This window comes from Vigna angularis, chromosome 11 (genome assembly GCF_016808095.1).
Source record: "Vigna angularis cultivar LongXiaoDou No.4 chromosome 11, ASM1680809v1, whole genome shotgun sequence".
NCBI lineage: Eukaryota > Viridiplantae > Streptophyta > Magnoliopsida > Fabales > Fabaceae > Vigna > Vigna angularis.
Genome location: NC_068980.1, coordinates 19,907,958 through 20,049,224, shown reverse-complemented (window position 1 = coordinate 20,049,224; position 141,267 = coordinate 19,907,958). Strand labels below are relative to the sequence as shown.

Below are 141,267 nucleotides of genomic sequence, written 5' to 3'. Positions count from 1 at the left end.
ACTTCTTCTTTATAAATATCAACTAAACAAGTTTATATTAATCAAATAAAACTTTATATTTATTTTTTCTATAACATATGATCTTTAAAATACCAAATAATAAATGAAAATTATAATTATATAAAATTTTAAAATATTTTAATAATTTAAAGCAATATAAATATAAAATTAATTTATGTAATAAATTATGTTTTCTTATTATATTTAAAATTTAAATATTATTTATATCCATATTCATATTTAACTAATATATTTTTTTTTGTTAATATTACAATGTATTTAGAAAGTATTTTAAATAAATAAAGCTTGCTTGTGATCCTTGTTAATTATTATTACTAGTATAAGTGTAAATTTAAGTTTCACTTTAATAAAAATAACAACAATTAAATATTTATAAATACAGAGATCTATAAATTTAATATTTTAAAATACTAAATTCAAAATAATACATATATTTTTGTGTAATTATTTTCCACCAACAGTATATATAAATTGATTATAAACTCATTGTTAACAGTTTAATATTATACTAGTTTGTTCTAAAAAGATTAAAGTGGTGCCATCAAACCAATTTTTAAATTAGAAATTAACAATTTTAGTTACTAACTACATTGTTTTTGGCCTTCTATCATTTTTTTCATTTTAGTAAGTATTTATTGTTAAAATGAAGATTTATTTTAGCATGTTAATAATTTAATTTTTTTGTCTGTATAATTAAAAATAAAATAAAAGAATAAAGAGATGAACAGTAGAAAGAAGGAGAAGGATCTACCTTCCACACCATTCTCTTTTCTCTAAAAGGTATGTATCATGCATGATATGCATGTCTCATCTCTCTAACTTCATGTACATCATATATTTTTATCTGTTCATATACTTACACTAATTTTCTATTCTTATTTTTCAAAATTTAAATTTATAGTGAAATAATAATAATAATTATTATTATTATTAATTAGAAATTCATTTGAAATAAAAAATGAGATTATTTCTTGTGAAGTTGGTGTTAATATATGCCACCACAGATCCAAAGCATGGCATTAATTATGTATGATGGTTTCATGTGTATACTCACTTCACATCTCTCACTTCATTAAAAAACACCTCTTAATTTAAATATAAATAATAAGAGAAAATAAATAAATAAATAAATATAAACTCTTCTTTTTCTCAACTTGTTAACATTCTCCATTTGTACACTGCAATCGGGGAGAATCTTCGCTCTGCCAAACGCCGTTTTTGGGATTCAGAGTTTTTGTTTGTGTTTTTGCTAGTTTTATGGTTTTTGTGCTTTTGATTTTGGTTGAAGAATGAAACAGCTAGAAAAAGGTTCATGAGGGACGATTCTTTCTCACACCTTGTTAGGTTCATTTCTGGATTGTTTGATTCCATTTCATTTCCTTTGATGAATCTGCATTTTACATTTTATTTTTACTTTTAATTTTATGAGTTTTTTTACCTTACAATTCAGTGACATACAATTAGGTACTAGTTCTGTGTTTTAATGGATTTTTTTGTTGTTATGATTTTGAATTATTGATTGTGTGTGTTTGGAACAGTAATTAATCATATGGCGGAGTTTGGTATGAACTTGATTCGCTGATTCAACTGTTGCGCATCACCTGTGATCTGTTTTGTGTTGAGACTAAAATGTCTATATCAGGTATTTTCTGCTCTGTTTTGTGTATGTTGTGATGATTAGTGTGTGGGCGTGTGAGTAAATTGCATTTCTGATGATGTTTTGTTTCAATGGTTTTTGATGGAATGTGATGTGGCAGGGTTTGAAGGGCAATGTAGTAATGACGAGAGTAGAGAGAGGAGGTCTGATGTTGAGAACTCCGAAGATGAGAGGAGGTGGTCGAGAATTGGGACCTTGAAGAAGAAGGCGATGAGTGCTTCTTCTAGATTCACTCATTCTCTTAAGAAAAGAGGGAAAAGGAAAATTGATTACAGGATTCCCCCTGTGTCTATTGAGGATGTGAGAGATGCTGGGGAGGAGACTGCTGTCCATGAATTGCGCCAAAAACTTGCTGAAAGGGGTTCTTTGCCTCCTAGGCATGATGACTACCATACATTGTTAAGGTATATGATCAATTCAAAAGGTTCACATACAAATATCTAATGTTGTCTTTTGGCTCACTCTTGCTATGGTGATTTCTACTTCTTGTTAGGTTTCTTAAAGCCAGGGAGTTTAACATTGAGAAGACAATTCAGATGTGGGAGGAAATGCTTGCATGGCGAAAGGAATATGGAACTGATACTATCCTTGAGGTAATGATAATAATTTGTCATAGCCATGAAAGATATATAGGCTGCTTTAGACTGCAGAATGTTTCAGTGTATATAAGGGCAACACAATTCCTTTATTTATCTGATTATGTATATTATGAATTTTATCTGTTTGTTTTGTAATTTGAACAAGTTAGACATAAAACCATCCATGAACTTTCATCTCATTGCTTATGCTCTCACTAGAATTGGTCATTGGCATGGTATTTTTTACGCCTTTATGACTAAGCAAAATGGTCAAGAACAGTTCCGCCATTTCTGCTTAATTCTTCTGCAGATAACTTTGCAAGACAAAATTTGTATTTTCTTCATTTCAAGTGAGGCATGCTAGATTTAAATCTAACCACTGGTGGGCTTTCAGCCTTCTACCCAATAGCTTAAGCTTTTAGGAGAGCTGGGCTTTGACAATATTAGAGTCTTTATGATCATGTGATTAACAACTTTGTGCTACTATCCCAATTCTATCCGTGCATCAAGCACGAGTAGTCTATGTGAAGGGACATGTTAAAACTATTCATTTACCTAATGACTTAAGCTATTAGGAGAGTTGGTCCTTGATAGAACAAAATTATTTGCTCTTTTAATCTTTGAATGTTTTTGTATCAGCATAAATCTACCCTAGAATATACTTATACACATTCTATCTGATTTTATGTGAATGTGATAATGATGTTTAAAAGGATTTTGAATTTGGAGAGCTGGAAGAAGTATTGCAGTATTATCCTCAAGGTTACCATGGGATTGATAGGGAAGGTAGGCCAGTTTACATTGAGAGACTTGGGAAAGCCCATCCAAGTCGCCTAATGCGCATCACTACAATAGATCGATATTTGAAATATCATGTCCAGGAGTTCGAGAGGACTCTGCATGAGAAATTTCCAGCATGTTCCATTGCAGCAAAGAGACGGATTTCTTCGACAACAACAATATTGGATGTACAGGGCCTGGTATGTTGCATTACACAATTATTTGCAAGCCATATCACTAATATCTGGTGTATTTCTGTTGTTGTTTCTTTTTGTATGCCTGATAGTCTATGCTGTATTTTGGTTGTAGATTATTTACGTACTTATCCTTTATGTATTTTATCAAATCCCTGTATGCATTATATCAAATACGATGTCTGCTTAAAATATTTAAAATCCATTGTATTTACTGTTGTAATCTCTCCTGATTGAGTTCTTCTCAATTTTAGGACAGGAGCATACTTGGTTTAAGTTATTGAAAAGCTTTTCTGCTAAAATTTTGTGTGGCACTTAATATGTGTGATGCAGGGAATGAAAAATTTCTCACGCACTGCTGCAAATCTCTTGTCTGCTATGGCAAAAATAGATAGCAGTTACTATCCTGAGGTTTTTGTCCCATCTGTTCCCAATTAACTTCTTTACGTCCCTCCATTTTTTTTTTCAATAAAAATTTGTAGTGTATATCTACAGACATTGCATCAAATGTATATTGTCAATGCTGGTTCTGGGTTTAAGAAGATGCTTTGGCCTGCTGCACAGAAGTTTCTTGATTCCAAAACTGTTGCTAAGATACAGGTGAATAATTCAACCTTTTAGCTTCAACTCAGATTTCATAAGATGTATTTCTGCGGAGAACTGACTCTATATTTATTTCCCAAATTTCCAGATTGTTGAACCTAAGTCTTTATATAAATTACTGGAAGTCATTGACTCTAGGTATACATCCATATTTTCACCATACTGCATTTCTATTTAATCTATTGATTAATTTGGATTTTGTAAACGAATCTATGCAGTCAGTTGCCAGACTTTCTGGGTGGTTCTTGTACATGTGCCTCAGAAGGTGGATGTCTTCGGTCTAACAAGGGCCCATGGAATGATCCTGACATCATGAAGGTAATATTTCTTTCTATATCTTGTTTCTTAGTATTTGCAAGTGTCAAATTTTTTAAAAGCATATACAACTTGGAATTGCCTTATCCAACAAACTAGTATATGTTTAACTAATGTTAGATATTCTGATCTTTAGCTGGTACATAATGAGGAGGCAAAATTTGTGAGGCAAATCATTAAATTACCTGATGGACAACACAAATTTGACTCCTTTCAAATGCACCATCCATTGAAGGCAAGTCTTGTTCTTCTTGGCATTGAGAAGTCGGGACATCACAAGTGTTTGCTTTAGATATATGGAGTTCTAAACCTTGTTTTCTCATCTCCCAGGAACGATGCTGTGATACATCAACAGCTGAATCGGGGTCTGATATGAATGAATACTCCTCTCCCAACAGATACAGCAGTTGTCCATATCCTTATTTAGCCCCAGTTCGTGAAGAAGTACAGCCTGGAACTGGAACCTCTGAATCTGATTTTTCTGAGATTCCTCATTGTTGTCTTTACCTGTATGCAAGATATTTGTAGTTTTGTCTTGAGTTTTTAGTCAAATCTAACGCCATATCTTCTGTAGGTTAAAGTACCAGATCTCAATGGCTACTACAGTTGTGATGGCTCTCTAGCAGTGGAGAAAGTGATTGAAAGTGATCATTTTCGCCTTAATCAAGAGCAGCCAGCGCAAACTAATGATGTAGGCAATGTTGCTTGTAGAACAGATTCAGGAGGTATTGTCATGAGATTGTTCAAACAATTATATTTATATGCTGTTTAGAACCCAAGTTGCAGATATACCTTGTCATATTTGCATGTGGAAGTTGCAAACTCATAATAGCTACGTTCATGCTAGGTATAGCTGATTTAATTGGCAATTATTTCAGTAGTGTCCTTATCTAATAAACTCACTAGATTTTTTTTCAGGTACTTCTGGCAGCAGTTGGTTCGGCATTGTTAAGGACAAAATAGAGAAAATAAATGTCTTATATGTGGCAAGAGTACTGACATTTTTCACAGAAAAATTAGTTACACTCCTCCGCTATTTAACATTCGAATTTTGGAGAACGCAGAACAATATTCACCCATCGATTACCATGGAACGTAGCATTCATAACCATTCAGCAGCTGCTGAAGCAGGTTCTGAAAGAGAATATATTCTTCCGTGTATACAACGTCTTCAGAGAATAGAAAAAGTCTTCGAGGAACTTAGCAACAAACCTGATGGTATGCCGCAGGAGAAGGAGAAAATGCTCATGGATTCCATGGATAGGATAAAATCTGTTGAGTTTGACCTTGAAAAGACCAAGAGGGTATTGGTCTATATTTCCAGTCATATAGATCTCTAGATTATGCTGATATGATACGATGGTGGTTAAACTTTATGCTTTTGATGCAGGTACTACATGCTACAGTGATGAAGCAGCTTGAGATTGCTGATTTGCTGGAGAACTTGAAGAAAACAAAGTACCGAGTAAGTTGACATTAACGAACTACGTTATCCGAATGAATATGAACTTGCAAAGGAGGATTTTCCCTTTGGTTTTTTAACTAGATTTCTGTTTCTTTAGACAAGTGAGGTAGCGATTGTCAAATTCTGCTGGTGAATTCGTAGTAACAGGCTTACAGCTTACCAGTATCATTTAAAATTTGAATTAGAGTTCAATTTGATAGTACTAGTTCGGATTTCCTTTCTTGTACCTTTGTATTTCCCATCCTATTGTTCTTGTCGTGTTTGTTTTGTTTCTTTCTTTATCAGCTATAACGCTACAATGACATCTTGGCTCATTTGTGTTTGCAATAGAAACATGACATCATAAATTACGGTAACACAAAACAAAAAAATATTTTTGTACGGCTTTTAACAAGGATTATTCTTGCAGCAAAGAAGGCTATTCTGTTGAACCATTTAAACATTCAGCAACACAGGTCATTGGAACCACAGAAAATATTTCCATCAAAGAGAAGACGGTGCAAGCCTACACCTAGATTGGACCAACTAAAGCTGAGGCAACGGAGGACACATTTCAAGCATAATAAGTTTCGGTAGAGCATACATAGAAACAGGAGGAATCGAGATGGTACACAGTCCACTTTCTTTTTATAAATATGATTATAATAAAATATATAATATAGATTTCCTTTCAAATTTTCTTTGTAATTTTTCGCAGTAAATAAATAGGTGTAAAGGTGTAATTATGCATGGACGAGATATTCTCTTAAGTTTAGACAGTTTTTGAGAATAGAAAGAAAATGAAAAAGTTTATACTGCAGAAATTTTAGTAAAACTCTCCCTTTTTGTTGCAGCTGAAGGATTTTGAAAATGTTTTTAAGAAACATTGGAATGTTTAAGTCATGAGATGGATGTGTGACTGTAGTAGTCTATTTTTCATTTTGGTGCATGTAAGACTGCCTTCATTATCACAAATTTGCAAGTATTCATTGTGTTTTACTTCTCTCTCTATATATTTATTTTGCACTCTTTTATTGAAAGATGAGTAGTGTTGTATTATTTTTTATTTTAATATAATCTCCACATTATTTGACATAATAATTAATGTTAAACACACAAAACGTTTAAATTTGAATAGATTTGTGGTCCAATTTCTTATTATATTATATTGATTATACAACGTTTAAATTTGAATAAATTTGTGGTCCAATTTCTTACTATATTATATTGATTATAAAACGAATAGATTTGTGGTCCAATGTCTCGAAAATAATGGCTATAATAAAAACGCAGATGTAGGAGGCTACTACTTTTAATATCTCAAATCTCTGTTACATTACAAATCACCTCATCTATCACTTTCCACTATAATCTATAGCTTCTTAAATCTTAAATCAACAATTTCTCTAAATCAATTTTTTTTATAAGAATTAAAGGAAGAAAAGGAATTTTAACCAATTTACAATAATATTGTGTGAAATTTTGGAAATTTTAGAATAATCCGTCTATGTACTGATTGTGTAAAGAATTTTATAGTATCATCTAAGATTACAATTATTATGAACATATTTACAATTAAATTAGAATTTATCAACATTATAAAACAACTCTAACAGTACACAGAAATTAACCTTCACTTTCGTACAAAATCCTTTTTACTAGTAATTTTTTTACCAATATATGAAACATTACCTAGTGTTATTCTACATAATATAGTATTTTCCTTCTGCTTTTAAATGATTATTTCCTATATGTTTATTAATTGATATCACATGAGCTAGTTACTCCCTACTTCAAAAAAGAAATCAAACATAACATTAAATACTTAGTTAACATTAGATACTTTAAACAAATTTAGTTAAAATATATTCTAAATGATTTTAATATTGTATTAAAAAGTTGATTTCAAATTTAATTTAATTTTATAATATTAAAAAATAAAATTTGTTTTTATTTATATAATATATAAATCAATTTTAATCAATATAGATTTCCAATTCAGTTTTTTAATATTTGGGCAAACTATTGACATATTCTTATATGGACTATATTAGATTGGGCCAATATTTCAATTTTCTTTTGCTAAAAATTATAATTTTCAAATATTAATTTAATTAAATAAATAATATAATTTTCACAAAATTGAATTTAAAACTTTAATAATTCATAATATCTAAACTAATTCTGAAAAAATATAATATAATTTGTTTATAATACAAATACAAAAATTGATATAATTGATACTAGTCTTATAATTTATATACTACAAAATTAAATTAATATGAATTAGGCAAATTTTGATCCATTACAAATAAAACTGGTCATAATCCAATTTAATTAAATTAGTTTGAGTAAAGTGAAAAAGTAACTTGACCCATTGTTGGATGCTAATTCTTTCAAAAGTTTTATTATTAATTATCCTTTTTTATCTTTTGAAATCAAATTTAGACAAAGACAGACAACTTAATATTTATCATCAATTGTGTGAAAAAGAGACAGCTTGCAGAAGAACGTGTTTGCGCGTATTTTGTGCTGTCAGTCATTATCCCTTTCATTTCTTTATTATTACACTCTCAAGAACCAAACAACACCAAAATTTCTTAGTTCAACTTTCTTCTCTAATTCTACCAATTTTCATCCTTTTTTTTTTTTATATATTTGCGTTAAAATCTTCTTCTCATTACACGTTACTAAGTCAGAAACATAAATCTGTTACAAGAAAAACAAAAATCTAAGATCAACGAACAACCTCTTCTTCTGTTTCTATCATTTGGATCTACCCTTTCTTCTCTCAGTTTTGAACTAGTCATGGTGTTTTCTCTCCACAAACGCTTCTGGGTTTCTTCCTGGTTTCTCCTTTTCTTCTGGGCCCTCTCTGTTTCTTCTCTCACTCCCACTTTTCTTTCTGGTAAATGTTTTTACTTTAAGCTGAATTTTGCTTTTTTGGTGTTGATTTTCTCAGTTTTGGTGAACTAAACAGTTTTCTGACAACATTCTGTGTTAATTTACATTTGGGGTTTTTCTTGTTCTTCTTTTCAGACCACATTTTCCATTCTCAAGCACAAGCACAAGCTGGTCGGAACCTCCTTCAGGCGAAAAAAGGTTTGTCATTTTTAATTTTGGTGGTTGTATTTTCGTTTCTTGTTCTATGCATTTGGATCTACCCATTATTAAGCTTTGAGAAAAAGAAAGAGTAAACCACCATGCATAATATTATGTTCTTGTTTGTCATATTAACTGATTCAACCTATATTTTAAGTTCAATTATTTGCCTGTTCTTTATGAATACTAAAAATTTACTTTTTTGTTAGTATTCTTTGAAACATTCAATTTTAGTTCTTAGTAAAAAATTCTTTGAAATATGATTGACCTAAAGAATTAGTTCCATAGCTGATCCAAAAGACTAAAGCTTGTAGGGATACAAGGTAGTCTCCCATCTGGAAGTCAAAGGCCTTAATTACCGATAGTTACGGGAAAATAGTGTTTGTAGTTTATATTATCATCCAATTACAAACTGTTATCTATGTTAAATTTGGTATCTTTTAACATAATTGTCTTATAAAACGTCATATCTATATTGACTTATTGTTTGACAGTATCAAATCCTTCTATATGATAAGTTATAATGGTCTGCTTATTTTGTCTTTATTAGTATGGTTTTTCTGTTTGTATCATTTTCATTTTGAGATTACAGAAACTAGGTGCATTCTTTTTGGACAACTGATAAACAACAATGGCTACTAGGTTAATGCAATGTAAATTGTATTCTATGTTTCCATAGGATTTTTGCCATTCAAAATGCCTTACTGGTTTATATGCAAAGTAGAAAAGTGGTAGGTTATATGAACTTCATCAAAGGTACAGAGCAAGTGACTCATATACCAAGCAACTGTTACAACTTGTGTTTTGGTTTCTTTGCGAGAGGATGAGTGGTTACTATCTGCTTCATACCAATCTCTTGAACTCTTTAAGAATTGAAAGTATGGTGTTTGAAAGCATCAAAATAGTATTCTGATGACACTTTTTTCACCTTGAACTTGCAGGTTGTTCTGTGAATTTTGAGTTTTTAAACTACACAATAGTCACAAGCAAATGCAAAGGACCCAAATACCCTCCCAAAGAATGTTGTGGGGCGTTAAAAGAATTTGCTTGCCCTTATGCAGATGTTTTGAATGATCTCACAAATGAGTGTGCCACAACCATGTTTAGTTACATGAATCTCTATGGAAAATACCCTCCTGGCCTCTTTGCTAGTGAGTGTACAGAAAGCAAGCGTGGTCTTGAATGTCCTGCATTGCCACCATCAGTATCAGCAGATGACACTTCAAATCAATTTCTACACTCTCCATCTCTGTTGCTGCTGCTCACAACCTGCTTCTTAATCTTGTTATTCTGATACATTTATACCAACTTTCATTCTTTTTCTTGCATTATATTGATGCATTGCCATTTTTTGTATGTTGTGTGTGAATTGCTGTTTGAGCCAAAAAGAAAAAATGGCCATGTGCCTGTAGTTTGAGGATTGTATTAACCAATTATGTATTGAAAAAAGTTACTTGTGCCAAGTGATCTATCTATCTTCTTGCTGCTTAATCATAGGTTTTTATTTCATTTCAATGAAATGCTTCATATAACAACTTGCACAATTTATTGCCCTTCATAGCAGGTTTGCTGTTTGTTCCTCTGTTGCTATTCTTATTCAATGTTTGATAACTTTCAATTGAATTATGTTTTATAGAAAGAAAAAACTATTTTTAGATTGAATATATGCATATAAAATTTATATTGACCTAAAAATGTTTAATGTTTATTTATGTAGATAAATTTGACATTATATTGATTTTCTTTAATTCATATTTATTTAATATGAATTGTTTAATTTTCTTTCTATTATTCTTCTATTTTGTCAAAAAATTACTTAAACAAGGTTATAAATTATCATTCAATTGATAATTCAATTATTGGTAGTGTAATAGGTAGTGAAATTATATATATATATATATATATATATATATATATATAATTTGATTTAATCACAAATAACTTTTTGTCTGATTCAGTAAACAATTAGCTTCAATATGATTTTTCAGATTATCACTGAAAAAGTTAACGGACTTCTTTAATATATATATATATATATATATATATATATATATATATATATATATATATATATATATATATATATATATATATATATATATGGATGTATGTATGAAGTGATGAGAAATATTTAATACAACATTAATTATTTTCTTAATAAAAATGTAAACCTAAAATGATTATTATTATCATGTTTTACACGTGGACTTATTATTAAAAAATAATTATTTATATCACTGAAAATTCAATTTAAATATTATAATATATTTGATTTGAAGTTTTACATATAATTTAGTTGTTAAGATATAAAATTATTGCGTTTATTTTAATATTTTTTTATCAAGTGTATTTTATTTTAATTTGTTAAAATGGATAATTTTTTTTAAAAAAATTACAAGTTGTGCCACTTTATACGACTTTATGATGAATGAGTAGTGTTAATGTGACAAGATTTCAATTCATAAGATTTATGAAGTTAAAATTGTGACAAAGTGATTCTCCTGACATGATTTCTGTAAAAAATGATATAAAGTTGTGTTATCTTAAATCATTTAAGTTTAAAAATTTAGTTATAATAATATAACACGACTTCTTCACAATACAATTATATCATTGACACGACTTACCCATATCAGTAACTTTTAATTATTGTTTCATTTTAATAAATTAAAAAAAAACACTAGTTTAGTTAAAAAAAACTTAGTTTTATTGTTGTGAATTATGTTATCAACTTTTTTAATATTATTTTTATATATTATATAGCTACTATAATAATTTATTGAAATAGATTATCTTGTAAGCTGACATGACCTAGAGTAAGTCATAGAAATAAAATAATATATTCCTATTTTGAAATTATGAATTCCTAAATAAATATTAATTAAAGTGTAACAAAAGTAGTTTAAAACTTTGACTCTAATAATTGATCTAAAATTGAATTTTGAACCAAAGTCCTTACAAGTTATGTTTTAAAAAGATCTGAAAACATTTATTTGAACGTGACACAATTTCCAATATAAATGAACAATTTTCCATCTTCATCAACGAGTTTACCATCTACTTTGCTTTGTTTAACTGTCCATTCCATTGCATATAAAACATGTACTAATGAACAATTGCATGCTAATAGTTTCTCTTAAATTATCCTTATTTTTTGAGCATAGAATGTTTTCAGTGCATAAAAAAGTCGCCATGATTATAGACCTAAAACAGATAAAAGAATCAAACTAAGGATTGAAATTACAATTTGAGGAGCAATTCATCTTAGAAGTTTATTTCAGTGTTAAAGGGTACATCTCACTTCAACAATAAAAGTGAGAGGGAGAACCAGAAATACATTCCAATCTTACAGCATTTTTCAAATTACAGCAATCCTCTCACGTTGTGGTTTTGCTATTCAACTACAACAGTTTCTTGAAGACACTTGCAGGGTAGCCTTCAACCTTATTACATTATTCTTAAAAGGCTAAATATTAATTATAGGCTTCTTATCAACAAGGAAAACATAGTATTTGTACATGCTAGATCAGTTGCTAGAATTCTGATCTTCTGTTCTTGCCTCTTAGGACAAGAGGGAATAATTGAGAAAATAAATTATATGTCAAAATAATCACCATATGAGGCTGAGTCTGGGCTTCTGACGGAACTGCTTTTTTGTGACACACCAATGACCAGGAAAGGTGCTCAACTGTATACAATTCAGAGACAGTTAGCCTTGAATCAGATACCTCTATCACATTGATTATAAAGTAAAATATCTCTGCTATCAAGTAAACCAAATTTGTTTGCTTATCTCAGGTGGTAGGAAGATAACTCACATTGCCAATAATCTTAGCTCCAAACCATGGCGTATCAGCACCATATGGAGGAGGTATGACTCTAACTCCATTGAACATGTAGGGAGGAAGTAAGGTATGGAGTTCTTTCTCTACCCTTTCTGTACCAAAATGGTTCCAAAAGAAGCATAGTTAGAAGAATGCCATAAACCAAAAATATAAAATGTCTCAATCAAAAATAATAATAAAAAAGAACGTTTACCAGCCAAACCAGGTAGGCATGCAGTCCCCCCTGATAAAACTATAGTCTTGTACCAATCATTGTCACCTGGTAAATCTGCAAAATGGCAATGTTCCACACAAAGAGCTATTGCTTGGTGCAGACCCATGGCTTGCCTAAACCAACAAGTGAGAGCAAGATAAGCTTCAGGGAATGCATAAAACACAACTAACAAGAAAGAAAGAATCTATATTCTAAGTTGTCATTGTATCAGATATTATGTCCCATGACATGCAGTGTAGTTAGATTTGCATATTGATTGGTTGCAAAATCATCAAGTCTGATACACAATGCCAACTGGTCCCCTCAAACTTTAGACAAAAATTTCTGAGTTGTACATTTCCTAGCCTGACATAAAATAAATGTGTTATATTTTTCCTCCTAGTCTTCTCTTGAATATCTTCTATGTTACATAAAATAAATGTGTTATATTGCTAGAAAAGTTTTTCCTTTTTCTCAAATTACATAAGATTTTTTATGTCCAGGATATCTTATGGTCATTCTTCATTAATTTTCTATCATACCAATTAAGCATTAAATTGTGATTTATTCTCATGAGTTTGCCATGGATCAACTAGGACGAAATTTACCCCATTCATCTTAAATTAGATAACCCTTCATGAAATGCAACTCCAAAAGTTAAAACAGTTCAAGTATGAAAGTAAACAGAATGGAATTTAACTTAGCCCAAAAACATGATTTCAATTTCATCCAGTAACAGCTGGTAGAAGATGCAATTTAGTGCATGCTTTAAAGATGACAAAATTTGGTAACATCAACCTAAGAAAAAAATATTTTTACTCAATCAAACAAGCCATTAATTATTGGAATTTGATGTTGGGAAAATAAAACAAATACGCAAAGCCCGTTCATAAGAAGAGATGTCAAATAAAGACTTTATAAAGTCATGCCAATCATTTTCATTTTAACAAAACTTCCTCCTTATTCTTGTGTTTTTGAGTCTACCTGTTAAAAAAGGATAGTTTAATTATTATTATTATTGACAAATTAACGTATACAATGCAAATGGGGAACCCTAAGCTTGTCGGGGGTAGGAGTGAAAAAAGAAAAATGAATTTATTTATTTTCAAGTTAAATGTACTTTTGCAAGTAATCCTTCCTAATAGACGATGATATCTCATGCTAATTTATGAATCGCCATAATCGTGGTAGAGTATCTCTAAGGTTGAAGTAACTATGCATGATTAATCTGTCATAGCTGTATGGCAATAAATGGAAAAACTTACACTCCAGCAAAATGAGGCTTGAATAAGACCTCTGCTGTCTGAAACCTCTCTTTTGAGAGGGTAAACCATCCTTCTCCTGCAGCCTCATATGACGCGTTTGTATCCTTTGATAGCTCAGCTTCATAATCAAGTGCAACATAGCATAGCTTCTGTCTCCATGCAAATAAAAATTACCAAACAACTTCTGTGAGAAGACATTTAAGTAAAAGATATCTGCAATACCAATCATTCCCACCAGACTTCAGTGAAAAAGGGAAACAAAGTAAAAGAGATAAAATGATATAAAGACAATTAGAAAGATATAAAGAGGGATTTGTTCAAACAGTGAAATCCCATGTTACTCTCAGATGAATCTTTTTTTCCCGGGCATAATTCATGGCATATCTCAGCTGAGAATCAAGAAACAATCCTTCAAGATACAGAGATTACATTTAAAGGTCTGACTTCTGTTGATGAATATTATTCCACACATTTAAAGATTAGCATTTCTTATTCACAAAGTAATGCCAAGATTCCATTCCAATTACTGAACCACCCCAACCGAGTGCTTTCCACCTCCAGTCTTAGTTCAAGTAGCTAACCCCACCAACTAATTACTCTAAACCACGACTCAGATATCATGTTAAGAAATGAATTTTAAACCTAACTCAATCCCACAAAACTGGCATAGCAGGATTTGCACTCTCTTATATACTCTAAATTGGGTTTATCACTAGTCGATGCAGGAGTGAAGACACACAAATGTTTTTTCTGTTATATTTCTGACTTTCCCCTTCATGCAAGAATCCTTCAGACTTGAAGCATGGACAATAAACAGATCTACCAACCTTTACTCCTTTACTTATGTCATTTATTATTTAATGTGCTCTCTAGGTTGATTGTTGCTAGAAGTAAGAAATATCTGAAGATAATATCTTAGAATATTTTAGAGTATCTATGATAATCTCCTGGGATTTATTCTTTTATATTTTGATTTGTTTCCTCATTTAATTAGGACATTATTGTGTGATTTATATAAATCTGCCTTTAGAATTAAGGTCATTAGAGACCAGAAAGACTCTCTTTTTCTTTGTGCTTATACAGGGAAAAGTTTTCATTAGGATGCTGATTAATTTCAGCAAATTCCAACAACAATTAATAGAAGCAATTTCTGTTCAATAACACAAAGTTAAACCTAACCTCTTCCCATTATCATTAGATAGAAAAATCTTCCTCTAGCTGAAGGAGACCAGGTCCCTGTCTTCTCTTAAACGACCAAGTTCTTAGAGCTTCCCATCATCTAATGTTTTAACTACTTAATAACTATGTTTCTAAAAGCTGGCAAAATAAATATTAGCCAGCTAATACCAGGAATCAAGACTCATTTTAGGGAAGCTTTTAGAGAACAAACATGTTGTAGGAGAGAAAGAAAGAAAAAAAAAAAGATGACTAGAATATCGTATCTTTATGAACACAATGAGTTAAGCTTATAAAAATGTCAAATATTTTGAATTCCAAAATTTATATAAGTGGATTGCATTTCATAAGTAATGGAGGGTCCTGTACTGTCCTCTAAGATGTGCTGTGGTAGCACACTTGACTTGATTGACTTGATTGACATCATAGAGTAAATCTCCACACTGTAAATATTTCAGAGCACAAAGATGAATATTACTACCTCTTTCAGTGTGCGAACAGTGTACAAAGATTGAAAAGTTAAGTTATTCAACTGCATCTTCTCCCTGAGAAATCCTGTAAGCTTCAGTGCTCCCAGCCCCACGACTTCCACACCCACCTTGCGCATTACTTTACCATTTAAAACTGTGAAAAGATAATGCAGGTCACAATTGCAACAGAAGGAAAAGTAGAAAAATGTTCATTAGCTTATAACATACAAAATACTGTTTGTATATCAGAACAAAGTGGTGACATTTAAGCATTATAGTCTTTCTCAAGTCCCATTTGCATTTCAAGAACAATTAATTTGATGCAAAAAATTTGTTGCTAAGCATAAATAAATTAAGAATTATATTAAGACAGAAAGGTAAGAGAAAAAGAAACAGAGCATACTTGGAACAATAGAAGTGACTTGAAAACCTATATTAACAACTATTCCAGAAGTTCGTTTTGCAGCGTACAGAGCTAGAGTGGCCTACATTTTACAACATAGATAGTAAATACACTTGAAAATAACTAGAAATAACAGAAACACAAATAATTCATTGGGAAAAAAACCATGCACAATTACTTTCAATAGACAATGATTTCAATATTGGTAAACAAGGTTCTATTCTCCAAGGTTTAAACTCGTAAGCTGGCAGAATAACAATTCTACTGCACGTAATCAAGTGCTTTGCGCTCTCACTTTCTAACAACTTCAGCAGAAAAACTGAATACATAGAAGTTGACGGTCAAATCCTAATTTACAAGTGACTCAATATACTTGATGGCAAAAACATATATTAAATATAAAATAACATTCATGTCCCAACAAACAAGGAAGCATAAACATGAATTACCTGGTTGACAGCACAAACAGCAGGAACATTCATGTCAAACAAAGATGCGTAGATTGCCTCTTTAAGCTGTTGTCTTGAAGCTTTTGCTGATTGAGTATCTGGAATGAGGAAATAGATTAACATTGTACAGCTGAACATCATATTGGAAGAAAAACTATGTATTATTTGTTGAAATTATAGGAATGTAAATGGCACGTCAAGACTGTGTTCAAGACAACGATTGTTCCTCGTGTCTAGAATAGAATGAACACTGCTTCTGAGACATAGAACAAGTTCCTATCAATGCTATGCCCACCATTGGAGAAAAATCACACAGGATTCCGAGCAATGAATAACCACAGATAACCACCACAGAGGATACCAGGAAACAGACCAAACATGTCAAGCTTCATGAATAGAAAGAGCATGTCAGAATTGACCCCTGAACACAGACAAGTGCAGTACATAGGACCCTAAGAGACGTGGGAAGGTAGAAAACAAGGCTAGTGACAGGGTGAGCTATACAAGTTCACTAGATAGGGTGACTGTTAAGGCACATAACAAAGCCCCAAGTGACAATGATAGGTTTCTGACCAAGAAACCCAAACTAATACTACAAAAGCACTAACAGAACACTGTATAACCTCTCATTTTATTATCAACAAAAAGAATACAAGTATAAGGCCACTATGAGAGCCTAACATCCCCCTACAGGATTAACAATTCCTGTACAGATTACCAACAGTCTAAAAGTCCCCCCAACAACTAACAAAGCCTATCTATTTATACAGACTCATTCCCGCCTTTCCTAACTGTCAGGGCAGTTAGGCTAACTAACGCTTCCTTCTCCTTTCATATACTCTCAATCCCTAACAGACAACCTCATAGAGGCAGCTGATCAAACATTTCTGAGACAGTTTGTGCCCTCACATTGATGGTTTATACCTTAGATTATGGATTGGAGACCAATTACCCAGCCCTGATAATGATAGGAATCTAAAAGAACATTCCAGCAAAAATAGTTCCAAACTTTAGGGAATACCAGTGAATAGTGTCAGGTCAAGTCACAAAATGATGGGTGTTTCTCTGATGCAGACAAACCAACGAACAACTATGTATAATACAGAAATAAAATATATGACACCTGAATTTAAAACTGAATTATTGTAACAATTGCGTTAATGCTCTTATAGTACTCATTTTTCTTTTCTTTTGTGAACCACTTGAGTATATCACAAAATGAAACTGACCTTCATAATGACATATTGGTACCGAAACAATAACTGGTTGTTTATTTGGTTTCACCTGCATCCTGCCAGCAACATAAGTCATGTCTAACTTAGAAACAAAGCCTTTCTGAAGTGCTAGTGAGAATCACTACTCAATTGAATGATCTATTTATATTTGATACCAATTGGAGTACAAGACTAGATATGCCAAGGCTTGAGGAAAAACAATCCTCGGGCTGTTTATTTACATTAATCAGAAAGGAATACAAATAAGAGAAGAATCCCTTGATTGTAGGCATGATAGAATATAACATTGAATGTAAAGATAAACAGGAACAAGGCAATGGTACTAATAACTGAAAAAAAAGAAAAAAGGAACAAATCTCAACAATATTCATAAGTATTAAAAACATAACCATTGCCGATTACATTTTACAAGAGATTGAACCTAGCAATACAAAGTATCTAGGGCATTTGGGAAGAGGAACATCATTGAAAATTCTCTCATAGTTTCAACAAAACAATTATTCCTTTATTCACGATAAGTTTGAAAATTTCCCTAGTGATAAAATTTAAATAATAATTAAAAATACTGCCCTCTGAACAGAGTGATTGCTCTGGTACAAAATTCATCTAAATATGTACATAGATATTCTAATGTGCAACGCATGAGACCAATAAGGATTTACTTCACTTGAAAGATTAAGTGTCAACTGTAACCAATACCTGTTATAAATAGTTGCAAAAAAATGTCGAAGCCTAGTATACATTGGAGACTCAATGTTACCAAACTCCTGCCCATCAAAGAGGAAAGAAAATATGCAGCCAAGTAAGAACAAGCTGAAAAAATACAGAACGCAATGCCTAGTATCTGCATAAGTGTTTTCTTCAATTTTTAGGCTAGCTCAAAGTCAAAATGAGAATAAGGTAAATTGGCAACGTGCAAGCAAGCCCCAGTTAGTGCTAATTTAAAATTAAAATCAGTACCAAAAATGTTGCTGATCGACCAGATGGACATTCGTATTTGCTCCAGCCAAATTTGCAGTAGCCAGAACCACCTAGAGAGATTGATGGACAAAAATAAAAGTAAGAGAAAATATAATCATCACGAATAAGAGAAACATAAGCTCACAGTTTAAAACTGCTAGACTGACCATCAATAATAATAGAACCAGGAACTTGTGCTCTCTGGCCATAAATATGCTTGAATGATAGCTGGGGCCAGTGGCCAACATATGCTCTGTAATTTAGGGAACTTAAACCACTTAAAATCACAAAATATCAATCACTTTCATCTATAAGATCTATAAGAGCATAGAACATCAATCACATGCACAACCCATCAAATTGAGCACAAAATACAATACCAATCACATGCCACCAAAATTGAGCTCACAACACCACCCATCAAATCCCAAAATTTCAATCTCTATGAAGTAGACAATACATCACCATTAAAAGTGCCAAATAAAAATCACTTGCACATCCCGTCAAACAAAACAAAGCACACGACACCATAAACATGCAGACTGACCATTGCTTAAACCACCAATCATCACTAGTAGAACCAATCGTCAAAGCACAAAATTTAAATGAGTATCAGCATAAACAATCAAACAAAGCACACAACACCAATAACACACACAAAGCATCATAGCTAAAAGAAACAACAACCATTTGGACCACCCACCAAAACACAAAATTTCAATCACCAACAGCACAATCCATCAAATTCACAAGCAAGACAGACCAGGGCACGAAATTTAAATCACTGGCACACCACCCTACAAAACACAAATGTCAATCACCAGCAGCACAATCCATAAAATCCACAAGCGACCGGTCAAAGCACAAAATTTGAACCTCTAACACACCACCAACCACTAAAACACAAAACTCCAATCTCTATCACCACACAGTCCATCAAACTCACCGGCAAGACCCAATGACCAATCCAAGCGCATCACCCATCACAGCAAGAACTTACACAACCCATCAAACCACAAAATTTTAATCACAATCCACCAAATTCACTAGCACCCATCCAAACATAATTCAAAAGCACCACCCATCAAAAAACATAATTTCAATCACAAACCAGCAAATTCACTAGCAGCACGCATCTTGACACAAAATATTGAATCCATGAAAAAGTGAAGAAGGAAGATCGACGGTAGTACTCACGGAAGAGGGTAGCCAGAACTCAAGGTGGTCTCAGCAAAGAAGACAGAATCCCCAGAAGGTTCAGCCTGATGGGTCTGAAGGAAGTATATCCAAAGTCTGTTATCAGACGCAATGGATCTCAAACTCTTGCAAACCACACTCAATTTTGCAACCGCTTTTGGACCCAAAAGCTTCAGAATTTGCATCAAGATATCACTGGGTAGCTGCTCCAATTCACCCATGTCAGAATGTGCCACTTCAAGTGAAAATCTTGTTGCAGTGGTCGTTGATGATGATGACGACGACGATGATGATGCTGACGTTGATGTGTCAGATCTCCACAACACCATATCCCAGGCCTTCCTCAGCAGCATCGACATGTTGAGAACAATGAACTGAGCTTACCTACCAATCACACCAACACACCCAATCCTCTTGGTTCTGCTCTGTTTGAATCCTATCCATGGAATTCTAACAAAAAAAAAAACACCATACACATGTTTTTTGTTTTACCATTCTTATTCTTAAATTATTATTTTTATATATAAAAAAAAAATCTCTCTAGAGTCTTCTTATCCAACTACCAATTTCTTTTCATCATAAATTTTGATGTGGCATTAGCTTTAGATGTTCAAATCTAATCTATTTTTACTGAAAAATTAGAAAAAAAAATACGTCTTTATATACAAATACGACTTTATTTTTTAATTTAGAGAATTAAGAAAAGTGGTTTATGTAGTTTATAATACTAAATTTGTTGATAATTTATAATTTGTACTATTATTTAGAAAAGTTTTTAAATGCATATGTTATAGAAAAAATAACTCTTTAAATTAGAGAACTTAATGTGTTTATCTTATTTTTAATGAATGGTATTACTGTTTATTTAGAGATACAAAAGTCATTAATAGGAGTGTGTTTCCTTCGTTTTGTAGTCTCACTTTTTTCGTATGTTCCCAATTTTTTTAGAAAAACTCTTTTTTGTTTTATAATTCACCTTGCCTCTAAAACATTCATTATTACTAGTGGAGTTATTTATTTAGACATTGAATTTGGAAAAAAAAAATGGTTGAAAGTGAATGTTTTGTAGGTATTGAAATTTCTTAAAGTCTGTTGAATAATTTTTTTTATTTTTTTTAGAGATTTAAAGTGATTGTGGAAGTGACACTAGTTTTGATTTATTTTTCAATCATACAATTCAGGAGTTTTTGGAATTGACCAATCGAGAATAATAATTTCATGATTAGTGAAGTTATGAATAATATGATATAAAATTCAGTTGTAGCACTCCCAAAAGAATCCATAATTATAATGTTTTGAAAGGTATTTTTCTATAACTCCAGGTTTTTTCATAATCCAGTAGATGAACAGAGTTTCCAATAATGAACCAAGTTTTTCTATCACAATTTTGAATAGAACCATTTCAGATATTATTGAACCTTGTATTCAAAGTTATATATATGAACGGTTTATTTGCATTTCCTTTATATTTACATTTTTAGTCTTTTTCTTATACCTAAGAATTAAAAAAATCGTGTACCAACTTTTCAACTTTTTCACTTTTCAATTATTTTTTTTAGGTTTTCAGTTATCCTTTTATAAATCTTCTATTTCCTTCTCTGCTCATTACATTTTTCTTCCCCTACATTTTTCTTTTTCTTCCCAACACAGATATTTCTCTCATTGTCATGTCTTGGTTTTGATTACTTTGGTTAAATATTTTAACTTTTATTAAAATTTCTTCAACCATAAAATTAGTCTGGTTGTTAGTAACTACCTTCAACAACATTTATACGGTCGAGATTCACTAAATCACTAAATGCAGTTATATTTAATCGTATCACTAAATCAACCTTATTTCTCATGCTAAAGATTCATTTTATAGTTCCCTTTCTTCACATACCTAACCTAATTTAGATAGGAGAAACCATTAATTCATTTCTTTTCACTCTTGTTACTCAAAACTCAAAGCATGTAGAAGTTGAAGTACACGCTCTTGCTCGATCACAATTGGAACCCTAATCAACTACATAAACAAATAGGGTCAGATTATTGCAATAAAAAGAAAGACAAATTTTATTACGTTTTCGGTTATCCTATTATAAATCTCATCTTTCCACAGTGAAATTATTAATTGAGATAATAGATACTTAATAAAATTTATCCTCATTTTATTTTTTTTTATTCTTGATTTAACAATTTCAAAACATACTTTACTTATATCACATTAGTGTCATTAAAATGAAAAATATCTTTTATTATTTTTTATAGAAATAATGATACTTTGACAAAATAGTTTGACAACATTTTGACATGGATCACGTGTCAAAATGTCACTGATCCACATAGAAAAAAAAATTAAAAAAAGGAAAATGACATGGAAACAAAATGAGACAGGGTTTCAAGTGACGGGTTTCATTTTGTGATTTCAAAAGTGGGATCTGAGGTAACCTTAGAGGGAGAACCCTAGAGAGAAGGACTTCCCTCCCACCAACTCAGTTTCGTGCCTCTTCCCACAAGCGTCACGGTCTGTTGTTTGAGTTTGCAGTCCGTCGGAGTGTCGTCATTGACGTGTACGTTGTAGCGTCCTCCCTCCCATCCACCAAGAAGCGTTCGTCTTCATTCAAGCGTGGTCGGACTGTCACCGTTGAAGTTGGTTGGACTGTCGTCGTTGAAGTCAACGTTGTAGGCGCCGCCATTTGAGGTGCTTTTTGAAGGTTAGCTTCGTTCTTTTTCGGTAATGCATTTTTTGTGTTCGATTGGTTTAATTTGTTTAATTTTTTTTAGCATTTATGGGTTGTTGTGTTATTTGGGTGATTTCGTGGTATGGTTAAGTATGACATGAAGTTGTGTAGAACATTTTGTCGTTGATGTGGTTTTTGGGTGGAAAATATGAATTTTTTGGGTTTGTGGTTGTTGTTGGGTTATTTAGACTATGATTTTGTATTATGTTTGGTTTTGAGTTGTTGTTGGGTTAATTTTATTATGGTTTTGTATTATGTTTGGTTTGACGGTGATGGATTGCATTGAAGAAGAAGGTCATAACAATGTAAGTAATGGTTGTTTATTTTGAAAATAATTTGTAGTTTCGATTGTGAACGTGGTGTGACTGTTGAAAGGCTTTTTGGTCGCACAAAAAATCAACAAATCATGTCCCCCTAATGTAGTAAAGGGCTAACCAGGAATCAATCCAAAGACTCAACAAAGATTAAGTTCAAAGTGTAAAGTTGAAATCCTGTTATTTATTTACTATTTATTATCTAAACTATTAATGCAATGTGGGGACTAGGGATGGCAACGGGTCAGGTCGGGCAAGGGTAGTGCCTACTCGTAACCCGACCCGCCGGATAAAATCGTATCCGCTACCCGACCCGCTATCCGCCGGGTACCCGTTTAAAAAATACCTGCAGGTATTTTAAAACCCGTGGGTACCCGCAAAAAAAAATTTAATACATTTTAAAAATAAAATTTAAATAAAAAAAAAAATATATATATATATAATATAAATTAAATTAAATGTAAATTAAAATTTAATTTTAATTAAATTTAAATTAATAAAATATAATTTTATTTTATTTTTAATTAAATTTAATTAAAAAATATATAAATTATTTCTTTTTAATTTTTTGCGGGTAACGGGTACCCACGGGGCGGCTAGTATATTATCCGTACCCGACCCGTTTAGAAGCGGGTATTAAAATACCCGCTACCCGTTACCCGCGGGTAGTAAATATTCGCGGATAGTTACTATCCGCCGTGGATTTTATCCGCGGATACCCGTGCCCGCGGATAAAATTGTCATCCCCAGTGAGGACAATTAAAAGAATGTAATTAAAAAGAAAAGAATTAAAACTAAAATTTGTAAACTGTTTGAAAGAAAAAAAAAATAAAACCTACATTAAAGTAATGAAAAGATTAAACTTAACTATGCATACAAATCAAACAGTAGCTAAAACAAAAGAAACATATGTGCATGGAAATTGAAATGAACAAATCAAATTTGAACACTGAATCACAACAATAACAAACTAAACATTGTAAAACACATCAAACCTAGGGTAAAACAACAAAATGATAACATCTAAATTCAAAAAACAATTGTAATCAAAATGTAAAATCCTTAACTTGCAGAGAAAGTAAATCAGCACCAAAATTTAAATCTAACCTAGTCCAACTATCATCAGAAAGCAATTGAGAACAAAATTTAGAATTGAAACAAAGTAAAATCAGTACCTAAATTCTAACTAATCAAAAGCAAGATAACAATCTCAAAAGCATAATTGATTTCATAGGTGAATGTACATTAGAGTGAATAAAAGAGTGCTTAGAGTTCTCAAGAAGACATCTTGTTATGTGAATCCCACCTCAAGGTATTCTGGTTCATATTTCAGAACCTAATTTGACTCTTTCCACTAATTTGTCCAACCAATATTCATTTTCCCATTCATCAATCAAAAATTCACAAACAAATTCAAGAAAGCATAAAACAAAATTTAAATGTGCCAATGATTGAGGATAAAGTATCAATTACACTCAAAAAGACATTCTGACTAAAGTAAGCCCATCACATGGCGTATAATTCATATTTCAGAACTTGCAATGGTAATTTCCACTTATTCTCAATCAATGCAAATCTAAATCTGATATACACTTTAAAAAGAAAAGAATAGAAATACAAATTTGAATGAATCTTTATGTATTGGACTCATCTCTGACTCGAGAAGACATCTCGAAAATGAATTCTCACTGTGGAGTCATTTAATTCCTAAAGGAATCATAGAATGAAGAGTTCTAGAATCCAAATCAATTTCCCAAAGCAAAACAATTGCAAAAAATCAAAAGCACAGAAAGTTTATTAACAAGAAAAGAAGATTACAACTATACCGGAAGTCACCAAGATTCTCGCGGTCTGTCACCCTCACAATTGTCTCGGCGAAATCCAGAAGCCAATGTAAACCCTAATCTATGATAGTGAGTAAAACTAGAACTACTTTCTATTCCACTCAGAAATTAGAACTGTAAAAGCTTAGTAAAAGTAAAAGTGTATTTGTACATGGCAAAAACTCCTTTATATAGGGTTGAAGAAAGAAGTAAAGAAAATATTGAGAACCTTCTTCACGACGCTTCCTTTCTCCAATCAGACGACCCTCTTCCCTTTGCTCACGAGCTCACGTCTGATCACTCTGATCATCTTCAACCTCTCCATCCAGCTTCGGTCACGTGCTTCTTCTTTAATCTTCTGGGCAAGTGGTGCGCTCCTCTCTTCAGCTCTCTCTCTCTCTCTCTCTCTCTCTCTCTCTCTCTCTCTCTCTCTCTCTCTCAGCCCTAGCTTAAGGGTTTGCTTTTCTTTCATTTTTAATCTTACTCGAGCCCCTTTGCAAATGAGGTGTGTGAGACAAGGACCCCTAAGAAGTAGCTGCCAAAACTCACCGCATTACTAATTCAACTGCAACATTTTTGCTTAATTGGCTTTAGCCCATCCACGACCTAGTTAAAGTGCATCAGCCTACTTTATGGCATCAACATACTTTATGGCAGCAGCCCAATAAAAAAAACTAAGATCCAGCTTGTGCAGCAGCTTGGCTTCCACTTCTTACGAAAATGCACCGCATTACTAAAGTTCGAGACAACCAAAAACCAGTCCAATGCAAGGTGCATCTCATCCAAATCTTACGGCCCAATCTACTGCTTACAGTTTCAACCCTACAGAGAAAACAAATGCAATTTGATCAGCCCAATTTTTTAATGTAGAGGCTCAATCCTGGAATTTCAATTCAACTATGAACAAAAGAAAAAAAAATCAATTAGCAATTAAAGATAAAGAGAGCATTAAAAAAATTAAGGGTTAAATATGTTTTTAGTCCTTCAACTATCATGTGATTTTAGATTTTGTCCCTCTTTCAAATTTTGGTACACTTTGATCCTTGACCTTAAGAAACTCTAATTTTTACTCCTCGAAAATCAACGACGTTAAATTTAATCTGACATGGCTAACAATGTATCGCGTATGATGTTAACTTACTTGCCTACTATATGCCACGTTTGTGCCACGTTTGATATTAGCGTTGTGAACTTAAAAACAATTATTCTTTTCACAACCACCACCACCATAACTTCGTTAAGCCACCACCTTCCACCATCATCGTTTTCATCTTCGCCACCGTAGGACCTTTGCACTGTCATGGCGAAGCAAACCTGCAAACCCAAACCACCATCGCGAAGCCAAATCGAAGTCCAGAAACCTTCATCGTGCATTAGTTCATCTTCCTCCACCACCATAGAGGCCTAAATCAAAACCGAAGAACACCAAAATCACATAACCCTAAATCCCCAATTTTCAAAAACCTCAACATCGTGCAGCGTCTTCCTTCTTATTGCAATCATCAATTTGAATTTCAATAGTGTACGATTCAAGATTGGATGAAAAATCTGGTAGTAAATGTTTCATGATTAAAGAAGAAACTAAATGTTTCATGATTAAAGAAGAAAGTAAATGTTTTATGCAGTTCAACAATGTACGATGTTATGATTCAAGATTGAATGAAAAATCTAGAAGTGAGGATTCTAATATTTTAGGCAGAATTAAGTTTTATTTATGAGAAATTCTTATATTAAAAATAGAAAATATATAATATAAAATATAATAGAATTTATGGGCTTGGGTGTTGGTGAGTTGCTTGATATCTACCTTTTTTCTGCTTCTGCATCCTTCCCAGGTTATCAACATTGAAAGCTACCACTCCTCAAAGTCAAGGTTCATGAATCATGTCTTTTTATTTTCTGATATTCTCAATAAAGTTCTCATCTTTTTAAGCTACTACTTCATGTGGCTTGTGGGGTGCTTTGATTTCTCTACCTCTTTGCTTTGTTAGCTTTTTTCCTCGTTTGGGTTTCTTTCAATTTCTGATTGACCCTTGTGAACATCAGTCCTGGACTTCTGCTGGAGTAGACAGAGAAGAGAAGAAATCCTTCATATGCTTGTGCTCCATAATTGACTTTTTGAGATAAGGGTTATTAACAGGAGATGTAAAGATGGAGAAGAAAAGGAAGATTATGCACTATAGGAAGATTATTTGCTTTTGTCTATTTTTTCCTTAGTTCATTATATAGATCAATTGCCTCGCAGAGATCACTGATCTCGGTGGATGCGGTGGGGTCTTCGTTGGCGTACCAGGCGTTCACCACCTGATTTCCAAAGTTCCTAGCCCAGGCGATGGAGGCTCCCAATCGAAGATGCAAAGAAGGAGACGGAGGGAGAGGGAGGGAGAAAAGCAGGGAAAGATTGATTCAGTGTCAGAGAAAGAAAAAATGATGTGGCACATCGTTAGCCAGCTCAACCTATTTTTAACGGTGTTGGTTTTGGAGAACGAAAAATTATAGTTTCCTTAAGAACAAGGATCAAAGTGTACCAAAGTTTGAAAGAGAGACTAAAACTAAAATCGCTTAATAGTTGAGGGACTAAAAACATATTTAACCCAAAAATTAAAAACCTATTTAAGCAAAATAAAGAAAAGATTTTTTTTTATTAAAAGTTTTCCAAAAGAACTAATTTCCTATATATTAACATAGACTAAAAAATACTCCTAAAAACCTATTTTTAACTAAAATTCTATAAAACTAAAGAATTAATAGAAAAACCTAAAAGTAATCTAATTCTACGAAATTAAAGACAAAAATATGCTATCCTAGACTTCTAAACACAATTAAAAGTGCAAAATTAGGGAGTTATTAGTGACACCAAAGTCATAGTCAACATTAATGGTATACTAAGAGAAATTGATCGGACACGTATCGACGATACTCCATTCAAGTGGTGTTTTTATATCAATAGGTCGATTGAGTTATGCACTCCTTTGTTGAGGGAAATGGTGACCCGTTGGGTTGGGCGCAATGAATGCTTTGTTTTGAAGCAAACAATTTTCTTCAAAGTCATTAAATCTAAAAGAAGTTGTAAGTAAGATAAAATTGTTAATAGAAAATAATGAGATGGATGTTGATTGTGTATGTCGTTTGTATATTTTACTTTATTTTATTGTTTTTTACTTTCCAACAAAATCAAAGGCAGTTAGTAACATGCCTTTTTTTACTATTTAAATACATTAAAACACTAAATCTATGCAAATCAAATACAACCATACATACATTTTTCCTCGTATGAGAAGCTTTATTCTGTTCACCAAGTTCCTCCATGACACTACACCAAAACCAAACAAGGATAAACAATATATATATATATATATCAATAACACACATAAAACAACCAAACCAATAAATGGTGGAAAAAAGTAGAAAAGAAATAAAACACACCAAACAACAACTAAAGAGTTTCCAAACGAACGCTCAAACGACTGCGAAACAGCGAAAACACGTCCTTTTCGGTGCCCGTTGCAATCAAAGGTTCGAACGCCGAATGATGTTTAGCCGGTGAACGGTGCCGGTCAGCGGAGCGAACAATACTTCCTCAAACGATGGTACTGCGACAACGGACCGCTTGTGGGGATAGGCACGAAAATGGGAGGGTGGGAGGGAAATCCTTCTCTCTAGGGTTCTCTCCCTCTAAGGTTGCCTTAGATTCCAATTTTGAAATCACAAAATGAAACCCGCTACTTGAAACCCTGCCCCATTTTGTGTCCACATCATTTTCCTTTTTATAATTTCTTTTCCATGTGGACCAGTGACATTTTGACACGTGGCCTGTGTCAAAATGTTGTCAAACTATGTTGTCAAAGTACTGTTATCCTTTTTGGATATAATTGTACACTAACATGATTGTTGTTGAACCCTGTGTCAAATATCTTATTCTCAACTACATCGAACTCAAAAATTTTGTGCGTGTTAAGTCTAAAACCTAAATGCAAGAATTGCAAATATCAAATGATATGAGTGCTGCAAAATGGAATAGAGTTGCACATATGGAGACCGACGCAAATCTAAATTTATTAAAATGGCTAACTGGTTATCACTTATTAGTCAAGATAAAATACAAGCTCCCTTTGAAGTCTTATAATCTCTATTTAAAAGAATAGGCGTGAAGACCTATTTTCTTATTATCTTTCTAAAAATGTTTGAGTGACATTAAGGGTACTCTACCTAACATGCGAGACATAGGGTATTTGTTTCAAAGAAAGAAGAAGTTAGATGTTTGCTCCTATATTACAAGTTGACGTATATATGCCATTAAAGACTATGACTCTGTGACTGGGTTCCATCATGTAAATGGCGGAAGTAACGCCGACTGCCACCACTAGCCCGGTCAGTTGAATGGTTGCAGAAATTTTAGTAGGAATGAAAAGTTTCGCTGGAACAAGAGAAAGAAATTTAAGTAAAGTCATGGTATAACATCAGAGGAGGATTCAGGCAAGGAAACAGAAAATAGTATTCGAAGAGGGAATCAATGGAAGGAGTTTTGAGAATAAGAGAATAGACACGTGTTATATATAGGAGAGAGAAAAACCTAAAAAAACTTTTTTTTTCTTGGTTGAGTAACATATTTTATCGCTTATTAATATAATAAAAAAACTAAAAATCTTTAAAAAAAATTCTTTACAAATGTCTAATTATTGTTCGCTTACATTCACACCACACTAGGAAGTATGTTTGTTTTTGTGTATCTTTTTTATTTTAGTGTATCTTTCAAATTTTATGGATCGAATATCGAAGTGAAGACCTATTTTCTTATTAAATAGTTTCTTTATAAAAAAATCCAATCAAATGAGAAAAGATTTTTTCTATCACTGTAGTAAATGAAAGGAGTTTTTCTATCACTCGATCAAATTAGAGGATTTTTTCTATTAATCGAGGAAATAAAACAATTTTTTCTATCACTCTAGTAGATGAAAGGAAAGGAGTTTTTTTTCTCACTGTTGTAGATTAAATGAAAAGAATTTTTCTATCACTCTACTAGATGAATAAGGTTTTTCTACAACTCTAGGTTTTTTTCATAACTCTAGTAAATGAATGAAATTTTCAGTAACTGAACAAAGTTTTGCTATCACAACTTCGTATTGAACCCATTCCTGATATTGTTGAACCTTGTATTCAAAGTTATATGAATGAAAGGTTTATTTGCACATTTTTAGTTTTTTTTTTATATCGAAAGAATTAAAGCATACTTTAGTTACCGGAGTGAAATGATCAATTGAGATTTAAGTAATGTTATGGTATAGCAACAAAGAAGGGTTTGGGGAAGGAAAGAGAACAGAGTATTTGGAGAAGGAATTAGAAAAACGAGTCTAAGAATAGACTGGTGTTGTGTTGTATACAGGAGGAAAAAAAATCTAAAAAAGTTTTTTTTTTGGTTAAGTATCATATTTTATCATTTGTTAATAAAATAAAGGCTTAATATCATTATTGTGTCAACTTTGTTCAATGTGGAACTCATTTTTTTCTAATGTTCAATGTAATCCCTATTTGGTCCTTTTTGCTGACGACTTTTAAATTGTTAACGACATAGAGTCCACGTAAGAACAACAGAATAAGCTGTCATAGTAATACTCGCAGTGATTAACTCACATCATCATCTCGTCAAGTCATCACCATCTTCCCTAAATAAAAAACCCTAATTTCTGTAGGTTGTGGTTGATTTTGATTTTTTTAGATTTTTGTGATTTAATGAAAAGCAATTTAGGAGTTTCACTTCTTGCAGATTGTTATGCGTCATTAATGGAGGTTGAACGAGTTTAATGGTGGTGCCATTTGGGATTTTGCAAGTTTTCACAAAAGAGGCGTGATTTCGCGAATTAGGGTTGTTGTTCGATTTCACGATTTCGCAAATTAGGGTTCAATAGTTTTATGATTTTTGGGGTTTTACTTTGCAAGTTCTCGCGAAATTGAAGTTCTCTAGTTCGCGATGGAGATGGTGAGATGTTGATGGTGGTTCTCATGGTGCATAGCGATTTGGGCTCACAGAATTTGTGTTGATTTGTTACCGTGGAAGGTTTCTTTTGTAGATTGGGTTTCTTGGTTGATTCGTGGTGGCTTGTGCAGTTGCTAACGGCGAAGCTCATGGTGGTCCGACGACGTGAAGAAGATGATGGCATGAGTGTGGTGCACGGCAGCACACTGTTGAAAGAACATTAGGGTTCTGTCTTAGGAAAGATGGTGATGACGTGACAAGATTCGTGACAACTCATCCTTTTTTTTGTTATGTGGACATTTAGCCATTAACGATTTAAATGTTAGTCAAAAGGATCAGATTAAACATAAATTATGATACACGACTACATTGAACATTCCAAAAAAAAATGAGTCTCATGTTAAACAAAGTCGACGAAAATATGAATCAATAATCATATTAAGCCTAAAATAAAAAACCTAAAAAGTTTTAAAAGTTTTTCTTTTCTTCCTAATTTAATATATAAATACGCTCACATTATATTAGAAAATATATTTATTTTATATATCTTTCCATATGGTTGTTTATACATCTAAATAGAGCTTATATTTTACCTTTTCAAAGTTGAGGGAAGTATTAATTTTGCTGTTGGGAAAATGTATTAAAAGTTTAGAAAATGACCCCAAAGCATTATGGAGTTGTGATATTTGTTGAGTAATTTAAGACTCCGACAAGTGTACCGAATCATATCAAGTAATATAAAATGGTAAGACCGAGTATCGTATCCCAAATGACTCATGACACTGAACAGTTATGTAATTTCTTAACCAATTAAGACTTAAGAACAATTTTGGGGGGGTTTCAATGCAAATGGAATAAAAATAAACATGAATGCAATTTGATAAATTGAGGCTAAACACTAGAATGGATGGATGAAGTTGATAATATGACATGAATATGTTGTTGGAGTTTAGATTTCACCAAGTTTACTCTCATGTATATACGAATGCTACTTCTTTAATGTCAATGTCACTATCTAAAATACTTAAAACCCGATTCCTCGACGAAGAAAGCATATCCTTAATTATAAGTTCACACGATTCCTAGCATTCCTAATAATTAATTCTGAAGATCAGAAGCTTAAGACAACCAGAACTCATACCCTCATTCCTAAGTAATACTGCTTCTGGGAATAATTCTCCAGAACATGAATTGTAAGATACCTTCTGGTACTCATGCAAATCATAAATAATGCTAATGAATGAGTTAAACACAACAAAGCATTACATGAAGAAGAATTACCCTAACAATTAATGAAAGAAGCATATATAATCAAGAATCAATTCAATACATGGGAGTTTACAAAGGTTACATCATTCCCCAACAACAAATAAGGTTTAGTTCCCCATCATCATGGAGAAACTAGACGAACAATGAAAGAATGAAAGAGATAGAAAAACCCTAGAAAGAGAAGAGGAGAGCTGTCACATCCCCAAATCTACCCCCAATGGGTGAAAAATGTGTTTCTGTGCTTAAGCCATCAAAAAATACAATCCCTAGGACGTCCAAGTCCTTAAATAGAACAGAAAACAGGTCTAGGCTCACGAAACTGGCGCTTAACGCCCTAAATGGGGCACCCAAGCGTGGTATGGGTCAAAACTAGCACTCAGCGCCCCTGGAAGGGCACCCAGGCGTGGTGCGGGAAGAAAACTGGAGCTCAGGGGCGGTAGCATTCCAAAACTCACTTTTTTTGCTGTTTTGCTTGTTTTTTTGGCTTATTCAGCTCTATACAGTTCTATATATTGTTAGAGATTCTTCAAAGCACATTATTAGCTATAAAATAAAGAGAATTTAGTGATAAAATCATAAAGTATAATCTCTACTCACTTATTCACAAAATTAAAGTAAAAACATGAGTTCAAACAAGCTTTTAAGTCAAAAAAGGTGCGTTTAGTATCAAAATTATATCACAGATAACTATATTTTCAACCGTTATCAAATAACAGATTTTGTCATTGGTTAATATAATAATAAAAAAAAGCATGATAATATTAATAATTATTATAATAAATAATAATAAGATTAAATGAATTTAATAATAATTGATAATATTATTAGATGATCTTTAATATGAAAACAGATTAAAAAAAGTGAAAAACTCATAAAAGTTTTAAAGAAAACTTATAAAAAATTTATCAAAAGACAACAAAAATTAACTAGTTATAGTTTAGATATTTTAGTAATAAAATATTCAATTCACATATTATTAAACCTTCCACAGAGTATTAAAATAGTATATATATTTTTATATCTTCACACCCTCCTTAGTATGTCTAAATCAATAAATGAAATATTTGAAACTTAGATTCGTATTAAGTTTCTAAACATAAACAAAAAGATAATTAAAATTATAATTTCTATTATTAATTAAACTTAAAGTTTTAATTTCTTTTCACAATCATCCTATTTTAAATCGAAAACATATTATTGTTGAAAACTATGTTATTAATTCTGTGATTTTGTTTTAACTCATCTCATTAAATAATAAAGCTAAAAATAAATAAAATATAATATCATAAAAATGAAAAAAGATAAAATACATTATAGAATATTAGAGTAATCATTTATGTATTTATACTTTAACTTTTTTGTAAAATTATTTTTAAAACATAAATTGTAAGAGCCTGAAAATGTAAGGCTATTGGGCTCTGTAACCTGGCCCAAGAAGCTAAGGACACTAGGACCTTAGAAAGGTCTCATTTTCCAGCTCTGAGTTCTTCATCCAGTTCCTCTTTCTCTCTCTAAGTTCAGCTTCATTTTCTTCTTCTTGCTCTGACTTCTCTCTACTTTTCCACCACTTCCCACCGTTGAAATTTCAAATAGGTAGTGTGCTTTCGTTCACGGAGTTGAGAGCTTTCCCTTCATTCGATTAGATTTTCGTTTTGGACGGGTAAGTTATCTTTTTCCCCTTTTTCCTTTGAACCTAGGGCATGCAATTTTCTAGTTGCATGTAGTCAATGATTTTCCTCTCTAGATTCTCTATCTATTCTAACTCTAAGAGATGTCTCTGTACCCAATTTGACGTTTTGTAGATCCGGTTGAACTTGCTTCTGTGCAAGAGTACTCTTTTGGAGTTTCCTCTAAAGAGTGTTGTGCTTGTAACCACTAAGGTAAGGGGAGCTAATTATTTTTGTATGAATTTATTTTATAAAAATATATGTAGGTTGAATGTTGAACTGGTGTGTTGTTGTGAGATAACTATAAGGTACATGTGGAAATTATGTTTGTAAGTGTCTCTGTTGAAATTAATCTGTTTTGGTTGAAATCGTTTTGGTTGGAGGGTTTGGAGTAAGGGCTTTGTGATAGCATGTATATGAGCAGGTAATGTAGGACAATTTTAATAACTTAGATAATTAAATCTTAACTTGTTAAGAGCCTTTCTTTGTTGGTAGGATAGAGGAGACTTAAAAACCTGAGTTGGCAATCCCTGATCATAGAGCAACCCTGGCCTGGTCCAGTACGTTGTGACTAGTCATATGTGCTAGCGCCGAAGGTGAGTCTGATGCGTTCAGACATCTGAACCCTCTCTGGTGACCAATTGGGGGAAAGTAAGATCTCTACTATGATGAAAATTAGACAAGTAGTTTACCAAATAGGAACCATGATATATATATATATATATATATATATATATATATATATATATATATATATATATATATATATATAAAAGAAAGTATGAGATAGATTATATTAATATATTTTATACAAAAGATGAAAGAGTAAGTATGATAATAAATTATATTAATATAATATCGTTATGTATATAAAATTAGTAACAGAGAGTACATATTCTATTAATATAATATAATTATATAAAAGAAAATTTTAATAGGTACGTATGATATGTATAAAAGAAAATGGTGATAGTTAGTGATGTTCATAATAATTTATAATATTATAATATGAATGAATGTTATTGTGTTGGTTTAATATGAAAATTAGGAATGCTTGGTACACTTAATGATTTAATATAAATATTATAATAGAATTATGGTTAATATAACTATTATAATAGTACTAAAGGAAACATGTTTTCAGTTTATATGAGTGTAGGTGTTGAAAATAAATTATAAAGATTCTGGTATTGATAAATTTAGATTAAATTTATGGAGCCGTTACTTTTATAACTTGTGATGAATGAGTTAATGTATATTGTTGATATTATGTATATGTTGATTGTGGCAAAAAGTATATGATTACAAAGTTATGAAAGTACGATCCAAGTGGTAAACCAAGTTCCATCTCTGTAGAATCTCTTGGTGAGATTCTTATTGTTTAGAATGATTTGCAGGGAAGCTCAGTCTTGGGGGTTTTCCTGATGCTCCAATGGTCTTTCATTCTCAAGTAGAGAAGATTGAACCATGTGGTGAGGAGTAGCAGGAGGTCTTAGTCTTGGGGGCTCCCAGTATGCCTCAAGCCCCGAAACAGGCTAACCTCGTGAGTGTGGTAGGGTGGGGAACCCAAGTTTCATAAGCCACCACGAGTGCATAACCCGCCATAGCTCGGCAATCATTCTAAGTTCGGATGAGTCAAGTCTAGTTTATGACATGTTTCTTTGTATGATTTAACTTGCTTGGCTTAAAGTATTTATTTGATGAATTGTTTACTCTGATATAGTATGATTGCTTGTAAAACTAGCTCACCCTTGCTTGTGTGTTCGTGCTTTGTTTGGGTATGCTTTGTTTTGCAATGATCATCCAAAATTGGATGTGAGCAGATGAAGAGGAGGTGTCTATGGAGCAAGCGCCGGAAGACGGTGATGTTGTAGCTTAGTATGTCTAGGATCTTGATTAGTAGTATTATTCTGATGATAATTCACAGTGGTCCTTTATGTTTAAGGGACCAACTCTGATTTTATTTTGGATGACTGTAACCAATATTGTCTGTTATATGTCTCTAACTGCTTTCCAATATTATAACTAAATGATGTCTTTATTATATATGCATATCGTATATTTTGGAGATGTCACATAAATAATTTAGAATTCGTGTTATTATTGTTTTAAAATATTGTATGTTTCTTAAACTAAAGAAATACTTTAAAAAATTTTCAAATTGTATAACTTTTTTATTTATTTTAATATAAATTTTAAAATAAAATATTTTCAAAATTAAAGCATAGGAACTTTTTCTAAAATTTAATAAAATACCAATAATTTTAAATTTGCTTTTAGTCTCTGCAGTATATTTTAATTTAATTTCTTTGTCTTTTTTTCTTCTAAATATTACAAAATGCACACTAATGATAGAGTAATTTGATAGTAATAATACAAAATTCAAGTCAACTGTGGTGTAAATTACTTATAGTTATTTTATATAAACACGATTTTTTTTAACATAAGATTTAAAATAATGCATTTTCTATAAGGTTTAAACAAGTAAAGAATAATTAAAATTTAGAACTTGATATACAGTTGAAAAAAGAAACAGAAAAATAAATTAATAATCTTTTTATTGGTTATACTTTTGAGATAATTTGTTTATTTATATTCATGCGTTAATTTGCATTTCTGAGTACTGAGCGAGACAGCTCCTTCCAACAAAGGTTCACATCAATCTCTCAAATCCCTATTTTTCTCCTTCAATCTTCTCCGTCTTCCATTCTTCGTGTTGAGCTCAATTATTCTTTTTTTTTTTTTTCAATTTTACGTTTGATATATTAATTTCCCAGAACAACGCGGTTTGCTGTAGTATTTTATGTATATATAGTCAATTTCTAGATGAATATTGAGAAATTATCTTAATAAAATGGCTTTGAATTTTTTGTAATGTCATTTTGGGCTATAATCTATCAAAACCCTAAGTCTGGGTCGTCTATTGGTTATTTAGTTTTAAATGAATTTGGAAAAAAAAAACTGTTCAATTTATAATTTTTTTCGTAAAAATGCCCTTTATTTTATTTGTGTGATTTTGGAGGGTATTTTATCGGAACCCTAATTTCAGGGCCATGTGAAGATTATTATTTTATATCGGTTCTTAGAAATGGTGGTTACTGAATTATTGTTTTCTTGTTTTTGTTCGTTTTTGGTTCATTTATTTATTTACTTATACATGTAAGTTTTGGACCCAATTGTGGTTACTGGACTATTGTTTTCCTGTGATTTTCTAATTTTTTTCATCATTCTTGTTATTGCAGGTTCTAAATTCTAATTAGTTGGACAGAACATGTCCCATCACCACGAAGGTGATGCTGAATACATGGCGGATGAATGTGAAATGGAGGATGTGAAAGATGATGTGGACGATGAATCTATTGACAATGGAGAGAGGGGTGGTGTAGAGTCTGATGCAGATGAATTTGATTACTCGGTTAGATTTCTAGGACTAATGTTGTGGTTTTGGTACAGAGTGACAAGGTAGTAGACACTACAGCTGCTCAGGTTAGAAGAGGACAAGACATCCAGGGAATCCCTTGGGATAACCTTAGCATCACCAGAGAAAGATATCGGCGAACTAGGCTTGAGCAATACAAGAATTATGAAAATATCCCTGGTTCAGGAGACAAGTCAGGGAAGGTAACACTTGATATCTTTAAAGAAGACTCTTTGATTTCTATCGATTTTTCCTCCAGTCAAGGTCGTTTTTTCAGAAGCATAACAGTATAACACCATTTAACCTGTCTATTATCTGCATGCAGTATTGTAAGAATACAAAAAAAGGATACTCATTTTATGACTTTAAAAAGAATACAAGATCAGTAAAGTCAACTATTCTTCATTTTCAGGTAGGCTGTTTCTATTCTGGTTTCTATCAAGTAGCATGCTTTAAGTTTTAGGGTACACTGTGACATATTGCTGCATATTGACTCTGTTTATTCTATTTCTATGAAGTTGTTAACAACTTGTTACTGTAAATAAAAAAAAGGACATTCAAATATATAAGCAATTTTGCAGAAGTTCTCTTAAGTCTACAGCGCTCTCCCTCCAATGAAAGCCCGCTGTTTTGACTGAGAACGGAACATGAGCATACCATTACTATTACTACCTATTTTGGTGCCTAATGCTCCTTCTGTTGAAATTGTAGAGAAATTTCTTAAAATCTTACAACAGATTCAAAATTAGTGAAAACAATACAGATAGTGTACATTTCTGATATGTAGCTCATGCAGAGTTCTGTTGACAGTCGCTGACATTATTTAATTTTTAAATGATTTTTCAGTTAAGGAATTTAGTATGGGCTACATCAAAGCATGATGTATACCTTATGTCTCAGTTTTCGATAATGCACTGGTCCTCTATGACTTGCAAAAGTTCAGAAGTTCTTGATGTTTCAGGGCACGTTGCACCATCAGAGGTTAATATCCCTTGTGTAAATGAGCTCCATAGACCTCTGATCGTTCATTGGATAAATGTATGATAAAATTGATTAATCACGATCTTAATCTTCCAAGTTATCACTTTTTACTGTCAGAAACATCCTGAAAGTCTGTTAGAAGGATTTACTCACACACAAGTCAGTACTCTTGCAGTGAGAGAGAAGCTTCTAGTTGCCGGTGGATTTCAGGGTGAACTTATTTGTAAGGTAATTTGATGATTTGCTTGTTTAAAGGGATGTTTACTTTTGTAATCTGTACTAGATACATTTGTAACTTGTAACTGTAAATTGTGCTCTTGGATCTCTGGACATTTTATGAAACATGTTATGATGTTCCACATTTTAGTTATATGACTGATCAAAATTGTTATTATAATACTCAGGCAATCCTCTTCCGTTGAATTAGCCTTTTGGTTTTGGTTAGGTCCCAATTTGTTCTTAATATGGTATCTAAGCCATTATTGTTAGGATCATGGTTAAATAGTACAATCATAGGATCCTACTAGTTGAACCGCCTCTTCCAGGCTTTCATTCATCAAAACTCTTATTCTTATTTGATTTTGGTGGAGTACTATACTGTTGATACTCCTTTCTTCTTCATTATGCATCCTAGTCTTTATTTTTTCAGCTTCTCTTCACAAGCATTGGTTGGTTAATCTTTTCCTTCGTTTCATTGTCTATTAGTCATTTGCAAATGTATATTTTCATAGATTATTGCAATCAGACTGTACATGCTTATGCTTTATAGTTACTCTGCCAGATGCTGCTAACTTGTCCCTCATAGGAATTGTTCATGGTTTTAGAACCATCAACAGATATCAAGATCTTATCTCCTTCTTTGTTACTGGAATGCAGCACCTAAATCGACCTGGTGTTAGCTTTTGCACGAGAACAACTTTTGATGATAATGCTATCACCAATGCCATTGAAATTTATACTTCTCCTAGGTATATAGTTTTTCTTCTTCCAGTTATTTTGCCATATGAATTGTGGATGTAGGCTTCAAGTCTAATGTACTTCTTTTATGATTTTTAGTGGCGCAGTTCATTTCACAGCAGCTAATAACGATTCTGGAGTCAGAGACTTTGATATGGAGAAATTTCAGCTTTCTAACCATTTTCGTTTTCCCTGGCCTGTGAATGTGAGTCCTGACATTTTTTTTCTTCATTTCCCTCTCCTCTCCAGGGCTGGTAGATGGATACTTTAATTTTGTTCTTTTGGAAATTGCGTTTCAATTTGTCTTGCACTGAGGAGCAATTTTTCCATGGGATATGTTGCCTACATTGGCAATATGGATGGGAAAATTGGCAGTATTTTTTGTCTATTCCCTGTCCTCTCTAACTACTACCCTGAAATGTTTAAACAATTTATAGAATAAATGAAGAATGGGAGTGTCAATGACTCTGCCTTTGGAATATGGTCATCTAACAAGCCAGTAGTAATATGGATAACCTTTCTGTTGGGTCGTACATTTAGTGGTTTTGTACCATTCCCTTGCTCTCTAATTTATTTTCTGTCTCCATTTACTGCAGCACACTTCTCTCAGTCCAAATGGTAAACTACTACTAATTGTTGGAGACAATCCTGAAGGTATGTTGGTGGACTCCCAAAACGGAAAGGTAACTCCTTTTTGCCCAACAACCAATCAAATGTTTTTTCAGTTGTATCCCAAGAGAGCTTATGATGGAAATTTTTTTAATATGATATTTTTTATTCTGCAGACAGTCGTTACCTTGTCTGGGCACTTTGATTACTCATTTGCGTCATCATGGCATCCTGATGGCATGACCTTTGCCACTGGAAACCAGGATAAAACCTGCCGAATTTGGGACATGCGGAATTTATCCAAGTCAGTGGGTGTACTAAAGAGCAACCTTGGAGCCATTCGTTCAATCAGGTATTCCTCAGATGGCAAGTATATGGCTGTGGCAGAGCCTGCAGATTTTGTACATGTCTATGATGTAAAAGGTGGGTATGAGAAGGAACAGGAAATTGATTTCTTTGGTGAGATATCGGGAATATCTTTCAGTCCGGACACCGAATCCTTGTTTATTGGGGTCTGGGATCGCACTTATGGTAGCCTTCTTGAGTATATCCGGCGTCGGAATTATACATACCTTGATGCACTAATTTAACTTCAACATTCAAGGAGCAATAAATGACAACTTACTTTAGCGTCTGATTGTGATGAGTTGGATTATGTATAAATTAAGTATCCTGCTAATGTTCTCTATAAAGTAGTGGTAGGATGCGTTGTTATCAGTGTGTGGAAAGGGAGGGAATGTACAGAAGGCTAGAAGGTGATGTTAGTGAAAATGGGATGGAAAGTAAATATGTTGTATGTGACTGACTGGTTTGTGATGCTGAGAATATCAGTATTTACTGTAGAGAGCTTCTGTCTGTGGATGCAGAGTATTATGGAGCATATAATTCATGATGTTCTTTGCTTCTTGCCAGTCACTTGTCTTGCTAATGTTTTAGTTGAAAAGTAAATTATTAAAGGGAAAATAATGGATTTTTCTCTTTGGGGATATAGCATTTAGTGTTTCGCATAAAAATTATAACAGCTACCTAAAAAGTGGTGGGTTTGGAAGTAGAAAAAGTTTATAATTTCGTTGTGTATTTGGATTATAATTAGATTTCTGACGGAAGAGTGCACTATTTTTGTGTTCGTGGGCTATTCCTTAAAAATATGGAAGTAATCTGTCACCTTTGAACCATAAAAGCGATTTTCTTCAAGGTAAAAATATAGATATGGCCGAAGATCGTCGAAAGGTTGACACAGTACCATTGTTAAATGGCAACAGCTATTAAAATTTTGCTTCTCAACCTGTTCTGACATCGAAACTTCAGAACACTATTTTGGTAAAGGTAAGAGATATGTCGCTACAAAAGAAATGCTTAATTTTATGGTTAACAATGAATATAAAAAGATGTATTAATTAAATTAACAGTTCTGAGTTTAGTTTTATCTAACTGTGTATGCAAATGTTGATTAAACCTGTGGTCACTAGCAAGCAATTATAGTACTCATTCAAGTGGCAATATAAGCTAGCCAAATTAAAACCACAAACAGAAAGCAATAAAATATCTGTGATCCAAAACTAACCAATAAAAGCAAGCCATGTCATGAGGCAAATCTTCATTCCATGGCTTACAATCAAAATGCATCTTATCTATGTTTCCAACCACCCCTTTTGATGGTATATGATCCCTTCTCATATATGCTTCTATCCACCAGCTCCTCCATTCTGCACAATTCTCTTCTCCTTGCTACCTGCAAATCCACACCAAAATCAAAATGGCAGCCTCAGCTTCATCCATGATATCAACTTCTGCAGCCTTATCTGCCGCCATCCAAAAGCACCATGTTGTGAAGCCCTCCAACGTGTGCTTTCAGGGTCTGAGACCCCTCACAAGGTCCACAGGCTCAGCCAGAGTGAGTACCTCCAAAAGGGTCCCTCGTGGTAATGGTGTTGTGAAGGCTGAACTCAACTCAGCCCTCGTGATAAGCCTCAGCACTGGCCTCTCCCTCTTCTTGGGGAGATTTGTGTTCTTCAACTTCCAAAGGGAGAACGTGGCAAAGCAAGTCCCTGAGCAGAACGGGCTCACACACTTCGAGGCTGGTGACACACGTGCCAAGGAGTATGTCAGTCTCCTCAAATCCAATGACCCTGTTGGATTCAACATAGTTGATGTCTTGGCTTGGGGTTCCATTGGTCATGTTGTTGCTTACTACATCTTGGCCACCACAAGCAATGGCTATAATCCTGCATTCTTTTAAGTCATCGCCATCATCTTCCAAACTGCTTCTTCCCTTTTATCTTTATCATTTTTCTTTGTAGTTGTATTGTAATGTCATCATGTATAGGTTCTCTCTAAGATGCCAACAAGTTCAGCATATTCTAATTTCGTCACTCTTTTCGGCTGCAATTTGATTTGCTATGATTAATGAAAAATGGAACTTCTCTATATATGTTGAATTTGAGCTCTCTTAATTATGTTCTGCTGTGTCTGTTTTTCGTTTGTTGTGTTAAATTCTGTGGTCGTGTGTGCAATTATGCATTCAGAAATTAGCTCACGAAGTTTTGTGATCTTGTTGGCATGCCTTTGTTTGTTGATATCAAATTTATTCATAAAGTATTTTGTGGACATCTTTTGAATCTTGACTTCATAGTTTACTAATTAATTACCTATTAATAAACAGTTATAAACCATATTTGAAAACCTTAATTGGTATGCAATTTGGTGATGTTCATGATATTGTGAGAAATTGTGAATAAATACAATCATAATTAGGGTAACAGTTGACCCTAAAACTTCGAAGTTGCGATTGAAATAAGTTATAAACCTTTTAAAAACTTAATTGATCACAGGTGAGGAAATTAGTTGAGATTTTCGGGCACGATTATGGGAACTTAGTACTGTAATTTGTGCGAAATTAATTATAATTGGGAGCTCCGATGACAAAATTATCAAAGGCTTTTAGAATTGGAGAGTCTTGGAATCATAGTATTTTCTCTTGTTTCTAACAAGATACATTATCTATCTGAAAAATATCTTGCAATGATGGACTCTAAGATTTTTGCGAATGGGGTTGTTTCATATTACTCATCTTTCTCACATTAGTGAGTGAATATTGAACTTGAAATCGAGTATTTTGTACTGTGGAAGCACCATTTTATTTATTTATTTTCTGGTTATTGGGTCTTACAATTGAAAATTAAAATCTATACGAGGAAAAAGAGTTCGTTGATTTTATTTACTTGATGTCTTCTTCACCGTTCCTCTTTAGCTTCAAATTGGGATGGGTTAAGTTCCACCACTATAAGCATTAGGATAAGGATTTTTCTGCACAAGAGTGAAACATCAATATAAATATCAAAGCATCATTCTAATACTCTTCAAACCCCAGTTGCAGCCAAATAATTTATTTATAAATAGGGGGAATGAGGGAAAAAAGGATTAATAAATTAACGATGCAGTATGCCTTTGAGATTGTGCTGTTATTAGTTTCACTGTAATATTTGGTAAGGATTTATTCTGTAAGTGTAAAATCAATTCAACTTATCATGACTCAACCTGTTGAGAAACCAATCAGCTACACTAGTGGAATTACCCAAACTAAAATAGAAGTGCCATAATCAGTTCACAAATCCTGTTTCATTGATTCCTAAAATATTTTGTACTCACTAAGGGGAATTATTGAGTGATCAGAGAACAATAACAATAACCAGCATTTCGTTTTAGGTGAGGTTGGCTATGACATGGATCAACTAATTGTATCAAGCATTAACATAAAAAAATGAATTGGAAATACTAAAAAATTGCATCAAACTTCCTTGGTAGTATTTCAATTTATTATACTTGGAAGCCTGGCTATAGAACATGTATAAAGATATTTAAACGGGCACTTTATTTTTAAGCATCAAAAGCTGCTGATTGAAATATTGCTACAATTCGGGGAAAAATAGCTTACACAAGAATACAGAGCCCACCTGTTCTTAACTGCTTATTTAACATTTATTCCTCGTCCACCTACAATAAAAAAATTGATAAGACTCGATTATAAACACCAAAAATTAAATCGAAATTGCATTCAATTAATTGAAATCCCAAACTACAAGAGAACAAAATCTTTGCTTAGGAATTCAAAAACAACACGAAAGGAAACTGACATAGAGGGCTTCCCTAACATTGAGAGAACTCCTGAGTCTCATCTTAGAATTCAAAACAGAGCTATCTGTTCCTTTGTAGATAACTTGTTACAGTATCTCTACTTCCTTCCATCTAAGGCCAATGATAGGAACCATTCCTATCTGAAGTGGAAGTGTATTACTATAAACAGAAGTCGAAGGAATTACAAAAAAATAAGGGCCAAGCTCCACGTTTTCTCCCTCCCTGTATATAAAATTCTATCTTCTTTTCCCTTTCTATAACTAACTCCTCGCTTCCCCAAATAGTGATTCCCGGAAGCTTGTGCTAGTCTCAGGCCTATTGGACCTCCTAGTGTAGACCAAAAGAGGTTTCTCACTTGTAGGTTGTGCAAGAACTATAGGTAATGGGTTACCATCAATACCGTCCTCTCTAGTTTCTGCCTTGTCCTCGAGACGGAAAGAAGGGAACTTCTCTTTGATCGTCTCTGCTGCCTCCCAAGTTGCCTCCTCGACTGGTTGAGCTTTCCAATGGATGAGCCACTCCAAAATTGTCTTTCCATTTCGCTGCTCTTCTCTTGTTGCCAGTATCGCTTCAGGAGCAACTGGTTCTTTTTTATCTACCTGCATGTCAGAGGTCCTTGAGTTCGACTATCTATGAAAGCAACAATTAACATAAATTAATGCTATCTGAAATGGAATTGTATTACTGTTTATTAAAGAGGAAGGGATTACAAGAAAATAAGGGCCAAACCCCAAAGCCACACACGCCTCTTGGATCCGATCCAATCCAATCAAAATACTTAAAACATATCCACCCCACATTTATTCACTCTTAACCTATATATATATATATATATATATATATATATCAGGTTATATCTCCTTTCATCCTCCTATAACTAACTCCTCGCTTCTCCCCAACAGTGATTCACGTAAGTTTGTGCTGGCCCTTAGGAACTTGGACCTCCTAGTGTAAAATTTTGAGAGGTTTTAAGCTGTCCAAGAACCATACCAAATGGGTTCCCATAACTAACACCCTTCTGAACTAAAATTAAAAACCATCAACTATAAGATCGTAATTAAACATAAAAAAAGAAGTACAAATTATCAACTCAATATTTTGGACTGACTTAAAGAATATTACTTTGAATGGACTAATAATGACATGTATAGACCAACATACCCTTGTGGTGACACCATGAGTTGACATAACTTCATGCATCTTGCGCATAAGCATTTCTTCTTCAACCTAAAAAAAATCACAAATTTCCATAATTCATGTCAATCTAGATGATCAGAAGAACATGGTTTCGATGTAATGGTCATCAGAGAAAAGATCAAATGAAGTTAATTATGTCTTGAAATATTAACACACTTCTCCCCAAGCTGAAAAAGATGGTGTAACATTACAGCCACCATGCTATCAAATGAGGAGGTGGGGGATTCAACTTGAAAGTAGGCGGACTGACAAACCCACATTTTAAAGTTTGTTTGACCAAATAAGCATGCCAGTCAGAAATGAAACAGATATATCACAAATAGTCCTATAATGGAATGAGGCTTTCCAATAAACCATCAAAAAGTGTATCATAAACATACAATTTAAAAGATAAATCCGATAAAGAGCTGATAACATCGATGAACAAACGGATATGGGAAAGAATGAGAAGTTGCATGAGATAAAAATAAGATGTCAAATGAATTAGATCTGTAAGATAAATTGTTCTTTATTTGGAGCAAAAGACTGATATCAAATGAACTAGAATCACGTGTTAATTAATAAAAATGAAAATTCTATTAATCAGACCAACAAAAATAACATCCTTCCATTATCAATTCCAAACAAATTGAGATCATGTTCTCAAAAGAAAAATAAACAAAGCAATTTTTAGTTATTTTTTGCTAAACCGGTGGCAGAATAAAAAGTGGAGAAAAAAAAATACAAGTCAAGTGATGCAAAAACTGAAACCCTAGAAAGCAAATTGCAAATTGGAAAATCAAAACAGCAGAGATGTAAAAACCTGAAGTTTCCGTAATTCATGGAACATCGATCTGTATGCTTCCATAAGGACCTCATTCTGCCTATCCATGTGCCTGTTAAAGCAGAATCATAAATTAAGAGCAGTTCAAGTACAGTAAGCAGAAGCACAATCAAAATAGTGAAGAAGTGTTGGTTGAAGGAGATGTACTTCAATAACTCCCCAGTATGTCTTGGGTCAAAATTTCGGAATTCCATATCGGTAATCAAAATTGATTATCCAATCTGAGTAGGGGCTCGTGGGAATGCCGAGAGATTCTTATAAATCACACAGCCACACACCTTCTCCGATCTTCTACAGAAACAGACAGCAACAAAATCAAATTTGCAAAACTTGAAAGCTTCAACAAAAAAGGTCAAATTTTAATTTTAGCAAAACTTTTGTTAATAATGTTAGGTATAACCAGGGTTAAGTCTTAAAATAAAGATTTACTAAACTCTAGAGGTTAATACAATACAAAAAATAAAATATAAAAGATACTATATGATAGATCAGATCAATTTGGGTCATCAAAATCAGTTTGAGACCCAAAACAATAGATCAGATTTGGATTTTTTCAATGTAATCTAAACCAACCCAAATCTGTCCATTTCAATTGATTCAGATTTATGTTAAAGGATTGATACAAATCCATAGCCACCCTAATTCTTAACATTAATATTAGAGAGAGAGAGAGAGAGACAGAGAGAGAAAATGTAAAACCTAGATATACCCTATGTATGTATATATACAATGGGGAATTACTAAAGAAAGTAAAATTTAAGCTTAACTCAATCTCAAAAAACTGGCTTAGTAAAGTGAGGTTTGCATCCACCTATATACTATAATTTGGCCATATTTCTAGACATTTGTGTAGAATGGAATCAAAGAGTTCAATTCACAAGAATTCAATCAATTCTGTAAAGTGGATGGAATCAAGAGGAAATTGACAGCTGCTTATACTCCTCAACAAACAAAGTTGCTGAGAGGAAGAATAGGACAGATACACATGGTGAGGAGTTTGCTTTCAGAGAAAAAGATGCCAGAGAATTTTTGGCCAGAAGTTGTGACTTGGGTTGTTCATGTTCTCAAATCAGTCCTATTTCAGCTTTGAAAGACATGACTCCATAAGTGGCTTGGAAAAGAATTAAACCTTCAGATCTGCATTTTCGAGTTTTTGGATGTATCTCACATGTACATATGCCAGATGCTAAAAGGAAAAAATTCGAAGACAAAAGTTTAGTTATGTGTTGTTGGAAGTCGGTGAAGAATCTAAAGCCTAGAATTTTATGATCCAGCATTAAAAAAAGTTATAGTGAGTCGAGATGTCATGTTTGAAGAAGAAAACTCCTGGGATTGGAATGACAGTTATAAGGAGTTAATCAGAGTTGACTTGGAGTGGAGTGAAAATGAAGGACAAGCTACCTTGGACAATGACACCAAGGAAGATGGTGAAGGGGATAATGATGCAGAAGATAATGAAGGAAACAATGAAGCAGAAGAACTGGAAACATGTTCATCAAGCAACATGGATAATGTGAGCTCATGTAGCTCCAATGAGAGGAGACCAAGAAGAAGACCAACCTGGATAGATGACTATGTAAATGGGGATGACCTTCTCAAGAACACGGTGTTGTCCATACCCATTGATCCTATGCATTTTGGAGAGGCTGTAAAGAGTGAGATGCGAAGAACGACATTGGATGGTGCGATGAAAACTATCAAGAAGAGTGACACTTGGACTATGACTGATCTTCCCAAACATGACAAAAAGATCAATGTTAAGTGGGTTTATAAAACAAAACTTCACAAAAATGAGGAGCTCACACCTAGTAGCTAAAGGTATAACAATATGGAATTGACTACACAAATGGACAGATTCAAATGATTATTGCTCTTGCTGGGCTGGGCAGTATACCAATTAGATGTAAAGTCCGCATTTCTACATGGTAAGCTTAATGAAGATGTTTTTGCGGAACAACCAAGGGGCTATGAGAAGAAAAATAATCCAGACAAGGTCTATAAGTTAAAAAGGGTTCTCTACGAGCTTAAACAAGCCCTACAGTCTTGGTTTAGCCAAATAGAAGCTTATTTTGTGAAGGAGGAATTTGAAAAAATGTCGCAGTGAGCACTCTTTGTTTGTTAAAATGAGTGAAGAGTGTAAAGTTCTGATTATCAGCCTTTACATTGATGATATCTTATTTTACTGGAAATGATGAGTCTATGTTTCAAGATTTTAAAAATCAATGATGATGCATGAATTTGATATGCCTGATCTTGGAAGGATGAGATACTTTCTTGGTATGGAGGTACTGCAAAAAGTAACATACATAAAAATTATTAATCATAAACTCATCCCAACACATAGTAATCAACCCAGATAAAGAATATACAAACATATTTCTGATGCACGTATCAAACTTATCAAAGTCTGGAAATATCTAATACCCTTCGTCAGTCTAACCATTACAATCAGTCCAAATGATCCCAGCACGGTTGATGCTATAAAATACGGCTATCCAAATGTGTCCCATCAGAGCACCAAATACGAGAGAAACAACACTTCACCAATCAGACATGCATGAATGATGAAAATAGGTTTATTTAAAACATTCATGAAGATCGCCGGGCAAGGGTCCTAGGCAGCGGCGCCACCGACTATTTATGGAAATTTTCGCATCAATAAAGGATTCACAATTTTGAAACTAAAGAACTTATTGAAAAGCACAAAGTATAGTGATGATGACATTGTTCTTCTAATCTTAGAGAGAAGCATGAATGAAATCAAAACTGACCTGGAATGCGTTCGCGAAGGTCACGAATGATGCGTTGAAGTTCTGATCAGCACTACCACACTGCGAAGTGATCTTCAATGGCTTCGCTAGGGTTTCTCTCTTTCTAAGCGTAGTATAACGTTGGTGAATGAATGGAAACGATACAAAATCCCCATACTACCCCTCGTTAAAAATATAATAAATATCTTTATAGCTCCTAATTTTTTAAATTTTCAAAGTGAATGTTTCGAAAAGCAGACCTCGAAAATTCCTTTCGAAATATTTAATAAAAAAATTCAGAACAACTTTTTCAAAATATATTTCAGAATTTGAAAATACCTTCCAGTTGTTTTAATTTTTTTTTCTATTATGGAAATATAAAAAACATTTTTAGAACATGTGTTTTGAAAGTCATTTCTAAATTTAAAATTACATTCCAAAATATTTATTTTTAATTTTTTTTTTGTTTTAAAATAATTATTATGGAAGGTATTTTCAGATTTAAGAATATCTTTCAAAATATTTAATCTAAAATAAAAAATAAAATTCCAGAAAAGGTATTTCGAAATCGATTTCGAAAATGATTTTTGGAACTTCTGTTTCGAATATTTTTTGTATTTCATAATATATTTTTTAGTCCAAAATGTATTTTTAATCTGAAAATACTTTTCTAAAATAATTATTTTAGAATAAAAAAATATTTCTGAAAATCATTTTTGGATTCGGAACACCTCTTCCAAAATGTAAATTTTCCTAAGAACAGTAAATCCTACCCCATTTTTACATTTCTATTGTTATAGTTTAGTTAAGGTTTTAATATTATTTAATAAAGGGGTAAAATGGTGATTAAATTTTTTATAGGTGTGCCGTGAGAAAACAAAGGAGTACAGAAAGTAGTAGCCCTCAACCCCTTCCACAGACGCAGGCCTAGAATCAGAGGTTTGTTAACGGACTTTTACTTTGAACCAACCATCTTTTAACTTACTTATGTACAACTCTCATACCTGCTTTTGGCACCCCAGCATGTGGAGGAATTATTAAAATATAATCTGTCCATCGAGTTTAAATAAAAAATCTCATTCTTTTCAAATACATTCAAGATATTTTAGAAAATTTAGAATAGTCTATCCAAAAATACATTCTTAGTAGTGATTTACGAATTAGGTAGTTAATAATGATTTTTTAGAATTATAGTCTGGATTATAATATTTTGAGATTATGCAATAATAATCTATATTATAAAATCAAGAAATTTTAACATTAAACAATTAATTGATTACCATAGCATTATGATAAGGATATTTTGATTATTTTATATTAAATTTGATCAACCTAACTTTGATAATATCTTAATATCTAAAATGTCATTGCAGATTTCACATTTATGTTACTTAAACAACCAATTGAAACTTAAATGATATACAAATTAAAAACAATATAATTTAACCGTTTTATTTATTCTAATATATCAATCACAAGTACTTGATGCAACAAATAACATATATATTTATCATAACAAAAAAACAACATTTATTAACACTTAAATTCAACTGAAAACAAAACATTTTAATAATTGGAATTCTAACTCAAATAAACAATTAATAATCTAACATTTAGTATATAAGTTCATACTATTTTATACAATTTTAATATAATCTAAGAATAGTTCAGTTTCTCTTATTTAAAACTTTCTTGCTTTCTAATAGAAAAATAACTTTCACTGAGAGAAAGTATCATAAATTTTCAAAATATCAAAAAGTCCTTATATTATTGAACCAATACAATCAACAAGAAATATTTTTGAACTTGCAAAACACTACTGTATTCATAAATAGAAAAAAAAAATTAAAAAGTATTTCAAGTAAGAGAAAGACTTATTCTAAAACAAATTCTAACTTAAATGTGTAGTCTCCTAATTAATGAAATGTGATGAAAAGGAAATTAACAACCAATTTCAAAAATAAAAGAAAGAAAGAATATATAGTTTGTTTAGAAGTTGAAACGTTTTTTAAATTAATAACTAAATAACTTTAATTTTAATTTATATGCTTAAATATAATTTAAAATTTTAACATTTATTCTTTTGAAAATTATCCCTTCTAAATCAGAAGAAAAATTGAAATTAATAACTAAATAATTCTAATTTTAATTTATATCCTTAAATATAATTTAAAGTTTTAACATTTATTTTTTTTGAAAATTATCCCTTCTTAGAACAAAAAAAAAATGATTTTTACAGTATTTCTATTGGGATATTAAATCATTAACCAACATCCTTAATTAATACTGATAAAAATAATTTTCTCGATTTCTTTTAGACTAAAAATAATCTCAATTTTAGAAAAAAAAAACCCATCCCAGTAAATGCCAACCATATATGTAACAAAAGTTTAAAAATTAATAGAGAAAGTACTCAACGTAATGAACAGAATTAATAATTAGCATAGGACATACAAATAATTTATTTAATATTATAAATCCCAAATAAAGAAAAAAGAATGTACAATTTTATTTACCATAAAAGCAAATAAATCCAAAAAGTCATAATTTTTCAAACATTTGTTCAGATTCTTTTTAGGTAACGGAACATACTTACACATATCATGAACACATATTGATATTAATATTATTTTATTTTATTTTTTTCACCAACATTGAATGCATTAATTTATTTATAATATACTAAAAGTTAAACATTGGCACCACACCAAACATTACACAGAAGATGGTTATGCAGTATATAAAGGTTGTTTTATAACCTATGATTTTTCAATAATCTAAAGCTAAGGTGTGAATGCATACATAGATTAGGATTTAGGACAAAAGACAGAGACATGAATGTGACAAATAAGCCAAACCCAGATGGTTCCACCAATGAGTTTCAGTCTCAGCTTCAACAGCAACACAGTAATGCTTGGGAGGGATCATCTACACGTCCACCCACTAAGCCTTATCCTGCACCAACGGCTAGCTACCAGGACATTGTTCGTGATGAAAACCTCTTCTGGGAAAAGCTCCAAGCTTTTCATCAATCACTTGGTACCAAATTTAAGTAAGGAGTACCATGTTTCAATTGCCCTCTTTTAGTGTGTTTTTTGCTACTGATTTATGCTTTCTTTCCTTTGTGGGGTTGGTTAGTTGGATTGTGGGAATGTAAATTTACCTGCTTTTGGTGTTTTGTTATCATTTTTAGCTCATGGTGAAAAATGAAATTGTGAAAATTACTTTTTTTTCCTCTTTATATGGCTGCGTAGTTTAGAGTTCTAAAGCTTGACTGTTTGTTAATGGTCATGGAAATTTGCCATGGTTAAGTTAACTTCTTGCCATGCTTGTTGAGATTTGCCTTGGTTTGCTCTATTGGATGGACAATTGGGCAAGTTGTGGTTAATTGATTTTCTTGAAGGTTTGGTTTTGAAGGTTGTCTGGTTTTAATGGGTTTGTTAGTTCCTTCAATCCTTCTTATTGGTTTTATAGTACATATGTTGTTCTCTGCTGTCTATGTTTTGCTCTTAGGTGCACATAGGGCATGTGAGAATGATGCAGAACTGTAATGAAATTAAAATTGATGCTACTTTTATCTTTTCTTTTGGGTAGGATTGTTATTGTGGGAGGAAAGTCACTGGATCTACATCGCCTTTTTGTGGAAGTTACATCTCGGGGTGGGATTGAAAAGGTATGCTATGCATACATCATTCTCTATTAATTGTTGAAAATCAGCCCCTTTGTGTCATGAAGCATATGTGTATTATTTTCTTTGTTTATTTTACCCCTTTCTTTATGATCTGATATATATATATGGTGCTGATTGTAGAGATTTTAAGACTGCAATTAATCTGTGATGCAGCTCTGTGATCTTAAAATTTTTTGTTGGAATCATTTATCTCTTTGAAATAGCTGTTTAAAAATGATCCTCCTAAGCTATTTCTTAAATTCATATAGGTGATTATTGATCGTAAGTGGAAGGAAGTGATTCTGGCCTTCAATTTCAAAGATACCATAACGAGTGCATCATTTGTGGTGCGAAAATCCTATCTATCCATGCTTTATCACTTTGAGCAAGTGTATTATTTTGGGAGGCAAGGCTTTCCTCCCCAAACACCTGGTATGGAATATGAATTCCTTTTCCCTTTCGTGTTAGAGATCTCACCTTAGTATTATAACGAAAATGGAGTATATAAGTTAGGGACAACTCTCACATTTTTAGCATGTCTTTGTGTTGAATTAGGCTCAAATTTAAATTCTAAAAGAGTACAAGAATCTATTCCAGTGATTGTTGTAGGGCCTCGAGGGTTGAGATGTTCAACTCTTAGTGCTGGAAGGATGTTGGAAATCTCATATTAACTAATAGTATAACAAAAATAGATTGTATAAGTGCAATACAACTCACTTTTCTTGAGCTGGTTTTTAGGACAATCCAAATTCTAAGACCTCTCTAGTTATGTTGTGGATTTTTTCCATCTTTGACAAATCAATACTTTCAAATATCCAGATATTATGATTAGAGGCCAACCAGGCCTTTCCAATGGCTCCACAACCATTCTCGAGGTTACTGATGTGAATGATTCACCTGTTCAGGGTAAGTCAACATTGACATCTGATTACTGCTTTGATGCTTCATGTCTTCATTTGAATCTATATATTTGTTATTATAAAACAGTGGTTAATAACAGAAAGTCATAATCTCCAAATTACTGAGAAATTTATGTAAGACCACTTTTTAATAGAATTTATGTGTGGAAGAATCAATTTTGAAAAACATTCCTTTTAGTAGATAGAGTCCTCTGTCTAACCTATAGTAACTTGTAAGAATCACCCATTTGGACGGTAGAAGTTTAATAAATTTGGGTGTGAAATTTCCCAAATAAAACTTAATGCTTTTTGTTTTGTGAGAACGTATTGTACTTTAAAAATTAGTTACTTGTGCTACCAGGCCGGTACAACATACTAACTTTACTTCATAACTGATAGCCGTAAATACCATGAGATTGGTTTTTGTTGTCAACTATAAGCAAGTTGAGAATAACACAACCTACATGCAGTTATCTATAGAATGCTTTAATGTGCTGTGAAAATTCATTTATTTGTTCATGTCCTGCAACTAATATTAGCAAATATCTGCTTCTGTTCTTTGACAATTTGTTTCTTCAATTTTCACTTTACTTGGTTTGTAGCTTTATGTTCATCTAATCTATGGTTAAAATACTCTTCATGCATAATTGTGACATGAGTTTGCTTTCTTATATGCAGTTACTCCAGTTCAGGGATACGATGATGTGCTTTCTGGAACAATTGATGTGAAATTTGACGGTGGATACGTAGTCACAGTGACTGTGGGTTCTGAGGAGCTAAAAGGTGTCCTGTTTCATGTTCCAGATAACATGTCCCAGAGTTCTCATACGGAAGGCAATCCTAGCTCACAGAATCATGGTGAAGGCACATCTGGGTCACAGAGTCGAAAGAGAGCAAAATATACACCACGTGATCCATTCCGCCCGAAGTCAAACAGGAGCGGTTACAACTTTTTCTTTGCTGAGAATTATGCCATGCTGAAGCCCTCTTATCACGGGCAAGAGAGAGCTATTAGTAAGAGGATTGGGTTTCTGTGGAACAATCTGTCAGAAGCAGAAAGACAGGTACAGAAGAACTCCGTTTTGCATTGACAATGGTTTCATGCTTTAGTTTTGTTTTGCTGCTGATTGCTATCAACTTCTCATACCAGTCTGTGACATACATAATGAAGATGAAGTGAAAGAAATGGGAAAGTTATATCTATCTGGACTAGTTTTTCAGGGACATGATTATTTTCCTTCTTTTTCCCTCCATTTATCTCTTACTAACCAAGCAAATTTTGGATTGACTTCTACTTTAAGATTCAGAATATTAATGACATGTCTGCTATTTTTCTACTTTGGAATTTCTATGCAATCTTACCTTGATGCTACATACTTTGTTGCTTGTTGAATTTCCATTTAATGTACCTATAATTGAAATGGTTCCTAATCTAGATATGTGTTAGGTCTCAAAACAGTTTCTTTTCTCTTTTTTTGTACACATGGCTAGATTCTTAGCCATTCTAAGATCATTTTGACATTTGAGAGAATGTTCTCCAACAAGTTTTATATTATATAGCCAACTGTTTTTCTATTTGCTTATGGAATCTATAAGGGATAATGTTTCTATTTAGTATTAAAAATGCATTTCATGCTAACCAAAGTTCAATCATTTGTCTTGTGTATGTGTGAATTTGATGCAGGTTTATCAAGAGAAAGGGGTGAAAGATAAGGAAAGATATAGAACTGAACTGATGGAATACAAATCCAACAATTCAACTCCAAATACTCAATAGGCTGTTTTTGTGTGATTTCATATGGTTTACTTTTTGTTCATTGCATTTGTCTTTGTTTTAGTTAATTTTCTTATGATGATTCTACAGAGAAACTTAGAAGAGTAGCTTTGTGACAATTCTGGTGTAAATTATGCAGAATGGTTTTGAATTTTATAGTGCCATGTTGTAGCAGTTCATTTATTGTCGTTATTCTAAAACAAAGGATCCTTCATTCAATTTAAACCTTTTATTTGTAAGTTTACATTTCATCCCAAGATGCTCAAGTTTTAGATGTATTACCTTAGGAATCAAAAATTGGTGAAATTTATTAAATTGAAAATATTTTAATTTTGTATTAATTTATAATTTCTAGAGCAAATTTGTCACTGGTAAAAGTTAAATAATTCATGATTAATTACAAAAGCATTTTTCAGTATTAGAAAATTAAATGACATATTCTATGTTGTTTTAACATTTATACAATATGAAAGTGGTGACGGCAGCACTGATGTGGTGCAGTCAGAAAGGTTAGTTTAGTCATTTTCATGTTAGTATAGGGTGCATTTAGTAACGATGGGGTGCACGAAGCAAAATGCCTTTGGTCCAATCGTAAGTTCCTTTCTTCATCTGACGCGTGATTCTCTGCAAAGGTATCGCGTCTTCCATTCTGATTCCGTGGTTCAGTTTCCGCATTGAAGCAAAGAGCTCGATCACATTTTGTTCATCGATTATTACGCCTTCAAATGGTACGTTTTATATTTTTAATTTCTTGTATAATCTTAGTGATTTCCTTATCAAATTTGGATTGAGGTTTGTTTTTGTAATGCAGCTTGCTGGAGAATGATTACGATGATGGCAGTGTGTTGGAGAATAAAGGAGAAAACTTAATGGTGAAATAACGTGTTTTCTCTATAATGGGATTGGATTATTTTTATTAAATACTTTGAAAAAAATATAGGCTATATAAGTAGATAGTATAATAGACTTTTAATAAAATAGCATCACAAAATAAGTATTATTTACTCTGATTTCTGATTGATTGATGATAACCATAGGAATAACTCTTGTATAAAGGATTTACAAGTTTTCACCTGTGACTGCTTCATAAGTGGAAGATATTACAATGTATATCTGTCAAGAGCTTAGACGGTCTAGAGTATGATCACACATATGCTTTTTTCTTAGACTATAATGCTTTAAAGGGTTGTGCAGGAAACACAGAAAATACAAAGCATGTTTTATATAATATATTTCCTTTTTATATAGAGATAATATTTTTTATTTGGCATTTATTGCATGATTTCCTTTAGGTTTAATTAAAGCATAGATGCCCTTATTTTACTATGTACAACCTATATATGTGGATCTAATTCTTGAACAAGGTGTTTGACTTCTTAAGTCCTTAATGAGTAGATGCTAAACGGTATTATGTTAGATGCCTTTATATTATAGAATGTTAATTCTTTTGGTGCTTCATTGACTAGATATATAAGAAATTTTCAGATTATAGTTATTGATTCAAAAATTAATTATGCTTATTATCGTTAAAACATATAATGTAAGGATTGTCTATGTTGTATAAAAACTGACATAATCACGAACAATATTTCCTGAGGCGTGTAGATTCACTGTCCTTAAAGACTTATTCGCGGTGTATTGCGCAAGTTTTGAGGATCTCAGAACTAGCAATGATTTCTAAAAAGAGTATAAAATAAACCCGGAATAATTTTAGAAGAGGAAAAGAAGAAAAGAAAAGGAAAGAAGACTGACTTGGGATGTTTTTGGGGGGAAAGCTCTCTATTTATAGGGTTAGGAAAGAATAAAATCAATAAAAGACAATAAAAGCCATTAAATATTTTACCGTTGGGGCATTTAATAAAATGAATTTAAATGTTATTGACAATTAAAGTTTTGAACTTTACAATCCAATGTTTTTCTTTTGCAATAATCTAACATTATTACAACAGTCTAGTATAAGTAGACTAACCAACACTAGATCTACTCAGTAACAATGAACAAATTTATAAGATGGAACTTCTCGAGGAAGAGTATAAGGATTCATCACCAGAAGATGTGGTATTCCATCTAACATTTGATGTATGTTTAGTTTATATTGTGAATGGAACTTTGATCTATATTGTATTTAGTTTTTTGGATTTACGCCACTATCTTGGAGATGTTTGAGTCAAGTCTTTCTTTTGGGTTTAAAGTACTTGTTTTACGAGTGCTAGTGGCTATTTATGTTGACCATAAATTTAATTTTGAGTCAAAGATCAAATATAGTTTATTGTAGCAACATAATACAGAGACTACAGCAAGCTAGCTTGCTGCATATACTTGAAAATGTGAATGAATGTGTCTTAGATTCAATGCTGCAAAAATGTACATATAATCCTATGGCTTATGGGGCTGGAGTGTGGCTTGAATCCTTGCAAAATCAGGGTAGGCTAATCGATTTTGCTGCCTGGAATGTGGGATTGTCAATCAGATCCAAGCCAAGTTTATGCTGCTCTATGGGATGGGATGTTCAATATAGTGAAAAATAGGTATAAGGGTAATCTCGTTTGTGTAGAAAATAATCTTAGGTTAATGTATGTATTTATGAAAAAAAGAATGAGTTAAGCTCAAATTACAATGATAAAGAGAAATAATAATAAATAAATAAATAATAAAGATATATAACATATCTAATATATATAACATTTCTTCTTCTAGTGTTAATAAATCGTATATATGAAATTTATTATAAATATAATCAATTATCGATTTTTGAAAAAAGACTTTCAAAAAATATCTGTTAATTGATTATTTGAGTTAACGATACATACAATCTTTTATTGAATGATATTCAATCTTAATGTGAATACAATCTTTTATTTTATTGAATGATATTCCATCTTAATGTGAATACAATCTTTTATTAAATGAAATGATATTAGTGTGTTTGCTCATTTCTTGAAAAACAAAACTAAAATAATTTCGAGGTAATTTGTCTTTTCGAGGTAATCTTGCCCCATAACTCCGAAGATAGAATCAAGTTTCTTTATATCTGGACGAATTAGCACGTGAAGCGTCATTTGAATCTTTTACCGGTCTTCGGTGACCAAGACGGAAGAAAACCTAAAAACCTTCGCATGTGCATAGAAGAAATATGCTTTTTGAAGGATAAAAATGGGACACCACAACCCTCGTCTGTGTGGCGGAGTGTTCCTTTCATTCTATCAAATATAACAGTGTGTTTCCCAGGGTTTAGTGTAGACTGAAGAAGAAATAAGTACAAAAAACTAAAATGATTCAGTCTACACCAATTCCTTATTCAGTCTACACGGTAATATTTGATAAGAAAAATATTAGAAAGAACCAAATGTGTGACTAAACAAAAAATTATTAGGAATGAAGGGTTTATGGGTGATAAGAAAGAAAAATCTAGAACCATAAAAAAAGTAGAATCTTTGAATGTCTCAATTGAATCCTAATTCACCAAGTCCTTTTTCAACTAATGAAAGAGAAAACGGTGACATGATCATATTCCTAGACCTCTCTTTTCTCAAACTACATTTTGGTTCTCACTTATGGTTAGGTTCTGCTTCTCTGTTGGGGTTCTTTTCCCAAAAGTCCAGACCTTTGCCGTGGTTCTTTTCCCATGCTATATTGTGCAATTCTCCTATATTCTATGCTGTCAGAGGGCTTGGTGGTGCTGTTTAGGTGTTCTTTGTTGTGGTCTTGGTCCCATATTCTTTGTTTCCGCGACTTGGATGTTGACTTCTCACTTTCTGTTGGAGGTTTGATCGATTTGGTGTCTTAAAAATGGCCCCATTATAGGAACAAAGATCTTCTCAATGGCCAAGAAGGTGTGGTTTGATTGTTTGAATTCTGCCCTGACTCATGCCTTTTCTTTTGTTATTGACTATCGTGTTTAATTAATTTTTGCCATTCATTTAATCTTTTGCTTCCCCGTTTGCTTTTCATTAAAGTAATTTAAAAAACGTTGATTAATCATTAAGTGATATACAGATGTCGATCTTACCTATCATCTTTGCTTCAGTATTATTTTAGTCGTTTCTGATAATAGTTTCCAATGACATCACCGAAATCTGTATTCTTCAAAAGTTTTCCTCAAATACGAATAGTTACCATGCTTATTTTCCCATCTCAGTTTTAATGTGATTTATTCTTTTATATTATCAGAATGTCATCGTAGTAGCTTATCTTTGGTGTGGAGTTTTATGCTGGTAATAAGGAAGAAAAAGGAAATGAACATCTAGGAAAGGAACTAAAAACACACATCTTATTGAAATACAACATAAATGTTAGGCTCTCCCAATAATGTCATGCATGCATTTTATTTAATAAGGATGGGCATCTAGGAGAGGAATACTTTGTTCATTCCTGAAAAAATTTTGGGGGTCAAACTTTGTCTTAATTTGTGCCAATCTCCTAAAGTTTCCCTTGAAGTACTTCTCGCCCCAAACACTAGCAGTTGAGTAGCTTGTGTTGTCATGCAGGTTTTTGCCTAAATCAAGATCCTTATAATTGAAATAGGCAGCTCGTGGAAATTTTGACACATATGGAGTCATATATCTGTAAATCATCTTAGCCCAAAGTAGATGCTTCTCTTCATTGTTATTCCCTTTCCAATTGACCAAGTATTGTATGTTGTACAAGTTGCCCTTCCTGTGGGGAAAAGGGGTTTCAGATTCTGAAATTTCATTCATTATACCACCATAGGGTTCGAATATCATCACGGTTGCTGCTTCTTCCTCTAGAAGCATTTTCCAAGCTCCTTCTAGGCCATCTTTTGGTATTGGCTCCTTTACATAGTCAGACTTGGCCTTGAAAGAGTTTTTAGATGTGGTAGTTCTGTTAAGCAAGAGTTCTAGAGGGTCGTCTATGTTGTATCCAGCAATAAACATAACTGATTGAATCCAGTTCATTTCAGTGCAGTCTTTGGCCTGCAATCCCAATTCTGGGAAACTCTTATTCATAAGTGGGATCAACCTGTCTACTCCTCCCAGGAACTGAGAGTTGAAGAGTACTCTCAATGTTTTTGACTTGTCACCACTATTTTGAACTATTACTCTAATGACAAGATCCTCATGCAATTCATGTGCAATGTATTGCCACCTGTGAATGAGATTATTGGCTCCTTCTTCCACTGTTTTGCGAAGGTTGAAACCTGTAACAATAGGTGGGACTCTAACTAACCTGATCTTCCATGCAAGGATGACTCCAAAACTAGTAGAACTACCTCCTCTGATGGCCCAGAAAACATCTTCTCCCATTGATTTTCTGTCATGAATTTTCCCATTTGCATCAATGATGTAAGCATCAACAACATGGTCTGCTGCCAGGCCATGTTTTCTCAACATGACACCCTGCCCCCCTCCACTGATTTGCCCACCTACCCCTACACTTGGACAGGTTCCTGCAGGGAAACCATGCACTTTACTAGCTTTTGAGATTTGGTAGTAAAGTTCACCCACCGATGCCCCAGCCTGAACCCAAGCTGTTTCATCACAAAGGTTAACTTGAATGGAACGCATGTTGATGAGGTCAACCATGACAAATGGGACCTCACTAAGGTATGATTGCCCTTCATAATCATGGCCACCACTTCTGACTCTGAGTTGCAACCCAAGTTCTTTGCTGCATCTAATGGCTGCTTGAATTTCTGATTCATGGAAAGGTGCTAGAATTAGAATAGGCTTCCATGAGGAATTCACCCATCTAGTGTTTTGTTCCCGTGCTTCCAAGACTTGGGGATATTGGGAGGATGATTTGGTGAAGATTATTTTCTCAACGGATTGAGAATTGCCACCAAGTTGGGTTATCAAGCATTCCTTGAATTTCTTCTCAACCAAGGTAGGAGCTGAAGATGAACATGAAATTGGAAGAAGCAGTATCAGAAACACTGCAAGATAACTCATCGGCATGTTTACTTCTCTACCTTTGGTTTATTGAGTTATGTTTAAGAATTCACACACACACACATATATATATATATACATATATATATATATATGTATATATATATACATATATATATATATATATATATATGTATATATACATATACATATATATATACACACATGTGGAGTTCATGTTCACATGAAAATATAGGATAATGCTGAAGCTATTTTGTCAACCAGTTGAAACAGTCGTTGATTTGACCCTGTCCATGATGGCTGCCAGAGAAGTAAAACGTAAATATAATTAAGACCTTGAAATTAAATGATTAAAAAGTATTTGTAAAGATCAATAGAAAATGTCAATAAATTTAAAATTGCACGCAGTAAACGAAAATTCATTCATGTTCTTGTTTAGGTTGCCATGGTAATATTTGTAATTAGTTTACCATGACTGAAGATGGGGTTTTTTTAGATTTATTATTTTTACTTAATTGTATTTTATCAGTCTTTTAAAAATTTGGGTAAGTTGTGTTTTTTTTTTAATTTAAAATTAATTATTTTAGTGCCTGTGATCTAAAAGGAGTTGTTTTAGTAAAGATTTCACTTTTTCAAGTAGGCTCTAGGTATTATTATGAAATTCAATATTCCATTTAATAAGATTTTACTTTCTTAATTAGGTTCTAGGTATCATTGTGAAATTTTTTACATTCCATCTAAGATTTCACTTTCATTTTTAATGAATTATAAGTTGTTTATATGGCATTTTATTTATTTATTTTGTATTATTGTTAAAATATTGTATGTCAGCATAGAATTAGAACATGCTTCTTTCTTAGTCACTGAAATAAAAAGAGTTAATTTTACATTTCAGGATCGGAAACAAATTTATTTTAAATATTAGTGACCAAGTGAACCTAATTTTTAAAATTAAGCTTTATTATTTTAACAATTAAATGAATAAACTTATAATTGTGTAGAAACGTTTATGAAACTCTTTAATTTTTTGTGCCTTGTAATATTTTGTTTTGGTTCCTATAACTTGTAAACATTTCTGTTTTTAATTTCTGCTGTCACATGTTTTAAGAATATTCCACGAATATTGACGTGGTTCTTAATGATGATAATATAATAAGGAACAAGAAAAGGATATTTATAGGTAAATAGACATTTTGAAATTACACTAAGCATGGCAATAAAATAAATAATAAAATAGTTAATAAAATTAATAATATGAAAACAAAAAAATTTAGAAAAGTAACAAATAAAATCTTAAAAATATATTGAACTGAAAGTAATCAAATATTAGAAAATATATTTAATGCGTAATTATTTTAAATTTTCAAATATCCCACACAAAATAACATTTGTTGCATAAATTTTACTTCTTAAATCATTATAATTAAAAATAAGTATTTGAAAATATTTTTAATTGGAACTAAAATAAATTTTCCTCTAAAATAAGAAATATTGTTAAAATTTTCAATAATATTAAAGTAAAAAAATAATCAAATTATAAAACTAAATTTAGAATTTGGGATGAAAATATTCTTACTCTTTCACTTTTTTGTTAAGTATTGTACAAGATTATTGGCAACTTTTAAAAATCGTTTACTATTTTTTTTATTGCAAACTAATCATATAGAAAGAAAAACTACTTTTTTTTGTTCAACAATTGATTATAATTGATTATATTATATTTGCTGATAAAAAAAACAATCGTTTATATTATCTTTAATCATACCGTGACTAGGGCTATTTTGTGTTTATAATATTAAATCGTTAAATTAAAAAATATTTTGTGTTGTTCTATTTGTATTGTTTTCTTTCTTTTACAATAATCACCTTTGCTGGTGTGAGCAAATTATATTTTGTTGTTGTATCATTATTATGTGTTGCTACCATCTCATTGTTAGGTTATTTTTCCTTCCTTTCTAGAATCTTATACAAAATACTTTTATCTTTCTTGTTGTACTTTAGTTTCTTTGCAACTATAATTATGTATTTCATTTTACGATGGTTATACATTGAAATAGTTGTAATAACATTTCCCTAGATGATGGATTTTCTGTTTTGAATATAATTAATAAATGTCTAATTTTATGTTACTAAAATAGGATCTTGCATAATGCACCTTTTTTTTCTTCTTTTGTGTGCTTTTAATATTAGTTTATCAAATTAAAAATCATTTTGAATTATAATTACAAAATTACTAATAATTTATTTTTATAATTTTTTTATAACATCTCATATAATATTGTAAAACTGCTAAATAAAATATTATAGATGTGATAATCAACAAACAACAAAGACAACCATACATCTATTATATTGCAATCATCCATAAAAGCATGTACTAACTATAGAGAATCATATACACACTAACATAAACTAGAGTTTGTAAAAAGAAAGGGATTATACAAAAATAGAATTTTTATCCTAAACTATGTTGTTGCATCACCCTCGCCCTACACTAGATCAATTGAGACATCTTCATCTATTCATACCATTAAGATGATCAATGCAAAAAAAAAAAAGAACAAATAGAAAACAAACACAAAAGAAAGGGTAATCTAATGTAAAAATAGAACAAGCATACAATAAGTATAGAGATATTAACACGTATAAAACATTTATATCAACAGTTCTAACTCATACAAATACTCATACTAGACTCAACCATCCAGATACATGTATTGATATCAAATCCTGACGAGTTATGTACTTGTAGTGGACTTTACTATTTTGCATAGCCTTTGTTAATGAGTTTTACCCTACCACACGTAATGTTAATAGATTAACATCTTTGGTCAAGGTAAAGTCCTTAGACTAGAACCTCTTGCTCCTCTCACAACATACCATACCCTTCTTTACTTGAGATTAGATGGTTATTAAAACGACATGATAACTCCTAATACAAAATTCATATATCAATACACACTACTTTAACCACTACCAATCCTCCTTGGATTTGCACCAACCATTCACAAGTTACATTCACAAAATCAACACATTAAACATATAAGATTTGAGTTAAACTCTGATATTTTCATTCTGTGAGAATATCTACTTGTTCAATGAGTAGTGCCTAAGAACACTCTTGCCCAACGACCATATAGCTCGCTCAGTAAAAATATCACAGGAACTTACAAACTTCAATTCTCACAAAAGTCGCCCAACGATACTTCTCTCGTCCAACGACTGTCAAGTCAGTAAGCTCTCTAAATTTGGTGTTGTCCAACAACTACCAAGTCAATAGCTCTCTAACTTTTACCTCGCCTAATGAGTATATCCTCACCCAACGACTATCAAGTTAATGAGCTCTCTGAATGTGATCTCTCCCAATGACTACAAAGTCAGTAGCTCTCTAACTTTGACTTTGTCCAGCGATTATATGCTTGCCTAACAAATCTATATAATTATGCATAATAGAATTCCATAAATTTATCCTTTTCAAGCCTTGAAAATTACTCTAACACTAACTACATATCTCAAAAAAATCAACCATTAGATTATACACAATTCAATTACTCAATTCACTTAAATTACAATCTCAACCTTACAACATATCAAAATTTCAACATACAATTATTAAAGACGATTCAAAACTCGTAACTCAACTCAAGAGGTCGTATTTCTATCAGATAACTCAATTACATAAACCAACTATCATACAAACGTGAAATAAGAAATTATAAGTTGTCTACCAGTTAAAATCCATGTACTTAGTTTCCCTTACCTGATAGACAGATTGAACACTCAATGAATCCTAAAAACACCTCCAAACACACAAGAAACCCTATATGCTCCTATGAACAATGCAAACACAATTAGGAAACACCATTAAAACCATTGATCAACAGTGAATCTTGTACAAAACTCAGCATTACATGCAAGCCAAGGTAGTTCACATGCACAAAAAGAACAAACAGACCAAGAAAAGGAGTAAAAAATTAACTTACACTATCTGAGAAACTGATTGAGAAAAAGTGGAAAGCGCGCCTCAAGAATCACCCTAACGATCTCCGATCTTCAAACAGATGCACAAGTAGTGAGGAAAACTAAAGGAAAGGGAGAAAACTCTACAGAGAAAAATATTTTAAAAAGATTGTGTACTTTTAAAATAATAAAACTCGTTTATAATAACCTCTATTTATATTTTAAACTTTTATTGTTAAAATAATCGAGTCTCACAATTCTAAACACACTATCAATTCGAAAACACGACTCTTTTAGGTTCTTCATATAACATTATTATTATTATTATTATTATTATTATTATTATTATTATTATTATTATTATATCATTAATATTTTATAATTAATATGTATATAATCTAAAATATCATTTTAGTAAAATGTACATCGGTATATTAATTGTACAATTAATTTAAAATATTGTATAAAAACAATGTCTATATTAAATTTACATTTGTCTATCCTATGATTAATTATATATTAATGTATAATATATATTAATGATATATAATGATATATTAATTATACATTAATTGTAGGAATCATATGTATATATCTATCTATTATTATCTATTATACAAATTGAAAGAGTACTTTGGCATGTGATAGCTTCAACTCTTCAATTTTTTCTTCAAAAATTTAAAAAGAAAAACAAATCTATTATTCAAACTTTGATAATATTTTTATGCTCTACAATAAAATTTAAAAGAATGTCAATACTTTTTAATGTAAATATGAAAAGTTTAGATACTCTTTAAGGTCGCTTCAAGAGTTTAATTATGAATAATAAATTGTAGATTAAAATTTGATTTTTCTTTTTTAAATGCTAGAGCACTCAAGTTTATTTATAATATATGAAAATATATGCATTATGAAATAAGTGTGTTTACTTTTTCTAATAATAACAACAACAATAATAATAATAATAATCTAATAATAAAATTAAATATATATTTTTTATAATAAAAGATAATTTTTATTTATTTTCTGAATAATTTTTTCGTTATTAATATTTATTTTAATCTAAAAAAGCCCTATTATTTTAACAATCTGAATAATGATATATTAAATTATTCTTAGAAAAGGCCTTATTATTTTAAGAATTAAATGAAAAATTTATAATTATGTAGAAATATTTGTGAAGCTCTCTAATTATATGAATTTTCGTTTTTATGTCTGGTAATATTTTGTTTTGGTTTTTATAACTTCTAAACAATTTTTGTTTGTAGTTTCTACTGTCACGTGTTATAAGAATATTATAAGAATGTTATAAGAATATTATAAGAATGTGGAATTTGGTTGATAATGATGATAATATAATTAATAAGGAATAAGAAAAGGACATTTGTAGGAAAAAAAGACATTTTGAAACTAAACTAAGCATTAAATAAAATGAACACTTAAATATTAATATAGCTTCTCTTCTTTTAATTGATTCAAGATTTGGAAAGAGATTATCTAAAATCTAACCATTTCAAATTTACCTTAAACTTCATGGTAATGATGGGTATTAATATCTTATTCTTTATTGCTTTTTTAATTAATTAGATTGAAACCCTTCTCTTGCTGGGTAAAAGAATTGTTAAATAAGTTAAATTAATACAATTAATAATATGAACACAAAAATATTTTAAAAAAAGTAACAAATAAAACCTTTAAAATATATTAAACTGAAAACCACTCAATATTATAAAATATATTTAATTCCCAATTGTTTTAAATTTTTAAATATCTCACATAAATGACATTTTTGTGTGTAATTTTTACATCTTAAATCATTATAATTAGAAAGAAGCATTTGAAAATATTCTTATAACAAACTAAAATAACTCTTCCTCCAAAGTAAGAAATATTGTTAAAATTTTCAATAATATTAAAGTAAAAAATAATCAAATCATCAAAAATGAATTTAGAATTACGAGATCATTTGCAACTTTTAAAAGTCATTCACTAAATTTCTTTTTTATTGCAAACTAATCACTTTTGTTTATACTATCTTTAATTTAATCATATATGATTAAAGAGAGATACGATTCAACAAGTGTGATAAATAAGGGGCATATAAAAATTCAACTTTTTCTACCATAAGCCTTGACCAAAAGTTTATGGCAAAATTAATTTTAAAAAAGAATATTAGTGGATAATCTTCTTATTATTGTATTGGAGAATTACTTTTATTTCTACATGATAAAGATACTTGAGTTTTGTATTAATTATGTAAAATCAAAAGATAAAATAAGATCTAAAAAAGTCAATGTAAAAAAAACATAAAAAAATATTGTTGATCAAAGGAAAAAACCTTCGTAGTTATACCTAAAAATCATTATTATAAACAAAGTCTAATAAACTCTAACTCTAAATTATTAATTTTTGATAAATACAAAATTTTACATAAATACTTTTTACTATAACATAATGGTCTTTCACTATCCCAAATCATTTAAATATAAAACAAAACAACTAATAATTGCAAGAAGAGTAGTTAGTCAAAACTATTACTCTTTCATACCCCATTATTTAAATACTTATGTTTTACTTTTAATAAAAAAGACTGAATACATAAATAAATAAATAAATGTCAATAATTAATTTTAATTCTAAAAGAGCAGAGAAAATTTATTAAATATTTTTTTTACTGTTCTAACATGATTATCGGCCATTCTCCTTTTCTATCTAAAAATAATTACACTACTTACTATTTGAATAAGTAACTTAAATGAAGTAACTCAAATTTTTATATTCATTCTTAATCTGAAAATAATGACTAAATAAATTTATATTATGTCTAAACTTTAATTCAAGACTCAAGAGTACATTTATATTAAATTATTAAATTATAAATAATTATGAAATATTACATACAAGTAAGTAAAGTTACACTATATATATAATTGTATAAAATTATAAATTTATGTAATTCAAATAATAAAGTTATTTAAAACATATTATTTGTATAATTTTAAAAAAATTCAAATATTATTTAATAAGCTATCACAAAATTAAAAATTTCTATTAAATAATAAAATTGTAAATCATGTAATAATACATAAAATTGTGTAAACTATAGCATATAAAATTGTAAGTTTTTATAAATGTATATAAATCGAACAAAAATTAAATTATTTTTTCAATTGCTATGAAGAAATGTGGATAAATGTTTGATTTTCTTGTTTCCACCAAACCAATGACACAATCATGAAAAGTTAAATTCTTTATTTTTGGATCTGATTGTGAAAGTGAATCAATGAAGAAAACTAGAAGACAAAGAAAGTGCATAGAAAATCTATTAAGACAAAAACCACCTTAGACACTGAAATTCACATTAATAGGTTATTAAGTTTTAAAATAACTATCAATTAATATGTTAATTTATCTGGATAATAATAAAAAACATAAAGTAACCAACTTAAAAAATAAATAAGAAAATAAAAAGAAATACAAAATTAAAAAACATATGTATTAACTTGAAAAAAAAAAGAACTTTTTTTTGTTTATTTTGATCAAATTTGAAAATATATATATATATATATATATATATATATATATATATATATATATATATATATATATATATATATATATATATATATATATATATATATTGGGATTCTGGGAGTGTATTTGATTGCATAGTATAATTTTGGGGTTTAATTGTATGATCTGATTTTGGGCTCAATTGAAAAAGCCCATTTTGTAATTTTTTTCAAATCAAAATATTTTATCTACATTAAATTGATATATTGGTAGTCTGATTTGTCCTTAAATTTTATACTGTAGTTTAAATTGTAATATTATATAAAGTGTTAATTTAATAAGTATGGTTGCAGAAACTATCTCACAAAAACTATTTTTTGCATTTCATTATGACTATCCGCGTTGTTTGATATCCTAAAATAAAGATATTGCTAGACTCGTCAATTTGCCCTCTCTAATATGGTTTGACCCTGACCCACGTGGGTTGGGGCTAGAAAAGCCCACAGAGACAAAAAGCCCCTCATAGAAAAAGTTCATAGGGCCAAAATATCTATAAAAGCTCTGATGGGCCTTTTTTTTAGAATTTTTTTTATAAATACAAGAAAAAGTGTAGGGTGTTGCTCCTCCACCACCCCAAGTGCTTCTGCACCTCTCCACTATTTTCTTTTATTCTAAAAATACTCTACACCTCTCTACTATTTTCCTTTATTCCAAAAATACCCTACACCTCCCCATTATCCTCAACAATATTTCTCTTTCTCTCTGCATTAATGAAGCATTCATATGACTTAGATTTAAACTTGTGATATATTGCAAAATATAAAATTCAGAGGAAACTTCAATATTAGTGCTTCTACCACTTCCATTTTATAAACTTAAAAGTTAGATGCAAATACAAAATAATAAACATAATAATATTAATAGTAAATAATATATTATTATTATTATATACTAACTTTATAATGACGAAAGAACTAAATAAATTCTAAATCTTTAACAAATAACTTTTCTTTTATATTTTAAGTATTTAATAATATTTTTATATTATTTATCTAATAAATTAAATACTTTATTCAAGTTATTTGAGTCAAACATGTCGGTAAGTTAAAATATAATATAATGTTAAAAATTATAGATATTAAATGTAAAAACACACACACACACACACATACACACACACACACATATATATATATATATATATATATATATATATATATATATATATATATATATATATATATAAACATTTTTCTAGAAATTTAGAACAAAAGTTTACCATTTATTAAGTAATTTGAAGAAAAAAAAATATATTGAACAATGAAAATAAGATTGAATCAAACTTATTTAAGGGAAAGTGTAAATAAAATTTTGCAAAATTTTGCAATATATCACAAGTTTAAATCTAAGACATGTGAATGCTCCATTAATATGGAGAGAAAGAGAAAGATTGTTTTTGAAATAAAAACAAAAAGGGGAGAGGTCCAGGAGCACTTGGGGTAGTGGAGGGAGCAACACCCAAAAGTGTAATTAATTCTAATTTGTTGCAAGTCTAAGTGTTATAATTTCTAAAAATGATCCAACTATATTTGATAGACCAAAATTACCTAATTATCTTTTTTATTATATAAAATAAATATTTATTTTTCGTACTTAAAATTCTATAAATAATCTTATTTGAATATATAAACTATATATTGAATTTAAATTATGACATAATATTTCGTTTTTTTTAAGTTCTAATATTCGACAACAATTCCATTTTTTCACATACACTGCTTCACACCTATAATAATCCAGATTTCTTCTGCCAAAAATTAAACAAATAATTAATTTGACCTAAAACAATAAAAAGATAACGTAAAAAAACAAAAATTCAAAGAAAACTCATGTTGAAAGACAAAGGAATAGAAAACTCCAATAATTTAAGTGACTACTAATTAAATTCTTTCAATTTATTTTATGCTTTGCAAAAAAAAATTGTCATAAGAATTATCTTATATCATTAGCAAAGCAAATAAAAAAAAGCATTTGTACAAGCCAAATTAAGACTAGAAATAATCAAATTGATATTAGTGATCTTTATTTGAATTACAACTTATCATTTACTATAAAAAATGTACTTATAGAAAATAATTATATCTATCATCCATCAAACTCATATTGCAATGAATATAAATAATTTTTATTAATTTTATAAATAATTTTTTGTTATAAATAATTATTTTAGTTTATCAAAATAGTAACTTTTAGAAATAATTAAATAAATAATAACATTTAATTTACAAAATATTACCAACAGAATGAAATTAATAAGATAATTATTTTAATTAAAATATATATTTAATAAGATAATAACGTTTAAGCTAATTTTAATTTATGAAAAATAATTATTTTTACTTCTCTATTTTATAGATATTTATATAAATATATATATATATATATATATATATATATATATATATATATATATATATATATATATATATATATATATATATATATATATATATATATAAGTATTCACATTAGTTAAAGAACATACCACCAATAAAACAGGTTGTATGAGTAGTTTAGAAATAAATAAAAAGGTAAGAATAAACTAAAAATTATCAATGAAAAATTGATAGATATTAAATGAATTGTTTATAACTAATTAACATATTTCTGTACTTGAGTGGCTGTTTATAAAATTAAAATGTAAATTTCCAATATTAATTTTTTATATCAGCAAGTTTAATTTACATAAAACCTCAATTTTTATCTTTCTAATGCGGTTATTTGACCAATTTGATTCATAAATATTTAACATATAATATATATATATATATATATATATATATATATATATATATATATATATATATATATATATGAGAGAGAGCAGAATTACAATAAATTATGTATATATAAATTATATTATTTCTAAAATTTAATTAAAGTTTTGCAGTGGGCTAAACCCACTTTAACCCTGACCCTAACCCACTTGAGAGGGGGTTTTGGGGGTTGGGGCTTTTTTCTATCCCTACTTAAGGGGCTTTTTAAAATAGGGTTTTTTCAATAATGGATTGGGGCTGGTCCTGGGGCCATGCGTTAAATTGAAACCTCTAGATATCGCACACAGTGTTATATTACCTGGTTTTTTCATTAATAGTATTTTTTTAAGCTTTTTCTTTTAAATGTTGGTATGGCTATCCGTTGTTTCAAAAATAAATGTATAAGTATTCATATGACCCGCACGTGTTATCTTGATAATTAATATATTTCTTTATAACACAAAAATAATGAAAAAATATAAATTTTTTAAATTAGATTTAGTTATTTATTACTTATTTACATTTTTTTTATATTAGATTTAGTTTCATGTTCTTGTTCTTTGTTACTTAAATTTTTTATTGTTTCTTTGGTATATATATATTATTTATATTTTGTCTATTACAAATTATTGCTTAGTAAAGTAGAGTAATATCATTTATGTTTATGATTATTACTACAAGTATATGTTTAAAGTGAAACTCTGTCAAAAGCTTTTATTCGAATACTTGAATTTGGTGTCAAGTTTCTATGTGTGTGTTATATGAGTGGTTGTATTTCATCAATGTGTAGCTTAAATTTAATATGATTTAATGGTTTTAGGACTATATTTTTTTTTCACACTAGCTTTGTTAGAAGTCTCGACTAGAGAAAATGCCAAATTATAATATATAAGTGAGGTGCAAACCTCACCTTACAAGCCGGTTTTGTGGGGTTGAGTTAGGCTTTAAAAACCATTTTCTAATATGGTATCAAAGTCATGGTTAGAGCCTATCCTAGCGAGTTCTACGTGGGCATTTATGTTTCCACTCGTTGTTGGGCCGCTATCGGACCACCCATTAATTTCTACTATCACAAGTGAGGTGCAAACCTCACCTTACAAGCCGGTTTTGTGGGGTTGAGTTAGGCTTTAAAATCCATTTTCTAATAAGCTTATCTTGTTTGTTTTTTCTTTGTGTTTTGTTGTTATTTTTCAATAATCAATTCGTGATGTGAGCAGATGGTGAGTTAAATGATGTCTTTGGTGGAAGACCATGATATAGTAGAATAATTGTATAGTTTTCTTGTTTTGTAGAGGAGTTCTCTCTTTTCAAAAAAACTCATGTAGTTTTCGGTTGGTTTGTATATATGTTATGCTATTATAGTTATTAAGATGAATAACTATATATATATATATATATATATATATATATATATGTATATGTATATATATATATATATATGTATATATATGCTTCCTAACTATATGTTGTGTATTATCAAATTTTATAATGTTTTATTTAGTAGTTTTATACTATTAAATTAGATGTTACATTTTTCACAACCACCAAAAACAATGCAGCAATGACTAGTGACCTCTAACCACGAAAAATAGAACCTTATCACGAGTAGAAATGAGATTGTTTTGGGTTTAAATAAAAAATCATCTAGACTCGTCAACTCGGTTGCAAACTAGTGAATTCAACCAAATTTATAATGAATTTGACAAGTTTGTTTCCGAACTAACTCGTCAAAAGTGAATGGAAAATAAGCTCAGACAATATGGTGTGATCTAGCATTAATAATAATAGAAATTGCATTAACTTTTTTTTTACTTAGAGTTCTCATATTTGTTCAAATTAACAAGTCATTTGTTAATTGTAATTAATTGTTTTAAAAAATAATATATTACTTACGATATTAGTAAAAAACAATTCTTAATCATCATAATTGAGTATTGGCTAAAATAATTTATTATTCGTATAAACCTAATGAAATCAATCCAATTTATATTCAGTTAAAGATAATCATATATTAAGTTAACATAAGTTTATACAAAATCAAAAGTTAACTTTTAAATGAAATTTTGTTTTTTATTAATCTAGGCAAATTTGATGCAATAATCATATAAATAGGCAAATTTGAAAAACATTACGAGAAGAGGTAAGTTATGAAGCATCCTCAAGACTTTAAATGGAAAAGTCATACAATCTCTTTTGTTTTGACCACGTTGACATTGAAAGTTGTCAGCCCCCTCCAACGACTTCAATGTGATGTAATCGATTACAATGAATGTATAATCGATTACAACGAATGTGTAATCGATTATATTACATTGAAGTAGTTGAAGGGTCATCAATCTTAATAGAAAGTTGTTTTTGTATAAGACGATTTCCAATGTCAAAAAATGCAGTTGGTAATTATTATTGTGTACTTGTAATCGATTACCTCGACAAGTCAGTCCCGCATGTAAGTCGGGCCAGGCAGTCTGGCTTCCTAAAAAAAAAATTCAGACCCATGTCGCGCCACTTCATATTAGTACTATTCTGATAGTCTGGCCAAAGTATGATAAAGCTCGGCCAAATTCTGGTACAACTTGGCTAAGATCTGAAACACCTGTTCCAACCCTTTTCAGCCCAGAATCAGTCCATCAACCCGATATAAGTCCAGGAACCCATTTTCATGTAAAAAATAAAAAATTTCATCTTGTTTCCATGTGACATTAGACTTTTGATGACAGAAGAAAAAATAGACATGAGTTATCGGGATATGTTAATACAGGATGTCATGACGTGAGTTTGAAATTTTTTTAATGAAGTTGAGCTATTGGACTAGCCTGATTGACCTGTTGGGTTGAAACTGGAAGTTGTCTTGCCCCAAAACAACTTTCTATTGAGATTGAAGTCGTCAAATCCTCTAACGATTTCAATGTGATGTAAACAATTCCATCACATTGAAGTTCTTGGGAGGCTGACTACTTTCAATTTCAACACAGCGAAAACAAAAGTCATGTGGAAGGTACAAGACTTCTCCATTTAAAGTCGAGCAGGGGCCGCACAACTTGCATATTCTCACAAATGTTTTTAAAATTTGCCTATTTTTCATAATTAGTGCATCAAATTTGCCTAAAGATGTAAAGAAACACCTGAAATTTTGTTAAAAAATTTCTTAAGGATTAATTCATGCCTCACATTTGATTATACTAAAATGATGAAGATTAGAGAATGAAAGAATCAACCAAATGAACAAGAATAATCAAAAAGATCGTTCTAATATGCTTGTCAACGTTTACACCATAGTGTGGTACCACGATTTGGCATCAATAACAGTTGCACTTAGAATTCTTGTATCTGTTCATAAGCACTGCAAAACATTAGCAAAATATTTTTAGCATTCCTTATGATATTTCGTTACTTCATGACATTTTACACAAGTCCACAACCATTACCAAAATATATCATATCCATTTCAAATTTCCATCCCCAACCTTTGAAATGCTTGCAAAAGCAGCATACCATTCCAGATTCGGTTATTAGCAACAACACAAAGCAGAAAATGAACATAACAGTGAAGCACTACAAAATGTTGAAGGTGTTCGACATAACGTCATCCCCATTAAGAATGAAAGGAATTCAGGAGAGGAATACTCTGTTCATTCCTGAAAAAATTTTGAGGGTCAAACTTTGTCTTGATCTGAGCCAATCTTCTGAAGTTACCCTTGAAGTACTTCTTGCCCCAAACACTAGCCTTTGAGTAGCTTGTGTTGTGAAGCTTGTTTTGGCCTAAATCAAGATCCTTATAGTTGAAGTAAGAAGCTCTAGGAGATTTTGAGACATAAGGAGTCATGTATTTGTAAATCATTTTAGCCCAAAGTTCATGCCTCTTGGATGCTTCCTTGCTATTCACTTCCCACTTCACCAAGTACTGTATGTTGTACAAGTTTCCCTTTCTGTGCGGAAATGGGATTTCAGATTCTGAAATTTCACTCATTCTGCCACCATAAGGTTCCAATATCAGCATTGCCAATGTATCTTCCTCGGCAACCATTTTCCAAGCTCCTTCTAGACCAGATTCTGGTATTGGCTCCTTTACATAGTCAGACTTGGCCTTGAAAGGGCTTTTGAAAGTGGTAGTTCTGTCGAGCAAGAGTTCTAGAGGGTCATCTTTGTTGTATCCAGCAATGAACATAACTGATTGAATCCAATTCATTTCAATACAGTCTTTGGCCTGCAGTCCCAGTTCTGAGAAACTCTCATTCATCAGTGGCACCAACCTGTCTATTCCTCCAAGGAACACAGAGTTGAACACTGCTTTAAATTTCTTTGATTTGTCACCACTGTTTTGAGCAACTACTCTGATGAAAAGATCCTCATGCAGCTCAGGTGCTATGTGTTGCCACCTGTGAATCAGACTGTTGGCTCCTTCCTTCAATGTTTTTTCAACATTGAACACGGTAACAAGAGCTGGAACTCTCACCAACCTGATCTTCCATGCAAGGATGACTCCATAACTGGTAGCACTACCTCCTCTTATGGCCCAGAAAACATCTTCTCCCATTGATTTTTTATCATGAATCTTCCCATTTGCATCAATGAGGTAAGCATCAACCACATGGTCTGCTGCCAGGCCATGTTTTCTCATAATGGTACCTTGTCCCCCTCCACTGATATGCCCACCTATCCCTATACTTGGACAGGTTCCTGCAGGGAATCCATGCACTTTGCTTTCCTTTGAAATTTTGTAGTAAAGTTCACCTAACGATGCTCCAGCCTGAACCCAAGCTGTTTCATCAGCAAGGTTAACTTGAATGGAACGCAGGTTGATGAGGTCAACCATGACAAATGGGGTCTTACTGAGGTATGATAGCCCTTCGTAATCATGGCCACCACTTCTGACTTTGAGCTGCAACCCAAGTTCTTTGCTGCATCTGATGCCTGCTTGAATTTCTGATTCATGGAAAGGTGTCAGAATGAGAAGAGGGTTCCTTGAAGAATTCAACCATCTAGGATTCTGTTCCAATGATTCCAACACTGGTGTATACAGTGAGGAGGATGTGGTAAAGATTATTTTTTCAATGGATTCAGAATTCCCATGAAGTTTATTTATGAAGCACTCCTTGAATTTCTTTTCAAACAAGGTAGAAGCTGAAGATGAAGATGAGATTGGAAGAAGCAGTATCAGAAACACTGCAAGATAACTCATCTGCATGTTTTCTTCTTTGCTTTTGGTTTATTGAGTTATTAAGTTTCATAACTCAACACACATTTATACACATACATATATGTAATACATGTTCACATGAAAAGATAGAATATTGAGGAAGAGAACATGCGGAAGCTAAATATATGTTGATTTGACTTTTCTAAGGCATTTTTCATTTTCAAGATTTGCAGCGAAAGAAATGGAACATGAGTAAAATACTGGTTTAAATAACTGTCTGATATGATTACTTTTCATTTTTTTTTTCTTTTAGCTCTTACACAGAAGTTCTCTGTGTTTGTCACTGTACAAACAATGTTTTGATATCTTAGATCCTTATATTAAGGAACATTAAATGTCTTTGTTGTTGTTTATTAGGTAATTTTGTTAACTTTTTAAGTGCTAATTAACACCATCACAATATAAATTGAGAAAATCTATTATCTATAACTATTACAGAGGAGATCCTTTTTATGCATACATTTTTTTGTCACTTTCATCATTCAGATAATCATTTTTTAATATTAAAATATATTTTTTACCAATTTTACATTTTTGAGTGATGACTTTTAAATTTAATAATTTTTTATTTGATACTTTTTAAGTTTAACCATTTTTAAAATTAATAAAACCATTTTCAGTAAAATTGTACAAATTATAATAATAATAAATTTATTTTTTTTATAAAAGAAAAATAATTATAAAGACATGCATTTGTGTACATGTTCTTTCACTAATACTTATAAAGAATATTTTTAATTTGTTGAAATAATTAATAGGTTTATGTAATCATTACGTTTAAGGTATGTGATTGAGTGTTGGATAACTTCTATACTTAGTTTTGTGTCTAAATATAATGCTTTTCATATTTTATCTTCCTATTCTATCAACTTTCAAATATATAAATAGAGAACCATGAGATCATCTTTCTAGAAATATATTTCTCTGTTTTAATCTCAAGTGGGTATTAGAGGGGATTGATTCTGCTCTGGTTTTCGTCTTGTCTTATCCATCTACACTAGTCATGGTTGTATGCAACTTTTCGACACCATTTGTCGATGTCCACAGTTGTCCAACTCCAACGTCGTTTTGCTATTTTTCACCTCTATCTGCAGTTGTTTGCTACCATTTGAAACTATCCAACATTGCCAACCACTATTCGTAGTTGTTTCTTTGTCGTTTGACATCTTTCATTGTCGTAGTTTCGTCTAGCGACCATCGGATCTAGATCGCCTCTCCACGTGATGACCAACACTGCTAGTTTCAAAGGCCAATTTTCCTCCACATGCATAATCTTTGTATGTTACGAAGATACACATGTTCTCCACACACCGTCATCCGCTCATCGGAACGACACCGCGTCACCTCCATAATTGTCGTTGGACCCCCTCTCTATTCTGACTTTCAAAATTTTATTTCAAGATGACAACTAGAAGTGTTATTTTATTATGACCACCTTGAGCAAGATGGAAGCCATGTGTTTACTGAAAAAATTGAATAGTTGAAACAAACAGATTTCGAATTATGTATCGTGTTGTGGCAATTTGTGGAACTGGAACTTCTTATGTCCCTTAGGGCTTTCAAAATATGTCACTCCTTTTAGAAAAAAGCTCAAAGCATCTATGCTAATGATATTCAAAGTCTTTATGATACGATAAACAAGCTTGTATATCTCAAAATGGCAGACCATGATATGATATCCTTCATGGAAGGTCAATCAGTTGTGGAACAATTACAGGTGTTCTTCAAAGTCAAATCTTTAGAGGAAATCAAGAATAAACTTAAAAAATATTATATGGTGTTGATCCTTCATGCTTTACATCCAGACTTTGATCATATTATAGATCAACTTCTGACTAGTCATGAGGTCCCTCCCATGGAGACCTTGACCACACGCCTTCTTCGTGTTCTGGTGCCTCAAACTCAAAAAGCTTACAAGCTAGTGGAACCATTTGTCATGGTTGTCATACGAGGAAAAGAAGGATGTGACACTAGAGGATGAGGACATGGAGGTTCAGGATGTCCTCAGTGCACATACTATAAAGGATGGGTTACACTCAAGAAAATTAATACTCCTTGCATGGTTTTCCTTCCAAAACAACCAATATCTCTAAGGATGAAATTGTCAACTCCAAGTTCAGTGAGGACGAATATCAAGAGTAATTATGGTTCAAGTCTAACAACTTGACACAAACATCTCAATCTCCAAGTACAACAACAACTTACGTTTCTCAATTCATGGAAGGTCAAAATTCATGAGTAATTGACTCAGGTTCTTCTAATTACATCTTTGGTAATACCTCTTTGTTCTCAACCATTTCCTTTCAAGAAAAACCTCATTTCATAACCCTTGTAAATAGCTCTAAAACTTCCTCAAAGGGAGTCGATCATGTCTTCCTGTCTCCCTTCCTAAATATGAAGTCTATCATTTTTGTTCTTAATTGTCCTTTTAGTTTAATTTCCTTAAGCTAGTTAACCAAAAAGTATTTCTCATCCAATTTTTCTACAATCTTTAGTTCACATGGTATATTACATCAGTCCACTTGTCCTCATACACCACAACAAAATGGTATAACAGAAAGGAAAAATAAACATTTGGTTGAAATTGTTCATACCCTTTTGCTTAGTGCCCATATTCCTATCCATCACACAAGGGATGCCATATTAACTTCTTGCTTTCTTATTACTAGAATGTTATCCTCCTTTCTCAATCATAAAGTCTTTTTCTCCATTCTTTTTCCAAATAATCATCTCTTTCGCACCTCTCCTTGAATTTTTGGTTGTGTATGTTTTGTTCATTACGTGTCTCTAGAACTAGACAAACTTTCTACTCGTGCTATCAAGTGTATCTTCTTAGGTTATTCTCGACTTCCAAAAGGGTATCGGTGTTACTATCGAGAAATCAAGAAGTACTACATGTCTGTCAATGTTACATTATTTGAACAGACTCCTTACTTCTCTCCATTTATTCAAGATGTTCATATCCTCAAGTAAGTCCTCTCTATTACAATGGTTGAATCCAATATTTCCAATGTCTTTGTCAATCCAAGTCTTAGTCAAAGTCCTCCTGAACCCTTATCTCCACATATTGATATCTTTCAACACAAGACTCTGATGGATAATCTATTTCTCCAAGAAAATGGTAAATCTCCTACTTTAGATTCTTCTCCCTTGTCACTTCAAATCATTGTCTCCTGGTGAAGATGATTCAGGATGACCCATTGATATATAAAATGATACTTGTTCCACTTGAAACTCACATCCCATTTATAATTTCCTCACCTATCATAGATTGTTCCCTTCCTATCATTCTCTTTTATCTTTAGTGACTTCTATGGTTATACCCAAAAATGTAAATGAAACACTTAATCATCCTAGATGGCGACAAGCCATGATTGCATAAATGCATGCTCTTGACCTCAATAATACTTAAGGGCTTGTGCCCTTTCCACCAGACAAAAAGGAAGTTGGTTACTAATGGGTGTATGCAATTAAAGTTGGTCCTAATGGTGAAAGTAATTGGCTCAAAGCCTGGTTAGTTACAAAATGGTACACTCAGGTTTATAATTATGACACTTTCTCTAACGTGGCCAATATGACTAGTATTCGTCTCTTTCTTACAATGTTAGTAATTCGTCACTAACCACTTCATCCATTGAATATAAAAAATGTCTTCCTCCACGGTGATCTTGAGGAAGAAGTTTATATGGAGCAATCTCTTGGGTTTGTTGCTTAGGGAGAGTCTATTATGGTATGCAACTGCTCTCTATATGGTCTCAAGCAATCACCACGTGCTTGGTTTGGAAAATTCAACTTCATTGTTCAAAAACTTCGACTAAAATGCAATGAAGCAGATCTTTCGGTCTTTTACTATCATACATCGCTCGGGAAATTTGTTTATTCAATAGTCATCACAAGAAATGATACTATGTGAATATCATTGAAAGAGTACTTGTGTAGACATTTTCAACCCAAGGATCTCAAATACTTCTTAGGCATTGAAGTAGTTCAATCAAAAGATAGAATTGTAATCTCCCAAAGAAAGTATGTTCTTGATATATTACAAGAAACAAACATGATTAATTGTAGGCTGGTAGACAGTCCTATGAACCCAAATCAGAAATTAATGACAGATTCGTCTACCGACAGACAATCTATTATCGAATATTATATTTTCTTTGAAGGAAACATGATTTTATAAATAAATAATAAATCAAATATAGTAGGTCAATTAATTGCTAAAATATAATATAGAAAAATGATATTATAAACATGTGAACTTGTATAAATAAAACACGAGAACTTAACTCATATATATGACATTGAAATTATAATAAATTCTTAGACTCTAAAATTACGTCTTTAAGGAAAAGAAAGTTTTTTATTTCTAATATGTGTTTCTTATAATAAATAATGATAATAACCAGTTTTCAACTTTTGTATTAATTTTAAATTATTAATTATGGTAAATTTGATTTAAGTATCGAATCTGAAATATTTTAAAATTTACGAAGTAAATATTTGGAAATGTATTTTTGGGTACGTCTTTTATTTTAACTAGTGAATATGATCCCTTAATTCAAACTTCATAATTTTTAATGGCTGCGGATCTGAGTTGTTTAATATTTTTGAATAAAAAGTCAAATCAATTATCAACGGAGATTTCTGACTTTTGACAAAAAATATCTCAATTTTAATTACTTCAAACCTCTTACTATATTCAAATTCAATTGCTTCTAGTTTAGCTGGTTTTCCAGCAAATATTATCACCTCATGTTTTTTTTATTAATTTATTTAAATTATTCATCTGTATTGATATATTATAATTATAATTTTAGGTGCTTTTATATATTTTTTAAAATGTAACTAAATAAAAAAAGTTCATTATATTTAATAATACTAATAAGTTAACTACTAACTTATTTAACTACCCTGTAGCATATAATTCTATCATCATAATATTTGATAAATTAAATCAAATTTATTAAATATACAGATAAATTTGTTACTAAAAAAATTTAAATCCACTTTACTTTAAGAGCTATTTTTTCCCTTTTAAAATAGTTTCTTGTTAAGACTTAACATAAAATTTAAGATTTCTTAAAAATATTTTGTATTTAAAAAAAAAAAAATCCACGTTCATTTGTCTGTATTTTTTTATTTTAATATTTTATTAATTTCTTCTTAGTCTGATTTGTGGTACACCACCATACACGAGTTTAGAATCTGAATCTTTATTCTAATGGATTTAAAATTTCAACTTAAACAAGTAAACTTTAAATTCTCTATTCTTTTTTCAATAGCATTGATGAGATTATGCACATTTGTCTCCTATTGCAATGACAACAACTTTCAAATTTCTAAAATTTTATCTTCACGGGGCCATCATTTGATCATAAGTTTTCGTTGTATTTGTTGACTAAATTAATAGTTTTCTTAAAGGATTTATTTATAAAATTTAAGATAGTAAAGTGATTTTCATAATTAAAAGTGTAAAAAAAATGTTACATTAATAGGAGATAAAAGTTAAAGATGAGAATTTCTTAGGGTTGGAAACACGTCACTACTAAATAAAAATGTTTTTTTAATCAAATAAATAATAAAAAGGGTTAAATATTTTGGTCAAATGTTAATTAATTAATTTAAATAGAAAGACAATATTATATTGACTTGGCTGCTAAACTTATCACTTGCAAATTATCTTGAGCACACATGGGCTGCTTTTCCACAAGCCATTAATGAGTAAAGTTAGAAAATTCAAATTAGTGCAGAGAATAAACTCATAGGAGACCAAAATAATTATTTAATTAATTAAAACAGCAATAAATTAGAAAAACTAAATTCATTCTTATGCTTAACAAGTATTTTGTGATCTTCACTTAGTTGCTAAGACAGTGTGATAAATTTCTATAAAAAAAAAGTTAAATTTGTAAAACAAAGTAAAAGAGTTGTATTTCTGATTTTTTTTTGTCTTTACTTTTGATGAATTACTCTTGAAACTTACAAAAAAATTGAAAATCTAGAGGAGAAGTTATAGAGAAAAAAAAAATCACATGAATAAAAGAAATATAATATATCAGCCATAGGAAGCATGTGCTTAGATTATACAAGTTCAATAATTCTTCAACTCAAAACTTCTTTTTCAAAATAAAAAAAACAAGGAGAAGAATCTTACCAACTACCATTTACAAACTTTATTTAATATTTTACTAAAATATTAATAAAATAACAAATATTTTCAATTATATATATATATATATATATATATATATATATATATATTGGTTTTGTAAGATTTTTTTTAGTTAATACATTATAGCAAAGTGTACCAAATTTTAAGTTACAAAACAAAATTTCGTTTAAAAAGAAACATACTTTAAATTCAAGAGTATTTTAATAATTTTAAAATTTAATTTAAAATAGAAAAAATAAAAGATAGTTATTTATCATCCATGACTTTGTAGTTGTTGCCACGTGTATTAGTGGTTTTTTAAAATAAAAGGTACTTACTTATCATCCATGACTTTATAGTTGCTGCCAAGTGTATATATTAGTCGTTTTTAAAAAATGAGTGCATCATTAATGCCATCTACTGGCAACATTTTGGTAACAGATTTCTTTTGCAACTTTTATTTATATTTTTAATAACATATTTTCTTTTTGTTAAAAGTAATGGTTATTATTTCATGGATCTCCTCTAAGGTGCTATCCTTATTTATATTTTTATCTTTTAATTTTATTTTACAATCACAGTGAACTAGCTTTTATTTTGTGTAATTTAATCTCTTCCTTTAATAAGTTCTTTGTAACCTTAGTTAAATATAAATGAAAAAGATTTTCTATATATTTGTTATTGGATGCATGTTTTTTAACCTTTAGGTTAAATAGTGTATAATGTATTTGGTGTTATGATATTAAAAACATGTATTTATAACAACTTGTAAGCCAAACGCCCTGCTAAGGTTTTTTCAAAGTGCACTTCTAAAATAATATGTATTAATTGTAACATCCCAAATATATAGTATGAAACTATATTAATGAGACATCACATAATAATAAGGTAGAAGAGTTACGGTAAAGAAAGTTAACTTACAATCACTCTAAAATAACCAGAAGATTAAAAACTTTACAAAATTCCTATGCTAATACGGAACGATGTACAAGACCGAACGGTCTTATGCTAAATAGGTGGATCCTCTCCCTCCATTACTTGCTCCAGACGGAAACTCCTCTCCCTCTGCTCACATCCACATGATGATCATTGCAAAGAAAAATCGAACGGACAAACATGACAAGACAGAAAAGAAGGGTAAGCTAGAGTAATTTAATTGATTACACAAATAATGAAAATTAAACAAATACATAAGCATGTGTCAACCAAGCATTTCAAGCATACAATGACCGACCATACATTACAGGCAATGACCGAACACTTGACTTAACCATCTGGATTGTATGAATATGTAACTTGAGGCCGTTCGTGCACCCCGGGGTGTAGTAATTGAAAAACCATCAGCTGTCACCCGAGGTTAATCCGTTATAACTCACCTAAGACCCTATAGGCTAGGACCTCCTGACATTCTCACACAATGCATTACCCATCTCTACTTGAGAATTGGTAATCATCAGAATTTCATGATGAACGTTGTGGATTTCGCTGTCCATATTCATACTTTACCACCTTGATAACTAGCACCGAGATATCCCTCCTTGGAATTCTCTTTCATACCAATTGGAACATAATACCTTAATAAAATAACCACACCATCACTTATGCACAAAAGATTCATATAACTAAATTTATTAAGTTCTCAAACCACAATGGAAAATCTCATGTAAGACTGAACCTCCTGTGAACGTTGGAGATCGAACGGTGACTTACTACCCAAATATCAGGACCGAACGATCACTAATAGATAAGATTGAAGTAGTGGTCGAACATTATTGAGGACCGACCACTAGAAGGAACTGACTGCTATTTAACTTAAACCGAACACCAATACAAACTGAGTACTAACGTAATACTGAGAACTACTAAGAAACTGTGTGCTAGTACAAGACCGAACACTGCTTAAGAGACCTCACACCCCACTAAGACCGAACACCAATACCAGATTGAGTACTAGTACAAGACCGAGCGCTACTAAGAGGCCACACACCCCACTAAGACCGAACACTCTGGACTTAGACAAAATACTCAGGTAGAACCGATCACTAAAGTGATCGAACGGTCATTAACAAGTAAGGCCCATGAAAGGCCGAACACAGTTAAGACCGAACACCTATACAAACCGAGTACTAGTGTAAGACCGAGAACCTAGACTATACCAGATACTTTATCTAGGCCGAATACTAGGTTAAGACCAAAGGCTATGACTAGATCGAACGCTATATTCAATTAAATACTAGCACAAGACCGATCGGTCATTAAGTGAAAAGCTCCACAGAAGCAGAACTCAGTTAAGACCGAACACAAGAAGAAAGTCGAACGATCAATGAATGACACTCGGCGATTTGCATAATTCTACAAAATAACTGCAGAATTATGATCAACAACTATCTTTACCAATTTACTACAACTTCCCAACTTCTAATCCTCCAAACATGATTCATATACCAATTTATGCCTATCTAAAGCTACCTAAAATCGTTCTAACATCATCCCAAAGAGTCTCATATCAGATTTCACTCCAAATTCTGCATAATCAATAACTCAATGACCAAAAATCCATTTTCCTACTTTTTACACATTTTAAAAGGACTTAAAGGTGCTAACAGATCCAATTACACTTGTCCAGATTCTCCCCACTGACAAATTTCACTCTCAACCCCAAACTCTCATTTTCGCATACCCACTTCCTTAAGATCAGAACAGACCGAACACTTATGCAAAGAAACTCCAACAGTTCACAAGTTCCAGCATTCACAGATTCAACACAATTCAATCAAACATTCAAGTTACACACATGCAACCATCCAAACAGTAATTTCATACATAGAAAATCACATTTAAATTAACTAGTTTCCATTACCTCAAAGCAACTTGACAGATTTAAGCATCTTCATAGTGTTGCTAAACCGAAAGTGATCCTAAGACAGCCTACAGACATTGGATCGGTGAAAGGAAACCAACCACCGAATCAGGAACAGAATCAGGACCCAGGTGAAGAACCCATGAACACATGCAAGCCGAACAGTGTTTGCATGTACCAAAAATTGCAGAAATTTCAAGAATTAAAGAGAGATAAACTTACCAGCTCCAAAACAAGAAATCGATTGGTGGAATGGAAGCTCTTGGTGCAAAGATTGCTTAGGCACTGCCTGATTGTTGAAAAGATGAACTAAGATTGAAGAAATCTAGAGAGAAGGGAGAGCAAAGGTAGGAAACAGAGGTTTTAGAGAGATACATAGTTTTAAGATAATGAATCGTATGTTAAAATTTCCTATTTATACTGTTGGTGTATGTTAAAATTTCCTATTTATACTATTGGTGTATTTTACCAGCAAAAGCTTGGTTCCATTATTTTAATATATCTATCTACTCTATTACTTCTATTTTTCAGAGTCCTTACATTAATCACTTCTAAAATCTCACATTTTAACAAGGTTTTATATTAAATTACCTACTATATGAATGTTATATGTGAAAAATTATAATAAAAAGTCTCATTTATTTTATGTAATCACATTCATTTCTCAAAATTATATATTCCTAAAAATGATATATTCTTAAAAGTATTATAATTAAAAATATTCTTAAAGTCATGGATGATAAATAACTAACTTTTATTTTATTTTTTATTTTAAAAAACAACTAATACACGTGACAACAACAATTATAAATTCATGGATGATAAATAATTTTTTTAATTTTAAATTAAATTTTAAAATTATTAAAATATCCTTAGATTTAAAGCATGTCTTTTTTAAATGGGAATTTTTTTGTAACTTAAAACTTGATACACATAATTAAAATGTACCAACTAAAAAAAGACCTTACATAAGAATATATATATATATATATATATATATATATATATATATATATATATATATATATATATATATATATATATATATATATATATATATATTCTCTTTAGAGCAAATGATACTGAAATTAAGCCCTCTCTGTTTGAATAATATTACACTTCAACTTATCCATAGCTTCTATAAGCTAAGTTTTATTAAATATTTTTTTATTCACATACAACTTATTCTACGGAAATAAAAATCAATAGATATGCTATTATTTTATTATAACACAGTCCAAATACTGTACATACCTTGTCAAACAAGCAGTTGCCAAAATAGATAAATGAAACTTAGGTCTAAATTATTCACTTATTTATATAATATATATATATATATATATATATATATATATATATATATATATAGACTAAGCAAAGCAACAAGAAATTTGAGATATGATTTCGTGTATCATTGACCAAACAATTAATAAGTTTTGTCCCTCGTGAGCATTTTCAATCTATAAAAGAATTAAATATCATTTGAATTTGCAAGATGATGTTCAAACAAACCAAATTGTTACTATTTCTTTACAAATTTGTATTATTTTTTTATATTGAAAAAATAAAAGTAATCCAACAGGAAAAAGCAAATTAAACTCTTAAAAAATAATCACATGTTGCACGAGACATGAAGTAGTATGTGTTGTATGTATAGATATATGGCTTATAATATTTAAACTCTAAAAAAATAATCACATGTTACATTTTTCATAATTTTTTATTTAGGCCAACCTAACCATTGAATTGTATAGAGATTTTCAAAGTTTAAACCTTTTTTTCTAAAACAAGGTAACCTATTATTGATTGATTGAAACATATATCCTGGTCAAGAAATAAATATTTGAGAAATATCATAAAATAAACATAAAAAAAAAGAACATTATGTTAAAAAGAAGCTAATTACACTGCCAGTGAAATTATTGAAAAATAAAAGCTTCTATATAAAAGTTAAGAAATTAGAAATGAATATGTATGTAACCAATATGAAAATGAACTGTCAACTATCAATATTTTTTGTGGTAAGGTCGTTCGAACATATTCATCACAGAGATATAATAATATAATAATATAATAATACATGAATCGGGTTTACATAAAATATGGATATTCATTATGCATCGCATCGATACATCAATTTGTTACATATTGATATTTATGTCAATTTTTTCTCACATATTTATGTTCGATAGGTATCGGTGTTTGATAATTTAATATATAAACAAGTAATATTTTTATGATAATAATAATTTATAATTTTTTATGTTAAAAACATTTAATATATTTGATTTTAATTTATATTCATATAATAATAATTATTTATTTATTATGTTTTTAAAAAAAAATTATATATTTTTAATATATTGTATAGTATGTTATTATTTCCAAAATAATTATATAACAAAAAATATTAAAGTTTAATATTTATAAGTGTTTATTTCTTTTATATATCATTTAATTTTTTATTTATTTCTACTTCACGTGTAGTTAAAATTTGCTTGGATTTGCGACATCTAATTGTTAATAGAAGTTAATGCATTAATCAATTCGAGTGTCTTTTCAAAAGTAGTTTTTGACTTTGGAAAAAGACTTCATCCAAAATAGTAACAAAAGTGGAACCCTATTTACAACCTTCCAATCAAATTCGGGGCGAAAATTGTAATTAAGTCTAACAAAATTTGATTAAATGTGCAGTGCAAAATTACAACATTCAACACTTCACCATTGAAAGTAATCCAATGTGATGCACTAGACTAACATAACTGGCAAGAGGAAACAATCTTATGTATCTTGTGACATCTTGTTGAAGTGTTATAGAACTCCACACCCACTACGAAAATTCACCATATCCATTTTGAATTTGCATCCCTTACTCAGGGTTGATCATAATACTAACATAATTGAAGTACCAGACAATTTTTCCAGTTCCTCCCAATAATGTCATGTATGCCCTTTATGTTCAAAAAGGACTTCAGGAGAGGAATACTCTGTTCATCCCTGAAAAAATTTTGAGGGTCAAACTTTGTTTTGATCTGTGCCAATCTTCTGAAGTTACCCTTGAAGTACTTCTTGCCCCAAACACTAGCCTTTGAGTAGCTTGTGTTGTGAAGCTCGTTTTGGCCTAAATCAAGATCCTTATAGTTGAAGTAAGAAGCTCTAGGAGATTTTGAGACATAAGGAGTCATGTATTTGTAAATCATTTTAGCCCAAAGTTCATGCCTCTTGGATGCTTCCTTGCTATTCACTTCCCACTTCACCAAGTACTGTATGTTGTACAAGTTTCCCTTTCTGTGCGGAAATGGGATTTCAGATTCTGAAATTTCACTCATTCTGCCACCATAAGGTTCCAATATCAGCATTGCTACTGTATCTTCCTCGGCAACCATTTTCCAAGCTCCTTCTAGACCAGATTCTGGTATTGGCTCCTTTACATAGTCAGACTTGGCCTTGAAAGAGCTTTTGAATGTGGTAGTTCTGTCGAGCAAGAGTTCTAGAGGGTCATCTTTGTTGTATCCAGCAATGAACATAACTGATTGAATCCAGTTCATTTCAATGCAGTCTTTGGCCTGCAATCCCAGTTCTGAGAAACTCTCATTCATCAGTGGCAACAACCTGTCTATTCCTCCAAGGAACAAAGAGTTGAAGACTGCTTTAAATGTCTTTGATTTGTCACCACTGTTTTGAGCAACTACTCTGATGAAAAGATCCTCATGCAGTTCGGGTGCTATGTGTTGCCACCTGTGAATCAGATTGTTGGCTCCTTCCTCCAATGTTCTTTCAACATTGAACACTGTAACAAGAGCTGGAACTCTCACCAACCTGATCTTCCATGCAAGGATGACTCCATAACTGGTAGCACAACCTCCTCTTATGGCCCAGAAAACATCTTCTCCCATGGTTTTTCTATCATGAATCTTCCCATTTGCATCAATGAGATAAGCATCAACAACACGGTCTGCTGCCAGGCCATATTTTCTCATAATGGTACCTTGTCCCCCTCCACTGATATGCCCACCCATCCCTACACTTGGACAGGTTCCTGCAGGGAATCCATGAACTTTACTATACTTTGAGATTTTGTAGTAAAGTTCACCTACTGATGCCCCAGCCTGAACCCAAGCTGTTTCATCAGCAAGGTTAATTTGAATGGAACGGATGTTGATGAGGTCAACCATGACAAATGGGGTCTTACTGAGGTATGATAGCCCTTCATAATCATGACCACCACTTCTGACTTTGAGCTGCAACCCAAGTTCTTTGCTGCATCTGATGCCTGCTTGAATTTCTGATTCATGGAAAGGTGACAGAATGAGAAGAGGGTTCCTTGAAGAATTCAACCATCTAGGATTCTGCTCCAATGATTCCAAGATTGGTGTATAGAGTGAAGAGGATGTGGTGAAGATGATTTTTTCAATGGATTCAGAATTCCCATCAAGTTGATTTATGAAGCACTCCTTGAATTTCTTTTCAAACAAGGTAGAAGCTGAACTTGAGATTGGAAGAAGCAGTATCAGAAACACTGCAAGATATCTCATCTGCATCTTTTCTTCTCTGCTTTTGTTTGACTGTGTTATGTTTCATATATACATGCACATCTGCACATTAATATTGTATCAAAGAAAATGGTGAAGCTAATATTTTTTTTTCCATTAGTCCAAATCATCCCAAATAAATAAAGTGAGGGCAGTGATATTTCCAACGCAGAGAGAAGCTAATGTTTAATTTTTCTTTGTAATTGGCATATCTGACATCGGCAGCCACGTATAAAGTATTGTGCTAAGTATTCACTCTTGCTTTGTTGATTTTTCTACTTCCTTCCAACGGTAGGATGTTTGGCTAAGCCTAGTTTTTGAAAATAGATCTTCTAAAGTTGATGAAACTAATTATCTTAATCCACTGTCTATAGTCTAAAAGACAAATTTAACCGTTTCACATTTTAGACAATGATCATTCATATGCACCTTAAATATTCAGCTACTTTATTCAATGTTTTTTCAGTTACTCTTCTATCAACAAATAATTGACTGTTAAATAACTCACTTCTTGATATTTGACCCTTTAATAACATACAGCATTTTCTATCTGATAAAACTTTTTTCCACTCTCTATACCTTTCTTTTTCCTGTTATTTCTAGAAACTATCTGTCAGAATGTATTTCGATAATAAGAAAATATTCTAGTACATTTCAAAAATAATTTCTAAAAAGCTAAAAGTTAAGCTTAACTTGAATATGTAATTTAAATCTACACATATATACATATACAAACATAAATATATATTTATTTTTTGTTTGAAGTCGGTGGCTCACACAAAAGAAATTAAAATCTCTATCAAAGAAACCAATACAAAAGAAAACAGTTTTTACAGAAGAAATCAATGTTTACTACTCCTATGATCGCAGCAGCTGCGTAATATTAAAATCCTCAAAAAAGAGCTTCTCGCAGTTAGTTAGATGTATTATTAGCACTTCAAATAGTATGAAATCAAAGTTTTGTATGAGATGAAAGTTTTGGGCTCACCGTTTCAGACGGTCCGTACTGATCTCGGTTTGGAAGAATTTGTCGGCTTCTATGGAGGTTACTGCTTCAGCTCTGGACGAATCAGCAAGTCAACCTTCACTCTCAGTTCTTTCGAGACGATGTAGCAAAACGATATAGCTGTTATTAGATCCAAAACTAAAATAATTTCACAATTTAAAAAAATACAATTATTTGTATAGGGTGAGTACGAGATAAATAAATGAATAATAATAATAATAATAGTAATAGTAATAATAATAATTTTATATCTTTTTCGTCATTTTTTTCTTATTCAATGTATGGAGTTGTCACAATTTGTCATTTCTTGCCGTCGATCTTGTTTTCTGGGTCTCTTGTTTGCTCGTCCGACTGGAGATGTACCTGTTAAAGATACTCTGATGTCAAAGTAAGTGAACAGTTCAGTAATCCAATATGACAATGACAGTAATAAATGCACAGTAATTGCTTCTACATATCTTTTACCTTTGATTTGTATTTATAGTTTTTGGACATGAACTTAGGATTAGCAATATTTTAATATCAATCCAATCTTGGTCTAATACCCTTAAACGTGATTTATTTTAATTTTCTTAACATTAATCATTTACGCTTATAAAACCGACTCCCGGTCTTTGTTTGTTTTACTCCGATCATATGAAATTCGTTGACTGTGCTGGTTCGGTCATATGATACAGGAGTGAATAAATAAATATAGAAAATGATAATAATAACTTTTTTTTTAAATATTGTCCCTGTTTTCTAACTTATTTATAGGATATCTTTATATAATGTATAATTAATTATTCTTATAAATAAAAAGCACACTTAAACATGTTTTCGACAAAAGTCTGGTATCTAGCATATTGGCTCTCACATTAAAAATGTGAGACTGATTTTTGTGGCTGAGAATTTCTCCGTTTTCACATCATTATTATAGTTAAGAAAATGAAAATCTTTTAACTTTTCCTATTGTAATAAAAATTGATTATTATAATTTATTTATACTACTAAACATATTAACAATTGACAACAAAAATTAAACAAATTAATGATGGTTGAATTAATTCTGTAAAATTTTATATATTTTTGAGATGGAGAGAGTAATATATATGTCATAATACATAGGTTTTTCTGGACAAAAATCCAACAAAATTATTTACCATTTAGATTTCTGAAATCTTCCATAATTATGAATGTGCCATATCATATAGATAGAAAAAGTTACCAAAGCTAACCGTAATAATTTAACCAATGGATTGACTGGGCTTTGAATAAATTGCACCGACATCAACAATTTGAAGTACATAAAATATATAGACCATTTCACAATGACTAAACTATGTTTAATTTTATTCAATAATTTAATTTGACATCTATAATCTTAAAACTATGTTTCCCTTTTCAAAGAGGTTAATTTATTACGAAACTATCAGTCAAAGTTTAATACACCAAGATAACTAAAAGGGACGTTACCTTTAATACATTATAAAATATCCTCAATTTTTCTATCAAAAGAAGATGCGCCAACACTGTAGAAATTACTCTCATGTTCATTAATTGATTACAAACATTGTCACAATCATGCAAAAACTTACCAACTACGAAGCCAATTTAAACTTTATTTAAGATTTTACTAAAATAATAATAAAATAAAAAATATTTTCAATATATATATATTCTCTTTAGAGCAAATAATACTCAACAATTCGCTTTAGTTCGCTCTTTTAACTCCAAGCATATGTCATTGTTCTTTCTTCATTTCATTGTTGTTATTATTCGGTTGAACAAAAGATTTATCGGTAAATGATATTTTGATGACAAAATCAGTAAGAATTTATAATCAACCTATCAGAATAACTCAAACATGTATTTATATGTTTCATAATAAAATTCTCTTTAATGTTAGTCTAATGAGAGTTAAATGGTGTTAAACATGTTTTGACTTAATTTAACCTCTCTTCGATTTTAACTCATATTTAAAAATGATTGTTTGATCCTCTTACGAAACTGATTATTGATTTGTTTACGGGTGAGTTGACGACCTATACTCATGTGAGCTAAGTTTTATTAAATATTTCTGTACTCACCAATTAACAATTAGGTAATTATATTTTATGTTCATAAAATAAGAATAAAAGAGATATGCTATTATTTTATATAACATAGTTCAAATAGTGTATGTTCCTTGTCAAATAAGCAAAGTGGTGAATACAAATAATACGTAATAAAAATAATATAAACTAAGCTCAAAATATATAAATAAAAAATAATAACAAACTAATTGAAGATAAAAAATAAAAATAAAAAATAAATATAAAATAAAGATAATATATTTATCAATATTTTTATATTATATTTAAAAAAGAAAAGTAATAGAAAAAAACAAATTAAACTCTACAAAAAATAATCACATGCAGGATACATGAACTAGTATAATAAATTAATCGTTTAACCATGTGTTGTATGTATAGATATATAGCTTAAAATATTTAAACTCTTAAAAAATAATCACATGTTACGTTCTTTACAATTTTTTTACTTAGACCAACCTAACCATTGAGTTATATAGAGATTTTTAAAGCTTAAACCTTATTTTCTAAAACTGTTATTGGTTCATAAAGACAGGTTGAAATAGATATCCTGGTTTATGTGTTTGGGTAACTGCAAGAAATAAATATTTGAGAAATATCATAAATTAAACATAAAAAAAAGATAAAATAAATAAAATTATGTTAAAAGTCTAATATAAGCAATTTTATTTTACTCTTAATTATATTTTTAAAATTAACAGTCAATAAAATTGAGGGGAGAAAAAGCTAATTACACTTCCACACTTACCATTCACGAATTGGTGGATTCAGTAATCACATTTTCAGTTTGGACCTTCGATCATTGATTTTTGTTTGCTATTTTATCATAGTTCTAATTTGAAATATGACAATTAGCACCGAGCATAATTAACTTAATTACAGTGAACTATGAATTATCTACTATTTTGTATTATAAAAACTAAACTATTTTTATAAAAACTGAATTATATTATTTTTTTAGTTCAGTTTAAAAAAACTAAACTTTTCTATCAACAGTTTAGTTAACGGTTTCAAACTATATATTACGCTTTATTTTTGTTTGAAATTTTGCTAACTTAATTGTTTCGTTTTTTTTTTTTCATTAACCCAAACATAAAAGAATAAAAAATAAAGTCATGTCCTCGTTATCTTTCAGATTATATATAGGGATAAATAAATAAACATTCTCTTAAAGTTATTTAAAAAGTTAACTATTATTATAATACTTATTCAAATAAAATAATGTTATTAAATTATACTAAAATTGATAATATATTTAAAAAAAATAAATTTTATTATATTGTAATTATATTACAAGAATCGGTAATTATTTTGTAAATTAATAAAATTAATTATATTTGTAAAAATAAAAAGAGAAAGATGTGTGTATGAGAAAACAGTTATAAAATATAATACTATTAAATATATATATATATATATATATATATATATATATATATTTATATAAGTATAGATAAAACTTTATGGTGACTTTTTTTTTTTAAATAAGTAAATAAAAATAATTTTAGGATATTCATAGTCTTTATATTAAACTGTGATAAGTGATAAAATAAAAATATTTCAAGTCATACTATATTAGAAATATTTTTTAGAGATGTAGTTTTTAATCTATATAAACAAAGGCCTATAATTATATATTTTATTTATGAGTTCACTTTTTTAACCTAGAGTGTACTTAACAATTGAATACCAGTGCAGTTATTAATTAACTGATATAAGTTTTTTTTAAAAAAAATTAAGCTCTAAAACAGTGCAGTTCAATTATTATCTCAAATAGTTAAAGTTTCTTTTAATTTACTATAATATAGTTAATTATAGTTTAATATAATTTAATTACTTTTGTCTAGTTCTAATGACAACAATGTTTTTTAAAAAAGAAAAGATAAATGAGAGAGAGGAAAATTGTGAAGTTGCAACAGTTTCATCCTTAAAATGAAAATCGGAAGAGAAATATTATAACGACCAAATTGTAGAAAGATAAGTACTAGTGAAGAGTATATAAAAATTAAGAAAATAGAAATAAATATGTATATAACCAATATGAAAATGAACTGTGTCAACGATCAATATTTTTTCTGATAAGGTCGTTCGAACGTATTCATGACAAAGATATAATAATAATAATACATGAACCGTTCACATAAAATATTGATAAGCCTTATACATCGATACTTTAATTTAATTAGTGTTCTATATTCATGTTGGATACGTATTTGATATTTTAAAATATTTATTAATAAAATATTTAATATATAACCATGTTGATAAAGATTTATAAATTTTTATGTTGAAACCGTATAATATATTTTATTTCAATTTAGATTCATAATCATTTATTTATTATAATTTTAAAAAAATACACAGTACTATATCATCGTTTTGTCAACTATTGATTGAATAGTTTTCGATAGAAGCACACTAAAACTCGAATCAGTCAACTGCTCTGGTCAGACTTTAAATATGATCATAAATATCATCAATAATCAAGTTTATAGGTAAAGTGTGTTTAAGTCTGTCTCAAAACCTACAAATACAAATATGAAATATAACGATGATTGTTTCATTGTGAATTAAAGATTTTATTGTACTAAGCAAACAATTATATTATTAACTTGAGCGTATGTTGTAGTATATTTGACAGATACACTTCCACATGGTTTGGAACTCTAAACCTATAAATATAAGTGTTATGTAGTAAGATATTTATAAAATATCTTAGATATTATATTTATTACATAAAATATCTTAAGCGGTTAAGATATTTATAAAGCCACTAACCATATTTTTAGGTAAGATGGTTATTTTTATTTTGCTTATAAAATACAATGACAGGGCAAAAGTTCAGGTACGTTCTCTTTATGTCTAGAGATCCTAAATAATATTTGAGAGCAGTATCATAATCACTCTCTTGAGAGCTGAGGCTCCATAACTCACATCTGACTTGAGCGTCGGAGTATCTTTGCAGGTACCTCCCCCTCCTTTGGCGAGTATGAACAACAACAATCGGAGAAGAGCAAGCATCCCAGACAGCCAGGAACAACAAAGACACACCGGACAACATCTACACCGAAACATTTGGCGCCCACCGTGGGGCCGAGTGCAATCCCAAAGAAGCCACAAGAGGAGCCTCGGCCTCCACGAATCATTTTTTCGGATAAAGCTACTCCATCGAGATGAAGCTGCCGCGTCACGCCAGGATTCTCCTTCGTGAGCCATTGACTCCACAGTGAGCACCTCTACGAAATCGCGTCAGTGAGTGCCTCTTTGCGGGTCAGACCCAGCGCAGAGAACGCCTCCAAATTAGGTCCATCCATCAGCCTCCGTCGCGCCACCGGACACCGCTGTCACAGGGGAATCATTAATTCATCCCCATCGCCTCCCAAACACGGTCACGCTGATCCTACGGCAGTGGTGGAGACCACCGAACTCCTATCCGCGACGCATCTCAACAAGAACAGCCCACACCAGCACCTTCATTGACGCTACTCCTCAGATCCCAAAACGCGCAATCAAAACCAACCCCAATTCGTAAGAACGGGAACGATCCTCTACAGTTGGTGATGAGCCTAGTCCGCAAAGAAGACCACCACTACCGTCACTCACGCTCTGATCACAGGGTCATGGTTCATCCACCAGACTTCAGTTCCTGTCTCCTTAGAACTTAAGGATACATAGGTACACCAGAAATCCCTAATTTCCCAATTTCCACAAACCCCAATCCGCAAACCGAAAACCCTAAATTCCCAAATCAGAGACAAGCCCTTTCAGCGCCTCCAGGTCCGCCGCATTGTCCGACCCATCTTCTGCGTCTTCCGCAGCACCCACGGCATCCACATGTCGTTTTGTTTCTGCCTCCACAACGTTCAGATTTCGAATCCCCATATGTCATCGACAATTTAGGGTTCCCGAATGAATCTCTGAGCAGATGGTTCCTTCTTTGTCATGGAAGGTTTCATCCAATCTCTCCTCTGTAGGGCCTCGGCCAGTGTTGCCGAAATCCGCCGTCACCCGTTGTGAACCCAACAACTAATTTGGCCTGAACCCCACTTTTACTGAACCATCCGATAAGTCCGACACATGGACTCAACGTCCCTCCAAGGTTGTCCATCTCCGATCGGCAAAACCTTCCTCATTGTCGTTCGACAATTTCCAGGTCGACCATCTCCTTGCCGTTCGACCATTTCCTGGTCGACACTCAAGAACGAGCCGCACTCCATTGTCAGTTCTTCATCCTCGAACGGTCCTTCATGCGGACACTCGGCTCCACCAACGTCCAGCATTCGACCAAACTGATGCTCTGTTATTGAACCTCCATGACGTTCGGCCCTACTCATGATAGGCCATTTGACCTAACGGACGTGCAGCTTCAAGCGTCCAGCAATCGGCCTCGCCAAACGTTCTGCCTTTCGGCTTCAATGACGCTCGACCATCCATGGTCACGAGCGTTCCAGCGTTCGACCACACTAATGTTCAACAATTCGGCCTCCCTGGCAATCCACCGTTCGACCTCCCTGGCGATCAACCATTCGGCGCACTCCAAGGTCGTCCACCTTGGTCGACAGCAAGACCGAGTGTCTACCGTGACCGATCGACAAAGCCTTCCTCATTGTCGTTCGACAATTTCTAGGTCGACCATTTAAAGGTCGACCATCAAAGACGCGCCACCCTCCAAGGTCGTCCACCTTGGTCGACAGCAAGACCGAGTGTCGACCGTGACCGATCGACAAAACCTTCCTCATTGTCGTTCGACAATTTCCAGGTCGACCATCTCCTTGCCGTTCGGTCATTCAGTTCCACAAGCGTTCGCCCATTCGACTAAACTGATGCTCGCCCAGTCGTCCTCAATGACGTTCGGCCCCTTGGCCTCCAACCTTTTGTCTCGATCGTTCGGCCATTTGCGTCTCAAGCAATTCCAGCATTTGTTTTCACGGCCGTTTGGCCTAAAGCGTTCGGCCAATTGCGTCTCACACGTTCGAGCATTCGTTCTCGCGGCCGTTCGGTCTAGAGCGTTCGGCACTTCGCTCGTCATTAACGTTCGGTCTCTAGCGCTAGGCCTCACGTGCCACTCGGCCGCTCGACAACCTATGTGTCGAGCGTTCACACAGTCCTCACGTTCGACCTCACATGTCGCTCGGTCTCTACTGCTCGACAATACACCAACACGAGCGCTCCAACATTCGGCCATACTCATGATCGGCCTCCTGACGTTCGGCACCTGGGCCTTAACCATTCGACACTTCGGCCTCCCTGGCCATTAGCCATCCGGCCTCCCTGGCGATCAACCATCCGGCCTCCCGAACGCTCAACCTTTCGCCCATTCGGTCTCATTTGTTCAAACATTCAACCTCGAACGTTCCTGCTTTCGGCCACTCAGCCTCATTGACTCTCGGTCTTTCGGCCTCTACCGCTCGACCATACATCTATACAAGCACTCAAGCATTGGGTCATTCGACCCCAGTGATGATAAGCCAATCGGACTCAATAACGTTTGTCCGCTTGCCTCAGTTCAGCATGTAGGTCTCAATGACGTTCGGTCGCCTGGCCTCCACCCTTTCGCCTCAGTCGTTCGGCGATTTGCGTCTAAAGCATCCCAGCATTCGTTTTTCACGAATGCTCGACCTAAAGCGTTCAACACTCAGCCTCCCTAACGTTCGACCACTCGGCCTCTACGGCTCGACCATCTATTGAAACGACCGCTCTACCATGCGATCCTATTTACGTTCGACCGCCAGGTTTAAAACGCTCTATATTTTTACATATTGTATATCTTATGCAGGTCACAGTAGACGGCCAACAGAAAACCGAGCGTTCTACGGGATACACTCCCTCTGGTAGTTGTTCGCCCAAGAACACCCAGAACATCAACCGCTCGACAAACCATGTCCACGAGCGTTCTACGGGATACACTCCCATGGGTAACTATTCGCCCAAGAACACCCAGTACATTCGGGATACACTCCCATGGGTAACTGTTCGCCCAAGAACACCCAGTACATTCGGGATACACTCCCACGGGTAACTGTTCGCCCAAGAACACCCAGTACATTCGGGATACACTCCCACGGGTAACTGTTCTCCCTTGAACACCCGGTATACCCTTACTCGACCCTCATCCTCGACAATTCATGTGAGATGTTCGACCTTCGCTTTCAACCGCTCGACAATCTCTGTACGAGCGTTCAAGCAGTCGGCCTTTCGGCCTCCTTATTGTTTTTGACCGCTCGACAATCTCTGTGAACGAACGTTCAAGCAGTCGACCGTTCGGCCTCCTTTTGGTTTCAACCGCTCGACAATCCCTGTGTACGAGCATTCAAGCAGTCGGTCGTTCAGCATCAAAGATGTTCGACCTTTGCTTTCAACCGCTCGACAATCCCTCTGTACGAGTGTTCAAGCAGTCGGCCGTTCGGCCTCAAAGGTGTTCGACCTTTGCTTTCAACCGCTCGTCGATCCATGTGTACGAGCGTTCAAGTATTCGGTCGTTCGACGCCATTAATGTTACCATTCGGCCTCCATGACGTTCGTCCGCTTGGCTTCAATCATCCGGCCTCACATGCCACTCGACCTCTACCGTCCGTCACCTCAAGCATTCAGCTTCTATGACCTTCGGCTATACAGCCTCTACCGCTCGGCCATCCAGGTCCTCATGTTCGGCCTCACTCATTCCCGCTTTTTTGCCGTTCGGCTTCATATCCTTTCGGTCCTTCAAAACTGAACTGCGCGGTCATCCTTGGTTTGAAACGTTCAGACCACAGCGAATACAGCCTCCCTCAAACTCATAAGTCCTATAGTTACCACGTCCGTAAAAACGGAACCGTTAACTCGGACTTGGGGGGCATGTTATGTAGTAAGATATTTATAAAATATCTTAGATATTATATTTATTACATAAAATATCTTAAGCGGTTAAGATATTTATAAAGCCACTAACCATATTTTTAGGTAAGATGGTTATTTTTATTTTGCTTATAAAATACAATGACAGGGCAAAAGTTCAGGTACGTTCTCTTTATGTCTAGAGATCCTAAATAATATTTGAGAGCAGTATCATAATCACTCTCTTGAGAGCTGAGGCTCCATAACTCACATCTGACTTGAGCATCGGAGTATCTTTGCAGGTACCTCCCCCTCCTTTGGCGAGTATGAACAACAACAATCGGAGAAGAGCAAGCATCCCAAACAGCCAGGAACAACAAAGACACACCGAACAATATCTACACCGAAACAATAAGTATGAGGTATAAAAATGTTACATTTATTCCAAATTTAAGATTTAAGATTTTATTATGTTAAGCAAACGTCATATAACTTGTGTGTCGGAACACCTTTTGACGGATACAATCTCGCACACCAAAAGATTAAAAAAGAAGTTAGGAAACTTGAAAAAAAAAAGGTGTGAAGTAAAGTGTTTTGATTGTGATATGAGATTTTGTACCCGAATGTACATCTTTTTTAAATGTATTATCCTATTTTATTATTTAAAAAAAAGTGTATTTACATATAAAAAATCTTAACGTTTAATGTTTATAAGTCTTATTCATACAATTTACTTGGATTTGCAACGTCTTGTTGTCAGTAGAAGTTAATCCATCGATCTGTCTTTGAAAAAGTAGTTTTTTAATTTGGAGAAAGACCAAAATAGTAACAAAAGTGGGACCCTATTTGCAACCTACCTTTCAATCAAATTAGGGTAATTAAGCCTAACGAAATTTGATTAAATGTTAAGTGCAAAATTACAACATTCAACACTTCACCATTGAAAGTAATCCAATATGATGCATTATTAGACTAACATATAAGTGGCAAGAGAGAACAATCTTATGGGATCTTGTGACACTTGAAGTGTTATAGAACTCCACACCCATTACGAAAATTCATCATATCCATTTTGAATTTGCATCCCTTATTTAGTGCTGAGCATAAGACTAACATAATTTAAGTACCACACAATTGTTCCAGTTCCTCCCAATAACATACCCCTTTAAGAATGAAAGGAATTGAGGAGAGGAATACTCTGCTCATTCCTGAAAAAATTTTGAGGGTCAAACTTTGTCTTGATCTGAGCCAATCTTCTGAAGTTACCCTTGAAGTACTTCTTGCCCCAAACACTAGCCTTTGAGTAGCTTGTGTTGTGAAGCTCGTTTTGGCCTAAATCAAGATCCTTATAGTTGAAGTAAGAAGCTCTAGGAGATTTTGAGACATAAGGAGTCATGTATTTGTAAATCATTTTAGCCCAAAGTTCATGCCTCTTGGATGCTTCCTTGCTATTCACTTCCCACTTCACCAAGTACTGTATGTTGTACAAGTTTCCCTTTCTGTGCGGAAATGGGATTTCAGATTCTGAAATTTCACTCATTCTGCCACCATATGGTTCCAATATCAGCATTGCCAATGTATCTTCCTCGGCAACCATTTTCCAAGCTCCTTCTAGACCAGATTCTGGTATTGCCTCCTTTACATAGTCAGACTTGGCCTTGAAAGGGCTTTTGAAAGTGGTAGTTCTGTCGAGCAAGAGTTCTAGAGGGTCATCTTTGTTGTATCCAGCAATGAACATAACTGATTGAGTCCAGTTCATTTCAATGCAGTTTTTGGCCTGCAGTCCTAGTTCTGAGAAACTCTCATTCATCAGTGGCATCAATCTGTCTATTCCTCCAAGGAACACAGAGTTGAACACTGCTTTAAATTTCTTTGATTTGTCACCACTGTTTTGAGCAATTACTCTGACGAAAAGATCCTCATGCAGCTCAGGTGCTATGTGTTGCCAACTGTGAATCAGATTGTTGGCTCCTTCCTTGATAGGAGGCTAAAGGTGTATGTGAGAAGAAACAGAAGAGAGAAGCAGTTAGTTAGTTAGTGGGTCAGTAGCCTAACTGTTTTATCAGTTAGGAAGGGGGATGTATCTGTTAGGAGGCCAAACTTGTATAAATAGCTAGAGAGGAGAAGGATAGGGACTTTTTGTCAATTCTTGTATCTGAATCAGACTTGTAGTCTGCTTGGGGGGAGATTAGGCTCCTACGTTCCTATATTCTTGTATTCTTTCTTGTTCTCTATTAATCAGAGGAGGTTATTCAGTATTATGGAGGATTCTGTGTGAGTTAAGGTGTGGGAAGCGTATAGGTTTCATTACTCGAGACCTATCATTTGGTCCGACCTGCCGGATCCAAACGAATTGGAGAAAACGCGAAGATGGAGAATGCGACGGAGGCAAGGCTTGAAGCCATTGAGATTACGATGGAGGGGATGAAGGCTGAATCGGCGGCGGTACGAAGGGACCTTCAACAAATAATGAAGATTTTGGGAACGCAAGGCCATCACGGTCCTCAGACGGAAGGGAGTTCAGAAGATAGCTCCGTCAACGATAATCAACATAGGGGACCCAGAGTGATTGGAGTGGGCGAAAATGGTGGAAAAGGGGGAGAACAGAAACCGTGGAGGAAGAGGGTAGAGTTACCGACCTTTGAAGGAGAGGAGCCACTCAGTTGGCTCAATCGGGCAGAAAGATTCTTTGACATACAGAAAATAACGGACGACGAAGAAAAGGTGGAACTCGCATATGTGAGCATGGAGGGGAGTGCGGCGTACTGGTTTACGTTTTGGAAAGAGAAGGCTCGAAATCGATCGTGGGATGGCCTGAAGGCGGCCATGATTAATCGCTTTGGGAAGGGATTCAGAGGCACGGTGTTCGAGCGATTGGCCAATCTACGGCAAGAAGGCACAGTGGAAGAATTTGTTCGGAGTTTCGAAACGTTGATGGGGCAGACGAAAGGGGTACCGGAGGAACAGGTGTTAGGGTATTTCTTGGCTGGGTTACGGGAAGACGTGAAGGGACAGGTGCGAATTCAGAATCCTTCTGAATTAATGGAAGCGATGAGGATAGCAAGGGATGTGGAAGATGCGGCGCTGCGAGTTCAAGGATGGCAAGCAAGTGGGTCTAAGACGAACCCATACGTTATGCGACCTATCGGGAATGTGACGCGAACGGAGCCGGTGAGAACTGCGACGACCCAAGTAGTGAAAACGGAGGGTGGAGGAGTCGCGAGAAGAGAGGGAGTGGCGTCGAACATGGTGACGAGAGGGAGCGTCGCGACGGCCGGTGACGGTCGAGCCAGGGCGGTCCGTAACTTGCCCTATCCTGAGTTCCTTAAGAGACGAGAAGAGGGTAGGTGTTATCGATGTGGAGGGCCCTTTGCCCCCGGCCACCGGTGCACCGAGAAGAGCCTCAGAGTGTTGCTATTGGCGGAGGACGAAGACGAAGGAGATACGGAGGTGATGGACGATACAGGGGAGAAGACGATGGAGTTATCGGCATTTTCTGCTGAGGGGTGGACCGGTCCGAGAACTTTGAAGCTGATGGGAACAATAGGCGAACGGAGGGTGGTGGTGTTGATCGATAGTGGCGCCAGTCACAATTACATCAGTCGGAAGGTGATGGAGGAATTGGGATTGACGGTGACGGACACTCCGGCATACTGCGTAAGCTTGGGTGATGGCCATCGGAGGGAGGCGCGTGGTCGGTGTGACAAGGTAACAGTGCAGTTGGGGGAAGTCGACGTGGAAGAAGATTTTTACGTCTTCGATTTAGGAGGGGTGGACGTAATCTTGGGAGTTGCATGGCTGGCCACATTAGGAGAAGTAAGTAGTAACTGGGGTAACATGACGATGATTTACAAGGTGGGGGATAGGAAGATATGCATTAAGGGTGACCCATCCCTATCGAGACAGCTGGTAAAGGCGGAGTCACTGTTAAAAGTGGTGGATGCAGAAGCGGGGGCCATGGTGTGGAGTTTAAGTAGAGTGGAGGCAGATGATAGTAGTGAGTGGGGAACATATTTGACCGTGGGACAGAGGGCAGAGTTAGTGACTCTGCTGCAGACCCACTCACACTTATTTCGAGGTTTGCATGGCTTACCTCCGACACGTGTCCAACAGCACCGTATCCAGCTCAAGGAGGGCCATAACTCTATAAATGTAAGGCCTTACAGGTATCCTCACCTCCTCAAAAGTGAAATTGAAAAGCAAGTTGAAGAAATGTTGAGAGCTGGAATCATCCGTCCCAGTACAAGTCCATTTTCGAGCCCAGTTATATTAGTGAAAAAAAAAGATGGAAGTTGGCGTTTTTGTGTGGATTATAGGGCGTTAAACAAGGCGACCATACCGGATAAATTCCCCATACCAGTGATAGAGGAATTATTGGATGAACTCACGGGTGCCAGGTACTTTTCTAAGATTGATCTCAAGTCCGGGTATCACCAGATACGTATGGAGGAAGAAGACGTGGCTAAAACTGCATTTCGCACCCACCAAGGACATTATGAGTTTCTCGTGATGCCCTTTGGCCTCATGAATGCCCCGGCAACTTTCCAAAGTACCATGAATAACTTATTACGGCCCTATTTGAGGAAATGGGTTTTAGTATTTTTTGATGATATCCTCATTTACAGCCCCAGCTGGGAGGATCATCTGAAGCAGCTGAATCTGGTGATGCAAACGCTGGTACGGGATGGATGGGTGGCAAATCAAAAGAAGTGTGAGTTCGGAAGAAGAAAAATTCGTTACCTGGGCCATCAAATTTCAGAAAGAGGGGTGGAGATGGATGATGAGAAGGTAAAGGCCGTAAGAGAGTGGGAAGAACCCAGAAATTTGAAGGCGTTGAGAGGGTTTTTGGGGTTAACAGGATATTACAGGAGGTTTGTGGAGGGGTATGGCAAATTGGCCAAACCATTGACTGACCTATTGAAGAAAGGCAAATTTGAATGGAACGAAGGGGCGAGAGAAGCGATGAAGCAGCTGAAAAATGCGATGACTGCTGCACCTGTTTTGACTCTACCAGATTTTTCCCAAGATTTTCATATTGAGTGTGACGCGTCGGGAAGAGGAGTTGGGGCTGTGCTGACTCAAAATAAGAAGCCAATTGCGTTTTACAGCAAGGCTTTATCCGAGGGAAACCTCAGCAAATCCATTTATGAGAAGGAGTTGATGGCCTTGGTCTTGGCCATTCAACATTGGAGGCCGTATTTGGTCGGGCGGAGGTTCACGGTGCATACAGATCAAAGAAGTTTGAAATATTTGATGGAGCAAAGGATCACTACACAGAGTCAGCAAAATTGGATGGCAAAATTGATGGGGTATGATTTTGAGGTGGTATATAAAAGGGGAAGCACAAACAGGGCAGCTGATGCCCTTTCGAGGAAGAATGAAGGAGAGCTGGAGGGGAAAGAGTTAAGGGCGATATCCAGGCTTTTTTGGCCAGATTTTGAAGAGGTTGTCAAAGAAGTAGAGGAGGATGCAGAGTTACAAAAAGTGATTGCTGACTTGAAACGGGATCCCAATTCACATGTGCCATATACGTTGGAAAATGAACGATTACATTACAAGGGTCGATTGGTACTGTCGGCCAAGTCAGTTTGGATTCCAAAATTGCTGGGTGAGTTTCATGTAACAAAAATGGGGGGACACTCGGGAATTTATAGGACTTATAGAAGGATAGCTCAGTCACTGTATTGGATGGGCATGAAGAAGATGATAACAGAGTTTGTAACCAGCTGTGTGGTGTGTCAGCAGCATAAGTATCAAACATCATCACCACATGGGTTGCTGCAACCCTTACCCATTCCTCAGGCAATATGGGAAGAGATCAGCTTGGATTTTATTGTGAGACTGCCTAAGTCACAAGGATATGATGCAATCATGGTGGTCGTAGATAGATTGAGCAAGTACGCTCATTTCATGGCACTAAAACACCCATATTCAGCAAAGACCGTGGCGGATGTGTTTACCAAAGAGGTTGTAAGATTGCATGGGATACCAGCTTCTATGGTGAGTGACCGAGACCCTTTATTTCTGAGTATTTTTTGGAGAGAGTTGTTTAAAAAACAAGGGACACAGCTCAAGATGAGCACAGCATATCATCCGGAAACGGATGGGCAGACAGAGGTTGTGAATCGCATAGTGGAGGGATATTTGCGTTGTTTTTGTTCTGAACAGCCCAAGAGTTGGTATTTGATGTTGCCTTGGGCAGAGTTTTGGTACAATACGAGTTATCAGGGGGCAGCCAGGTGTACCCCATTTGAGATAGTGTATGGCAGGCCTCCTCCTTCTTTCAGCCGTTTCATTCCAGGAGAAACTCCAGTTGAAGCAGTAGCTCAAGATTTGATGACCAGAGATGAGGCTCTCAAGCAGCTAAAATACCATTTGAGTCGTGCTCAAGATTTGATGGTACAGCAAGCGAATAAAAAGATAAGGGAAGTTGATATAAAAGTGGGAGATTGGGTCTATCTAAAAATCAGGCCACACCGACAGCTTTCAATGCCAACCAGGTTGCATCCCAAACTTTCTGCACGGTATTTTGGGCCGTTCAAGGTACTGCAGCAGGTGGGAAATGTAGCGTTTAGATTGGAATTACCTGAGTCAGCAAAGATACATTCGGTGTTTCACGCATCACAATTAAAGAAGGCAGTGGGGGATCGAAAAGTAGAAAAGGCTCTGCCCGAAGAGTTGCAAGCAGAGGGACCTGCTTTTTGGCCAGCAAAAATTCTGCAACAGAGGCAGATACAGCAGGATGGGGAGTCAATTCAGCAAGTATTAATAGAATGGCAGACTGGAGGTGAAGAAGGAGCAACTTGGGAAGATTTAGCCACAATCAAAGATCAGTTTCCAGACTTCAACCTTGAGGACAAGGTTGAAAGGGGGGGGGGGGAGTAATGATAGGAGGCTAAAGGTGTATGTGAGAAGAAACAGAAGAGAGAAGCAGTTAGTTAGTTAGTGGGTCAGTAGCCTAACTGTTTTATCAGTTAGGAAGGGGGATGTATCTGTTAGGAGGCCAAACTTGTATAAATAGCTAGAGAGGAGAAGGATAGGGACTTTTTGTCAATTCTTGTATCTGAATCAGACTTGTAGTCTGCTTGGGGGGAGATTAGGCTCCTACGTTCCTATATTCTTGTATTCTTTCTTGTTCTCTATTAATCAGAGGAGGTTATTCAGTATTATGGAGGATTCTGTGTGAGTTAAGGTGTGGGAAGCGTATAGGTTTCATTACTCGAGACCTATCATTCCTTCAATGTTCTTTCAACATTGAACACTGTAACAAGAGCTGGAACTCTCACCAACCTGATCTTCCATGCAAGGATGACTCCATAACTGGTAGCACAACCTCCTCTTATGGCCCAGAAAACATCTTCTCCCATTGATTTTCTATCATGAATCTTCCCATTTGCATCAATGAGGTAAGCATCAACAACATGGTCTGCTGCCAGGCCATGTTTTCTCATAATGGTACCTTGTCCCCCTCCACTGATATGCCCACCTATCCCTATACTTGGACAGGTTCCTGCAGGGAATCCATGCACTTTGCTTTCCTTTGAAATTTTGTAGTAAAGTTCACCCAACGATGCTCCAGCCTGAACCCAAGCTGTTTCATCAGCAAGGTTAACTTGAATGGAACGGATGTTGATGAGATCAACCATGACAAATGGGGTCTTACTGAGGTATGATAGCCCTTCGTAATCATGGCCACCACTTCTGACTTTGAGCTTCAACCCAAGTTCTTTGCTGCATCTGATGCCTGCTTGAATTTCTGATTCATGGAAAGGTGTCAGAATGAGAAGAGGGTTCCTTGAAGAATTCAACCATCTAGGATTCTGCTCCAATGATTCCAACACTGGTGTATACAGTGAAGAGGATGTGGTAAAGATTATTTTTGCAATGGATTCAGAATTCCCATCAAGTTGATTTATGAAGCACTCCTTGAATTTATTTTCAAACAAGGTAGAAGCTGAAGATGAACATGAGATTGGAAGAATCAGTATCAGAAACACAGCAAGATAACTCATCTGCATGTTTTCTTCTCTGCTTTTGGTTGATTGTGTTATGTTTTATATATACATTCACATATCCACATTAATATTGTACCAGAGAAAAATGGTGAAGCTAATTTTTTTTTTCATTAGTCCAAATCCTCCCAACTAAATAAACCGAGGGCAGCGATATTTTCAAAGTGGCATATCTGAGTCGGCAGCCACATATAAAGTTTTGTGCTAAGTGTTGAACCGATGAAATTACATTAATATACTATTCTGCAGTGTTAACAGTTTCTATTCATTATTGATTCTTGGTTTGTAGCATGATTGGCTAAGCTTAGTTATTTAAAATAGTTAATCTTCTAAAGTTATTTATGGTATCTAGCACAGTGGTCAAAACCATAACACAACATGCAAGTTCAAATAATTTATGGGTAAAAATTTGAAGCACCTTCACTTTGATGTTGTAGAAAACCAGTTAGTTGGCTTTATGCTAAGACAGAAATAAATCTTGATGCACAAATCTCAGTCATACGACTCATATATAACAAGAATGGTGAAATTGTGTGATGTATGCTTGAAGTTGGTAGCTCACACATTAATAGAAATGTCAGACTGATTTTGTGGCTCCGAATTCCTCCGTTTTCACATCATTATTATAGTTAAGAAAATTAAAATCAACATTATTTTAACTTTTCCAATGTAATAAAAGTTAATTATTATAATTTATTTATACTAGTAAAAATATTAACAATTGACAACAAAAATTAAAAACAAATTAATGATGATTGAATTAATTCTGTAAAATTTTATATATTTTTGAGATGGAGAGAGTAATATGTATGGTAATGAATCACCATGTTTCCCAAGTAATGCCCCTGCTTTTGCTAATATTATATCTAGCACACCAGGTACTCTTAATTGGGCAACTATCACACCAACATCAACAAAATATTAAAATGCAGAACAATGTAAAGACTTATTTTATATTTTTATCTAATCAATATTATTTATCAATGATAAGGTTGTTCATTTTTGTAATAATTACCATAAAAATCCTATCAAAACAAGATTATTTCTGATCAATTAATCATGTATTAAAACTAAATACAAGAAGAAGAAGAAACTTACAACAACAATTGTTTTGTAAAGCACAGATTACAAGGAGCTGTGCACAAAATCATAATAGAACAAAGAGAAAATACAAGCTATCCCCCTACCCAGAGAAAGAAGGGTCAGTTTTATATTATAACAACGAAATTTTACATTCAAAGATCAGCAAAAAATAGAACTTTTGAGATTGCACAAAATGAACCTAATTTTGCAGACCTAAGTGGGTACAACCATCCCAGAATTGGGTGATAACTGTGACAGAAAAAACCAAAAGAAGAAAACAAAAAAGATTATCTGTATGAGAAGATAAAATGTAACCTTACATACTTTTTTCTGCAGCACAAAAGACTCCTGAACAACTACACTATCACCACAATATTTTTCCAACTCTTCTGCTTTGTTTTTCAGAACTGAAGCCTTACCCTCTGCATCTACAAGTTTGTGCAGAACCTGCGCTTGACTTTCAGACAGTTTCTCTTGTTCTTCCAATAATGACTGTTGGAAACTTGCTCCATCCTTCAGGTTCTGCTTTGCTGCCTTTGAGAAGGCTAGGTATCCAATCTCAGTTTCAATCTTCAGCCGGAAAAGGTGCTCGAGCTCAGATTCAACCCCTTCGCATTTTATCTCAGAAAAACCTGCCGTTCTAGCAGATTCTTCACCAGAAATCTTTACACTAGTCAAGGATGTTTCAAGTTCAGCAATCCTGGAGTCTTTCAGAGCAAGCACACCTTGTAACTCCTCCAGCTTGCCTTCCAAAATATTTATATTTTGTGTCAGGCTCAATACCCGAGGATCCGAGGAACTCGAAGCAGTTTGTTTAATTTCTTCAGCACCAGACTGATCAGAATGGCTTAATTTATTAAGTCCAAGATCAACAGTAGTACCAGCAGATGCACTGCTACACTTGGCAGAGTCATCAACATCCGGTGAAATGGCTTCAATCCCAATCTCCCTGAATTTCTGGAGTTCTGCAACAGCAAATGTTGATTGATCGTCAGCAATAGCAAATCTATATTAGTTCTTCTTACTTTTAACCACTTAACAGAAAAGAAAGAACTTTAACATACCATAAAAAATTAAGATGAAAAAAAAAATTGTTGTTTCTCAGTATTATGCAAATAATCTACTTTCGGCATCAACACAAGCAAACCCTAAATAGATTAAAGGAAACGTTATAATATAGTCATTAATTATTTAAGTAAAACATAAATTTAAATATTAATGAGAAATAGAAAACAGCACATGCTGTTCCAACAGATAATAGTTCAGATAGGGTAGGGAGGTAGAATTGTAGAAAGTAGCATAAAAGTCAATAACCTATCTTTCACTGTTTCCCGTTGCTGCTGTCATAAATGATGTATTTGACCAACTAATAGGACCAAGAAAAATTAGCTGATCTAGAATTCGTATACTCTCTGAATACATGGATTTGACTCAAACAAGTAGAGGTAATGTAATCTTAGTCTTTAATGAAAACATTACTGGTGGATCTTCCTGTGCACGCATGATTTGTAATGCATGCACACTAAATATTAACCATTAAGCATCGATTTTCGAATTAACATCTAAGAATAATTACGTCCCCCTCCATGGACGAGTTGGTCACTTTTAGAGGTGCTGGATCATGAATAAATAATCAACAACTAATATCACAGTACCACGACAAACAAGCTAGTTTTGAAAAGAAACAGAAAATTAATACATTATGCATGGTGGTCCTACTAAATAAACAAAGCTTTAATCGAAAAATACAAGCGAACTTATATGATTTATCAAAAAGGCTTACAAAGGAAACTAGAGTAGACCTGTAGACCATCACATATTTAAGGTATATAATAAATTAATCAAGAAGTTTAAAAGAATAAAAACTATATGGAAACAGAATATTGATCATGCAATGATTTAGTTCACAACATATTCAGATTCATTGGATAAGCCTCAACCACATATCACGTATAATGTATCAGTGAAGTATTTATGGAATGTCCAAAATTATACCAAAAACTGGCAACTGCTACTCAAATTAAAACCATAGTTTTGTTTTCAAACAAAAAACAGACCCTTCACTATTCCCCATGCAAGGTGCTCAACAAGGAGCCAAATCCGTTTAACAGAACCAAAACAATGGATTCCTCTGGTTGAGTTTAGAAAAATATAAAATCATAATGTTTAAAAAGTTGTGAAGTTCAATCAGACCGAAACATATCAGGTCAGTCATTGCATTGATATCTACTGTTACAGCTTAATTGACAGATGAATTAAATCATGCAGCAGAATCCAATAGTCGCGAAACTTCTAATTAGGTAATATTTGCAGCATAAATTTTCTAATGATCATAAAACAAAGAAGCATAACAATATCAGTTGCAAAATGATAAGGTGCAAGAGAAATATTCACAGAAAAGATCAAGCTTTCCAGAAAAATCGAAAAAGACAAACCTTCTTGAAGTGCCTCCTGGACAGCCTGAAGGCTATTAACTGATTCAATTAAGGGATCTTCAATGGATGATGGTTGGTTGTTCACACTTTTTTCTTCTGTAACATCCCAAGACAAATTTGTAGCCAAATTATCCGGTAGAAGATCTTCATCCTCTACAATATTTTCGTTGCCATAAACAGCTTCAACTCCCTCAGTGAAATCATTAACGTGTGCTTCACCACTATTAACTCCATCATAAATATTTGTCCTACCACTGTGTTTTCCATTACTAGTAACTGAAAAACCACCCTGCTTAAAGTTGGAGCTTCTAGAATCAGATTCCAAACTAGAGACAGAATTTTCTTTCTCAATTTGGACCCTTCCACCTCCTCCTGGTTTCTTACTGCTTTCAGTCCGTCCCTTTCCCTGTTGAACTCGTTGAGCCGAGTTCGGTAAATGCTTTGAATTCACATTCTTACTACGGTTTTTCTCTGGCCTCAACTTGGGCTCACTAGCCGCCGTAGAAGACTTGCTACTCCGATCCTCACTATTCTCAGAATCAGTTCCAACAACATAACCAGATCCAAGTGCGTATCTAGAATCCGAACTCGAACCATGAATCACATTCCCGTCAGAAAATACTACATTCCCAAACATATCCGAAGATCCATCGCTTCTCTCCTTAACATCACGCAGATAAGGCTGCTTCTCACTCAAATTGGGATTGGCGGGCAACCCCCTCTTCAAGACTTTGCCAGAATCAGCACTTGAATTCGGATCCTTAACAACATTTCTCCTAATTCTCTTCCATTTCTTCAACCCAACCCCCTTTGTCGGTGTCCCTTTGGAATTCACTCCTTCCCCACTATCCACTTCAACTTCATCGACCGTACCCTTTTGATCCAACCCGTTGACACCCGAAATTCTCTCCAATTCCAACCCAGTCTTCTCGTTTCCATAGGGACCACCGTTTCCATTTCCATCATGATTCACTTCGTTCTCTTCCACGGATTCGCTACCCAAATCCATGATCAGTTTCGAACCTCTTTTCTAAATCTGGACATGGAAATCAAAACCCACTTAAAATTAATTGTCCCTTAAGCAGCAAATGAAATGAGAATTCAAGAACTTCAATACAAAGCAAAAAATAATAATAACTAAAAAGAAACGAAAATAAAAAACGGCTTTTTAAAATAAGCAATCAAAAAATTGAATGAGAGAGAGAAAGTGAAAAGGAAGAGGATCTATGAATTAGAGTAATTACCTTCATAAACGAAGTCCTTGGATTGGACACGAAAACCCTAAAATTTGGGATTTTGATGGGAATTGTAGTTTTATAGGCAGAGAAGGGATCGAAATGAAGGGAAATACAACATTTTTAAATTAATTATATATTTATGTGCATACAAATCATTACATTCTTTTATTAAAATTTTCATTTTTTTTCTTCTGAATTTTATAAAAATTTAGTTAAGGCTAGTTAGCTTATTATTTATTAAATTGCACAATTTAAGGAAATAAATAGATATTACAATATTTTTAAGTATAATTATTATTTAACTCAACACTCATCAATAAGTTGCACTGTGGAAAGTAGAATATTAATTACTAATTACTCATATTTAATCATTAATATTAATAGAACCGAGTTTGTAGAAAAAAAATTAAATTAGTGAGAGACAATCAATTATGCTTTAAATTCTTTTTAACAATACAGTGATAATTTAATACCTAACAGTAGATTGAATAATTTAATTAAATAAATAATAAATGATTTGATAAAAAGCTGAAACAGCGACAATGGAAAACGTGGGCCACATGGAGACGGTGGCCCACAGTCATATCATATAATGGAAGCAGTGTACCTGGATCACAGCTTCTTCACTGCAACATAATTTTAAAAACATATATACTTTTAGTTAATATGCACTTTTAATAAAATTTAATATCTTCAATAGAAAAGGTAATTCTTTTCAACACAGTAAAATCTACTTTTTATCATTTGAGAATTAAAGTTTAGAAAAAAATGTGATGATTATTAGTTAATGGTCACTGCCAAAACAAGTATCCTCCATTGAAAGGAATATATATATATATATATATATATATATATGAAAAATATCTGTATACTGTGCAATATATTTTCCCACCTTTTTTATGAATACTAAGTTCTATTTTTAATTCTTATCTTTTGTACTATATTTACTTTGATCTTTAACTTTTTCGATGAAATATGGTATCACTTTCTATGGTATTAATAGTTCATATTTAATGTCTTAAAAATTGTGTTTGTAAAATTAAAATATGTACATTTAGTTAATTTGAGCACAATAAACTTGTTGAATAATTGATAAATTTGGTTGAAAACTTGTTTTGACTTTAACCAAACTGATAGTAAACATTCAAGAAAAATAGTAATAATAACCGTGTATGTACGTCAAATAATATAATCATACAAAAAAACTTGGATAAACCTAACAAGCCCTACCAGACTTATAATTCAGTTCAAATTTCAGTTTTAGGTATCAATTTGGACGTTGCTCTCATCTTTATGAGAGAACCTCCATTCCTAAAAAAAACACTTTTTAAGTGTAAAAAGGACACATATTTATTCATTTCAAGGCATGGACACTTTTCCAATAATAAACCGAAAAAAGGGAAAAGAAAAAACATTTTCCATAAAGCTAAAATAGAATGTCACACTGACAAAAGAAGTTTTCTCATTTTCTCTTGAAGAAAGAAAAGTCTCAATGTTGAATTACAATAAATCTAGCATTAAAATCTATCATTACATTTGTTTTTGTTCACAAATTACAACAGTTCTAATAGTAGGGCAATTTCATAGAGTGCTAAGTTCCCAAGAGGTTGAGCCCTTTCGTTAAATTATTACTTTTTAATTAACTTCATGATTAAACCGTTTACTAAGAAAACTTAGTGGTCTTCACATATATGTTGAGAAAGGTTAACCTCTTGAGATTGCACATCAGTAAAATTACCCTAGATGAGATATAAACTTATCAGCATTTACTCATTCATTTTAATTTCAGAATATTTACTGCAGTACAAAAAGTAGAAGTACCCTGCACTGATATTAAGTTGTTCAGCCACCACTAATTGGAGGTATTATGGCCAACTCATCTGTGTCTTTAACAATGCTCGACTCGGTTGTATACTCCTCATTCAGAGCCAAGACCATACACCCTCTGATTTCTTCTAAATCTGGAAACTTCACAACAAGCTTTTTCAAACAATCATGAGTAGTACTTCCAGATGGCACCTCCAATGGCATCTCACTCAAGCCAGTGAGATCACGTGCTCTAGCAAAAAACAACACTTTTATCTTCACTAGAGAACTTTCCTTCTTGTTCCGAGTGCCATCTTCATCCAAAATCTTAGTATCTCCTTCCATCATATCCCTTTTCTGCTTACAAGTTGTTGGAGACAAACTAGTATGTTTCTGCAAACTGCAGAAAATTAAATCTGACAACACAAATCAATGTTTATTATTTATTTATTCAATGCTAAAATAAATCAGGGGAAACAATTCCACCAAAACCAACTTTGGCTACCAAAAACATTAAAATGAAAAATATCCAAGTCATCTAACTGAAAAAAAAAAATCTATCTATATACAGTGAACATGAGAACATGCTTCTGGAAGTGGATGCCAGTGAAAAGTGTCACAATAGTTTTTTTTTAGGTGGGTGGGGGTGGTTATTGGAGAGCAACCAAATTTATAAGTCAGAAGCTTCCACTAATTTTTATTTGATATGGAAGACATAAAAAAGAAAGACATTTTAATCAAGAACTTGTCTTTATGCCTTTTCCTGTACTTAGATTTAGTGCTCAGCCAAGTATAGGGAAGAATAGAAGCCAAAACGAATAGCATAGTTAGTGGAGGCAAACATTTAGTTATTCATCATTCTTGAGTTCATTCCATTTAAAGGAAATAAATAAATGTTAGGGAAAACAAATGGCAAGTTAAGTTATGAGCAAATGTGCAATTGCTGTTCAGATTACTGAGTAAAAAAATTTGCTGAACCTGGACCCGCTTTCAAAGCAAACTGGTATACAATGGTATGGAATAATGGGCAACCAAGTGCACAAAGCTCCCATTTAGTGGGGTCTTGAAAGGTTACATACAAGCAGCCCTACCTCCTAAAGCAGAAATTGAACCAATGATTTCCAAGCCACAAAGCAGCATCTTTGTTGGTGTGCCAAAGGTCACCCTCTATAAAATATAATGGAATTATAATGTAAAGTTTTGATGGTTTAACACTCCTGTATGTTTAAAACGGCACATGAGTTTGAGTATCTAACGCAAGCAACACATTAAACAGTAAATGCTGTCCAACATTACAATATGTAGACTCAAACTTTACTTAAAAAAGTTACATTGAATGGGAAAAATCAGAAAATTTTAAAAATGAAAGCTCTACTTGTTATTAGATTTACAGAACAATTAACATAACGCAATCTCAGTTAATGTAGCACAGCTTAATATATAAGTGATGGCAGAAACAAGAACTATGCATAAATAGCACTGGTTTCGACAAAAATATGGTATCTAGCATATGGGTCAAGAACTAAAATACTACGTGCTCCACAGTTAAATTGAAGGCTCATATCTAACACTTATAAAATAGAAAAGATCCAAATCTGACATCCAAACGGGTTATGATCGCAATCAAGTGTATTTACCAAAACCATAACACAACATGCAAGTTCAAATTATTTATGAAAAATTTGGAGCAACCTCACATTGATGTTGTAGAGAACCAGTTAGTTGGCTAGATGCTAAGACAAATAAATCGTGATGCACAAATCTCAGTCATACGACTCAAATATAACAAGAATGAGTGAAAACTCTCGTAATGAGACAACTCCATAAAACTGATGCATGAGAGCCTCAAACCAAGAGCACTTTAACTCTGACCTAAAAAACCAACCTTCAATAAAATAATAATTTGAATTTCTCTTCACATGTTATCATCCCCATATTCAACTTCAATTAATTAAATACAGTCAGCTCCAGGTAAAACAAGAACATAAACAAGATAATTATATTAACAGGACAAAGTACCCTTTCAACAACATCACACTTTAAGAACCAAATAAAAAAATTCTCCGGGCACAGTAACAGAAACATCAATAATCATTACCTCCTTCTTTTTCTAAAAGAAAAGGACCAAACCATTCGTCAAACAACTTACAAGCATACACACCCCTATCCCTATATAAATTATTTACACAAAGAATTTCACAAATATAATCGCATCCATTTATCATGCAACAAGACAACAGAACAATAATAAAAAATAAATTAGGCACGAAGTCCAAAACATTAAATTAGGCATCTCACGTTTCAAAAAGTACGAAATGGTCCTTACAGAAACTGGCTCAGATTATTGAAAAAAAACTGCCTAATTCCCAACGGCCCCCATCCCTCTCATAACAAGACACTTTTCTCTTTCCACCTCTCCTGTTATTTTTAGGCAATCTGCCTAAATTCTTCGCTATCTCAGCCAAAAAAAACAAACGGATACCAACAATTAACAAACAAACTGACTCTCGAAACAGGCCCCTGATCAAACTCCTAGCCAATAACTTCTATCTATCACATCAGTAATTGATAGGTTCTTATTATCTGTTCGAAAGTAAAATTGAACTGCCTTTCAGCCTTCACGTGTTACATTAGTGTTATGACATTGGATATATTCAAATCTGCAGAAACTACATACAAACTGCTGCAGTTACTCAATACTCACAAACTCATAAGAAGAAAACAACTAATTTTCAAAGGATTTGTTTCAGGTCTAAATTATACAGTGTGATCTGAAAGTTAAATTTTACTTGTTACTCTAGTTGTTCTGATGACCACCCAAGTACTGTAATTAAATAGTTAGCATTGGTTATTCTTTCATAGCAACTGAAAGGAAGTTGACCTCATTCAGTGTATCTGGATTCTGGAATGCTAAAATAGAATATGATTTGGTTTATATATAAAACCTTTCGTTTAGAACATTACCAAACGAAAAAGAAATATTTGATTTTACAAATTTGCATTTCAACGATTTAGTTCTAGCAATCTTGTAAAATATGGTGAGATTTTGTCACCCATAACATAGACTCATGGTGCCTGGACAGAGTGACATAAGATGTTTGGTAAAAAGTGGTCACATAGATCAGTAATGACCATAATCCAAAGGAAAGGCTTTTGTTTGAAGCTTTCCGGGTTGGAGAGCATTAAGTAGTGTAACTTCAACCTTCCAAGGAAAAGATAATGGTTGAAGATGATGAAAAGGGTATCAGTGATTGTACATTACACACAATTATTATACAAATTATGTTTCTCTCAACTCCTAATGTTATATACAGGGGACATATATGATTAGAATATCGAAAACCATTTTTCAAAGTCCAACTTTGATAATTCATTTCTGCTAACTTTTTCAATGAGTTATAGCACAAGGTATGAATCAATCTCACACCAAAAATTTGTACTAATCAAATTTTGATATAATAATAATTCCACAGAAATGAAACAGAGTGTTTACTCTTCAAACTGAACAACAAAAACCAAACTGAGAGACCTATAAATCAGTATGAGAAACTGAATAAACAAAAACCAAAAACAAAGATCCAAATCCAACATGAACAAGAAAACCCTAAATTAAACGAGATAAGAAACGAACCTGGAGAGAGAAAATGACGTTGGAGAAAGGGATCGTTCGTGAGAGGAAGTCGTCCTGAGAAAAAAATTATTTACCCTGTCAAATTGTTTATCCAAACACGCCGTTAAGTTATGTTATAAGTTTTTCGTAAATAAATATATATTATTATTTTTTATGTAGTTTTATTTATATTATATAAAAAATTAAATTTATTATTTATTATATTGTATCAAAACTATGTTGGAATAAAGAAGATTTAATTATTATAAACACTTATCTCTCAATTGTTGGTTAAATAAGAATAATTTAAAAAAAAATATTTAAAACAAAAAATAGTGATCAGATTGTTAAATGGTTAAAGTAGGATAGTATATTAAACTTTTAAGTAGATTGAATATTTTTTTAAAACGACACGAGATTTGTCTAATTTAGATATATGTTAAAAAACAGTGTAATTTACTTGTTTTAAATTTTCATGAATAAAAAAAGTATTAATTATCACCGGGATGACAATGTTGTGGAAATTTCTACCTGCACCCCAATGTTTTCTTTCTTAATCGTATAATCTCACTGAAATGACTTAGTTAGCCCTTATTAAAAAAGGATTTAAAATCCTAATTTCATTTCAGGTTTTCCTCACGTCATTGTGCACCTCCATTGGTTCCATCGTGTGTAAGAAGCCCGTCTTGTTTACCTCCACTTGTCCATCTCATTGTAAAATTTGTCATGTAAAATTGTAGTTTGGATTGTAAAATTATTAATGTAAAATAATTTGGAATATAACTTGCTTTCCAAATTATCTTCAATATTTATATTATGGAGCGTATAATTTGAAATATAATTTATATTTTAGATTGTTTTTAAAATTTGTATTATGAATTGTATAATTAGAAATATAAATTTGTATTACAGAACTTATAATCTATAATGTAATCTACGTTCTATATTATCTTTTAAATTTGTATTACGCATTGTAATATCCAAAATGTAAATTTGAATTATAAATTGAATAGTCCATAATGTAATTTGCATTCTGAATTTTCTTCCAAATTTACATTACAAATTTGGAATGTAATTTTGCATTACTAATTGTATAATTGGAAATACATATTTGCTTTTCGATTTATACAATTTGGAATGTATATTTGTATTCTAAATTATACAATCTATTATGTAAATTTACATTTTATATTTGACAATTTAGAATGTGAAAAATCAATATTTCGTATTGTGCAATTCAGAAGAAGCAGCTTTGAGTAAGGATTTTCTACCTAATATATTTTAGAGTTTGTTACCTTGTTCATTTGTGTGTATGTTAGATCTTGGAGAGAATGGTTGGATTGTTTGATTTTAAATTGCTTGATTTAGTTTAATATGTGTTAAACGTTGTTGAATTAAAATTTGGATTTGATTTGTGAAACATTAAGGGTGGATATATGAGTTTGTATCATTAGCTTCTCACGATCCACTTTAAATTGAATTAATAGATTTTGATTAGGACAATAAAAACACTCATTAGAGCTAATGGTATAATTTGATACATAAATTTCATTTATGATTTTATGTAGATTTGTTGGGCAAGCCAAACCTCAATTGAACTAGAGTTAAAACTAGGATAACACAAAGCTTCATGACCTATCAATTGTTAGGTTAGTCAAAGCTTACAGGGCGAGTTTGATTTAAACAAGCTCCTAAAGCATGAGTCACAAGGCGAGTGAATGACTCATTTAGCGAAAGTAAATTTCGAAAATGGTAGAGAGGTAGGGGATATTTGGTCATTGAGCGAGTCTAACTTCGTTGGGTAAATTTATATGTTTTTTATTCTTGAACTTGACTCATTAGGCAAGTCACCTATTTATTGAACAAGTACATCCTCGGTGGTAACTTGCTAAGGGAGCAAGTGAATTCACTAAGCGAGTTTATGATGTTTAATAAGTATGTTTGAATTTTGGAAAGTTTAATGAGAATTACCAATATTATGGAATGACTATGGTTTTAAGAAATTGAAAGTATATTGAAATAGTTAAATGATTAGTATTGAGATGTTGTGTGCATTGTATGGATATGGTCCTTCCTAAAGAAAAATGTCATTGTAGTTAGTCTAGTGTTACACATTTAGTAGAGATTCATATTGTGAAGTCATCCTAACTCTACTAGACTCAGACTCTCATAGAGAATGAAGTTTAAGTGAAGAAAGTTAATACAGATTCCTATAGTGAGATTTAGGACATGAGACTCCACGTCCAATAAGTAAATTAACCTTGTGACAAGAAATTAAGACCTAGTAAATTTAGGTTAATATTAATATTTTATTTAATGATTACATGATAGGTGCATGACTTTATATGCATCTTACTCAATACATAAATATTCCATAATTGGATCTATATTTATAAAAAGTAATGAAATGAGAATGTATCTTATACGAGTATGTGTGAATTGATATTTTTATTTAAATATGATTTTATAACATATATATATATATATATATATATATATATATATATTTTGGTAGTTTACCTATAATTGTTGTTTTCTAGTTTGTTTTTACTATTATCATTTTCTATGTTAAGCAAACAATTATGTATATAGTAGAGGAGATCAACAATAGGATAAATCTTTGTATAAAATATGTGATACTATTACTAGTTTCATATGTATAAAACATTTTTCAATAATGTGACACATACACATATCGAAAATTGTGACATCCGATTAAAAGTAATATACTCTAATTTGGATGTTACATGATAGACTGAGACCTTACATTATTTTGAAATGTTTCACTCATAACATAATTCATTTATCTAAATCAATTTAGTTAACTAATTAAAATTAACTAGTTCTCTTTTATCTTAATATTTGAGGTAACTTAATAATTAGATTTTTGAGATAATTTAATAAGTAGAGAAAATGAAGCAAGTCCAAATTATTATTAAGATATTTATCTCAAATAAAATATATTTATATAATCTTATATTAATCATAAATACATAAAATCTGACAACGAAATAAATAACATGTTATAAAAGAAAATGTACCATATGGACCGGGCGGTCCGAAAGCAACACCGATACTTATGTGATTACCGGCGTTTCTTATGCCGACCGTTCATCATTCCGCTCAGGTGAGTAATGATGGTCTACCGTACGGGCGGCAGAGCAAGACCGGCCAACCACTAAACTGGGTCATTAAGACTGAGGTTAAGGTAAATAATAATTAGAGCTATTGGCTAGAATTGGGCCGTGATTAACTTTTCACTAATCCCAAGCCCATAGCGAAAACTATAAATACGAGTCAAAGGTAAGTGGTAGACATGTTGCATTTACTGCATATTCATTATTATTTCATCGAATCGCCAACAGTTTTCGTACTAACTTTGGCATCGGAGAATCTTTGACAAGTTCCCCCTCGAACGGAAGAGTGGACAACGGAGCTTGAAGCGTTATCGGACGACTTGAAGACCAATTATGGAGGAGCATCGGACGCTGCCGAAACCCTTCCTAGAAGACTGATTGTGCAGAAGTTTGGTGACTTAGCCCCAAATAACCGAAACATTTTGGCGTCCATCATAGGGTCAAGTTACTTGAAAAACCCAATGGTGACCACGAGAAACATGAGTATGGACGATCCAGTGGAGATGATATGAGTGTTACAGCAGAAGATGGAGGAGATGCAACAGCGTCATGAGGAGGAACTCATAGCCGTCAGGGCCGAGTGTTCGACACGCCTTGCCCGAGAAGGTCCGGGAGAAAAGGGGGAAGGAGAGAAGGCCAAGGAGAGAGGCAAGGCTGCCATTGAGGATCAAACCGAACATAGCAGTGGGCTGGACAAAACGTGGAAACCCACAGAGCTGGAGGTCGAGGGAAGCAAAGCTAAATCTGTGCACGCAGAGAGTGCCGTAGGGGACAAGTAGTTGGTAGTGAAGACTGAGTCCTCGACAATGCTATTACTCCCCTTCGTCCAGGCAATCATGGACGTCTAGATATCGGAGCACTTCGTCCCGCCTCAGTTCAAAATATATGACGGGACAATGGACCTAGAGGCCCACATCAAAACCTTTTTGAACGCAATGGCGTTCCGGACAGGCAACGACGCCATTTGGTGCCGAGCGTTCTCATTATCATTGGAGGGGGAGGCGCTCGAGTGGTTTAACTCCCTCCCTCCCAATTCCATCGAGAATTTCGCTGGACTGCAGCGTTTGTTCAATCAACAATTCGCCAGCAGCAGTACTCAAGACTTGACCGTCTTCGAGTTGGTCACTCTGAAACAGGGAAATGAAGAAACTTTAAGAACATTCATGGATCACTACCAAAAAATCGTCCAACGAGTGAAGGGCTTGAGCCCGGAACTCTCCTTACATTACATCCTTCTCGCCCTCAGGCCCGGACCGTTTAAGGACAATGTCTGCTGGTGGGCGCCCAAGACCATGGAAGAACTACAGGAGAGGGTGGCTGACGAAATAAGGCTGGAGGAAATGAAGCTGTCGTATAAGAAGAAAAGTCACGAGAAAGGGGGGGGGGGGGGGGGGGGGGGGGGAAAGAACGAACGGGGAGAATTCGGGTGGCCAAGTTGGGAAGCCTAGGGGATTCAAGCAAAGAGAAGCACCCCGAGGATCACGATTCCAACAATACACCCCATTGAACGTCCCCAAGCAAAGATTTTCCAAGAAGCTTTGAGCGCGGAATTAATCCCGGATCCGAAGAGGCGACCCATGCCGCTAGGGGCGGACGCTAATAAACACTGTATGTATCACAAGAACATGGGTCACACCATAGAGGAGTGTGTAACCCTAAAGGATAAGATCAAAGAACTAATCCGTGCATGGCAGCTGAAAAAATATGTTTGGATCGACCGCTCCCACGTGCCCATAGATCGACCCAGCTCACGGCAGACCAGCCTTAGGAAACCCGAGAGGCACAGAAGGTCCAAAAACGATCGAACCGACCACTCGCGATCCGAGAGGCGACGAAGTAGAAGCCATAGTAGGAGCCACGATCGTCCCCTGCAAGGACACATCAATACCATATATGGTGGTTTCGCCGGAGGAGGATCTTCCTCATCCACCTGAAAGCGTCATGTGTGGGCTTTACAATCTGTTCACTTGGTGGACAAGGCACGGAGGATGATGCCCCCCATCGCGTTTTCGGATGAAGACTTTCACACCCCTGATCCTGATCAGGATGACCTGATGGTAATAACGGCTGAGATTGCCCGGTACGATGTGAGCAAGGTACTAGTGGACCAGGGGAGCTCAGTAAACATCCTCTACTGGAAGACTTTCTAGCAGATGGACATACCAGAAGACCTGATCGTCCCATATAACGAGTAGATCATAGGTTTTATAGGTGAGAGGGTAGACACTAGAGGATATGTGGATTTGCACACAAGGCTGGGGACCAGCCGCCACAGCGAGGAAAAGAAGGTCAAATACTTGTTGGTGGAGGCGAATACCTCCTACAATGTACTACTGGGTCGGCCGTGCCTGAACGCCTTTGCAGCGATCGTATCAACCCCCACCTCACGATGAAGTATCCCTCGGACAAAGGGACAATCTACACCATCTGGGTGGACCAAAACACGGCTAGGGAATGTTACGCCGTAGGCCTGAAGCTTCACACCCGCATGGTGAGAAGGAGGACGGGTGGTTCTGAGGTGGCTATGGCCGACCTTGACCCAAGGGCGAACACGAAAGATCGGCTGGAGCCCCTCGGGGAGACGTAGCCGGTCCTTATAGGGAAGGACGTTTCCTAGACCACCGTTATGGCCTGGGGCTAGAACCCGAGTTGGAGCGGGAAATTCGGTCCGTGCTATGGAAGAATCACAACTTATTTGCGTGGACAACTGCTGATATGCCAGGGATCCACCCATCGGTCATGTCACATAAGTTGGCCTTATTCAAGGAAGCGTGGCCAGTGGCGGAGAAGAAGCGACGAATGGGGGAAGAAAAGAGGAAAGCCATAGAGCAGGAGGTCGGGAAGTTGAGGGATGCCGGGTTTGTCAAAGAAGTGACGTACACCACTTGGCTCGCCAACGTGGTAATAGTGAAAAAGGCCAGCGGAAAATGGCGAATGTGCACCGATTACACCGACCTCAACAAAGCTTGCTCAAAGGAATCTCATCCCTTGCCGAGCATAGACGCCTTAGTGGACGGAGCCACCGGCCACCGGGTGTTAAGCTTCCTAGATGCGTATTCCGGGTACAATCAGATACCCATGTATGGGTCGGATCGGGAAAATACGACATTCATCACTGAGAAGGTAAACTTCTGTTACAAAGTTACGCCATTCGGCTTGAAGAATGTCGGGGCCACCTATCAGTGCTTGATGGATAAAATCTTCGCAGAACAGATCGGCCGGTGCATGGACGTGTATGTCAATGATATGGTCGTTCGTTCACCAAACGAACGATTTCATGTGAAGGACTTGGAAGAGGTGTTCCGGCAGGTTAGAAGGTACGAGATGCAGCTAAATCCAGCCAAATCCACGTTTGGAGTTGCCACTGGAAAATTCCTGGGTTTCATGCTCACGGCCCGGTTTATTGAAGCCAGTCCTAACAAATATGCGACCGTGTTGGAGATGCAGAGCCCAATCACTCTTAAGGAGATCCAAAGATTGGTCGGTCGGCTCACGGCTCTATCGCGATTCATTCCCAAGCTGGCCGAGAGGAATACCCCCAAACTTACAACTTTGCTTGTCCTCAAGCAAAAGTACTTCACCTAGTAAACAATTCAATCACAATGGTCTAGCAACTTTAAGCACAGTTTCAATCAAATAAACAAAATCAATCATGCTTGCTCAACTTATAAATCACATTCAAGAGACAATATAGTCTTAGCAAACTAAACTTCAATCATGGTGCTCACAAATTCAAAGTCACAAGATAGATGCAAGTGATAGATCAACAAACATGGCAAGTTGTTTTCAATGAGTGCATGGAACCAATCCTCACCAAGGACAGTGTTTCACTCAAGCACAATGGTGTATAAGGATGTGTGTCTAACTCTCAAATATCACAATGTTACACAAATCAACTTTGCCTTTTGTTTCAACAATTTCAAACACATTAACAAACAAGTTACATCACAAGGACTTTGATTGGCTTGTATTGTGGCTGGGCTAAGAAGAAAAATTGGTTTTTCTGGACAACAAAGCACCTTGAGATAAGAGACCAAACAAATTAGTTCATGATATCGCATAATATCTCTTTTTCTCCAAAATTGAATAAACCACTCTCAACTTATTTCCCAACTCTTTTTCATTGAATTCATGTTTTTGTCTTTCTTCTTCTTCTTTCTTCTTTTTCTTTCTTTTTAACTCAACTTATTGTTTTTCTCAATGCTCCCCTTTTGACAAGAAGAACTCCCCCAAACTTAGACCATTCTCCTCATCCTAACATATATGTTCATCTCAACTCAAGGTAAGGAGGCTAAGGATTTTTCAATAGGCTTAAGGTTTCGGGAATGAGAAAGTTTTCTTTAAGGTTCAAAGGTTATACATTGGCTTTTAGGTTCAAAATGTAGAAGAGGTGGAAGAACAAGATGGCCTTGATCCTTTGTAACATGCAAGTAACTAGTTCAAATAGAGAAACTCAGGCAAAATCAACTGTGATTCCAAAGTAATAACATTCATCAATAAACTCTGAGGCACAACATCTCACAGGTTCACTCAAGGTTCCAAAATTTGATAAACATCATGCCAAGAATATTGATCACAATTAAAGCTAAGCATCTATCTAAACATATACAAGCAACCACAATCTCTGTTCAACAGGCTCAACCACATAATCTCAATTAGATTTTCAAAACAATTCTCATGGATAAAGAGCAAGCACAACAGATTTGTATTCAATTCAAGCATAACTAATGATTCACTCAAATCACCAGACCAATTGCACAAGAACTATCCACTAGGCAAGTCAAAAAGAAATCCAAAAACAAAAAAAAAAACTGAAAGCAAATAAGACTGGAAATTAAAACTGAAAAACCGAATTAAAATGGACTCTTTGCAGCTCCAGCAGTGTAAGACACTAGCTTCACTTTCATCTGCAACATCTTCCTCCCACAATAGCTTATACTCCGCAACTGCTCCACCTCCCCCATCAGTAGGGGCCTGGCCCCCAGGCCATGCTACACGAGCAGCAAAATTTTCAAGTCATAGGTTGCTCTGCTCTAGCCTGGCTCATAGGTTGGCCAATGGTGGTTCCAAACTTGTTAAGTCCTTAGGAAGATCTTATCCTGTAACAACAAAGCTCAAAGCAAACTTAGTATCTCATAGTCAACAACTGGAGAGAAGAATCCATAAAACAAACTAAAAGAAATATGCAAAAGAAAGCAAAGAAACAAAACAATGAAAGCCAAAACAAACAAAGACAAAAGTACAAGAACAAAGAGGGAAGTCTTAGAATTAAGCTTCCCAAAGGTACCACAACACAAAAAGGTATAAAAACACATCAAAAGGAGTGTGTTAAAGAGTGCAAAAGAATGGGAAACTCATCATAAATCAAGAAAAAAAAAAGTGCAGAACCAGAATTTTTGGTGCTGGGCGCCCCTGGTGCAGCTCGCGCTCGGGCGCCCCTCAGCAGGGGGCGCTTGGGCGCCACTCGGTCAAGTTGGTGCAGGATGGCCCTCGTGCAGCTCGCGCCCGGGCGCCCCTCAGCCAGGGGGCGCTTGGGCGCCATATTAGTTTTCTGCATAATGCAGATTTCTGCGAAATTGGCCACTCACCATGTGATTTTTGGTTCCAGACCTTCATTCAATGCACTCACACACCAAACAAGCTAAAACTAACCTAATACACTTATACAAACCATAAAAACAACATCAAAACTCAAAAATCAACTAAAATGCAACAAGTCACATAGTCAAAACATAAGCCAAAAATGCAAATAACACAAAAATCACACAAACACAAGTAAAATAGGTAATAAAACTGGGTTGCCTCCCAAAAGCGCTTGTTTAACGTCATTAGCTTGACGGATTACTCAATGAAGTGCAGATTTTGTTGTTGGTGTGCTCCTTTCACCAACTCCTCTTGAATCACTTTCTAGCCACCAAATCAACTCTCAAAGCTTCAATTCTTCTTTTTAGCCCTTCCACTACCTTGTCATACTCAAACACTCAATCCTCTTGATCAACTTTGGCTTGCTAGGCTTGAGTTCCTTGTCTCTCATTAAAGGGTGGTGGTGAGTAGTCTTTCTCTTTTCTTTCTCCCTTTCTTCATCTTTCACTTAGCATTTGGAGCATTTTCAAGGGAGGAAGAATTTGGGGCAGCTTGTGATGCTCAACATAGTTGTCTCCTTGTGTCCTATAATTCCTTCAATCTCAGGGTCTTCATGATGCTTTTGAGGCTGCAGTCCTCCTTGTATGAACATCTCCCTGCATACACTTAGACACAACTAGGCTAAAGCCACAAATTAGCCCAAATAAAAGTGAAAATCTATTTACAACAAAAGAGTTAGTTCTATATACAAAATCAAGTCTACATAAGTTAGAAACCTCACAAAAGTCTAGTATTGACACGAGTCCCCGGCAACGGCGCCAAAAACTTGATGAGGCCCAATTTAACTTGTTAGCCGTTGCTAGGACTCGGGTTCAATCCCCAAATCCCCGGCAACGGCGCCAAAAACTTGTTAGCTCAAAAAATACTTGTTGGGCTCGATTTCGGCAAGTGCACCGAATCATTCAAGTAATAAACCGGTAAGACCGGGTATCGTTTTCCCAAGAGACTCGTAATACTAGAGAATTGTGCGATTAACAACTCATATAGACTCAAGAACATAACATCGATTTACAGAACAAGTGCAGAAATGATAAATTCATACATAATTACAAGGTTGGACTTTGGTATTGAAGGCACTTGGAAATGGAAAAGACTAGAAATGGTATGAAATGACATTGTTAAGGTTAGTTTTCACCAAAGCACTCTTGTGTAAAACCAATTTCGTCTCCTCTCTATCAATTTACTAAAGTCAATCCACTAAAACACTCTAGCCCTAATTCCTTAGGTGAAAGAGCCTAGGTTTTCCTTATCAAATCCCAATTCCTTGGCAATCTAACAAGCAAAACCCGCATTAAAGAGCTGGGATCTAAGACAACATGTGAATCATCTTCCATTCCTAGAATCAATGACCCACAAGGACTTTTATTTCAGTTCAAGATTTCATCTTACGTTCCCATAATCCATAAAACCCCAAAATCAAGCCATGAACGTTCCCATTACATGCAAGCTTTAAGATTGGAAACAAGAATACTAGCAATTGATAGAAAAGGCATATATATAATCAAATCATTCAACAATTACACAAGAATTCAAAGGCTACAACTAATCCCAACAAGATGGGTTTGGTTCTCCATTTCCATGGAGAACCCTAAAGCTTACAACATGAAAGATGGAAGAAGAAGGAGAACCCAAGAGGAAGAAGGGAGTGTTCCCACGAACCCTAGCAGCCCTCCAAGCTCTCCTCTCAGTGAAATCGCGCCTCCAAATGACCAAAGACCCTTTCCCCTTCGCGTTTTAGGGTTAAATAGACACATCAGCAAAAGTCGCGCTCGGGCGCCCTCTGTCAATCGCGCCCGGGCGCGAGACTCTCTGGAAAGGCACGCCCGGGCGCCCCATTTTCGCGCCCGGGCGCGAGACTCTCTGGAAAATTGAAAACTGGCGAAAAGTCGCGCCCGAGCGCGAGCCTCTCGCATTTGGACGAACGTCCTTCAATCTGCATGGACGAGCGTCATCTTCTGCATGGACGAGCGTCCCTCGTGTCTGGACGAACGAGCGTCCTTTCTGCAACTTGGACGAGCGTCCTCTGCCTGGCTGGACGAGCGTCCACTTCTGCCTGACTGGACGAGCGTCTGCTTCTTGGACGAGCGCCCGCTGCCTCTGGACGAACGTCCTCCTCTCTTGGACGAGCGCCCGCTTATGGGACGAGCGTCCTCCTGGACGAGCGTCCTCCTGCCTGGACGAACGTCCACTGTCCTGGGACGAGCGTCCTCCTTCCTTGGACGAGCGTCCGCTTGACTGGACGAGCGTCCTCAATCTGGGACGAACGTCCTCCAGCTCCTGGACGAGCGTCCGCTCGTGCTTCCACTCTGGACGAGCGTCCGCTCGTGCTTCCACTCTGGACGAGCGTCCGCTCTTCTGCCTTCTGGGTGAGCGTCCGCTCTCCTGGGACAAGCGTTCTTGCACTGCTAATGGCATTTCTTCGTTCTAATTTCTTGGTCCAGTTCTATCGTTTGTTGGAGAGTCTTCCAAGCTCATTTTTAGCTACAAAATAAGGGATTATTGATGAAAGTACATCAAAGTAGCCAAAAACACAAATATATAGAAAACAAGACAAAACAAGAGGATTAAGCAAGTTATAAGTTAGAAAGGAGTTGATTTTGCTACTAAAATGATGCTTAAAATATGGTAAAATTTAGCATTATTAGAGGGTCAATTCGGTGCTTCGCAAGATGAAGAAGGGATCAGCCGTTGAGTGGGATGCTGAATGCGAACAGGCATTTCAGGACGTCTAGACCATTCTGATGAACCCGCTGGTGATGAACCGTCTGACGCCAGGCGAAGACTTGTAGATCTTTTTAGGCTTGTATGATTCGGCAATCAGCACAGTAATAATGCAAGAACGACCTGAGCCGCCCTTCAAGAAGCCGAGACACGATATCAACAAGTTGAAAAGGTCGCTTTGGCCTTGCTGAATGCATCTAGAAGGCTCAGGTCATACTTCTAGAGCCCCTAAGTGGTTGTTAGGATCAACTTCCCAATCTCCAAGATTTTGTGAAAACCAAACCTAACGGGATGCATGGTGGCATAAGCTGTCGAATTATCGGAATTCGGCCTGTGCTAAGAACCAAGAGGATCAGTTAAAGGCCAACATTTGGCCGATTTTGTGGCATAATTCCCCCAGGCGTTCAACGATGAGTGAAATCTATACGTCGACAGGGCATCCGGAAGAACAGTGAGCGGGGCTGGCATAGTCTTGGAGGGCCCGAACGGATTCTTGTTGGAGCACTCCTTGATCTTTAAATTCAAGGTTTCCAACAATCAAGCAGAATACGAGGCCTTGGTGGCCGGCCTGGAACTGGCAAGAGACATGGGGGCACGAAAGGTCGTGTGCCGAACAAACTCCCAGCTTGTTGTCAGTCAAATGAATAGCGAGTTCCAAGTGAAGGAGGAACAAGTCCTCAGATATTTCCACTGAGCAACTGCCTTGGCGAAACTATTCGACAAAGTCGACATCCGGCACATCCCCGAGAGGACAACACCCAAGTGGATATGTTGTCTAAGCTAAGCTCGGGAAAAGAAAAGGGCCAGTTGACGACGATTATACGCCAAGTTCTACTGCAACCGTCGGTCGAATGCTTGACGGTGTTGAATGTTGAAGTTGGAGACTGGCGAACGGAGATCAAAGCGCTAATGACCCAATAAGATGCAGGACAATCCATTAGGCCGGCGGACGCTAAAAAGATCGTCCGCTACCTTATGGTAGGGGACGACCTATACCGGAGAGGATTTTCCACCCCTCTCCTCAAGTGTCTCGGGAAGTAGGAAGAGCGATATGTTATGGACGAGCTCAATAATGGAGTTTGCGGTTTTCATACCGGTCGTCGGGCTCTGAAGGCCTGGATACTAAGGGTCAGGTACTACTGGCCAACTATTAAGGAAGACACTAAGGTCTTTACCCAGAAGTGCCTCAACTGCCAGGTCCATGCCAACAACGCTCACGCACCACCCTACACCTTGCACACCATGATGTCACCCCGACCGTTCGCACAATGAGGTATGGTTATCGTTGGACCATTCCTGATAGGCCAGGCACAGAAGAAGTTCCTTCTTATAGCAATAGATTATTTCACTAAGTGGGTAGAGGCTGAACCCTTAGCGACCATAACGAGATTGCAAGTTCAGAAATTCTGCTGAAAATTGGTATGTCGGTTCGATCTTCCTCGGACGATTATCGCGGACAACGACCGATAGTTCATCGATAAGAAGTTGGCCGAGTTTTAAAAGGACTTGGGGATTAAGCACGTCACCAATTCGGTGGAACATCCTCAGATGAACGGTCAGGTGAATGCCATGAATAAGACCATAGTGGCTGCCTTGAAGCTCGTCCTGAGCTACCAGTATTTGCTCCATGGCCTCCTGAAGATCATCACTGACCTTCTTTTTGGCAAGAAGCTCAGCTTGAACATGCTCGACGCCCCGGTGGTTAGCAAACTCCCTCAAATACCATGCTAGAGAAGCCGCCCGGGTGGACATTTCCAGCATGGCATTAGTCAGCTTCCCCTCAGACAACGACTCAATTAACGCCTTTTGTGACGAACTCATATGGAAATTCGTCTGGTCACTCATATTGAAGGCGGTGCTGAAGACCCCATCGGGAAGCAGTCGGGAGGAAGACCCTTCCTTATCCTTACGTCCCCTCTTTGAAGAAGACTTATCCTCCTCTTTGTGTACTTTCCTCTTCCTAATGAGGGGCTAGGCAAAGGTAGTGGCCGCTTCAGAAGAAGGATCCACAAATATGGTCAGGGGATCATTTCCTACCGCAGCAATGGTGCCCCCAAGAACGATAACTGGAACAGCCTGGGAGCTGGTCGGAGGAACGATAACAACGGGAGCAGGGTGAGGACCGGTCGGAGGAATTGTCGGGATACGACTGGTGGAAGAAGATCGCTTGATGAGGGGAGGACAGCGTGCGGTAGGAGTGGCCCATTCAAGGGTAGTGGAAGAAGTAGCGTCGGCTCCTTTCCTCGAAGCCATAAAGTTGGATTTGCGGGGAGGAGGAGTAGACATGACATCTGGCAAAAACAACCAAATTCAGCTACGTTAACACCAACATACTAAAAAGCAAAATGAATATAAAATACCATACCGAACGCCTTTTGTTCACAATCCTCATGACGAAGGCATTCGACTAAGTTACGGGCAGAGAGACGGTGGGGGAGAGCGTTGATGGTCCGAACGACCTCCAAATCAACCGGGCTAAGCACATCAATCATATACGCTTTTATTTTCCTAGGATTCCTTGTCCAATGAAAAGGGAACAAGGGATTTCCTGTCGCATCATGGAACTCGTGACGGTCGACCTCGTCAATAATGACTTTAAAGAATTGGTCCTTGAAATTCTTATATGAATCAGAGAAAGGAAGGAAGAGAGTCCTATCTCTGACGAACGTCAAGGAAACCTAGCCACCCTTCCGGAGCGGGCGAACTTCAAAATAATGGAAGAAAACTGGGATTATCGGATTTACACCAACCACCAAACACACAACCAAAAATGCTTGGACGACCGCCCAAGAATTCAGATGTAGCTGAACAGGGGCGACATTCATTTCTCGGAGAACGACCATTTGAAACTCCGTAAACTGTACCCGAACACAGAGTTGACTGAAAATATTGGTGTACATGAAGAAGAAGTCGTCCGGACTCGTTTCCTTCCCGTGATAGACTCGCTCATTCTGTAGGCTGACTCTCACTCAAATCAGCCGGTACTCCTCTACGTCTCGGACGACGTATAGCCGGCCGACTCTCCATGATAGTGCCTTTTTTGTAGCATACTCCGACGCAAACAAGCTGGCATCATGAGGTTCCCAGTCATACCCCGGAATGACAGCTCCTGTATCGCCTGACTCTAATGGCGAGCCATCCACAAGAATACCACCCTTGAGAAGATGGAAAGGTATCTCATAGATGATCCGCTTATCCGCCTCGGCAGGGAAATTAGGCTCTGGTCCGGAGAGTGGACGGACTCTTCCAAGAAGGAGGACGACACTGAGCTTGGAGAAGAACCACACTCGCCATCACCACCCATCGACCTCCCGCCATCTTTGCCCGACGACTCCGAAGAAGACTCAACATGGACGATCGCCATTTATTACTTGAAGGAAAATGAATGCTCTGAACTTGAAGAAGGAGAAAGTGAAAATGACAGTGTCCCTTCTCCCTATTTATAGGAGAGATTTTTGTAACTGTCAAGGCATCCATACCGTTAAAAACTATCATGATTGACGATCTAGATGCGAAGCCGCTTCAACTTCTGCCTCTCGACACGTGACACGTGTGTTTCTGCCCAAATCAAATTCCAAAAATCATTAAGCACAAGCCCAACAAATTCGGCCCAAAGGCCAAGATGGGAGCCATCCAGCCCAACCATTAACAAAGACAGATGGTCAACAAACGGAGTCCCCACACCCACTATCGAGATTTCACCCGGTCCTAAACCTAACGTTCACTACGTGCACTAGGGCTTGGGGGGCTTGTGTACCATATGGACCGAGCGGTCCGAAAGCAGCGCCAAGACTTATGTGACTACCGACGTTTCTTATACCGACCGTTCGTCCTTCCGCTCGGGTGAGTAATGAAGGTCTACCGTACGGGCGACGGAGCAAGACCGACCGACCGCTAAACTAGGTCATTAAGACTGATATTAAGGTAAATAATGATTAGAGTTATTGGGATGGAATTAGACCGTGATTAACTTTTCACTAATCCCAAGTCCATAGCAAAAACTATAAATATGGGTCAGAGGTAAGTGGTAGACAAGTTGCATTTACTGCATATTCATTACTATTTCATCGAATCGCCAACAATTTCTGTACTGACTTTGATATCGAAAAATCTTTGACAAGTTTCCCCCATACAGAAGAGTGAACAACAGAGCTTGAAACGTTACCAAAACCAATTGTGGAGGAGTGTCGAACGCTGTTGAAACCCTTCCTAAAAGACCGACTGTGTAGGAACTTGGTGACTTAGCCGCTAATAACCGAAACAGAAAATAAAACTTATTAAAAAACTATCTGAAGACAATATGTAAAATAATCTTAACATTTTATGAAAAGAATAATAAAAATAGAACCGAAATATGTTTTTATGAAATAAATTACTTAGTAATTAAAAATTAATTTATATACTAGCAATGCATTTTACCACTTTTCAAAACTATCTTTCCTAAACATGGTGTATTACCTTTATTACCATACTAGGTTCTAAGATAAATATAGTATCATGATAGAATATCATATGAAATAAAAATATTATATTAAGATACATTTAATTAGATTTAAACCGTTCAAAACGAAATACAATAAAATTTGTAGTTTTTATGAAATTACGAGTGTTTGGTTGACCAGTCGTTGGTCCAATTTCCAATAGATTCTCTTTTCAACTACAGTACTATACCAACCTAATAATTTTCTAAATTTCAAAAATTAAAATCATTAAATCTCGCCAGGGGATAAATGCATCTTCGGAATAAATTCGAAGCAAATTTTCTAAGTATATTTAGATTAAATCGAATTAAGGAATGATAATATTGTATAAATAAATTAACTTTATTTTGGTATGATAATTTATAAATTATATAAAATAGTATATTATTATAAAAATAATTATTATAGCCATAAGTATGATTTTTTTTAAGTTTAATAAAAATATTTTTTTGAAAAAATATATTTTTTATAATTTGAATAATCCCTTTAAATTAACTCAGAATCCGTATTCAATTATTTCAATAGAAAACAGTTGGATATAAATTTTGAAATATTAAATATAAATTATATTGGATTGATTGAATTAGGTCTAATACTGCTCTAATTATTTTCTTGTGAGAAAATTTTTCATTTTCTTTTCAATTACAAATAATTTTTCTTATATTTGCTAAAAAAATATTAAAATGTTTTTCTTCATGTAATCTAACAGTTTTTTTTTTGTTTTCTTAATTTTTAGCCTTACTTCTTAAAATTGTCAAAATGTTTATTTTAAGAAATCATTAAATATAATGTTTAAGATCGGTGAAATTTTGAAAATCATAATTTTTTAGATTTAATTATTGAAATGCATTACAAATATTTTGAAAATAGTTGTAGTAAAATTTTTGGTGAAAAAAAATCAAATTATCTTAATTTATTTTAAACTTAACTTGGTGGTTGAAAGATAAAAAGTTTAAGACCTTTACTGACAAGAATATGCTTCCATTTGAATGTAAAATCTACACTTTGTCAGACTCTAGTACATATTTTAACAATAACTAATGTAAAGAAAAAAAATTAAAAAAGAATGAAAAAGGTTAAAATAAATAAAAAAAGTAGAGTAAAAGAAAGAAATGTGATTTTATATGGATGATGATATGACTAAGGTTGTGAGCACATTACTAATTTCGTGAGACAAATTATTTTAAAAGATTATTTTTTTCGTAATGTTATTTGAAAAATATAAATATATAATATTATTATAATACAAAGTTCAATTATCCAATTAATTGGAAACTTAAAATAGGTGTTATGAAGAAAACTTTGGTGTTTGTGCAAGTGACAACTTTAACTGCAGATGTTTTGATTTACAGCATGTGAAGATACAGAGCCAATTGAATAGGACAAAATGAAAATTGCACTATACTGCATTAAACTATTAGCATTGATTCTGCCATTAAAAGAACTTATAGTATTGAAATACTACACCATACTTGCTTTTCTTTTTCTTGTTTTCATTAATTGTTATGTGTGCATTTGTTTTGGCAGAGAAAACAATATTATATGATCAATTCAAACTTGGGAGAACCCACCCCCATGTTAGATACTCTGCACATCTTCATGAAGGAGAGAGAAAAGGGTACCCTGGACCTTGACAAGGGCCATTTCTTCTCTTCCTTTCAAAGGGTACCCTGAAGTTGAAGTTGAAGTTGAAGCAGATGCAGAGAAGTAAAGGGCATTGAAAGTTTTGTTTTTTCAGCAAAAAAATGGTAGAAAATGAGGTAACTTCATTGTTTTCAGAGCAGAAGTGTTAGCATTATCATAAAAAAGATTGGCTTAGTGATGTGAGAGTGACTTACATTTTCTGTGCTGATATTGTTGCTGTTTCCTTGCCACAACAGTAGTTGCGTGGCCAAAACTGGAAGCTGAAACTCATCTCCCCACTTTAACATTCAAGCATACACCTTGGATGCTTCACAACTCACACCACAACAGTCAGTACAACTGCTATTGTTGTAGTACAACACACAGCTTCAGATGCTAAAATCCAAGTGATGAGTTTGTTTACCACATGCAGAACTCTTGTGTCTTAGCCTTTTACTGTTGGATTGCATTTATGTTTCCAGGACCAAACAAATGCTGTAGGGTCACAATCAGTGCCACACAGATACATTATTCAGGTTTTGGGCATTCTAGCTGCAAATAATAGGTTTTTTAAGACCTACCATGCCCCACATAAACAATAGAAGAGCCTTTGCTAATTATTAAGAAACAAGTGTTGCAGAGTGTAGAGTGTAGAGTAATATGCTATGTATATCCATAGTGAGATCTAGCCTAAAGGCCACTAAAACTGCCGTTGTTAGCCATCTTTGAAGAGTTTTTATTCATGGAAAGTGAAAGAGAGGACAACAACAACGGCACTGATTCAACACACGCTGCCATCTCTAGCACACTCAAAATTAAGATTTTGAGCTGCAGCAAAAGTGGGGAGAGTTTAGACAACTCAAACTTACCTTCACCAAACATAAACAATGGCACAGAGTCATCACCATATGGTTCTCCTCTTGTGTCACCACCTTCATCAGCATTTGTTTCTGCATTGCAGTCTCCATATATATCTCCAAGGGCCATTATACCAGACCCACCTAACGGATCTCCTTTGGAAAACCAACCACCACTACTGACAATAACCACTTCCACCACCAACCCTTCCACCCCTGAAGATGTGCCTAGCAGTTCCTACACTCCCCCTTCTGATCAATATGAGTTCTCTGATGACCCTGCTGACACAAGGCTAAAGTATGTGACATGTGTTCCTGAACCGGCTCCTCCACGCATTTCATTCTCATTTCCAGTCCCTAGAATTTCCTTTGCAAAAGGTCCTATCTCACCTGCTACCAATGCCAAACTCAGAAGCTGTGATGTCTATATTGGATTCCATGGCCAGAACCCCAACTTGGTGCGCTTCTGCAGGTGGCTTAAGTCTGAGCTTGAGCTTCAAGGGATCGATTGCATGCTTGCTGATAGAGCAAAGTACTCAGACAGTCAGAGTCACGAGATTGCTGATGGAGTCATTTGCTCAGTGGCTTTTGGAGTGGTGGTTGTCACAAGTTCCAGCTTCCTCAACCATTTTAGCATGGAGGAGGTGAGATTCTTTGCTCAAAAGAAGAACTTGATTCCCCTCTTGTTTGACACTGGACCTGCAGAGATTATGGCTCTTCTTAACTGCAAATCAATTGACAAAGAATGTAAAGAGGCAATAGATGGACTTATGAAGTGCAATGAATTCAATATAGAGGCCAATGATAGTAATTGGCGAAGCTGCATAGCGAAAGCTGCGGGTATTTTAAGAGCAAGACTTGGTAGGAAGAATGCTGAGCAGAAGGATAATGTACAAGGACTTGGGAACTTACCCTTTCCAAGGAACACATACTTTGTAGGAAGAGAGAAGGAGATTATGGAGATTGAGGGTCTTTTTTTCGGTCGAGGGAATTGCATGGAACAAGTACAAGATCATTGTAGGGTATTCACCAAAGGAGAAGCTAGTGGAAGTGGACAATCTGAAGGCCTTGCAGATGAGGAAAGTGAACCAGTGATAGCAAGGTGTGGGAGGTATATCAGTCTAGAGATGGGGAGAAGCAAAGAACCAACTTTAGAGGCTTGGGTTGAACCGATCATGGGAAACAACTCTTTGAAGAGGTTGAAGAATAAGAAGTCAAAGAGTGGAAGCTACAAGAGCGTGTGTAGCAGTGTGATTTGCATTAATGGGGTTTCTGGGATTGGAAAGTCAGAGCTGGCACTAGAATTTGCTCATAGATACCACCAGAGGTATAAAATGGTTTTGTGGGTTGGTGGTGAAGCCAGGTATCTGAGGCAGAACTTATTGAACTTGTCTCTGAATTTGGGACTGGATGTTGGTGCTGATTCTGAAATGGAAAGGGGTAGGATTCGTAGCTTTGAGGATCAAGAATTTGAGGCATTCAAGAGAGTGAAGAGGGAACTGTTTGGTGAGACTCCTTACTTGCTGATAATTGACAATCTTGAGACAGAAGTGGAATGGTGGGAAGGGAAGGATCTGTATGACTTGATACCAAGAAACACAGGAGGAACACACGTGATTGTTACAACAAGATTGTCCAAAGTAATGAGCTATGATACAATTCAGCTTCCACCTTTGCCATTATCTGATGCAATGATTCTGATGATAGGAAGAAAGAGGAAAGAGTATTCCGCAGATGAGATAGACCTGCTTGAAAAAATCAATGAGAAACTTGGAAGGTTGAGCATTGGTTTGTGGATGATTGGTTCACTGTTGGCTGAACTTTCAATAGGCCCTTCTTGTCTCTATGAGGCCATTAACCAGGTGCCACTCGATGAAGATTCAAACTCTTGCTACATGAGCATTGCAGAAGGGCAATGGTGCAAGAGCAACCCTTTTCTCATGAAGACCCTTCTCTTTTGTTTGGAAACTTTGGAGAAAACTAAAGCTAAAGGGAACCTCTTGGCCTTAAGAATGCTGCTTGTAAGTGGCTGGTTTTCCCCCTCTCCCATTTCATCCACTTTATTGGCCAATGCAGCAAAGAGTATTCCTACAGTAGAAAGCCGTCTAAAGAAGTGGACCAAATCTCTGAGCCTAACAACAAGTTGTTTATCACCACGGACGTGGAAAAATGAAGAAGAACCAGCAATGATTCTTGTGAAAATGGGACTAGCTAGAAGGGCTAATCAACATGATGGATGTTGGCTTCATTTCCACCCCATAACACAAGCATTTGCCAAAAGAAAAGGTGGTTTGCAATATGCCAAGGCTGCAATTCAAGGAGTGAGGAAAATGGGAAGCCAAGTTAACTCAGATCATTTATGGGCCTCAGCGTTCCTTGTTTTTGGGTTCAAATCGGAGCCTCCCCTGGTGCAGCTGAAGGCAATTGACATGGTTTTGTACATCAAGAGAACAGCTCTTCCTCTAGCAATTCAAGCCTTCACCATTTTCTCAAGATGCAACTCATCCTTGGAGCTCTTGAGGGTGTGCACCAATGCTCTTGAGGAAGTTGAGAAGTCTTTTGTGTCTCAAATCCAAGATTGGTCTTCCCATGGTTCAGTTTGTTGGAAAAGGAGGCTGCAAAGAGGCCAAAAAGTAGATGAATATGTGTGGCAGGATGTGACCTTGTTGAAGGCAACACTACTGGAGACAAGAGCAAAGTTGCTAGCAAGAGGAGGGCATCTAGACAGTGCCAAGGAACTGTGCAGAACATGCATCAGTATCAGAACTGTGATGCTTGGCCATAACCATGCACAGACCTTGGCTGCTCAAGACACATTGGCAAGGTTGGTCAGAATGAGGAGCAAGATATGATGATGAGAGTATGTTTGTTGTGTCATCACTTTTACTGTTAAAACTTCATACAAAAACACCATCAGTGAAGTTGTGTAAATGTTACTGTGGCAATAAGCATTACTGTGTATGAATGTACTACTAATATTCCTTCTCTGCCTCAAAAAAACAACCATTACTGTGCCAAAATTGTTGTTCTTTGTTAGAGGCATTTACTGTAATGTTGGAGAAAACTACAGTGCCAATGGAAAATCTAATAGTTGTTTTGAAGCACTATCACATTAAATTTTGAAAGTGAAAAAAATGCAAAGTATGTCCCTCAAAGTGATATCTTACAATCACTTTAATCCAAAATTTTAAACTGTAGTTTTTCTTTTAGTTCAATAATTTTAATTTCATTTTTACTTTCAATAATAATATTTTTATATTGTGTATTTTACTATTACTATATTTTTTAAAAATCTTAAATTTTGAAATAAATTAAAATTTGACATTTATTTTAAGTAAAAATCATACTTTCACAATACTGAAAAATAATAAATAATGTAAATATTGCAATGGTTGCGATATTAAAAATACTGAAAATAGCAATAAAATAAAATTTTCAAATATGAATATCAATAACTTGAATTATAATGTTTGAATAATAAAATAATAAATATCATAATAATATAATAGTTAAAGTAAGCAATACAATATAAAAATAACCAAGAAAAACGATTAAAATAAAAAAATATTATTTATTATTATATCTTGAAGCTAAACTGTGGGAATAATAAATATTATAAACAGTATTAAAGTCAAAAGGATTATGTAATATAGAAATATCAAAATAAATAAATTTATTATCTTTCAAGATCAGTTTGCCATCAATAAATGGATGAAATAAAATAAAATTCTACCTTATGGGTAGAAGAAGAAGAAATGATAGCATCTTACCTTAGGAATAAAAAATTATCTTATGATATGTTCAAGTTGGAAATGTTACATTCACGTAGGAATTAAAATAGATATAAAATAACTTCCAATTTTCACAACATTTTATTTTTAACTAAAATGTTAAAAAAAAACACTCCAAAGAATTAAAAATCTTTATCAAACTTTATTTATGAAAATAATTTTTAATATTAGTCACATGAATATTATTCTAAATATAATTAAATCTGCTTATGAACAAAAAAAGACTTGTTCCATGGCCAAGAGGAATGCATATATATTGTACATATAATGGTCAAGTGAATCTGCTTGTTTAGTTGAAGATTATATAAAAAAAATTAAAAATATGTGAAAAAAGAGAGTTAAAAGTGTTCTATTAAAGAGTAGAAATAAGAAGAGAGAAGAATGAAAAGTGATAAATAATGTAAAGAAAATATTATAGATTTCACCTTTTAAAGTTTTTTTTAAATGTTTTTCATAAAATAAATAGATTTTTTTTGTTTGTGTTTGTCTAATTTTTTATTTTTAAAATAAGTAGTTTTTTTCTTTTCTTTTAAAAAGAAAATCATAAATAATATTTTTAACAATTAGTTATTTTAAATTTAACCAATTGACTCTATATCTATTTAAAAATAATTTTCACCAAACAAACCAATCTATATATATACTTTCACTCATCTATTCCATTTCACTTCAACAAAATAAAACATTAGAACATTTTTATATATTTTAAATTATAATACTAATGTTGTATAATCAATTTAAAATTATAATTTTCAGTACTTCTCAAAAAATTAAATTAAAAATTGCTATTTTAAATATTAATGATAAATTATTATTTAAGCATAAATAATATTATATGGTTATCTTACGTTATACACCATATATTCCTACAGCTCTATTATATTCCATTATGTAACACCTCCATAAATTTCTTTTTATATTTCAAAAATAAAATCATAAATCCAAATGTAAAATTTACAGTCTAAAATATATAATCCAAAATATTATTTTATTTTGTATTGAGAATCCAAAATATATTTTTTTGTAATTTAAAAGCACAATATGAGACACAAAGATTGTATTTAGAATGTACAATTATTTATGGAAGTGCAAGATGAAATTATGGAGGTGCAGGAAGAAATGGCCCACCACAGGTCCATAAACAATAAAAAAACACGGGTGTATTTGAAAA

General features: G+C 33.8%; 14 protein-coding genes and 1 pseudogene across 39 annotated transcripts; 7 read left to right on the top strand and 8 right to left on the bottom strand.

The window, feature by feature from the left end:
• Positions 1-1,175: 1,175 nt before the first annotated feature.
• Positions 1,176-6,593, top strand: LOC108334361 (phosphatidylinositol/phosphatidylcholine transfer protein SFH13). Of its 6 annotated transcripts, XR_008246274.1 has the most exons (16): positions 1,176-1,365; positions 1,560-1,663; positions 1,779-2,082; positions 2,172-2,271; positions 2,970-3,236; positions 3,564-3,641; positions 3,726-3,830; positions 3,922-3,971; positions 4,052-4,151; positions 4,285-4,383; positions 4,479-4,592; positions 4,723-4,873; positions 5,055-5,452; positions 5,539-5,613; positions 6,023-6,220; positions 6,447-6,593. XR_008246274.1 is itself a non-coding variant. In XM_052871278.1 (15 exons), exons 2-15 carry the CDS (start codon positions 1,651-1,653, stop codon positions 6,041-6,043), a joined length of 1,875 nt encoding a protein of 624 aa, XP_052727238.1. In that variant the 5' UTR covers positions 1,176-1,329; positions 1,560-1,650; the 3' UTR covers positions 6,044-6,416. The 6 variants fall into 6 exon arrangements, 5 of the variants coding, with proteins under 5 accessions (XP_052727238.1, XP_052727237.1, XP_017425643.1 ...); XM_052871278.1 differs by lacking the exon at positions 6,447-6,593 and having other exon boundaries at positions 1,176-1,329; positions 6,023-6,416; XM_052871277.1 differs by lacking the exon at positions 6,447-6,593 and having other exon boundaries at positions 1,176-1,360; positions 6,023-6,416.
• Positions 6,594-8,156: 1,563 nt separating this feature from the next.
• On the top strand, positions 8,157-10,157 carry LOC108333095 (GPI-anchored protein LLG1). Its single transcript, XM_017568429.2, has 3 exons — positions 8,157-8,500; positions 8,632-8,694; positions 9,636-10,157. The coding sequence occupies exons 1-3, from the start codon at positions 8,401-8,403 to the stop codon at positions 9,986-9,988; spliced, it is 516 nt and encodes a 171-aa protein (XP_017423918.1). The 5' UTR covers positions 8,157-8,400; the 3' UTR covers positions 9,989-10,157.
• A 1,751-nt stretch (positions 10,158-11,908) lies between these two features.
• On the bottom strand, positions 11,909-20,372 carry LOC108334168 (actin-related protein 8). The gene is made up of 12 exons (XM_017569858.2): positions 19,888-20,372; positions 18,858-18,943; positions 18,691-18,761; positions 18,430-18,497; positions 17,725-17,786; positions 16,496-16,593; positions 16,047-16,128; positions 15,655-15,797; positions 13,998-14,146; positions 12,733-12,866; positions 12,513-12,631; positions 11,909-12,382 (listed from the first exon to the last, which is right to left on the bottom strand). Exons 1-12 carry the CDS (start codon positions 20,244-20,246, stop codon positions 12,305-12,307), a joined length of 1,449 nt encoding a protein of 482 aa, XP_017425347.1. The 5' UTR covers positions 20,247-20,372; the 3' UTR covers positions 11,909-12,304.
• Positions 20,373-33,475: 13,103 nt separating this feature from the next.
• Positions 33,476-40,533, top strand: LOC108334069 (uncharacterized WD repeat-containing protein C2A9.03). 3 transcript variants are annotated; one of them, XM_052871266.1, is made up of 11 exons: positions 33,476-33,650; positions 33,793-33,870; positions 36,900-37,034; positions 37,111-37,278; positions 37,401-37,487; positions 37,922-38,056; positions 38,174-38,284; positions 38,933-39,024; positions 39,113-39,218; positions 39,610-39,696; positions 39,799-40,533. In XM_052871266.1, the coding sequence occupies exons 3-11, from the start codon at positions 36,996-36,998 to the stop codon at positions 40,210-40,212; spliced, it is 1,239 nt and encodes a 412-aa protein (XP_052727226.1). In that variant the 5' UTR covers positions 33,476-33,650; positions 33,793-33,870; positions 36,900-36,995; the 3' UTR covers positions 40,213-40,533. The 3 variants fall into 3 exon arrangements, with proteins under 3 accessions (XP_052727226.1, XP_052727225.1, XP_017425179.1); XM_052871265.1 differs by having other exon boundaries at positions 36,900-37,072; XM_017569690.2 differs by lacking the exons at positions 33,476-33,650; positions 33,793-33,870 and adding an exon at positions 36,232-36,308 and having other exon boundaries at positions 36,900-37,072.
• Positions 40,534-41,301: 768 nt separating this feature from the next.
• Positions 41,302-42,051, top strand: LOC108334068 (photosystem I reaction center subunit V, chloroplastic). Its single transcript, XM_017569689.2, has one exon. The coding sequence runs from the start codon at positions 41,379-41,381 to the stop codon at positions 41,859-41,861; it is 483 nt and encodes a 160-aa protein (XP_017425178.1). The 5' UTR covers positions 41,302-41,378; the 3' UTR covers positions 41,862-42,051.
• A 684-nt stretch (positions 42,052-42,735) lies between these two features.
• On the bottom strand, positions 42,736-48,696 carry LOC108334438 (uncharacterized). Of its 9 annotated transcripts, none has more exons than XM_052871275.1 (7): positions 48,548-48,696; positions 45,924-46,067; positions 45,756-45,828; positions 44,918-44,983; positions 44,148-44,355; positions 43,557-43,615; positions 42,736-42,928 (listed from the first exon to the last, which is right to left on the bottom strand). In XM_052871275.1, the coding sequence occupies exons 2-6, from the start codon at positions 45,968-45,970 to the stop codon at positions 43,590-43,592; spliced, it is 420 nt and encodes a 139-aa protein (XP_052727235.1). In that variant the 5' UTR covers positions 45,971-46,067; positions 48,548-48,696; the 3' UTR covers positions 42,736-42,928; positions 43,557-43,589. The 9 variants fall into 9 exon arrangements, with proteins under 9 accessions (XP_052727235.1, XP_052727234.1, XP_052727228.1 ...); XM_052871274.1 differs by having other exon boundaries at positions 43,576-43,615; XM_052871268.1 differs by lacking the exons at positions 42,736-42,928; positions 43,557-43,615 and adding an exon at positions 48,024-48,064 and having other exon boundaries at positions 43,660-44,355; positions 48,548-48,685.
• Positions 48,697-51,274: 2,578 nt separating this feature from the next.
• On the top strand, positions 51,275-55,116 carry LOC108333214 (high mobility group B protein 10). Its single transcript, XM_017568594.2, has 6 exons — positions 51,275-51,578; positions 52,121-52,199; positions 52,466-52,628; positions 53,016-53,102; positions 53,774-54,159; positions 54,780-55,116. The coding sequence occupies exons 1-6, from the start codon at positions 51,361-51,363 to the stop codon at positions 54,870-54,872; spliced, it is 1,026 nt and encodes a 341-aa protein (XP_017424083.1). The 5' UTR covers positions 51,275-51,360; the 3' UTR covers positions 54,873-55,116.
• A 4,004-nt stretch (positions 55,117-59,120) lies between these two features.
• On the bottom strand, positions 59,121-60,832 carry LOC108333243 (berberine bridge enzyme-like 22). Its single transcript, XM_017568630.2, has one exon. The coding sequence runs from the start codon at positions 60,782-60,784 to the stop codon at positions 59,198-59,200; it is 1,587 nt and encodes a 528-aa protein (XP_017424119.1). The 5' UTR covers positions 60,785-60,832; the 3' UTR covers positions 59,121-59,197.
• Positions 60,833-74,374: 13,542 nt separating this feature from the next.
• LOC108333591 (berberine bridge enzyme-like 22) lies at positions 74,375-76,239 on the bottom strand. The gene has a single exon (XM_017569061.2). It carries the CDS (start codon positions 76,211-76,213, stop codon positions 74,621-74,623), a length of 1,593 nt encoding a protein of 530 aa, XP_017424550.2. The 5' UTR covers positions 76,214-76,239; the 3' UTR covers positions 74,375-74,620.
• Positions 76,240-87,892: 11,653 nt separating this feature from the next.
• LOC108334305 (berberine bridge enzyme-like 22) lies at positions 87,893-90,915 on the bottom strand. The gene is made up of 2 exons (XM_017570074.2): positions 90,757-90,915; positions 87,893-89,831 (listed from the first exon to the last, which is right to left on the bottom strand). The coding sequence occupies exon 2, from the start codon at positions 89,775-89,777 to the stop codon at positions 88,128-88,130; it is 1,650 nt and encodes a 549-aa protein (XP_017425563.2). The 5' UTR covers positions 89,778-89,831; positions 90,757-90,915; the 3' UTR covers positions 87,893-88,127.
• Positions 90,916-100,592: 9,677 nt separating this feature from the next.
• LOC108334306 (berberine bridge enzyme-like 22) lies at positions 100,593-107,677 on the bottom strand (annotated as a pseudogene).
• Positions 107,678-108,855: 1,178 nt separating this feature from the next.
• LOC108334451 (WPP domain-interacting protein 2) lies at positions 108,856-112,543 on the bottom strand. The gene is made up of 3 exons (XM_017570306.2): positions 112,434-112,543; positions 111,190-112,225; positions 108,856-109,719 (listed from the first exon to the last, which is right to left on the bottom strand). The coding sequence occupies exons 2-3, from the start codon at positions 112,196-112,198 to the stop codon at positions 108,968-108,970; spliced, it is 1,761 nt and encodes a 586-aa protein (XP_017425795.1). The 5' UTR covers positions 112,199-112,225; positions 112,434-112,543; the 3' UTR covers positions 108,856-108,967.
• Positions 112,544-113,872: 1,329 nt separating this feature from the next.
• On the bottom strand, positions 113,873-117,959 carry LOC108332366 (molybdopterin synthase sulfur carrier subunit). 11 transcript variants are annotated; one of them, XM_052871262.1, is made up of 3 exons: positions 117,865-117,959; positions 115,325-115,450; positions 113,873-114,649 (listed from the first exon to the last, which is right to left on the bottom strand). In XM_052871262.1, exons 2-3 carry the CDS (start codon positions 115,371-115,373, stop codon positions 114,270-114,272), a joined length of 429 nt encoding a protein of 142 aa, XP_052727222.1. In that variant the 5' UTR covers positions 115,374-115,450; positions 117,865-117,959; the 3' UTR covers positions 113,873-114,269. The 11 variants fall into 11 exon arrangements, with proteins under 11 accessions (XP_052727222.1, XP_017423085.1, XP_052727220.1 ...); XM_017567596.2 differs by having other exon boundaries at positions 115,325-115,400; XM_052871260.1 differs by having other exon boundaries at positions 113,873-114,633; positions 115,212-115,400; positions 117,865-117,951.
• Positions 117,960-121,915: 3,956 nt separating this feature from the next.
• LOC108332655 (uncharacterized) lies at positions 121,916-123,130 on the top strand. Its single transcript, XM_017567972.2, has 2 exons — positions 121,916-122,293; positions 122,960-123,130. The coding sequence occupies exons 1-2, from the start codon at positions 121,916-121,918 to the stop codon at positions 123,128-123,130; spliced, it is 549 nt and encodes a 182-aa protein (XP_017423461.2).
• Positions 123,131-136,127: 12,997 nt separating this feature from the next.
• LOC108334263 (uncharacterized) lies at positions 136,128-139,416 on the top strand. The gene has a single exon (XM_017570017.2). The coding sequence runs from the start codon at positions 136,191-136,193 to the stop codon at positions 139,155-139,157; it is 2,967 nt and encodes a 988-aa protein (XP_017425506.1). The 5' UTR covers positions 136,128-136,190; the 3' UTR covers positions 139,158-139,416.
• Positions 139,417-141,267: the final 1,851 nt, after the last annotated feature.

Excerpts from the sequence above, each read along its gene's own strand:
- LOC108334361 (XM_052871278.1), top strand. Across the intron at positions 2,272-2,969 it reads GAACTGATACTATCCTTGAG|GATTTTGAATTTGGAGAGCT; the intron begins GTAATGATAATA and ends GATGTTTAAAAG. Across the intron at positions 4,152-4,284 it reads ATGATCCTGACATCATGAAG|CTGGTACATAATGAGGAGGC; the intron begins GTAATATTTCTT and ends TCTGATCTTTAG.
- LOC108333095 (XM_017568429.2), top strand. The coding sequence starts at position 8,401 with ATGGTGTTTTCTCTCCACAAACGCTTCTGGGTTTCTTCCTGGTTTCTC. Across the intron at positions 8,501-8,631 it reads CACTCCCACTTTTCTTTCTG|ACCACATTTTCCATTCTCAA; the intron begins GTAAATGTTTTT and ends TCTTCTTTTCAG. Across the intron at positions 8,695-9,635 it reads CCTCCTTCAGGCGAAAAAAG|GTTGTTCTGTGAATTTTGAG; the intron begins GTTTGTCATTTT and ends TTGAACTTGCAG.
- LOC108334168 (XM_017569858.2), bottom strand. The coding sequence starts at position 20,246 with ATGTCGATGCTGCTGAGGAAGGCCTGGGATATGGTGTTGTGGAGATCT. Across the intron at positions 15,798-16,046 it reads AGTCACTTCTATTGTTCCAA|TTTTAAATGGTAAAGTAATG; the intron begins GTATGCTCTGTT and ends ATCTTTTCACAG. Across the intron at positions 12,383-12,512 it reads GAGCTAAGATTATTGGCAAT|TTGAGCACCTTTCCTGGTCA; the intron begins GTGAGTTATCTT and ends AATTGTATACAG.
- LOC108334069 (XM_052871265.1), top strand. The coding sequence starts at position 36,929 with ATGTCCCATCACCACGAAGGTGATGCTGAATACATGGCGGATGAATGT. Across the intron at positions 37,279-37,400 it reads CAGGAGACAAGTCAGGGAAG|TATTGTAAGAATACAAAAAA; the intron begins GTAACACTTGAT and ends ATCTGCATGCAG. Across the intron at positions 39,025-39,112 it reads GAAATTTATACTTCTCCTAG|TGGCGCAGTTCATTTCACAG; the intron begins GTATATAGTTTT and ends TATGATTTTTAG.
- LOC108334068 (XM_017569689.2), top strand. The coding sequence starts at position 41,379 with ATGGCAGCCTCAGCTTCATCCATGATATCAACTTCTGCAGCCTTATCT.
- LOC108334438 (XM_052871267.1), bottom strand. The coding sequence starts at position 45,970 with ATGGAATTCCGAAATTTTGACCCAAGACATACTGGGGAGTTATTGAA. Across the intron at positions 45,829-45,923 it reads CATACTGGGGAGTTATTGAA|GCACATGGATAGGCAGAATG; the intron begins GTACATCTCCTT and ends CTGCTTTAACAG. Across the intron at positions 44,984-45,755 it reads ATGAATTACGGAAACTTCAG|GTTGAAGAAGAAATGCTTAT; the intron begins GTTTTTACATCT and ends GATTTTTTTTAG.
- LOC108333214 (XM_017568594.2), top strand. The coding sequence starts at position 51,361 with ATGAATGTGACAAATAAGCCAAACCCAGATGGTTCCACCAATGAGTTT. Across the intron at positions 53,103-53,773 it reads GAATGATTCACCTGTTCAGG|TTACTCCAGTTCAGGGATAC; the intron begins GTAAGTCAACAT and ends TCTTATATGCAG. Across the intron at positions 54,160-54,779 it reads TGTCAGAAGCAGAAAGACAG|GTTTATCAAGAGAAAGGGGT; the intron begins GTACAGAAGAAC and ends AATTTGATGCAG.
- LOC108333243 (XM_017568630.2), bottom strand. The coding sequence starts at position 60,784 with ATGCCGATGAGTTATCTTGCAGTGTTTCTGATACTGCTTCTTCCAATT.
- LOC108333591 (XM_017569061.2), bottom strand. The coding sequence starts at position 76,213 with ATGCAGATGAGTTATCTTGCAGTGTTTCTGATACTGCTTCTTCCAATC.
- LOC108334305 (XM_017570074.2), bottom strand. The coding sequence starts at position 89,777 with ATGCAGATGAGATATCTTGCAGTGTTTCTGATACTGCTTCTTCCAATC.
- LOC108334451 (XM_017570306.2), bottom strand. The coding sequence starts at position 112,198 with ATGGATTTGGGTAGCGAATCCGTGGAAGAGAACGAAGTGAATCATGAT. Across the intron at positions 109,720-111,189 it reads CCAGGAGGCACTTCAAGAAG|AACTCCAGAAATTCAGGGAG; the intron begins GTTTGTCTTTTT and ends TTGCTGTTGCAG.
- LOC108332366 (XM_052871260.1), bottom strand. The coding sequence starts at position 115,285 with ATGGGAGCTTTGTGCACTTGGTTGCCCATTATTCCATACCATTGTATA. Across the intron at positions 114,634-115,211 it reads TGCTTTGAAAGCGGGTCCAG|TTTGCAGAAACATACTAGTT; the intron begins GTTCAGCAAATT and ends AATTTTCTGCAG.
- LOC108332655 (XM_017567972.2), top strand. The coding sequence starts at position 121,916 with ATGGCGTTCCGGACAGGCAACGACGCCATTTGGTGCCGAGCGTTCTCA. Across the intron at positions 122,294-122,959 it reads TGGAAGAACTACAGGAGAGG|GCACGGAGGATGATGCCCCC; the intron begins GTGGCTGACGAA and ends TTGGTGGACAAG.
- LOC108334263 (XM_017570017.2), top strand. The coding sequence starts at position 136,191 with ATGGAAAGTGAAAGAGAGGACAACAACAACGGCACTGATTCAACACAC.